Below are 144179 nucleotides of genomic sequence, written 5' to 3'. Positions count from 1 at the left end.
ATACCAGCCTGAAAAACGGTTCATAGGAAATTACTGGATTCAAATTCCAAATTCTGGGTCAGCAAACATGATGCAGGACATCCAGGAAAATTTAACCACTGTAACGAATATTTCGTTTACTTCTTTGGCCCAAGAGCCTAAATTGGTTGAAAAATTCACAATATGTTTTGTCTAACCAAATATTCTGCTCTGCTTTCTTGGCGTTTAGCCTTTTAAGACAACACTCTTACTTTGGTCATAAAATACAAAGGGAGACCCGCTCCTGTATTAACAGGGCAGTCTGGCAGCAATCTTTTAGCATCATAAATTATTTTTTTTATAACCACAATAACACAAAATCTTAATTACCCATTTTTTAAAGGTTATGACATTAAAAAATATGACAATATGACATTCAGCTTTGAATGTAAAAAAATTATATTTGCTACAGCCCTAGAAATTTGCGTATATTTAAATTCAATCTAATTTACAGTCCAGTAACACTAACAGTTACATGGTCTCCATTTTAATCCAATAGCTGTGTTTATTGCACCCCAATGGTTCTTGTTATTGCTCTGGATTTTTATAGGTGATATTGTGCCTCCTGTGTATATATACACTGACAGCTTTTACATGTTTTATAAACCACACTACACGGGATTAAGATGACGTGAAACTAAACGCATGGAACACGGTAACTGCACATATGTCATTTGTCTGAACTCGGTTTACCTGGTATGAGAAAAAAATTCTGCATCTCTCTTCATCATCTTAAATTACGATCTGGTCACGGTGCCAAAGAATGTTCGCTTGTTTACATGAATCCATCATTCCTAAGCGATGAAACGTGTAAACTGAAACATTCTTTGGCAACTTTGTAGGTTGCAGGACTAATATTACGGGAAGAGATATATTCTCTATCAAGAGACGCATCTTCCGTGAGATATAACATAGCACTGCAGAAGTATACAGTGATAACTAAGAATAGACCTACCTTTAAACTCCTGAATACCAGAAACAGCCTGCATGCCACATGCTTTTTAGGTAGCAACTGCCTTTATGATGCCCTGCTTGATGCCCTTTTGGTATGCTTCATGGTTTTAGCCTTTCATTTCCAGTGCTATGTAATTTATATATACAGTGTATATATGCAGAGATAAAGGAACATGATGACATCACTAAAACAAAGTCTGCCTTGGCAAGAAACCATATTAAACAAACAAGCAGTTTAACCAGATTACACGATTACAGATTGCACGAGGAAGTCAGTCTGTAAACTCTGATGGATGTTGACAATGAACAGTTGGGGTAATAATTCCACCCTTGCTTTTTCTTATTACTGGCTATCCTGTTTTGAAACCTGTTTCGACAAGTTGCCAGATTCACATTCTAACCTGACAAAACCCTGGAGGTCCTCCGATGTTATTGCGGTTAGCTAACAAACTAATACCAACTAAAAAGAATTAAGGATTTTTTTTTGTCGGTGAACACCTATACCCATTTCAAGATCTTCTCAAATGATCATCTCACCCAGCTACGTTTTCCTAACCTAAGATGGCTCCCTCCACAAACGCATTACTTGTAGCATGACAGGATGGATTTACATGCTATCTCATAATGTTATTAATCTTGTGTGATATCAAGTGAATCCATCTGCCGTATCCCCCAGAAGGAGAAAACAAGCGTATTTGCTGATATACTGAGTAAGAATACATTGCTTGGATTAGTAACACAACCACCCATCCCATTTATTGAGTGTTACTGTTACTCTACTACTTTCACTGTAGTAGTGTTACTGAGTAATACTACTTCAGGTACAGTGAAACTAACTGGAATTAGCAGAATATGTTTTCTTTGTTTTCTTTATCAGAATGGTGTTAATGGTCTCAGATGTGAAGGACCAAACAATCAAGCATTTAACTACCTATTCATCCATTTAGAAGCTAATCGAAGCAACTGCATAGAACTGTAGTAGAGCGTCAGTAGCAGACTCTTAAACCAGGCCAAGCTGAATGTCAACACAGTTCTTCCTCAGTGCACATTCCAGTTTAAAGGCCGGGCAACGGTCAAAGGAGCCGGGCAATTACATTGAAGCCGCCTGCGTCACTTTTTTGTTTACCTTCTAAATGTTCAGAAAGCCTCTGAGCCGTTTGAAGTAATTTCCTTGTGTTCGGGGGGGGCTTCTCTTCTCTCTACAGTTCTCTCTACAGTTCCAGATGTGGGTCATGTTACCAACTCGGTTCCAACTAACTCACGGTCTAATTTTTGTCACCTTAACAGAAGGATCAAATAATGGTCAAACATCCATCCATCCATCATCTTCCCATTATCCAGGGCCTGGTCGCAGGGGCAGCAAGCTAAGGAGGGTGTTCCAGACGTCCTTCTCCCCAGCAACGCTTTCCAGCTCCTCCTGGGCAACCCTGAGGCGTTCCCAGGCCAGACGAGATATGTAATCTCTCCAGCGTGTTCAGGGTCTACCCCGGGGCCTCTTACCAGTTGGACGTGCCCAGATCACCTCTCAAGGGAGGCGTGCAGGAGGCATCCTGATCAGATGCCTGAACCAACTCAGCTGGCCCCTTTCGATGCGAAGGAGCAGCAGCTCTACTCCGAGCTCCCTCCAGATGTCAGAGCTCCTCACCCTATCTCTAAGGCAACGCCCGCAGCACTGCTGACGCTGCCCCGAACCGCCTGTCCATCTCTGCTCCATTTTACCCTCACTCGTGAACAAGACCCTGAGATACTTGAACTCCCTCGCTGTGGGCAGTGACTCACTCCTAACCCAAAGGGTGCAATCCACCGTTTTCCAGCAGAGAACTATGGCCTCAGAATTGGAGGTACTGACTCTCTTCCCAACCGCTTCACACTCTGTAAACCGGCCTAGTGGGCGCTGAACTACACATTTCGAAGTAGCAAAAAGCAGGGATACAATTCTGAGGTCCCTAAACTGGACACTATTCTCTCCCTGGCTACGCCTTGAAATCCTGTCCATGAAAATCACAAACAGGACCGGTGACAAGCGACATCCCTGGTGGAGGCCAACACGCACTGGAAACGTGTTTGACTTTGTGCGACATCCCTTTTCTAGCCGATTCAACAGGGGGTCAAACATGCTTTTTTTTACATTTTTTTATCAACTTTTACCTCCAAATGAGTAATTTTTTTTAACATTCAGATTGACTTTAAACAGTTTCTAATCTTCTTCAAAAATGTTGTTGCATTTGTTGGTTTCATTATATCCTATCAGTAGTCAATATATCAAATGCTCAGACCAAAAGAAAAGGGAAAATGCAGAAGCTATGGCTGTTACAGGACTTTAATAAGCTCTGAAATGATTGGATGGTTACCTGCCTGAATAACTACTCTAACCCCTGCACGTATTGCGAATCATTGCAGTCTTGCACAAGCTGCTAGCGCTACAGCTGTGAGTATTAACAATAGCCATGTTTGTTATTTATGTTGACGATTCGGGGACTTTCTTGCTAGATTTAGCCACTTGTGGAGCTAGTGCTGCTGTTTTCCAGTTGAATCATTTAGATGTTTAGCTGACTGTTGCTGGTTTCGATAGATTACCAACCCTAGCTTAAATATACTTTCACCCAGATTCCCAACAAATCTAAAAGTAGTTGTGCTCCCTCAAGCGAGAGGTTCACCAAAGTTTACAGAAAATGGGGCAACAGTGCAGTGTTAGCAGACTCAGCAAGGTTACCTTTAGATGTCTCTCTCCCCTTCAACATCTCCCAGGTCATTGTGGCTGATCATGAGGCATTCCTGGGACAAGCAGGGTATATGAATCCTAGAGCATATTTTGGATCTGCGCTGGGCTTCCTCACTTCCAATAGGCTTCCTGATCGGATGCCCTCACCACCTTCACTGGTATCTATCTACACCGAACACCATTCTGATGACTGAGCTCCTCATCTTGTCTCTTCTGAGGATGAACCCATGATCCTACTCTTCCTGTATCTACAAAGAGCTTATCGCCATAAAGGGTTGTAGCTCCCTCGTCAACGCAACTGTCCAGTGCAACGCCTGCATCCTTGCAAAGGTGGGTATCCAGGAGGTATCTAAAACAAATGCCTGTACCACCTCAACTGTTTCATTTTGATGTAAACATCAGACTGTATGTAAAAACTGGACTTAGTCATTGTGACGTCACTCATTGGTTTATGGACTGCCGTTTTAAAGCATCTAGGTTGGTGTTTTTTTCATCGCCATCTTAGATTAGAGCCTTTGCCATGTTGTTTTTTCCGCAATCAATGAACAGAAGTTACCACATATAGAATGCCAGGGGTGATGTAGAGACGGCGTATACGGCTCTAGTTGACACTAAATGGACCATAATTTACTAAATGAACATCATGCTGTATTGAACAAGATTTGGAACTATAGATTGAGACCATAAACTCAAAGAGAATGCAAGTTCAAACACTTCCGCGTTGGCTTCACTAAGCAGAACCGGAGGTTGCCACCTGGTAAACACTTACAATGAAAACTTTTAAACACACAATAATGATGTCACAAAAATTCCTCAATGTTTCCCGCAACTTTCAAGTGGGTCTGTTACTGAAACAGGCAGGCTCTCTGTGGAGAGCTGAGACTGCCTGTGCCTGTGTCATAAGGCTCTGTTGAGTTTGGGGCCTGTTGGAAATCCCCGACCAATTCGAGTGTTTCCAGTGAAACCAGAGAAATGGCAATGCTCACGGGGGCAGGGATAGTGACTCAAAGACACCCGTTCACTAGCCAAACTCTGTTCTCAGGGGTGTAAGCCCTACAAGCAGAACTATACAAGAATCACACACTCTCTGTTGTCACCTAAATGGAGGTATTCATTTATGTTTTTTCATCGATCATTAGAGCATGCTCACTAAATTGTTGACACAATCTCTGACCTTAACTACTTTGAGAGTGTTCAAAAACAATGTTTTCACTAAACAACAACAACTGTATTATCAATCTTTCACCATGCAAATATTCATCACTATGTACTGGGATCATTGAACATCAAAGCTGTAATCCTTTAATCCAGTATTTTCTTGTAAACAAACGCAGTTATGTTTATGCTCAGTGTTTCTCACCAAACAGCTTCCCATGGTGCAGCATGTTTCCCTGAGGCTAAACTAAAGTTTAATTAATTCCATTGCTCATAAAACCTGCATAAAGCTCAGTTTCAGGGATGGCAATGTCGGCCCACGGCTTCTAGACAACTAGTTTTACTGTAAAGCCACCAGCAGGTTTCACTTATTCAGTTAAATGTCTCAACATCTATTGGAATTGGTGTGTATTGGTATCCACCATATTTTGTACAGATATTCGTGGTTCTCAGAAAATGTGTAATTCTCCTGACTGTTTCTCTAAAGCACAACCAGCATGTTACCATTTCTGGTACAGAGTGAAATACCTGGAACTGGGAAACTATTAGATGCATTGCCCAAACATTTGGTGCAGACTTTTACAATCAGTGGACTGTTGGGGAGCAGTTAGCAGGAATGGTCATGCACGTATGTGTATACTTGTGCCAAAAACGGGGATCCGCTCAAAGAAACATTGCTCCGCATCAGTGCTAATGGTACTATAAAGTTCAACAGGGTACTTTAAGATTTCAGTCGTAGCTAAAGCATCGCTAAAGAAAGGAAGACATTCCCCTCCAGGTGAAAGTTTTTTTCAAATGTGGATTACAGTCAATTTTAATCATAAGGATAAAGGGAAAAAACTAGAATATATGTAATTTTACTGCTACAACATAATGTTAGTAGGCACTATAAGAAAATTCAAAAGTAATGCACCCAAACTAACCAGGGGCCTATAAGATTCATAGTGTCACCTTGTTTTAATAGAAAGGACAGTCAACAGTTTTGAACTGAAATTAACATGTTGACCTCTGCATCACGTTCAGTACGTACCTGTGCTTGATATTCACCATATGAGTCCTGTGCTGAAAAGGTGGACTCTGCCAAAAACAGAATGGTAATTACCCAGTTCAAACACTATGTTTAATATAATACAACTCTTAAGGTTTCCAGCTTTAAGGTGTTCTGTAAAACTTGTTGACACCCCTCAAATGTAATACTACAATCCTATTTATTGCCTCTATGCGTCTGGATCACAATTGATGTATCATGTAAAAGCCTTAATCTAACTATTACCATAATCTGGAATTTCACAGTAATCGAGTTCTTTGTGAATGTTCTGTAGAATTGCCTTCAAGTCTTATATGACTCATGTTTGCCTGAAATAACCCCACCGCCCACTGCCCGTCCTCTGCTGCCCTCCCAACACAACATCACACACTAATCAATAGGAACATTAAGACATCATTATCTGTGCGTGTGTGTGTGTGTGTGTGTGTGTGTGTGTGTGTGTGTGTGTGTGTGTGTGTGTGTGTGTGTGTGTGTGTGTGTGTGTGTGTGTGTGTGTGTGTGTGTGTGTGTGTGTATGCACTCATTCTCTCTGTGTGCAGGGAAAAAGGTCCAATGCCCAACTTTCATTCCCTATACAGCACCAGTCAAAAGTTTGGACACATCTACCTTCTCATTCAACTACTTTGAAGAATTTAAAATATAAAACATATTCTGGTTTGTTGAGCATTTGTTTGTTTACCACATAAGTCCATATGTGATCCTTCATAGTTTGGATGTCTTCAATATTAATCTACAATGTAGAAAAGAATAAAAATAAAAATAAAGAAAAACCATTGAATGAGAAGGTGTGTCCAAACTTTTGACTGGTACTGTACTTCACACAATCAGTGTGAGTCATTTAGCACACTTTTAGCACATTAAACAATTAGACTGAAAGGGCCACACCCCCCTTCCGTGTCTACACATGTTCAACATCAGGACTACACATAAGGGAGTGACAATGTGTTTAATATAACCATCCACAAGTGAAAATGAAGAGATGAACTGTATTGCACATGCCAAAAGACACTCATACAGCACACACCTTGTGTTTCAGTGTGCACAGTGGCGTAAGCTTATGATGGGCCCCAGTGCATGCTATTATGACGGGGCTTAGTATACACTAGTTCACACACACACACACACACACACACACACACACACACACACACACACACACACACACACACACACACACACACACACACACACCGTAGAATGGTCTCGTCACATGATCAATTTGACATTGGGAAATATAAACATACATAATACCTGGCAATCATCAATGATTATCTGAATATAACAAAGAAAATCTTCATTTCATTAAAATGTTTTGTATAGTTTGATTATAGTTTTGTATGTTAATGTTGAATAGCCTATCATTTTGTTGTTGCCACTGACTATTTTACCAAAGAAAAAAAGAAAAGAAAACATGACAGAACAGTTTTTTCCTTTTCGAGTGAATCTATAGCGAATGAGGCAGAGCACCGAGGGGTTAAGCAGCAGCTGCCCAGAGAGTGAGGACCGTACGAGAGGAAGGCGTAGAAATAAAGAGTGAGGAGGAATGATGGAGGGAGGGAAACCCAGGCTGGAACAGGAGGTAGGAAGGAGACATGACTTGTCGTCAATCGTGAAAAGTAGATGAGGGAGGAGGTTAATTAGCTTTATGCGTATTTATGTGAAAACAATGCCATTGGGATGACTAAACAAAAACAGATTAGTTTCAACGCAACATATATATATATATATCTATTGTTAAATACCAGGTGGATGTGCCAGTATTGTATTCAGTCTCTGCTAATTTTGACTGAATATGTGAAATCTACACATTATATGACCAAATGACTAATTATTATTCTTCTTTCTGCAGTGCGGATGGCTCCCAGGTCGCCGGTCCCACCAGCTGCCAGGAGTGTCACAGGGTTAGTGGGGCCTTGAGCCACTCAGATAATCAGCTTTATTAGAGCTGCCGCTAAAACCGATTTAAGAGCAGACTAGAGGGATCAGACGGGCCAGCTGTCCACACCAGCGCCTCGGCAGGCACCCCGGCCCCAGCCCACACAAAACACCAAAACAACAACCTGCCAACTGTGTGCGCTGCCAACTCAACTGTGTGAGCAGGCTTATTACCATATCTAAACACACTGGCTCAGAAGATGTAAATAAAAAAAAACGCATTTCCAAAATCTAATTCCATTGATACATTTGAGATGGGTTATTTAAAGATTGTGAACATTTTGAAAGGTTATGTTAATCTAAAACAGGACTTGTTTAACATTTCATAATTACATTTTTTGTGAGCTCCAGGTTGTCAAAACACTGACCCGTGACTTTTTTTTTCCTGCCTTAAGTCCAAATCACACCACTTACAGTTCTCCCCACAAGGCCAGCTAACTCATTAACAAGTCCCTGACCCTGACAGTGACCCACCGCCGTCCTCACGTCCTCCCGGCGCTTCCTCTCCACCTCCAGTCCATCTTCCAACCTGCCTCCTCTGATAAATACAGTGCAGCGAAAAGGAGGCTAACTCCATATTAGCTGACGTGAAACACTCGGCAGCAGGCGAGGCGTCAACCTTACATCACTTTTCTGTCTGGGTTGAGAAGGAGACAGCGGGGATGGACCGGCCAAAGATAATCTGCTGTGGTCACATCCTTTACACAGGGCCAGGTCTCGTCCACTCACACACAGAGGTTTCAGGGCCAGATGAGCCGGGGAAGGGCAAGTGATAAACAGGACACAGGCTCCGATACCGGGGCAGCTGAAATACTGCCCGAATACCTCACAATCACATTACATTACATTACATTACAGTCATTTAGCAGACGCTTTTATCCAAAGCGACTTACATTCAGTAGTATATTACATATCATTCACCCATTCACACACTGATGACAGGCTACCATGCAAGGTGCCACCATCAGACTCTAACTAACATTCATGCAACATCCAGTCCACACCGATGGAAAGCCTTAGGGAGCAACTTGGGGTTAAGTGTCTTGCCCAAGGACACATCGACTGCCGAAGCCGGGTATCGAACCACCGACCCTCTGATTGGAGAGATCACAAAACAATTACTCAGTCTGAATCAGTCTCACATCTAAAACATAATGCAACCCCTCCAGATCAGGGTCAAACTTGTACACATGATGATTGTTTGGTATAAAGGGGTTGACACATGTTAAGCTAACAGGTGGTTGATACGTACATTGTATACATTACACCAGTCGTGGTCAAAAACCTGCCCCTGACAAAAGAGCCCAACACAAAGACTTTTTGCTGTACTATCTACAATACATGTTCATTGTCAACATATTTACCTTAATCCCTCTAACATTCCTTATTCAAGGATAGATGTTTGTGTTATCAGTTAGGAGATGCCAAGTCATTTTCAGTTGCCACGGCACTGAACAATTAACGTGTTTCATGACAGTCCAGCAACCTGCACAGTTCCGTTTATTTCTGATACTATATTTCATGACTGGAGCTGGGTAGCTAGCTAAGTAGATAAATTACATTCTTGATCCTACTAAACTCTGATTGGACAAATATTTCTGTAACCTGTGGGCAGAACAAAACACACTTTTTGGAATGTTTGAGTGAATCTTTGAATTAGCAAATTTCTAAATTCTGTATGCATCATTGAGACTAAATGGTAAAAGTTTTGAGATTATTAGACTCCTCTCAAGTAAATTCACCTGGATTGCATGTGAAGATAGTAGGCCTGTATGAATTCTACTTGTCATTAAAGACTGCTGTTCTTGTTCATTTAGTGTATGACTTAAAGATGCAATTTGTAACGCCAAGCCACTTGCTGCAAAGAAATACGAGGCAGCATTTCAACTCCAATACTGGGTCAATACAAACAAAAAATCGACAAAACTGTTGAGACTTTGAGTCTATGAGGTGGAAACAACACAAAACAAAGCAGCCTTAAATATCGGCTAAAAGCTAAATAAGATAAGATAAGATAATCCTTTATTAGTCCCGCAGCGGGGAAATTTACAAATATGTTCACACCTAATAGATACATGCACGATCCATCAGGGAACCATTAGAATGCAAAACGTTTAGTTACACATGACCGTCCCGACCCGAGCAATGCCTGAGGGGAAAGCAGGGGTGTGGGGCATGAATGATCAATGTTTGTGTGTTGTGTGCACACAAACAGCAGCTTGTATTTCAGACGTCTATGTGTGTGAATATGTATGTACATGCCATGGCTTCATTCATATGTGTGTGCTTGTATGTGTGAACATGCAGTCTTATTCTCTTGTAGCATGTTTGCATGTGTGTGTGTGTGTGTGTGTGTGTGTGTGTGTGTGTGTGTGTGTGTGTGTGTGTGTGTGTGTGTGTGTGTGTGTGTGCATGATCTGAACGGCAGATTCTTCCAAACCAGAAGTGCATATCTTTCTTAATCTGCAGTTAACGGCTGTTTAAACAACCTCCATAAATGTTTAACGCCACTGCCCATGTCCTATTGAATGGGAGGCATTTTTCTTCATGCAAAAACAGGCCGCCAGGGGCCTCGAGGGCCCCCCCTGACTTGCATTTAATGTGCATAAGAAGGGGTCCATTATCAGCCTCACAACGACACAATTCACTCCGGCTGTGTGTCTGCTATCCCATTTGGTTTGTATCAGGGCCCCAGTCATGCTGATGGCTATCTAATTGGAAGAGTTAATCAAGAGCTAATGTCTGAAGAATTGATGCGTTCACGCTCTTCAGTCTAGACTGTATACACAATGTGTTTCCTCTGGTAATGCCTCAAGTGAAGGATTCAATGGAGCAGCGTTAGATGGGTGGGATAATGCACAGACCTTATATTATGTTGCTCTTTATTTGGTCCAAGATGAATTCACAATATTTTACAGGATTTGTGTTTTTTATTTTTTTACTCCATCATAACTCAGAAATTGTGGTTTTGCATTTAAAGGTACTACATTCAAAATTCAAATCTAAGTAAAGATATAGAGGAGCAATGTCTACCTGAGCAGAGAATGGAGTTACTCTCCCTCTGGATGTGTTCTCTTTGCTTTGCTTTGGGGCATAGCCAGGCTGGCCTTTTAGTGCAAGTTAGTGCCTCGGCCTCAGCTTTGCACATCGTTCATACAGCGTTTATAGCTAGTAACGCCAACCGACGGTGTCATAGCGGGAGCATAGCACCCACTCTCTGGTTCCCTCTCAAGGAAACACTGTTGCAGTTGTTTGCACTGTTAGCACCATTAGCATTGTAAGCTGCTTGCTGCTTGCTGCCAGCTCAACTGCTGCCATGTTGAGAGCAATGCGGAGGCAATTCCTTAGTTTGCTCTGAATTATTATTTTTTTGCACCTTTTGCACAACGAAACTGATATATGAAATAACTAAGCAAATATTTTGCAGGATCAAACTGTGACATGAATGTATTTGAGTCCTTCTTTTCCTTCATCAGTAAAAAACAAAAGGCTGCCACGAAAGTTTATCCTTCATTGTCGGTGGTATTTTAAAGGGTAAAAAGAGAAGTATTTAATCGTCAGGCTTGGATAAAATGGAGTAAAACAATTAAATGCCTTTAATTGAAGCGATTCCCCTGAAGCAAGGCACTCACACACGTACGTTAAACTCATATGCACACGTTCATAGTTTGTAACCCCTCATCTTTGGAGACCTTTGAGCATAGGAACAGTGAGAAAACGGGCCTCTGCTCACACACACAGTCAGCGGTGTGTGTGGAATGATGAGCGGTGCGTTGAACGGGGCAGGACTCCCTCCACTCAGCGCTCTGGGGGAGCACAGTGATCCACTGTTCCTTCTATAAACGCGGCTGCGCTGCCTAATGAGCCTCTGACATGCTGCATGTTTTTAGCGTGTTTTCCTTTGGCTCGGCGGCGACGGCTGTCTGATTGCTGCCCCCATTAAGAGGGCAATCACCACTGACACCAGCGTGTGCCTTCAGCCAAACGCACCCAGGCATAACAAGCAATCAACCAAGGCTAGGTATTAAGGGGTGTGCAGCACCTGCTGTGCCAATGCTGGAAAACAACCACATCGTCCCAGAGCCAAATGGATATAAGTGATGAAATAAAAAAAATGCATGAACATCAGCATGAAAAGTCTTTTTTCCCTTTTTCATCTTCTTTCCTACAGTTCAGTGTTTTAATCCATAGCAGCATCACGGTCTGCAGGGATGCACGGATCGGACTTTTTCAGTCCAGTTCCGGTATCAGTATTGGTGCATCTCTAACATTCTGTGTTCCAATCCCATAGGAGGCCAGAAACGTCTCTGTAACCCGTTTATGTCGCCAATGTGATTGTCTGGCCTCTTGTTCCTGTGTGTTCCCTGCAGGCTCGTTGAGCACTTACCAATGATAACACTCTTAAGCCCGGGTATCAAAACACTGACTTCTATTTAATGCCACAGCAAGTAGAAAGAACAAATGAAGTGCAAATCCTCAGTCTGGCAAGTCGTATCAGGTAAGACTATGAGACAATCTGATGGGCTACTTTCGCGTTAACCCGAATGGGTTTCAGATTGGACTAGTTTGTCTACATTAACACTGCTCTGGCTGGACATGAAGCACACTTACCCCAGGTACGAGCTGGAAACACACACGATGCTGCTCCAAAGATTCTCCTAATCCATGGAGGTTGAAAAACACATCCTAAATTATCCTTGTGAAGTGTTCCAGTCATGTATGTGCACACACACAGTCCAAATACCTCACCACACTGCTAGTCTTGAAGTCGATCCAGCCCAAAAGGCAGGTGGCTACTGACTGACAGCTGCCAGCACAACAGCTGACACCCAATATCTGCACGCCACCAGTTGCAGCTGGACCAATGGGATGTGGCAGCAACTGCCGCCGGCATCAGCCCAGGACTTCACTCTGAGAACCACAGATCCCAGTGTGCCCCAGTTTCCTACTCCTGCGTGACCAAATCCCCTCTCTAGGTCTGTCTGGACCTGCCGCGCAGAGCCGCACAGTCACAAGGATGCTGTCCAGACTGCACGCGGTGCTCGCACTCTCGCTCCTCGCAAGGCTGGATTATGCTTTAACCACCTTGACCTCAGGACGAATGCATGATGAGTGACTTTGGAAACAATACACTTCTAATGAAATCAGTTCATGAAGCACATTTCCCCACAATTCCTAATATGCGTGTTGTATACTGTGTATGACATTTGTTCTATGCACATTAGATGTATTACATAACTTTAGATGGAACATTTTAACCAAATATGTCTGGGTGTTTCAATCCAGCACTAAAACACAGTTAAAGCCAATAAAATGCATTGACTCCACAGTGGCATAGCACACATGACAAAAAGGGTCCGGTCAAAATTATACCTGTTTTAATGACATAGTCATAATTTGTGTGTGTTTTTGTGTGCGTGTGTGTGTGTGTGTGTGGCATGAGGAGGAGCTGACTGGAGGTAGAGACCGCTTAACAAGCATTAAGGAACGGACAGTAGAGGGTTCTTTGGCTTAGCCTGCACAGCACATGAGCTAATCCCCCCTTCTGCAGACTGACTGCTGCTTAGACTTATTTGACCTCAGATTTTTGGAGGGAAACGGCAAGTAATCACAGGACGAATTGCGCTGATTAAAAATAAAATTGTGCACATGCTTCCAGAAGATCTCATGATAACGATAACAGACAAGAAGAGGAGCTGGACCATCAGCCACCCTGGAATTTGGCTCTCGTTTTGGCTCTCTATCTTCTAAGGCTAACCCCTCTTGGTCGGTTGATCAATATGCTTTTGTCTGACCAAATTCTCATAGGTCAAACAATCACTGGTGTTACTTTCATTAAAAGAAAGGGCTTCTTAATCCAATTTTTTTCAGGGGTGGGAGTGTTGTGTGTGAGAGAGACATAAAGACAGAGAGTTCATGTCTTATATGAAGGGTTACATGGTTTGTTGCTATTTAACAGTAAAGAGCACAGTTTGGAACAATACTTCTATAAGTTCCTTAAGATAAGACGGTGCCTGGCCAGTTAGAGCTTTGAAGGTAAGTAAAATAATTTTAAATTCTATTCTTGATTTAACAGGGAGCCAGTGCAGAGAAGCTAATACTGGAGTAATATGATCTCTTTTCTTAGTTTTTGTTAGAACACATGCTGCAGCATTCTGGATCAACTGTAAAGATCTAAGAGACCTATTAGAGCAGCCTGATAATAAGGAGTTACAGTAATCTAGTCTAGAGGTAACAAATGCATGAACTAGTTTTTCTGCATCGCTTTGAGACAGGATTTGCCTGATCTTCACAATGTTACGTAAATGAAAAAAGGCTGTCCTTAATCCCAACCTTAATGTGTGTATGGGCCCATGCATACAGTACATGCAGGTGTGTATGGGTGCATACAATAAAGGTGTGTGTGCATGAGTTGTCTGTGTGTGTAAACCTATACCTGCATGTCCTTCGGGGGGTAACACACACCACCATAAGACTTGTCTCTGTGGAGTCGCTGTACATTGAGATCTGAAATATGTGTCGCATCATAACCAAAACACAGAACAATGGCTTTATAACTCACACGTTATTGATACTACAAGGGGACACAAAGGAACAAGGGGGCAAATAATCACATTCTAGGTGATGTAAGATGGGCATTGTTTCACAACAGAGACCTTTATGGCCTCTCACACGATTGGAACAAAGTCACAAGTAATCTTTTGTCATATCTGTTGCCATACATTTAAAATAGAACACAGTTTTTATTGGTAGACAAAAAGCATTGTATCCACACTGGTGTAATAGGGCCCCCACGCTATTTTTCAACCAATCTTCTCAAATGACTCCAGTGAAGAAACAATGTAGCGTTGCCCCAGTATCAGCAGCACACAGCTAATAGATAGCAGGTGAAGGATGAGAAAGAGCAATGTCAACACTGCAATCGGAGCTCCCCTTTGGCAGGCCTCCAGACCTGCTTAGCTCTTAAAATCAAGTGGTGCTTTAGTGCTCTGCAATGCCAACATGTGCATGTGGGGAGGGATGTTCAAGCCCATCATGTCCCTTTCAGTCACCCAACTCATGTGGAACACATTATTATTTTAATGCAGAAAGAACGCAGATATTTGAAGTATAGGTTGGACAAACATTGTGCAGTGACGATAAAGAATTAGAGACTCTAGGATGATGTTTGGGTTCAGGGTGCTTATGGTTATGCTTTAAGGACAACAGCAGCGACAGCTAGTGATTTCAGGTGAGCAGAGCAGCAGCAGGCATGGCAGTTCCAAAGACAGCGCAGAGCATTGACACCGTAACTACAAAATCCTAATGGAAAGAAAGTCATGGACAACCTCTACGTTTTACTCGTAGAGGTTTTATTGCAGAAGTAGGCCTCCTTAGCACACGTGCCAGTGGTAGCTTAACCAATGGCTCGCTAGCAAAAAGTGTGCAAGATGGTTTTCTGGATATCATCTGCACATCAAAAGACCTCTTTCACAGTCATTGGTTGCCTGTTATTTGCAGTAGTTCCATTTTTTTTCACCCAAATTCCGTGAAGACCTGCCATGTGACAGATCAGTTGGAGATTTACATGTTGACCTGGTGTCATAATTAAACTTAATGTTAACCTTGATGTTGACATGACACTTTAATTGAACGGGAAATTTGAAGATGGCATTTAATATCAAATCGGTCACCAACTAAAGCAACAAGGGTAGGAGCTCAACGCAGAGAGTAGAGGAGATACGGCAGTTGGATAATAAATGACACCAAAATGTTTAAAAGTACAGATAAAATAACCAATAACATTGCAGCATATCAATGCTGCTGTCCTTAATAATTTAATACCAGGTGTTGGTATCCATCCTTGACGCCATGGTGGAAACCACCGGTCATTCGTCAAAATATTAGGAATCGTCTCTATGATCCGTCAACACACAAATGTGGCCAGTAGCTGCAGAGATATCGTCCTCTGGACCAGAGTCACAAGACAATCCTCCCACCACCAGCAGTTTCACCCTCATAAACCCTCATAAGCAATTCCCAAAGCACTGGTATGGACTGAATGTTTTACATCGGGTATTTAAACATGCTTCTGAGGACACCGTCAGTGTTCTTGCTCTCCCTGTTTCATTGGCAGAGCTCCGTGCCCTCGATTTAAGGACAACAGCATCATCGCTATCAGTGAAAACACAAAAGGACACGTGGTCTCATATTCTTGTGGACAGTTTTAACTTCAGCTTGGCAGATGAAATCCAGAACAACACTTTCATCTGCCTGTCCTCGGGTTACAATGTGTCCCTGTGCTCTCTGTAATCCACGGGTTTGTCTGGAACATGTCCCGCCTCATGAGGCAGACTACTGAGCATCTACTTTGCTCAGAAACCAGAGGATATACTGATTAACTGATAGGAGATGGAGAGTGAAAGTTGGTAAATGAAGGCAAAGCGTGTGCATACATATATGTATAATGCATCTTAGTGTGACGGATTCTACTCATTTGTCTCTTATGATGTATTTTTAGAAAGACCGCAAATCCTCTGTCCCATGCGGGGCATGCTGGGGTTTGATTTAGGTGGATTATTGGATGGCTATGTATGTGTGTATCTGTGTGTGTGTGTGCGTGTGTGTGTGTGTGTGTGTGTGTGTGTGTGTGTGTGTGTGTGTGTGTGTGTGTGTGTGTGTGTGTGTGTGTGTGTGTGTTTTGGGAGAAATGTAATGGTATGAAATGCACTGATGTCATTTATAGATAGAGAGTTCAGGGCACTGCAGAGATCACGCTGTCTAGACTCTGGTAGTGCTATAATGGGATTCAGCCAGATTACTGCGATTATACTTGTAGTTGTAATACAGGGCAGCTCTCTGGGTAGACAGAGGGCTTCGGTTTCATTCACTGATGTGCCATGTTGAATTCCTCAATGGCTCAGATCCATACTACATGCAGGGAGGATTTTATCTTTTTCTACTCATTAAAAAAAGGATAATTTCATCCCAGTGATGCAGGCATGTGACTGAAGTATCACGAGTTTAAGCTAGTTAAGTTTATTACATTTATTTGTCAGGACCCATACAAAACAACATGAATCTCACATAAGGAGAAGAGTTTCATTGTACCAGATTTAGCTGTGAGCTAATTTCCTCTGCCAAGGAGGTCGTGTTTTTTCTTCGGTTTGTTTGTCAGCAGTATTACGGAAAAAGTAACGACCCAATTATCATGAAACTTGGTGGAAGGGTGAAGCATTGACCGGAGAAAGAACCCAATATATTTTGGTGCGGATCCAAATCACCTGGCGAATGCACAATTCATTTTTTCCTTTCATTAACAGATAGACAGATGTGGGATTAGGGCATGGCCTTGGCAGAGGTCTACACATGTTCCCTCCTAAATTCCATCTGTAGTGCCTGTTGTGCTCTGTGTCAAATTAATCTAGACTGGTTTCTCAAAAAACAAAATTTGACATTAAGGGGAAAAATATGGAAGTCTATATATTGTGCAAAGACAGAGTTTCTTTTAGGGATTCAACAAATCATCAAGTAAGTTTTCTGAAACAGTTTTCCAAAAGACTAGGTGCATTAAGTCATGGTCAAGGTAATTCTAGTTATTTCATCTTTGTTTATGACATTTTGGTGTGGTTGATGGCTCAAAATACTACAATAGTACAACACCCATGAGCCTTGACAGCCTTTCTCATGAAGAAAAAGGAAGTTAGAGATGCAAATCAGAGTGGTAGTAAACTTAAATCTGGGAAGATGAACAAACTTAAATTCTTACCTTATTTCTTATTCTTAATGTGGGATTCCAACTCCTCTGATGCTTCAATATGTCATGCACATGCTCAGGGAGAACTTGTAACTGATATCTTTAAAGCAATTACCATAAGAATCTTTCATGAATTTTGCAAAAGTAACATAACTTTTAAAATGTAACAAGATGAATCAGTGACATGGTTCTGGAGAAACGATGGGCATGCTACTCTGGATGACCCAAAGACTGTCCACAGTTTTCATTGAAACTTGTATCTACCAAGAAGGTAGTCCCTTTGAGAACTGAAAGGAGGGTTTGTGGACCAGACTAACGTTTAGAAATTTGTATTTGAAAAGACATATTGCTGTTGGATTCTTTGAAACAAATAATCTTAATGGCAACGTTGAGCCAAAGTTGGCTTCACGCCACTCACACAGACACACATGATGTTCAGGTGGTCGACTTGAAGTGGATCCTGCCAAGCGAAGGTGTTAAGATTCTTAAAAAAGGACATCCTGCTTTCCATGTGCTCTGCTGCCTGTCTAGGGCCGCAGAGACGAGGTTAACGATGCTTAAGACAGTCGAGACGGTAATTTATGGAATAACATCTAGTCCCAGATCAGTGCCCAAGTCTGGCTGATTCACCTCAGAGATGTCCCACATGCCACGTTGTGCTGCGAGACCTGTTTAAACTCTGTCTCAATAGCTCTGGCTTCATGCATTAAAGGGAACAACATGTCTAGTAAAAGCTTTGGGACAATAAAAGACTGTTTGTCTTTAAAATACCTAGTTACACACAGCACGGTGTATGTGGGCCTATAGGTAATGTGATAGGGGGCTTGTGTTCGCTCTGTGGATGTGTATCAGATACCGGTAGGGGACGGCTGCAGTCACTGCAGGCCGATCCCTTTCAGCTGTCAATCACAGCGGGTCCTCAACATGGTTTTCACACTTACATTCTCCCAATGTAAAAGTTCCAAGACAACACGAGTTGCGTAACGTGTCCACACAGGCACAAAGACTCGATACGAGACACTGAGTGACACAAAGCGTGGTCATCTGGGACTCCGACTTTGGAGGTTTTGAGTAGGCTCTTGAAGCAAATCTCCTTTGTGTCATGCTCAGACACTAAAAGGTGTTTTTACAGTAGGCCTGAGACTGTCGACAACATAATGGCTGTTGTCTGTCATCATCACTTACCTGTATGAGAGAGAACCCCCACCCCCTCCCTCCTCCGCCCCCTTCCCCCTGTCGCTCGCAAGCTCGTCTAATGGTACATCAAAGCACCTTAACTTAATCACCAAAGCTGCAGCCAGAGACCACAACAAAAGAGAGAAACAGTGGGGAAACTCCACAACCTCTGACCTTTTTTTTCCTCACAAGACTTCCCGTGAGGAATCAAAGCGCTCAGATGTGGCGCACATGAACCCCCTTATTCCAGTGCCAAGCCCCCCCCCCCCCCGCCCCATGCAGCTTTGGTCACATTCAGCTGTAGCTGTAGAGCAGCAGAGGAGCCAAGGTGGGGTCAGTTACTGGATCATATCTGAGGGAGAACAAGCGGATCCTCTGGGGACTACAACATGCAGATCTTCAGAGGGAAGTGGGAGGCAGAGAGTCTAAGTCCAGTTTCCGTGTCTGTCTCGACGCCCGAGGTTCCCAGACAGTTTGGTCATACGGGGGGGAAACAGCCGGGTCTTTCAGTTGAGAGAAAGCATCAAGTCGGCCAATCATCTAGGTTACTACGTAATATACCGCAGGCAGACTACCATAAAAACAGAGGGAGGAGGGCATGTCAAAAAAGAATGGCCTTGATCTCATACATCTGCATAGCGTTTAGGTAACACCATTATGACAGGTGTGTGAAAGCTCTCAGATGAAGTTCAGGCGGTAAAGGTGGACACTAACGGCCATGCAGCGCTACAAGAGTCCACAGAAAAAGGGAAGCAGCAAGGTTTTACTGCTGTATGCAAATCGTAGAAATAAAATAAACGTTTCCAAGAGCTGGGAACAGTGGTGGGAGGTGACGGGATACATTTACTAAAGCACAGACACAGAGTGCATTTATGTTTTATGCTACATTTAAATTTCAGGGGTAAATGTGGCTCCTACCATCCACTACATTTATATGACAGCTATGGTTTACAGATTAAGATTTGCAATATCAGACGTATGATCAGTGTATGAAATGTGATATTTATAGTGATATTTTATAGAATATACTACCCAATAGTGTAAGGAGTTACAAGTATTTCCACCTCAACCAGTTACAAATTAAAATGTTTGTGCACTAAAAATGATAATAATAAATAATGTAAAAAATATAAAATACTATAACACTCTGTCAGGGGCCATTTTGCAGTATGAGCACCATTACTTTTCATACTATTTGTAGATTTAGCGTACTGTGGTTTTGTACATTTACTTACATAACATTTTCAATGCTAGATTACGTGTACTTACTTGTAACAAAGTATCTATACATTGTTGTATCAGTACATTTACTGAGTGTCTGCCACTGGCTGAAACAATTATTCCATTAGTAGGTCAACAGAACATTTTGATAAAGGATTCATTGTTTAAAGTGGACATGTTGAACAACTCAATTTGTCAGTGTGCACATACATTTGAGTATCTGGAGTGTCCTCCAACCCACAAACTGTGAAATAAGACAACACAGTCAGGTTTTTGTGGTTACCTCCATCAGGAAACATGTGATTCAACAAGCTGTTCAGATCTGGCTTCCCTTCCTACAGTATGTCACAAGTAAGGTCTTTAGAGTATACCGCCCACAGCCTGACAACAAAGGTACGCCACGTTTTTCTCATGAGCCAATCAGAGCAGACTGGACTTTTTCGAGGTGAATACAGGTATATTAATACAGACATCAGGAGAAAATAAAGTGTTTTTAGAACATTAAACACATCAAGTAACTTTTGTTGAATAGACAGAAAGTAGACACCATCAGGAGACTAGGTCTCCAGTTGGACCCAAACCGGGTACATGGCGACAAGACATGCGTCCTAAACCCGAAGGTCATAAAGACTTCTGAACTTTAACTGTTTTTATACAAATCAAACTATGGATGAATTAATTGAAAACCAATCTATTGTTCAAACCGAAAATAATGATTAGTCTCTGGCCAACAATAAATGTGTTTGGGACGCATAAAGAATGAAGCAGAATGATAGAAGGCTAGGCAGAGGAGTCTAAGGGAAGTGAAAGAGTTACAGAAAAGGTAGACTGAATGCAAGCTACGTGGGAGAGAGATTGAGAGATGAGGGAGAGTTTATTCCTCCCCCCTCATCTGCTGTCCTTTTCTTCTCCTGTATCTAGATCTGGCCTGCATATCTTGGAGCGATCCCTCCCCGGGGTTCCTCAAACTGCCCCTCTGTGTTTGGGCGAGCTTGAAAGAGAGCTGATAGTATTCAAAGCACCATGACAAGAGAGTGACGCACGCGGTCGGTGGGTTTTATCTCGCCATCGGCAGCTGTGAGAGTGGCTCCGACACATGTCCCCCCCGTCTCACGTTTCTGCAGCGGTTGTCCCCGATGCAAGACGGGCCACGAGAGGTGCTTCATAGGTCAATGGCTCGGTGATTTATGAGACAGTGAAGTACCACGCAATGACAATACACTGCGGGGTGCACTCTGGTGTCTCCTGAAGAGATGCATTAAAGGTCCTGAAACTTCATCAGCTCCATCTCTGTTAGACCTCCTGTAAGCCGCGGAGAGATGAGCTACAAATCGCTTACTCTTGCAGAACGCCTCTAGGGGCCAGTCAGCTGAAAACTTAATTATGTCAATGTGCCAAAGCGGTTGGTCTAATGTCAAACAGCTTGTTCTAGGCAGAGAACAACAGGATGTGTGTTGTACTTCAGACCAACCAGGACGCTTTCCTGCATTATTGTCAGGAAAAACTGGCAATCGACACCCACCGCACACTGAGCGGATGTCACTTAAACGACCTTCGGTGAAGACGTGTGTCTAACTCTTCCTCGCTCATATCAGCGCCTCAGATCGCTGGAGATCTGCGAGGTCTTTGACGTACACAGCAGGTCGTTGCTCCACAGCTGCAGTTTTGAAAAGCAATGATTGGGTTTGTTTGATGTAGAACAATTTGTCTCTTTCTAGAAATTGACTGTAACCTTGTAGAGGAAGGTCTACTTGAGATGTTTTCTTATTGCATTTGACCAAAGAGGTGGTTATAAATACAGATGGTTGCTTGGATTTAATCTCACAGTGGATGATTTCACAGAGGCTCTCAAGGACAGTGTGGTTTCGTTTTGGGAGTGTGTTGGTTTGAGGTCTGTGTGCACATGTTGGCTGTGTTTCCACATGAATACAGGTGCATACATGTAGTGTATGTCTGTTTACCTGAGGATGTGATTAACCGGGCTGGTTTACCAACTGGGCAACGTGTCCCAGAGGCCCCAGACTTTCAGGGGCAGATGGTTTTCTGAGAAATTGTTTTATGGTAACTGATTAAATTATTTGTTTTTCAGGAATATGCACCACTAAAGACACCCAAACTCAAAGAGTCTACTTTTAGTTATTTGATGTCCCTTTGTGGTCGTTTTACATCTACTGTCAGTCATTTTGCATCCCTTTGTTGCCCTCTGCATATATTTTTTTTAGTTTCAGATGTGGTCGTTTTGTGTGTCTTTGTAGTCATTTAGGGCCTTCTGTGGTCAATTTGTTGTCATTTTGCATCTCTGTGATTTTTTTGCTTTTAATTCTAGTCGTTTTGCATCTTTTTGTGTTGGCTTTGGATTTCATTCTGCATCTCTTTGTCGTATTTTTGTGTCTCTTTGTGGTCCCTTTTGTGTCACCTATTTTTAGACATTTTTGTGGTTGATTTTTGTTTCTCTGTATTCCTTTTACACGTGATTTTGCATCTCTTTGTAGTCTAGTTGTTTCATCTATTTGTTTAACATTTCTTCTTCTCAGTTTGTAACAGGTGTATGTTTTAAGTTTTTGGTATCTATTTTCAGTAATTTAGCATCTCTTTTTTTGTTGATTTGCATCTGTCTAGTCATTTATTGCCTCTCTGAAGCCATTCTTGGTCCTTTGTAGTCGTTTTGTGTATGTTTGTGGTTATTTAGTGTCTCTTTGTGATAGTTTTATGTTTTTTTTAAGGGACATGTTGTTAAGCAGGATCCCTGACCTCTTGGGGGATCATAGAGAGTGGTGTGATGTGATGATCTCTCAAAGGATCATAAAACAACTTGACATGAAGTAGTATTATTGCCAACATACTGGTTGGTTTCTGGGGGCTGTAGGCAAAACAAAGTGAAGCTGCAATGTGTAGCCCACTGTGTGCACTGTACTTAATGCATACGTAAAGACAACAGGGTACAACTCAATCAGACAAAACTTTTGTCTGATTGACCCTCACCAACCGCCTCCATTAGTGGACCCATTTCTTCAGGGGTGATCTCGTCAAGTGAAGAAAGTCTGATGGAATCGGTCACATATCACATCATGAGTGCTCTCTGAAGAAAGGGTTAATTCCAGTCAGAGAGCAATCCAATGATTGGTTTGATGATTTTCAAATCAAATTCAAAATTCTGTTTATTTTATTATCTCAGATTCACAAGTTTGTATTGATATTTCTGGGATCTCATTAGGAAGGAGTATGTCTAATGCTGCCCTCAGGGCAAAACGTGAATTTGGTCTGTTTATACCTGCTGATTTTTTTATTATTAATATTATATATATATATATATATATATATATATATATATACATATATATATAGGCTGCTAAATTGTCAAAGCAATAAACAGATGAGAATTTCCATTCTTTAAAGTAAAAACAAAGTTGTACTGATACGGGAGAAAAACAAAAAGAGATCACTGGTTCCTCCTAGTGTTCACTAAAGGTAATCCACCTGACACTTAAACACAACTCTGGGTGAGAATCTGAATTTAGCACAAACAGTAAAAGCACATTTATTACTTCTGTAAAAGAAACACTGGCTCCAGCTGTAAACGTCTCTCTAGCATGTGATTGTGTTGCTCCTCTTTTACCCTAACAGCAGATGACTTTTTTACTGGATCATTTGGAGACATCACAGAACTCTCTCACTGATTCCTCCCCTGAGAGAGATCGTTAATGTGTGATTAGTGGTCGGGGTGCGTGTTCATGTCTGCTGCTCTCCCATAGGCCCCAGCGCTGCACGCTACCATGACTTTTAATAAGCCAGACTGCGCCGTGAGTCAGAGTGGACAGGGCATTTGCGGCCTGCTGTCCTGCCATCTGTGACTACTGTGGTGAGGCTTTGGCTGTGGATAGCCTGACGGCTACTGTATCAGCAGCGATCTGGGGTCAGAGTCTGGACCTCAAAGTGACCAGAACAAAGTTCTCGTGGTCCTCGGAAGGGGGATGAAGGAAAGTCCCAGACGGAGTCATATCCGAGAGAAGTAGCCTTGTAATTATTCCTGTGGGCGAAAGTAAAATTAGGCTCAGATGACATCTGAAGTCTTAAAAGTTAGTAATGAGTCGTTCCCACCTACTGGATCCTTAAAACCTAAACCTTAAAAAACTTAAAACAACTTCTTGACCACTTCTTCCAGTTAAGCCAACAAAGTACCTGGACTGGATGTTATAGACCAGATCCTTTGAGGTTGACCATGAGTCACTGAAAGGGGACGACACCCTCCCTCCCTCCCTCCCTCTTTCGGTCCCCTCCCAAAGCTTTGAAGTGGTGGCAGATTGTGCACAAACAACATAAACCTCCCTGCGACAAACACTGTGATTTACCACCCAAGGCAAGGAAATGGCCACTAAGACAGTTCCATTCAGTTTATAGGGCTGTTTTGTAGCCCTCGTACCTCCGGTTGGACGCTCCTTTGTGACGGCCACTTTGAGAATGCTGGAAATGAGGATTCCCAAAGCGGAGCCTGAACAAATGCCTGGACAGGCCTAACGGAGGCTTACAAGCTCGGGACAATGTTGTCCCAACAAAAGTCACACTCTCACTGCCGTGGGGAAGAGGTCCAGAGACCAAAAGACACTTAATTCAGAGGTTAGGAGTCACACTTCACCTGTGATCCAAAAATAAAGTAAAATTCCAAGTAAAATTGGATAACTAGTTGGTTATTGGACATGTTTTTAGCCAAATGAGACTGAAACTGAAATCAGTCCAACTGAAGGATGCAAATATACTAATCTCATGAATAAGAAATCAAAACAGAGAAAATCCAGTTTTGAAGAGTAACTATTAGGTATAATGTTTTGTTCGGAGTATGGTATATTTACAGTTTGCACTATTATGCATTATTGCACTTATCACTAGCTTTTTCAATACAGACTTGTCACATACACGATTATTTTTGGGATATTCATAATACAAGAAAGAGCATTCCCTACTTAAGTACAATTTTGGAGTATGTGTACTTTACATTAGTACTTGTTGTAAATGGTTAGGGTCTTGTATAGTGCTTTTCTAGTCTTCCGACAGCTCAAACTGCTTTTACACTACATGTCAACATTCATCCATTCATACATTGATGGCAGGAGCTACCATGCAAGTTAACACCTTTCCCATCAGGACTAACTAACCATTCACACCCGTTCATACACCGCTGGAACAGCCTACGGGAGCAATTTGGGGTTAACTGTCTTGCCCAAAAAGACATCGACATGGACTAGCAGAGCCGGGAATTGAGGGACGACCCGCTCTACCACTGAGCCACAGTAGCCCCTGTTTTTACTTTACACTTCAGTCTTAAATGTTGTTCTATAGCTTTGCTTGCTCTAAAGTTGCCCACCACATTTACATAAATATATATTACAAATACTTTTCTATATGATGCAGTCTCGTAACCTCAGTAATGAACATATAGTTAAATATTTACCTCCATGACAGTGGTAATGAAAACCAAGCATTGTTATCTTTTTGAAAGTAGAATTCATGGCTGAGCTGTTGTATTGGATTGCATTATATTTTACAGGTGAACCTAATAAAGTGGCAGTAACTTCCAAGTGTGCACGTGGTCTAGCTGGTAATGTTATTATTAGTGGTACATTTCTCTATGAATGGATTTATATGTACAGTACCTGGTTTCTAGAAAGGGTGGAGCTCTGCTGGGACAACGTGAGGTCACCAAACTTCTCCAACCAACAAGAGGGATAGGGTTCAACTTTTCCCACCAGATCAGTACCAAAACTAAAAGTAGACGTAAGAGAGATGTCAATAAACCACAACGGGCTTCTTCTCATTTCTCGTTTTATTAAATGCCTGTTGCCTGGACTCCTCCATCCTCGCGTCACTTCCCTGCATCCTCTCTTGCTTTTCCTGTGGGAGGGGTCTAAAGGCATAATGTTTACTCATTCGTGAGAAGGAGTGTAATTAGGATAAATAAGAGCAAACAGCTGTGCAGGCGGCCATGGGTGTGTTAAGGTCTAACTAATTCATTAAAGAAGCTTGTAAACAGTAGCAAACAGGCAGAAACATACTACTTTTTTCTTTTTAATCATTTGTATTTAGAAGTAAAATCCTTTAAATATTTAAATTGTGTTTAAAGTGTCATTTATATGGTCAACATTTTAATGATTGAGCCTTAAATGACAAATAAGCTGTAATATTCCAAAGTAATCACTAGAGGGCAGCATTTTATTATAAATCCATACCCCTGATTCATCTAAAGACTTGTTCTGTGACACTGGCTGGATGTTTTTCTTTTCTACTGGACAAGTCATTTGTACAAAGTACTTCTTTGAATTTAGCACTGTATAATATTATACTGTGGTTTCTGACCTGGGGGTCAAGAAAAAATTAAGAAACAAATTAATGGATACTTCTCCCTTGTTTTGGTGAAAACTGATTATTCTTACCTCTTTAGGCCTCTAAAAGTCCCTCAATCACACAAATGAAATTATCTGAGATGGCAAAATGACTCTTTGGTTGAACATTAGTATCAGAGATAAGGACTTGGACTGAAGTCACACACTTTAGTCACACATACAGTGTCTTGAGACTTTACTTGGACTTTAAACAATGACTTGTGAGCATCTCTGTGTTTGAGAGCAAGAGTAGTTAGAGACCCAGTGTGATTACACAATATGGTTGTACTCTTACTGTTATTGAAAAACAGGTTATGGTTATTATGGCATGCCTAAAAGTTTTAGAAATATGTTCCTGTTCCTGATAACAATAGTCTATGCCAATATTTAGGGACAAAGTACAGTTATTTACTGTAAAGGAAAGTTCATATTTTTTCATATCAAATTGCAATAGCCTCTTTAAAGTGACCATAAACCAAATATCTAATCAATGATGTTACTTTATTCTTATAGATAAAGGAGTGATGATACAAAACATGATCGAGTTCCTAAGAGAGAGCTATGCAGTAGGCTGTGTGACATGACCTGAGATTACAACTCTAGCTCACAGACCTGAGACTTGACTTGGACTCTAGCTCACAGACTTGAGACTTGACTTGGACTGTAGCTCACAGACTTGAGACTTGACTTGGACTCTAGCTCACAGACCTGAGACTCTAGCTCACAGACCTGACTTGACTGGACTCTAGCTCACAGACCTGAGACTTGACTTGGACTCTAGCTCACAGACCTGAGACTTGACTTGGACTCTAGCTCACAGACCTGAGACTTGACTTGGACTCTAGCTCAAAGACCTGAGACTTGCTCAAAGACCTGAGACTTGACTTGGTCTCTAGCTCAAAGACTTGAGACTTGACTTGGATTCCAGCTCAAAGACTTGGCGTAGATTTACAAAAATAAAGTTTGTATTTACTCTGAGGGGTCACAAGCCCTATGTATAATATCCTACTGACCAAGTAGATTTGAAGAAATGTCCTTGGAGTAAGTCATTAAAAATATATATTCCTAAATACTTTGACTATTTAGCACATGTAAAATGTACTATTTAATATGAGTTAAGCTCCTGTCTGGACACACATGGATGGGTGTCGACCAGTTTGCTGCCCTGCTGAGAAAACAGTGCAGTGCTGTCGAGTCCACAGCGACTCTGGTTGAATGGACTGTCAGTGAGCTCAGTGATGGGGAGATAAGAGGACAAAGTCACTACTGTGCTCCAGCGGAGGGCTGCCTCACTTATCCACTCGACATGGATGTGAGTGAAGTCAACCATATTTATCGAGTCTTTTATGTCGTGCAGATTGTAAAACCCTGAGAGGCAAAGTTGTGATTAGGGTCTTTATGAATAAAACTGATCTGGTTTAGTTTGAGTACTCCATGGAGAACCCTGTCACCACATATCACAGATACTTTGGGGTATGAATTTATATAATTAAATAGATCTGATGGGAGAGTACAAGTTTATTTACCATTTACCTTGTGTGATACAGTACAGGTCACTTTATGGACACTGTGCTTCATTAATAGCGGAGGAGATTTCAGCATATTCGTTTTTTTATTTTTACATTTAACAATAATATAGATTTTTAAGCTTAGGTGCATAATATAAATAACAGTACTTTAACTTGTACTTTTGTGAAATATATTTGTTGACAGCAAAATGCATTAAAACCCATGTTCACATCAAAAACAGTTTTAGAAAAGCAACATTTTGTTCAATAACTTTTATAAGGCATTACACTGTTTTGCATTGAATCCGGAACATTGGCCCTTAAAATGAAAAGACATTCATCCCACAAAAATTAATGAATACCTTAAATCATACTTAACAATACCTTAAATCATACTTAACAACTAAGTGAGCAAAGAGAGTTTTTGTTACAAATGTGCTGATACATTCATCATCAACATGACTCAGCAGTATACTGTAGTATACTGATCTTGACCACAACATCATATTAAAATTTGTTTTAGATTATCCACTAAAACGGGCGATGAGTTCATTCAAACAATATGTGCCCCATAAACATTTGGGTAAATAATGAGTTGCACCATCACAGGCTGCAGATGTTATCACAGAGGAATGCATGAGGTAATGTGATCGAACCATAATCCAATGGCTTCCCTATCAAACTCCTCAACTTTAAACCCTTTTGTCCTCCTCCTCCTCCCTCTGTGGACCTTTTTTTTTTACTGTCAGCGCTTTGCACTCACATTCTTCTATTCCAATCAGAAAAGCTCATTAAAATTCCTGCTTGTGAGAACCGTACGAGCCTGGAGAGAAGGCCCGCGAGCCTGACGCTGGCCCTGGCCCTCTATAGCAGGACGTGTACACGGGGATCCTTCAGAGCGTGGCCACTCACGCATGGTGATGCAAGCACACCGAGGGACAGTAGGTGGCAGCACCCGGAGGCCCAAAACCAACCAGCCTGACTATCAGTCTGTGAGTCACGGCCTCTGTTTCATCCTCTGCTTTTATCCTCTCCATCCATCCACCTGGTTGTGTCTGGGCAACAACATGAGATCTTCAACACAGGGCTGAACAAGTCATGGGGAAGCCTGAGTTAGGAGGCTGTGAGGGGATGCAGCCTTTGAGGATTTGTATTTTATAACTTTGTGTCACAACATAACTAAATAATGTAAGGTATGTTAACTTGGCTCACGGCTCTTCCCTTTCATTTTACGTTAAAGTCCCACTCCTCTAGACTCCATGAGGAAATGTTTTACTCTTTGTTCCACTCCATTCATCCCACAAAATATATAAACAGTTTATCAGATATGATGTATTATTATGAACTGCCCAACAGGGATACACCAATGATATCTGATATCAATAACAATATCAGGCCAGTACTGTCTCAAATAGCTGGGTGGGATATTCTGACACCAGGGCCAATCTATTTAATTCAGTCCGATGTTTATTTACTTGTATAATGGAATTTTAATTCCTGTTTAAGTTTGGTCCAATTCAGAAAATGTATATCTATTCATTTCTTATTTACATTTTGTTTTACAAAGCTATGAAAGCAATGTATGAGTCCAGCCTTATACATAAAAGAATGACCCAGTCCCTTTCCACAGTGAGACATACAGTTCATAAATGAAACAGATCAGCACCTGACCACAAAGTAGTTCTCCACCAGCTACTACATTAACATGTTGTTCACCCCTGACTGCAAAACAATTTATGATAATAATCCAATAATATAAAATATATTACATGATATGTAATAGATGATATGAACTCCTACATTTCTGTAATACTTTGACAGTTATGTGAGTTAAAGTTTTAATTTGTCCTTCATGTGACAACAGAGATGATTCAGTAGACCTCAACAAGATTACTTTTTAAGATCCTGAATATATGAAAACACTTTTGCTTGGTCATCATATCTTGACGATGCATGGTTCATAAGGAAAAGTGTGTTGTCTGCTGCAGCTAGTTTTTATACATTATGTATTCCTGTCTCTGCTTTGCTTTAGGGACATGTGATGTTCAGTGTGTTTTATGCAGCAATCATTCATCTTTCTTCAGAACATATACTGACAGACGTCATGCTGTTATTGTGTCATGTGGGATGGATTAATTAAATAGCACACAGATGTACATAATAATAATAAAATAATAATATGTTGATTCATACGCTTCCTATACTTTCTAGTAAAAGTCAAAGGTAGGACTTTCCCCTGTGATGGTGCATTTTTAGATTATGGTAGTCCGAGGCTTGGCTACCAATTGGGCAAACTGTTGCTGTCCCCGGGCCCTGGAGCTCTAAGGGCCAACTAAAGAAACAACCATCAAGACAAACAACTCATTTCCTCTCAAAACTTGAGAATTAATGTCATTTGAAGAACAAAAATGAAACAGATTATAGTTATTTTAGGAAAGTTACAGTTAATTATCCTTCAGAATGACTGAGGGGCCGGCACTGCCCCGCTGATTGTGTGTGATACTTTAAATTAGGACCAACATCTATTTTATCTATTTATACTGCAGAGGATGCAATGGTGCTTTTGATTGGAGTCCTCCAAGACCCCAAATACATTTGTATTTAAATATTATTTAGAAGACAGACACAGAACACAATGATATGAATTTACTAGAAACAAATTGATTGACAAAGTCATGAGAAATTGGAATGATAGAATAAAGCACCTGTGAGATATGACAGCAGGTTTACCTCTGGGGTCTGCAGGGGCCATTATCTAATCTTGACGGGGCTTCACTGCGTCCAGATCTAGTCCTAAAACATCCAACACCTCACTTGTGCAGTGGTATTGCCTATATGTTGCGTATTCACTAAATCATGTTTTAAATAATAAAACCACACATCTTATCTGTGGCCAAGTCGTTTCCCAGCACAAAATAACTGTACACATTGTTCACACAGAGTGGGAGGAACTGTGAGGCTCTTTTTCTGTCTACTCTTTACTCCTCTTTGCTTTAAAATAACAAATTAATATAAAAAAAACAACAACAACAACAACTGAATGAGCATTTAAATGCACCACCTGGCACGGACAGGGTTACTTCTGATGGAATATACATGAGTGGCATCATGAATGCTGTTTGTCCACACCACATCGCCGAATAAAAGGTTCCAGCCGAGATGAAAAGACACAGAAATAAACAAAGTGTGAATTATGAAGATTGTTTGCTGCCTCCTGTTATTTAAATCATCGGGCTGTAACTATAAGGTCTGGATGTGCTTGTTGGGGAATGTGCCGGGTTGGTTCTGTTGGTGCTGAGAGAGCCTTGATGATCTGTCCACCCACTCACACACACAATCACTAAAGAAAAACAACACAATTAGAGCTCATGAGTTCCTTTTTTTTTTTTTTTTTCCAACCAGGAACTCCATGGAATTCTTTGCATCAACAAAAAGCATTCTGTTCTGGAGCAACTGCAAGGAGTGAAAATGCAAAGTGGAATCATTCCCTGTGAATTGTGTGGATGAGGGAAAAAAAAAAAAAAAAATGGAGAATAAAATGAAACTTTATCTAACTCCCCCCCCCCCCCCCCATCGTCTGCAACTGCTGGATAGAGTTAGCCCGGCCCATCTGGTGCAACAAATGGCCCAACTCACCGGGGAGCAAGGGGAGTGAGAGAGAGAGTGGGGGAGATGGTAAAGAGGGGGAGGAGAGAGAAGGGTGTGTGTGTGTGTGTGTGTGTGTGTGTGTGTGTGTGTGTGTGTGTGTGTGTGTGTGGGGTGGTGGTGGGGGGGGGGGGATTGAAAACAGATCAGCAGCCTGGAGATCTCAACACCACCGCATGTCTCCGCAACAACTGTCGAGTGAAGCCAAACCGCTTTTTACTTCCGAACTTTTCCGCGTACTAGAGAGAGAGAGAGATAGAAACACAACAAACAAACAAACAAAAGAAGCTTGAACGCATCATGGTAGTTTGCTGAGAGAGAGGTCTGCCTCTTGGGAGAAGATGGATTGTAAGCAGAAGTTGTGCTGGACCGGCGGCCCGCTCTGAGGAGGCTCTCCGGACGCACAGAGAGAGGGAGGCGGTGATGCGGTGCGCACACTCCGAGCGGCTCCACCAAAACTTTTCTTCTCTAACTCGGTTCATGGAGTTCCCCGTCAGGTCCGGAGAGGCTCGTCTGCGCGTTGTGGTGCCACCCCGGTCCTAGTTTACGAGAATCAGCAAAGTTGAGAAAAGAAAGAAAGAGAGAGAGAGAGAGAGACCGAAGCTGGAAGAAGAGAGACGGCGGTGACTAAAGGTAAGGCCACTTTGGCGGAGATGCTGACATTGCGCCGTGTTGTTCTCTGCGGGTTCGTCGGGGTTTCTCCATCGGGCTTCCCCTCGTTTTTCCTCTCTCTTCTTTCTGTTCTGTCGCCCTGCGTGTCAGGGGCTTAAAATGTGGCAGCTTCACATCTCATTTGCACTTTGAACTCATCTGACACCAGGAATCCAAGAAATGTTTGGGTCCTGCAACTCGATCCATCCGTGGAGGAGATGTGATGGAGAAGCTCGGCGCCGATCCCTCCTGCATGAAAGCTTTTTTAACAGTTCCAACACTTGACTGCTCTTAATTGTTTTCCACTCAAGTCTCCAAACAGTGACGCTGCTTTTATGGTTCCATCTAAAGATGAAAATCCAAATCTATATAAAAAAAAAAAAAAATGTAAAAAAAAAAAAAAAAACCCATTAGAAGTTCATTTTCCAACATCAAGAAAAAACAAGTTTGTTTTGTTTCCATCATTCTAACTATTAAAACACCCTTCTCTTTATTTTTTTAATCTCTTAATGCTACAAAGCACAGAAACACACAGCAGTGGAGTGTGTGGAATGCAGCAGCAGCATGGGGCCTGGGCCTGTGACAGGCTGTGGGAGATGTGTACTTATTGTTGAAAGATTCAAAGTTGACTGTTTGCTCTGCAGCCTGAGCGGTCAACAAACACTTGACGCCTTTGTGGGGCCCTTAAGCACTGATATTTGCTGTTGGCTTTTCCTCCCATCTAACAGGCGCTGCTAATGATCTCCAAACTCATGTGTGCACTCTTGAGTCCCACTTTTTTTTTTCTGTTAGTTATTTTGGCCTACATTTAAATGAAAAGGAAAGTGTTTTCTTGAAGCTTTCCCCCCAATATTTCAGAGTTTAAAAAAAACAAACTGGCTCCCGACTTGGATGGACTTTTTTTTCTCATATTGATAAGAAACAGATCTTGAAAAGTTGGAACATTATTTGTGTTTTAAAAACTCAGAAGAGCATGCTTTCAAAAAGATGATTTAAGATAGAATTTATCTTCATTTTAAAAAAAAAGCAATGATTTAAAAAAAAAAAGTTTCAAATAACACATGCATTTTAAATCCACCAAGAGTTTGTTCATGTGTGTTTTTTCCGCTCCACATGATGACAACCCCGGTCGGGGCCGAGGTGATTTGCATGAGAAAAAAGTTTTAGTGCATTTGGCCATTGTGAGGAATGAAGAGTTCCAACAGTTAGGGCCGACGGAGAGTGAAAGGGCCGAAGAATGGATGAGCCTATTCAGCTCATTCAGCCTCAGTTCAGGGGGAGACCCATAGTGGCCATGTCACTTTCATCTCCTCAGCCCGGCCCCTGGGTGCTCTGTTGTATGTCCGCTGCTTTGGCCCCCGTTTTTCACACATTGCCTCCGTGCACAGGCCCCACTTTATTGATCTGCCTCCTTTTTTTTGCTTCTTTTCTGGAAGTCTGCAGAAAATTTAATGAACCAAATACTGGAAAAGGAGTGACTGTGTGTGTGTGTGTGTGTGTGTGTGTGTGTGTGTGTGTGTGTGTGTGTGTGTTGGAGGGGTTATAGGCCAAGGAGGAGGAGTTGGGGGGTGTACAGCTCTTTTTTGAAAGCAAATACCGATGAAGTCTAGCGTACAGGCACAGAGAGGAGGGTTGGAGGAGCGGGTGAAGAGGGTGAAGTCTGAGTGACTCTGAGGAGGGGGGAGGAGCACACCCCGCCACCACCACCACCACCCTCCTCCTCCGCCACCACCACAACCACCCACTCCTGCTGAGTAAACCCAGAAAAGTTGGAGAAAAAAAAGTAAAAAGAGAGAATGCCTTCAACCCAGACCGTCCCACTGCTCTCCTCATTTCCATGATCTTACACAGCGTAGACGGGACCGATGGAGCCGTTCGGCAGCTTGTCACCTCACCATGGCAGCAGTATGAAAACACAGCCCGTGTGGGGATGCGGTAGTGGGGGGTTAGCTTATGGGGTTCGGCTGAAAAATGTTCGGTGGCTGTAGGTGAAGAGGAGCTGCGGCCTTTTCCAATAATCCCTGTGTGAACCTGCCGTTAAACATACTGTAGTTAAGAGTCATTATTATCTCAGGATCAAGACTTGTCATCAACGTGTTCTGTAATGTGTTTCTGTGGTTATTTGGTGACGATTGGTTGTTTTGGAGCACCAACCTTCTTCCAATTTGTCTCTTCGTTTTAATTAGTTGATTTCCTATGTCTCCCATAATGAGGTGACTTTATGCAAAGCCAACAGAATGGATGTTTGGATGTCTGCAGGTAGTGGGAAAGTATAGTTACAACAAGTTTTCTTTTATCTGAAATTTTAAAAAAAAAATAGCTACAACACGTCTCGTGGCTGCAGTGCATTCTGGTCTACTGAGCATGTAGAAATAAGTATCTGTGAGTGTGCTATAATGTGACACAACCTGCGTCTGAAACCCACTCAGCCTTTAGCTTCCTGTATGGGACCCAGCGGGCTTTCAGCCAACTCCAATGTAAACCCACCTCCATTATTAGGATGGATGGGTCAAACAAACACAGGACTTTTTACGTAACATGCAGATTTTACTCACGGCAGTTACGTAACAGACTTAGTTATTTTACGTATAAAGCGCACTTATTTTTTAACCCAACCAGGATCTTTTCCTAAACCTAATCACGTATTTATGTTGGGGAAGTGAACCTAACAACTACCTAAGGTCGAAGTTTATTTTGAAATGACACTGTGCAATAACAAGCAGAAAGTTGACACGCCGTTCCTGACCTGTCCAAAACTGACACTGGAGGTGTAAGTGGAAGTTTGATGTATCGGGCACCAAGCGTCCATATTTGATGAATTGGGAGTGAGAATGTTTGCAACGAACACAGGAGGATGGAAAATGGTGAACGTTGCTCTTTGGTTTGGATTTATCAAAGATTGATGAATAAAACTATTGATTTCTGCTTTAGTTCTATCAAGGACATCTTGCAGGAAACAGGAAAGATATTTTCTCCGCAAACATATCAGTATTCACAACCGAGAATCTGTAAGCAGCAAATGTTTGATATTTTTGCTTAATAATTGTGGCTGTCGTGGTGTCTCCTCCACACAGAGGAGGGACGTCCTGTGTATTGAAACTTCCCCATGTGCAGGGATGAATTGATGAGACTTTAATGTTCATTAGGGGGGCTGTAAAAGGCGGCTATGTGTCGGGCGATTCCACAGCCATCTCTCACAGTCAGCCTCCACTTCAGACGGAGGGAGGAGTGGGAGAGCTGGGAGGAGAGAGAGAGAGAGAGAGGGAGATGGCCGCTCGCACTCATCTGTAGAGCCCTTCACTGAATCCCATCTCCTTTGCCTTTGGCACGGGGGACGGCTCCGGACCATCCCTGCTTGTTTTAACGCCTGTTGTTTCACTCCCCTCAAGGCATCCTGTCCATTCTCCCTCAAGTGTTTGGGGTTAAATAGGCTCACATCATATCTGAGTTGGGGTTGCACATTTCCAACCCCCTGCCCCCCCCTCTTTACACTAGAGCAGCCATGAGTGGGCACTCCAAATCCTAGAACAGAAAGTGAGGTCACCCTGGATCCTACCGCCGCCGTCAAAAGAACACGTTCGCTCCGCAAGGCCCCTTAAAAACACACATGACGGGCGCAGAGCCCGATGTGCGTTTAACAAGGCGTTTTAATGGCTGTACGGTAAAATAAGTGACGAGCTCATTACAGGCCGATTGACCTCATCAATCACTGCGGGCGCTCGCCCTCGTCTGGAACAGGAACGCGCGATTGCAGCGGAAACAGGTTGTCTCAGGAAAACTGTTTCCGAGTCGTGCAGCGAGGTCTTAACAACCCTCCTCCTGTGATTCTCAAACTGCAGAAGAAGAGGAAGCGCAAGGACCTCAGCCAGCTCCAATAGCTCCAAAAGGGAGGAGAGCTTAAACAGATTGAGTCTTGTATACAGTGTAGTCCGTGTGATGCATGATGTGTCATCACCAGCACGGCACACAAAGATCTTCCCATCACATCCTGGCCGAACTCTTCACACACTCCTCCGACCCACACAGTGACTCATCGGAAACCCAGTTTCCCAAAAGCATTTCAGCAGGAACCTCATCATTGTCTATCGGCTTACAAAGGGAACAATGGCGGTGGCAGCTCTGGGGTCTTCAGGGGGAACCCTGCCGAGGTCACGGGAGGTCACTTTATTTGTAGGAGGGGGGGATGGTGAAGCTAATTTCATTATCTCAACACAAGATAAACTCCACAGACAATGGAAAGGGACCGGTTGTTTTTTTTATCCTAGCTAGTCTTTTCACACATCACTTCTCACAGTTTTAGAACTTCAATGATTAGTCGATTTAAGTTGGGACTATTTTGATAATCAATTCATTGCTTTGAGTATTTCAGCTCCAGTTCCAGCTTCTCAAATGTGCATGTTTGCTGATTCCCTGTCAACTATGACAGTAAACTGAATATCTTTGGTTTTTGAAAAACCATAATTGGGACTCAATAATGAAGATAGCTGTAAAGTCCAGGCATGGGACGATAGGAGCGTGTCATGTCACGTTTCCTGGACAAAATTATATCATGATGATCATCAAAATATGCTTCACACACTTAATGCTTTTGTCCCTGTTTTTAACTGTTGTCGATGGTCCAGGATCGCCATACGTAGGATCATTATTGGATGGCCTGAACATTTCAGTCTTTCAGATGTACATCAAACCTCGGTTTAGCTCATCTACTAAATTACTATTTAACTAGGTAAAAACTAATTCCAGTCAGATGTGAAGCAAAAACAGATCACAGGGTGCTCCTGTAAAGCCAAAACAAACCATATCAAATCAAGGCTTTGTCGCTCACCTATTGGAGGCTGTAATGCTTTCTATGCTGTCAATGGAAGCCATCTTTGTTTGTATCATGTTTTTTCTTACTTTTTAACCGGCTTACATTATTCTCTCCACCTTTAGAGGTAGCTACGGTTGCCTAGCATCCTGTGAGTTCTGAAATTTCACATTCTTTATCAAAATGAATGACTGAAATTGAAGGCGACTTAAATTAACTGCCTGGCTGGCGGTGGTAAAAAGCTGATCAGCTGTTAGCAGACCTCTCACTGTATCATTAACCCCTCCTCATCAAACATCCCAACAGGCTTTGCTATGCGACTGTGGGCTATGGAGATAGAGTGACACAGGCCCGCAGACAATGGCGCATTGTCTGCGATGTTTGCCGCGGGCCTTAATCTGATGCAGAGGCAGAGATCGGGTCTGTGCAGAGGCCGCTGACAACAACACGCAGCCAGCACACAGAGAAGGAGAGAGAGAGAGAGAGGGGAGGGAGGGAGGGAGGAAGGGAGGGAGGTGGGATCTGTTTGTGCTCCTAACTCTGGGGTTTGTGTTGGGAGAGGTTAGGAGTTATGATTTACGCCAGGCCCTCCCATAGCTACAAAGTCAGCGCAGCCTCAAGGGCAAGGGCGGCTGGGCTCCTTTCTTACGTTTCCACATGATGGGAGATATTAGATTCCAGAATGGTGCTGACTCAGTGCCAGGCCGCAGTCTCCTCTCAGATAGAAGCCGGAGACAAGAGACGGAGTTGAGCTTGGATATAGAGACATGTGGTTGTCTTTAGCAACGAGACCCGCAACCCTCCCCCCCCCTCCTCAAAACACTTCTGTTGCTGCCATCATCATCATCTCCTCGCTCTCTCTTTTTCTCTCCCGGCCTCTTGCTCAGGCTCCGGGCCAAAAGGAGGTTTGCTCATGTTTTGTAATCAGCTCATTAGAGGGAAAGTGGGATTCAAACCGCACTGGTTACGTGTTGGGTCGTCTTTTTGTGCTCGGTCGCTTCACATGCGAGACCCGGTAATGTGAGGCTGCTCTCAGACTGAACTCAGCGGTGTCAACAGGTGGTCATAGCTTAGCAAGGCATTCCGGGGAAAGAAAAGGTGATGAGGACAGCAGAAAACCAACCCGTCATTCTGTTTCTCAGTATACAATACTGTTCAAACAGAACTGAAGATTGAAAGTTGCACGTTTAAGATTCTGTATATGTGGTTGCATGTGGCTCTTGATTGATTTAGTCTGATTTAGACTGACTCACTAAACCAGATCAATTTAGAACATGTTATTAAGGCGGATTTTACCAGCCACCAGTTCTTTAAGTGCCTTAAACTTGCATTCTCTCTCCTCTGATTGTATAGAAGTCTATGAGAAAACTTCTCTCTTGATTTATTTCCTCAGTAAACATGTAAACATGAGTTTATGGTCTCAATCTCTAGTTTCAAGTCTTCTTCAATACAGCATGATGTTCATTTAGTAAATTATGGTCCATTTAGAGTCAAATAGACCATAAAGCAGGCTATGCTTTAGGGCGGGGCTACCTTGTGATTGACAGGATGCTGCCACAGCCGTTGTCTGTGTTATTATCTTAGAATTTTAATCCTTTCTCAGTGTGTTTTCACTTCATGAAAGTAACATTTTGGTCGTATGAAAATGGCTTATTCAGCATTCAGTTGTTCTTAGCTCCAATCTCTCGTGTCACTTCTGGTGTCCCTAAGATGGCGACTACCAAAACACGGAACTCAAAGCTTCAAAACCATAGTCCACAAACCAATGGGAAAACGTACTGTGAGTTGGGTTATGGGAAATATAGGATTCAATGTTTTTTCCCATCCTAAAGACTAGACTTCAGGATGTCTCAGTCTTTGCTTCTTTGATTTTGACCATTCCTTCTCTTTTTAAGCTCTCTCTCTCTCACTTTATGGATGTGCAATAGTAATTAGGGATGTCACAATACCAAAAATGTAGTACTTGGTACCATTACCAGTGAAATTCAATGATTCTAGATACCCAAATTAATTACACTGTAGAAAAATTAACAAAAGAATGAATTCCATGTACTGAAAAATAAACTACTTTGTTACTGTTTGCAAACTGTTTTTTGCAAATTCATTGATGATCTGCCTCAAGTTTATCAACCAAAACTACATTTTACAAGTTTAAATTTCAACTTAGCTTGAACGCATCATAATGTTACTCAATGCAAGCTCAGTTAATGTTAGCTCCGTTATTTAGCCCAGCAGGGGTGTTCTGCCCACCGACTGCTAACAGCTAACATTACCTAGCTCTCCTCCTGCCAATTTTAACATGGATATGTTGTTCACAATGTGGCATTATCATGGAAATGTTAATTATCCCCAGAATAACGTTAGTCTCGATACTGTAGAAAAATGCCACGTGTTCAGAATTTTGCAAGAGCAGTTTTCGTGACATCCATAATCGTAATATTGCAATAGAGTTCCCCTATGATATGTGAATGTGCCCACGTTACTTTAAAAAAAGAACTCCATCCTCACTAACAATGCAAACGTGCTTAGGAGGACAGACACAGCCCGGTTACTCTGTTGAACTTCGGCTAGTTAAAACCTCACTTTTGTCCCCTTTTGCTTTTTCTTGATCCTGATCTAGCCGTAACACAGCCAAACTCTGGATTGAGTTGTTCTCATTTACAACAGAAGTAGCTTGAAATAGTCATTTAATATTACAGCAGGCTTAGTGTGAGCAGGAGGCTGAAACGCTGAGTAGAAGATACGTAATCAGTTACAATTACCACACGATCTCACCTGGTGAACTGCTCTGACAGCTGCTACTGGCAGGTCCTGGTCAAACACACACAGACACGGACATCCCCTAACTTCAAGGGGAGTCCCCCTCCCGTCACCCAAGGCCTGAGATCTGACTCGGACGTGGCGGCAGCTGGCTTGTATGGGCTGAGCATCGCCCACAGACTGTCAACTTTCACAAGCACTTCTACTAGAGCGCTGAATTCACCGCAACAATGTGGAAGTCGCACCGCGGCGAAACCTGAGAGCAGCGAATGCCAACTTTGATTTGGCAAGATCTTTACTCACTGTGCTTGTAGGCATATCCGCTGTGGTTCTGCAGCGGAACACACACACACACACACGCACACAAAGCCAGTTTTGCTTAAGTAGTTGTGATGTTATTGACAGCTGAAGCAGTCAAAGAGTGAGTGCTAACAACACATTTAGGATGAATGGCCCAGTCCAAATGCTTCAGAGAGGAAGCTGGCTCGACTCGGCAGCGTGCAATGTGGCACCAGTGACAGCTGTGACTTTTACACAAACACACACACACCTTCATAACATGTATATGTCAGATTAGTGTTCATTCAGCTGTGACATGTCAGCAATGAAACATCACAGTTTTAAACTTAGATAAAAAGGTTCAGACTTTAAAATGTTTGAAGATATAAAAAAGAATTGCATTTTTTCAGAGCCTGAGCTGACATTTAAAAAAAAAAAAAAATCAGTTTTCAATTTTTTATTCTCTGAAGACATAAAAAAATAAAAATGCATGCATGTGGATCCCTCCCTGCCTGGGACCGTGTGTTGGCCCTGAGCTCCACATCTGTTTTCTGTTGGTTGAGGGAGACGAAGAGATCAACCACAGGATATTGCCTTTACCAGCAGGAAAGGTCAGGTTCAGGGGTGGGGTAAGAACTCATCCACAGGGCTTTTCTCTGCTGTTTTAGATGCCTTTTATATTACATCAGTTGTAAGCTGCTCATTACTCCCTATCTTCGGCAATCCACTGGATGATTGGGCTTTGGTAAGGGATTTGGGTCTGTTGGAAAGGTCCATGTAGAAGATAGTTTTTTTTTTTTAAGTGAAATGCAAAGGAAAGATATTTTTTTAAAAGCCCTAATTTACATGATTTAAAACAGGATTGACATATATGAACAATCTTGCTCTAGGTCAATATGATAAATTAATTTGAATCATGAGAGTTTCATTTTCCCTTCCATTCTAATGTCCTCAGTTACTGAGCCATGTAAAGCACTTTTAACAGCCTGCCTATAGAAAACCTGCACCCTGGTTTGAGAAAGCATATTGTGGCAATACTTTCCTTGCCGCTTGAGTGACCTGAATCTATACGTGTGCGGCAGCCTGTAGTGATGTTGTTTCAACCTCTGAATCAGACTAATGGCTAATGCGCTGCTGTCAGACCTCTCACAATCTGCTTCATGACCTTTGAGACCTGAGTTTCAAATCCTCACGGGAAGACGTTTCTCCAAAGAGTGATTCACTCATGGAGAATGTGCCCTGTCCCAGTCTAAACTTGTCCTCTCCCAGAAGTCTCTGAAACAGGCTGTCCATTGCGGTGTATCATCTGTCAACATAAAGATTCTCAGTCTGATATGAATTGCTTTGTGATGGTGTCATGCAGGTTTTGGTAGATATTTTGATATATTATATAGTTTTGAAAGTACAAAGGTAAAAAATTGTCAATTTGCATTTAAAAAGGACATAAGGTGAAATTGTGTGTTCATGGAAGAGCATAAAATATTGGTATAAATGTTGATGTCTTTAGATATTTTCTCATATATTTAATTAATATTACATTTTTAAACCCGCAATAACTACTTGGCCACTTGGGAGCGGCGGAAACAAGATGCAAATACAATGACTTATTACCACCTTTTTACTTTGAAGCATTCAATTCACCCTTTGCTAAGCCCCGCCCCCTGCTGCTACTTCGTCAAGCTGTCAGTTACCACGGAGACCACACTGTCACTAACTACGCTCCCTGAATAAATGTGTTCTAGTTTTTGGAAAATCAATTCCAGAGAGAAGCAGTCAGAAAAGTCTACAACATGTGTTGAAGGATATTTCAAGGATTTCAAAGTGATTCAGAGTGCTAACGCTAGTAATGAAGTGCTCACATACTCTGTTAATGTTAGCGCCACAGGCTTTTATGTACCAACGTAACATTTTTAAAATATATCTCCTTCCAAACTCTGCAGGTAACGAGTATCTGTCCAGCAAAGGGGTCAATTTGCCTATTGTATACGTGGCATCATTAGCATTGACTTTTAGTTGTGTTTCTTTCCATCTGGAAACTTTAAGAATACTAGCTTCTAAGGAAAATATATTGCTCTGAGCTGTTAAATGCTCCATTGTGTTCACTGGTCATTTGGTGATGGGCAGGTATTGTGTGCTGTAAAACCCCTGGAAAAACTAGCAGAAAGATTCTTACACGCTCCGTAGATGAACTGCACAGTTGGCTGATAAATCTTGTTGAGTTTGTTCCTACAAGTGATGGGTTTCACATTTCATTTGATTTATTTTTTTATTATCAAAAAATATTGATTATATTTAAAGGACTATTACTTCTTATAAGACTGTATTTTTGCAAGAAAATCCAACCAAGCACATTTGGTAAACTTCTGGGATTAAGCCTGATGCATGGTCACTATAACATAAATTATAAAGGGGAATGGAAACGTCAGACCAAATTCATTTTACTCTCTAAACTGTAATCAAGCTGTAATCAAGTACACCTCACCATGACCCAAGGGGTGTGTTAATATTCTTCTTTTTGTACTGGCCAAAAAAAATGCAGAAATCCAACAGTTGAAACGAATCAAGTTGGCAGGAATACAGTTTAAAATGTGGTAAACCAAAAGACAATTTTTTAGAGTGTGGTTCTAGAGTTGCTGGCTGCTGGAAACGCTGGAAGCTGGACTGCATGGCTTCAAGTTTAGCTGGGAGCTAAACAGCATTGTTGGCTTAACGTTATATGAAGGAGCGGCTTAAGGAGTATTGAGTCGCAATAATTGGAAAGATCATTACACAAGGGTATATTGATGATGATGAAACGAGGCACCTCTCAAACTCTGGCTTATTACTCAAAGACTGCTATTTCTATTGTCTAGATTTTTAAATCCATAGAGAGAGGTGACGCTGCTGAACACGTTGCTGTAAAATATGTGTTCATAGTGTGGGAAATAAAGCTAGATAGGAAAGTCCATTTTTTGCTTCCCCCTTGTAAAATTCTGAGACCAGTTCACATTTGGGTCAATGGGGCAGTTGGGAGGCACTCCTCTCACTTTGAGGCACGTGGTGCAAACTGTATTAATGAATTTGCTTAGATGGATTTTATTTTATTCTTTTTCTCTGTTTTCATGAAACCATAATGTCAAGCTTTCTATTTATTTGAGTTGGGGGGGGAAATTTCCTTAAATTGTTAAATATTTTAGAATTTACAAAAAAGAATGTCCTCAATGAGCTGAACGGTCCGAGAGTTTGAATAAAGTTTCAACATTAAAAGGGTGTTGAAGCAGTTAGATGCCATAAAACGAAGTTAATCATAAGAAAGAGAGACAGACAAGAAAACATGGGATCGCTTGCTCCGGTCCACCAATGAGCTCCATTTGACTGTTGGATCTTTAGCCAAGACTAAAAATGAGCAGTGTTGTCTGAGGAAGGAAGTCTTTGGTAAGCTCTCACGGAGAGTTAAATTGAAGGTTTCGCATGAAACTGCCGCAGAGTACGAGCGAGAGTCCAGCCAAGGTGGTTAGGGCCGGCCATTTGAGGGGAAAGACCAGCTGTATTTTTCAAGAATTATGCAAGGAGCTCTCTAGATCCGGATATAGTGAAGGTACAACTGATGCACACTGAAACAAGAAGCCGGTGTGGACTCACCACCACCACCACCTCCCCTCGCTCCTACACCTGTCCACCTGTAAATTAAATCTGACGGTTCCAGCATTCCTCCGGAGCGTATCATCCTGTTTAGCCTTATTCCCCCACTTAGGGTGGAGGAAGGGTTAAGAGTTGCAGCGTTTATTTCTGTGTGTATCACAGTTTAAAGGACAGGTTGTGGACTACCTCAAGTTTGTCTTCAAGAGTTATTAGTCATTTTAATCATTCTGTCCTCCTTTGAGTATTCTGATAGACAATCCCTGCCAAAGCTCACAATACCAAAATTAGCACAATACATTCTCGATCCCTTCTCAAAACTACCCCGTCAACATCGCAAAGTATGTAAAACCAAATCATATTTTGGCCTTTGATGGTTGCTGTGTTACGCTGCTTGAGTTCCTCCATCTGAAACCTTAGTAGAGAGGTCTGCAGGTGGTGTAGAGACAGGAGACCTCACCTATAGTCCCCTATGTGTTCGCCAAGTGAGCAGAGTGTGGGACAGCAGTTGGTGAGCCCGTTATTGTGTATGCGCAAATTCATTGTGTGCACCCAAGTCAATGTGTGTGTGTGTGTGTGTGTGTGTGTGTTGTGTTTGTGCTGCCAGGAAAAGAGAGCCTACCAGCATACGGATCACATTGACTGAAAGATAGGAAGGAAGAAAGTAAGAAGAGCAAAGCCTGGAAATCTTCAAACCAGAGGGCCTCTTTTGATGTGTGTTTGCATTCCTTTCAGTGTTGGTGAAAGGGGAGCTGTTGAACGGTAGTGGAGGAGAGGAACACTTGAAACTGGCCGAGGCGCTAAGAAAAACACACACCAGGGCTCATAACAAAAGTCCTGGTGGAGGGGGGTGAAGGTAAATGAAGAGAGAGAGAGAGAGAGAGAAAGAGAAAGAGTTCAGAGAGAAGACGAGGCACGGATACTGTTGTCTTTAAGGGGAGACACTTTAGGTGAAAAGGGTAAAAAAATGAACTAATAAACAACACCATGAAACTTCCCCAGCTGATTACTTACATTAAGACCATCATTTTCTGTATTACAAGTTTTCTGAAATATTGTTTCATTATACAAATAAGGCATTATCCTATCAAATATGTGAACATTTGCTTCAAACTTCAAAATATAGATAGAAATGAAACTGTAAAGTTTGGTGTATGTACATTTTTTTTTTTGCATTACAAGTTTTCTGAAATGTTATGTTTAAATATGCAAAAGAGACATTATCTAATGTTTACCTTTTGTGAATTAAGGGGAAATCTACAGACGCAAATAGAAAAAGTAGTAAAATAAACACCTATGAATGTATTTTAGATGCGAAATCTCAAAATTGCCCCGTGCGTGAAGAAAATGTTTTCACTTTTACTGTCTTATCCATCAGAGAAAATCTGCAACTGGAGCAAGATCATTACTGACCTGAGCTGTAAATTCGTTATTCAAGCATTTATTCTGACTTTCTTGTTTCAAGTTATCAGCATTCTCTCTGAAAAAGCAGCTACACAAAACGGGTGAAATGAATCTGAACCCCTTTTGATTTTAAGGCTGACCTTGGCAGAAGAAACATAACAGTGACTTTCCCCATTACCTCAGTCTTTTTCCTGTGCCTGGTGTGGTTAAGTGGCATGTCTGGATGGTGCATCAGAGCGAGAGCTGCTGGAAGAAAATCAAGACTTAAAACATCTGCTATAAACTGGACTTTTCTCTGTTTAATATTTGCCATCCTGTGCACTTACCCCGCTCAAAAGAGTTGTGTTTCTGTTACCCATTTAATTTATATTTCATTAAATAGAAGCCGTAACATATTCATAGCCTTCCTGGTGTGGATGGACTTAAAGACTTTGTTGAATTTAATAAATACAAGACATATTTCTTGTCATCTGTGTTAAATTTTCACAGTTAAACCTTGTAAAGAACAAAAATGGACGAATCTTCATCAAACCTCACTTTGAATGTTTGTAGGATAATTCACTAAAGCAAAGACATTTCTCTATGAAAAAAACATCCAGTTTTGTGGCTCTTTGTGGCAGGAAGGAACAAGAACAAAGCAGCCTCACTGTAAAACTGAGGGTTAAGGTTACGGATATGGTTAGTCTAGCCTTAAAAAAAGCAGCTTTCAAATGAACAAAATAAATCACTTAGAGCTGTAATCTGTGAGTTCTTGTTTTGGGATTCGGCTGCTAGACAGACACTGCTAGGGATGTTTTTCTGCATTTCCCAGAAAATCATTTGGTGATTAGACAGTCGATCCTTGAGGCATCTTTTTTACTCAATTTTAAAACTGTTTCCATTCAGCATCACTTTCTATGACAGGTCTTCAAGACACCACATGTAGAAGTTTGCATGATGTTAAGAGGTGAAATGGTTATCACACTTAGCATAAAATGGAAAATGTATTCATTTGAAAGGTGAAGAGGTTTGGTCACTGTGTGTTGTGAGTGCGGGTAATCCTGCCCCGCTATGTGAAGTCCCCGGCCTGTGGTCACATGGCACACCAGGGTGGGGAAAGGAGAAGGTGTGTGGGTGTGGGTGTGGGTGTGGGGGGGTGGGATTGCTTATCCTGTCCGTGCCGCAACCGTCTGCCCAGCCAACCAGAAGATGAGAAAAGAAATGCACCCTTGTTGTTTGTTCGCCTTTGGCCTCTGCCATCTGTCCGCTTGGTTCCTGACACCTGTACCAGCCTGTCAGAGCTGGGCCTCCCTGTCAGCAGGGACATGGCAGGTCTGGCCTGTCGGGAGACACCAGGGTGGGGGGGGGAGGGGGTCAGGGTGAAGTTAGGGCCACTTTTAGAGAAATACCCTCAAATCTATATGAGCTGTTGGCAGCCATGTTTCTGTTCTAAACAAGTACACAACATCCAGTTGGTGACATTTCTAAGTCAGCTCTCTCATTGGCTATTGTGGGTTCATGCTCAATATTCCATCACTGTTCCTTTCAGAAAAGAGGATTTATAAATCGCGGAGATTCTGATCCAGTTGGTTACATAAAAGGAGCCAAATTCAATATTCCCTCAGTGTGTCTTGTTATCAGAGTTTCTGTTTGCTTTGTTGACGTAGCGCTTAATGCCGCTGGCTCAACCATCGTCACGTTGAGAGCCGTTCAGAGGCAATAGAAGTGCTCCCAATCTGGTATTTAACACCTTTAAGATAATATCCGTAAACCCCTCACACTATTAGATAATTTGGGTAGATCATCTGTTCTGAATATCCCTTTGATTTGGAGGAGGGAATGTGACCCAAAATCTGCCCCAGTGTGGAGCCAGCATTAGATAGTTTTTAGATCTAACGTTCCCCTAAAATGTGCCTGCTGATTAAGTTTTTTTTATTTCTAAGTAAATGACCTTTACAGGTGCTTGTACCCCAAACATCTCCTCATCAAAAAATTGGCTTGAGGTTCAAAAGGCAATTGAAAAGCAAATAGTTGGCATGCTGTAAAAGCACGGAAAGGGCTATTAATGCGGTGCCAGATGCTCATCAGACGGAGATGTTAAGGGGAGGATTCTCAGTTATTTTTAAGGGGCAGGCTGCTTGAAAGGCAAACTCTGTTTCTGCGAGCGCTGGTGTGTTCAGGGGCACGTCTTATCTCTGCCAAGAGGGTTCACCACCAAAAGGGAGCCCGTTTTCTGGCCAACTGTGAATACGATAAAAGCCCATGAAAGAGCACATTAAATTCTAGCACAAAGGTGATGTCAGAGTGACGGAGTTCTCCCAAGACAAGACTCGAGGACGTTTTGGCACCAGGAAAAAAAAGAAACAGATGCAGCGTAAACCTGTTAGTCACCCACCTCTAATCGGCTTACACTGGCCCGGTGACAGACGACTGGCACCTCCGAAGGGTCACAGACACGGCTGCTCATACACACACACGTCAAAACCAAGGATGACATGTTGGATAGCCACATGAAACCAAAAACAGCACCGTTCGGCTAGCAGGAACAAGTTCACTGAACAATGACTTTTCTCCTTTAGAAAGACAGCATCACACTTATGTATTTGCATTTTCCATGTTCGCCTACCCACTAGTCTTATAAAGAGTGTGTTTTTAATGTCCTTTGATCCCTCTGAACATTTTTACGATCTTTCTCTCAGCCAAAAATCACATTTGTTTCCCTGACTTGAGTGAAAATTAATTGCTGTTTCAGGGTGTTGTTTGTGTCTTTTGGACACAAGTCAAGTCGTAAACACTTTTGTTTTACAATACTTGAGACTGTGAAATCATTTTGTGTAAAATGTTTTAATCAGCTGGCTTCCCGTAGCTGCCAACAGGTGTGAGGAGCTCAACTAAAAATGTATTGTTTGGATGCCCCAAAGCATTCAGATGCATACTAAAAATGTTTTTCACTTTTCCAAACATAGTAAGAGAAGTCCTTTTCCTCTGCACCTGTGAAACATAAAGTCACCCACGTCGTAATTGTCGTCTCAGCGCTCTGTTGAAGTGCGCTGACATGTTCTCGCCAGCGTCTGAGAGCAGGTGGAAAAAGCAATGACCACAAGCGGGCTGGAGGGTGTGGATGACCTCTCCCTCCCGGCTGGGAAACTGGGTCTTGTTTGTTCTCGGCACAGGATGATCTTGTAGGTCCCAGCAAGTCAAACAAGTGGCGCGTTGCCAAGTCATGGGGCCATTCACACGGACATGAGGAGGTATTGACACAGTGCGAGTGGCTAAAAAACCTCAGCGCTAAAGGGCCACTCACATTTACAATTGGATCTGAACAGGACTGTGGAGTCTTCACATCAAACTGAGAAATCCGTCTGTGTGTTTAGGGCCTGACCTGACATAAGTAACACTGGCAGAATAAATACAAAAATCACAGTGTACACATTGTAATAAGCTTCAGTTTGTGTTACTACATTGGAAGAAAAGTCTTGATTATTTGACAGTCTGGTATTAGAAAAAAAAGTGAAACATTTAAGAATATTTTTTTTACCATATTTAGCTAAAAGAGGCAATAGACAACTTTTCAACAAAGCTCTCTTTCGTTTTCAGGTGTTTTCATGTTGTTTTTGTGATTACTTATGTGAAGCAACAAACTGTAGCACGGTACCAAACACAAATTTCCACCTTTTTGAACAATACAATTAACTCCAGGGAAAACAATAGCGCTATCCTTTTTCGGTTCACTTCCTTTGTGCCGTGAATGCAGCCTTTATTTTCCTGGGAGATCCTACCTGGTGGCAGACAGAGGCTAACAGGGAACCAATTTAAATGCCGATACATTTTATTTCAAATGAATGTGTTTATCTGCAGCGTTCATGACTTCAAAATCATCTATGGTTCTAAGAATGTTTCTTTAGTTATCGAAAATCCTGACATTCTCCTCCTGACTGGCCGTCATTTAACAAGGTTTCGGTCATCGCTCTTTGAGAAAAATGAAACGTGTTTTAGGGGTTCACATGTTCTAGGGTAAATTAGTTTGTTAAACTTAGCTGAAAACTTTTGCAAATATTTTACCTAACACTAGTGCCTCTCTTGCCTCTCCAGGTTGTGACGGAAATCGAAGAGCAGCATGGACACTTCAGCTCCAACAGCCACTGAGAAGAAGGAGTGTAAGGGTTCAGGTCTGGATGGGAGCAGCTTCTCAGAAATCCCAAAGAAGCCCTCGCCCACCACGCTGACCAGAGGTACAGTTTTTCTTCCAATCATTTACCCTCCATACTAGATAATTTGGTAATTATAGCACTTCAGCTTTTATAATATAGCACTCTCGTACCCTTTTGTTTTCTGTGGCATCATGTACTTATACAGTGCATTAAACTGAAACTAGATGGCCAGTCAAATAAGTAGCTGTGTTGCACATGAAAAGAGGAAGACCAAGAGATGGGGGAAGCATCTTTCAGAGATGTCAGAGAATGGGTGATGAAAAAATGTTATAATGAGGTCGAAAGACCTTGTTCTCACCTCCCGAGTGTAAATTTCATGAATTACTAAACGTGGCTGGCATAGCAGTGGACGACATGGTGTACCAGAGTCCTCGGATAAAGGCCGGGCGGAGGGGAGCACCTTTGAAATGCTAAGGAGATATCGTATGACATTGTGGCGGTAGTTCTGCTTAATGATGGGCTTGGTGGCCTGCCACAAGAGGAGCCATTAATTGTTTAGGGATGTGGGGTGAGAAACTAGGACGTTGCAGCGTGCCCTCCCTGGCACCTCCACAAAGAGGACACAAGTTTTTCAAACCAGCAAGGAAGAAAAAAATAGTGTGCTTGCCATGACATGAATTATTTAGTCATTTACACAGTTATGACCATTGTGTATTATGTAGGCTGCTGTTGGTTGAATTTTCATAACCTTGAACCACTGAGAAAAAAAAAGGAATCTGCTGAACCCATCAGGGCTTATTTGTGCTTGTGTGGTACCACAGAGATGCAGGGTGTGCAAGATTCCCACTATAAAGGGGTCATAATTAAAAGATGAGATCTCATGTTTTCATTAGTAGATGTGTGATGAAAACTCCTCCTAACGAGGTCTGAGGGCCTTGTTCTGGCCTCTGAGGTACCAGTGTTATGAATTACTAACGCCTGCTGGTGGAGCCGGCCGTTGGACACTGAAACCCCTCAGGAAGACACACTGGCATCATCTGAGGGGCCACTGCAGGAACATATCATTCAAGTTGTTTTACTGTTTAATGAAGGGCCTGGTGGCCTGCCATCACAAAGCTCACCATGTCACACGGGGAGTGGTAAAAGTAGGACGTTAGTGTGTCATTAGATAGTTTTAATGCTCTGCTTTTGTTTCCAATCTGATTATTCTTTTCTTTTTTCTTTGAATTGGTTCTCAAATTAGCATGCATGTTAATGCTAAAATGTGGGGCAAATGTGAATACATCAAGTAGCTTGGAAACAATCTTTGCAAGATGTCACAAACTGACTTACTTAAAGGTCTTCTTACTTATATTTGAAACGGAATTGCAAAGTACTCCAATCCATGCAGACTACATTATCTTTGTAAGCTTGAAAATTATACCGCACGATACAGTAGTGTAACTAAAGCAGAAACATCCTGAGAACATCGTGTTCACCCTGATCCGCTGTGTCAGCCAGCCACAAATCTCATAACTTGTTTGAAGAGTGCTCCCTGGTTCGTGTTTCATAGAGACATGCCTCGCCCTGTTGGACATGTCTGTGTCTGTGAGTGTGAAGACATAGTGGAAGGGTGTCTGACCACTAATGCAGAGTGCACGTCAGGGTCCAAGGGGAAGCAAAGGAAAGACGATAGAGGCCTTGGATGCTGGCACTAAAGGGCAGGTTGGGTTCGGTCCCTGTGATAGGAGTCAGGCTTCTTTCTCTGGGCCTCGTTTATGCTTTTAAATGGGCACCCACATTTCGTGTGACAGCCTGCATCCGTCTCGCAGCTACAGGGCGTGCTTCCACAGGCAACGGCCCTTGCAACCTGACTCCCAGGCCCCCGGGATTTACGAGTCTGTGTCGGCTTGTGCTTTACCATGTCAGAGTAACATGTGTCCAGATTAGGTACCAGGACTGTAAAACATCTCACGGTTTCAAAGGAATACCTGTGATTGATGCAACCCCCTTCCACCCCCTCCTCCCTTCTTCACACCAAAAGACTGGCATATAGACGCTCGGATGCACTGTGAGCCAAGAAGACCGACTGTTTTCAAACGCAGATCTGCCAACTTGTTTTACGGCCCTTATTATATTCAGAGAAAGTTTGCCGAAGAGATTTTTTCCATCATCCCTCACTTAGGTGTTGACTGTACGAGGCCAGTGGAGCAGACAAGCTCGCTAACACTCTGATTATATCTGCCTAAGCAGTGTGTTGTATTCATCTTTCTTGGAGTTCAGCCGTAGCTTGCGAACTCCCGACAAAGATTGATGTTCTTCAGCATAAGAAATGCATTGTCCACAGACAATTATTCACATCTTTGATGTATCTAAGGAGGATGCCAATGAGAGGCGCCACAAAAAATAGAAATGTCCTCACCTTTGTCAACACTTGCCGTCTCACTTGTTCTCAAACAAGAATACAGCATTAAATCACCCGACCTCTAGTTGTTGGCAATGAAAATGGATCGTACAAGTCTGACTCGGAGTGGTCACTGGAGCAGAGATGGATGCAGAAGAGAAGTCTGGTGTAATTACTCTTTGCGATAACGAGGGGCGGCTGTGGCGTAGTGGAGAGCAAGGTAGTTCTCCAATCAGAGGGTCGGTGGTTCGATACCCGGCTTCGGCAGTCGATGTGTCCTTGGGCAAGACACTTAACCCCAAGTTGCTCCCGAAGGCTTGCCATCGGTGTGGACTGGATGTTGCATGAATGTTAGTTAGAGTCTGATGGTGGCACCTTGCATGGTAGCCTGTCATCAGTGTGTGAATGGGTGAATGATATGTAATATACTACTGACTGTAAGTCGCTTTGGATAAAAGCGTCTGCTAAATGACTGTAATGTAATGTAATGTAATGTAATGTAACGAGCCGTGTGTTAATCATGGCCATCATGGGTGAGCCTTAGAAGGAGCTGGAGTCTGAAGGGTCTCCACTGGGGTCTCAGCACTGGCCGCAAGGGCTTTCTCTGGAGGGTGCTCTGGAACGGGTCACCCTCCCCCACCCAACCCCCGGCAGAAAAAAATGTCCCCTCCTCCCCCAGCTCCCTCCCTCGTCCACAGGCCTTCTCCAAAGGGGCAGCCACTAATCTTCCTGAGAAAGAGATTTCTGCCTTTCTTTCTGTGCTCCTAAATGAGGCTCTTACGCTGCTGTGGTTCCACACACCGGGTGGGAGGTGGAGGCGAGGGGGTGGGCAGGGGATTCAGTGACCAAGGTTATGCAGGGATGACCGCATTCAAGCCAGACCCCTTGCCCCTTTTGGTTTAACTCCTTGGCCCTCCACCTCAGTTGAAAGAATCAGAGAATCCATCTCCTGATGCCTGAAGTATTCTACTTAGCAACAAAGAAAAAGAAAAATGCAGTTGTTCACAATGGCCATGATGCTCTGACATCCGGACCAGTTCATTATTTTTTTTTTGACCAAGGAACAAACCTGTGAGTTAGGTGTTCAGTGCAATGCAACTATATGTTTCTGTGCTGGGGATGTCACAATACCATAGATTTAGAAGTTGGTACCAATACCAGTGAAATTCCACGATACTCAATACTCAATTTGATACCATTATCCATAAAACCGTCATTTAAAAAAAAGGATCAAAACTATAAAACCCCAACATACACTCCTTTATTAATGTTTGCTTACAGTTTTTGCAAATTTGTTATTCATCATTGATGAGCCGCCTGAAGCTGTTAAATTGATTATTTAGCCAAGCAGAACTTTTCTGGCCCGACGGCTGCTAACAGCTAACATTAGCTAGCTCTCCTCCTGTTGAATTTAACACTGATTTGTTGTTCATGAATGTAGCATTATTAGGGAAATGTTCTATCGTGCACAGGTCAATGGATTGCTGCTCAAGCCCTGATCCCTGATACCTGCGGTACTGTAGAATAATAAGTACCATCAACATTTCAGAACTTTGGCATCGACTTGGCATCAAAGTCCCTAATCATTGCTATTTAAGGAAATACTGCAGTTCGAGTTACGAGGCTGTACATACAAGAAACGCCTCCCTTGTCCCAGAAGGCCTCCAAACATGTCATGGATTTCAACAGCCCAAAGTCCATATTTGCATCCTCAGTGTTGAGAAAGAATCTGCTCTATCAGGTGTCATCTACTGTAACATTTTGTAACAACATCAATAATGCCTCTCCTGATACTTGAGATGACCTGCAAGCAACAAGCTTACAGGAAGGCCTATTGACCAAGTCCCAGTGTTGTTTATTTTCCTGTCAGGGTCTATAGCCACACACTATCAGGAAGTCAGCGCCGTCCTCCAAGAATGACTTTAAGAGAGACCGATATTGTTTCTGTCCCGGAACGACTTTCATTTTATGCCCTTCATCATCTGCAGAGTCAGTTTACACTATGTGCCTGATATGTCCAGGATGTGCACTTACTTAGGACTGCACACATCTAATGAAACATCACATCCATTCTTTTTTTATATTCACATACTCCCAACAAGTCTTCATGGGGGGAAAACCCCCTGCTGAAATACTTGAATGGCTGACTGGCAATCTGGGTAACAGGGATCAGTTCTCGCATTACTTCATGTGGCTCTTATGAACGGTCAACTTGGTCTTTTTCCAGGTCACTCCTCAACTCCCTTCCAGGCGCCTATCCTCGCATTTCTGTCTCTTTCTGTCTTATCTTGAGTTTAATTTTGTTTACTGGCTGGTCAAGGCTGGATTAAAGATTAGATATTGTTTATCCTTGCTGATTGCTGTGTGAAAGGCATAGATTGATCAAAGAAGTGGACGTAGTCACCATGACGTCACCCATTGGTTTGTGGGCTACGGGTGGGAATCCATGAGTTCAGCATTTTGGCCATGTTTTTTTTGGAACCAGAAGGTAGAGTTAAGTACAACCGAACACTGAAATAGACATTTCTAGACACCCAAAATGTTATAATTAACTTTCATGAACTGAAAACAAAGTGAAAGCGTTAAAGTTCATAGACAAAAACACGGAAAACTCCCAGACCGGACAACACTGTGGCAGCAACCTGCCAATCACAAGGTAGCCCCGCCCTTAAGCATGCCTTGCTTTATGGTCTATTTGACTCTAAATGGACCATAATTTACGAAATGAACATCATGCTGTATTGAAGAAGACTTGAAACTAGAGATTGAGACCATAAACTTATGTTTACAATGTTTACTGAGGGAATAAATCAAGAGAGAAGTAGAGTCATTTTCTCATAGACTTCTATACAACCAGGCTTCTTCTTGCAACCGGAGGAGGCACATTCCGCATTTGCTTTACTTTACAGAATCGGATGCTGCTGCCTGGTAAAAGACTAAAACAGGGTTTTGAGCCCTTTGACTACTAGCTGTGGCCTTTATCATCACCCATCATCGCATTTCTGGCCTACATGCTAAGAAAAGGGAGCTGCTGTAGGATGGTGAACCCATCCAGGGATTGTAAGCAATTGTTCACAATGGTTTTGAAGCCTTACATACTGTACATACAAGTACTATTATTACTTAATTTTTTACATTTAATATAAAGGTGAATTATACATACGTTTCCTGGATTCTTTTTTATGTTTACTTGAAATAAGAAAGCAAATAAACCAGAAGCTGAATCCAACCATGGGGTTCAGAGGAATTCTTAACAAGTTTTAAGCACTATCGAGGCTCAGTTTCCTAGTTTTGAAAAAGAATATCTCAAGACAAATGTTTATTTTAGTGAATGCTTACAAGACAGTCATAAAGGCAAATATTAAGCCTATTTTCTGAGCCAATGCCTTCAGTATGTTGTCTGAATGGAGCACTGACAGCCTTTGGAAGCTCTCTAATGTGGTTATGAAACATAAATCAGGCACAAATGAGAGGACATTTCTGATATTGGTTGTTTCTTTGGAATGCTCTGCCTACGCTTCAAAGCATCCAGAGTTAAAAAAGCAACGTGGTATGCTTTGAGCAATGTCTGAGAATATAAATCTCTCTGTACCAGAGGCGTCTACACACACACACACACACACACACACACACACACACACACACACACACACACACACACACACACACACACACAGGGCCCAAAGACAACATGTTACATTCCTTGCCGTTTACAAGCAGTGGGAGAGAAGGTGGAGGCAATATATGGATGCTTTAGGGGATTAACCAACCAGCTTTCTCTCCCCATCCCTCGAGTCTCTGCCTTCCTCCCCGCTCGTACTTCCCTTTTTTCTTTTTGTGCTTCATCCTCTCTTCAACAGAAAGCTCTTTCCCAGCATGCAGAGTGTAATCCATGCCCCTGCCTCTAAGACACTTCCTGCCTGTTTTGTTTGTCGGGACTGAAGGGAATCAGCCCAATAAGTTGCCTATAGCTCTCTCCTCTTATCTGAGGTGTCGCCTCAGGCAAACACTTTCTTCTGCCGGGAAGACACGGCATGTTATCAATGAACTTGTTGGTTCAAGGTCCATGCCCACGCATTTCTACGCCATCAACTCCCTGACTGGCTGTGACCCTCTGTGTCCTTCAGACTTGAGCCACCAGCCGGCCAGCCTGGGTTACTTTCATCCACTAATGTAGCCCCAACACTCACAGTTCAAGTGAAGCAAAATAAACGTCCGAGGAGTTTAGACGTGGTAAAACAAAAATGTGTGCTAGCTGTAAACACGGACGGGAGGCTCTTGTGTAAACAGGCCTGGATCCTACGGCTGAGTTGGTCTAGAGGGGGACAGTTTGTGGTCAGGCTCTTCCGGTTCGTACCCCAGCACACACACACACACACACACACACACACCGCCACCACCAGCCCCCCCTCCCCCTCTCCTGCGGACACAGCTGTGGTCCGCCCTCGTTGGAACACTGCTGGAGGAAAAGAATCAATCACAGCGCTGCACGGAGCAAAAAAAAGGCCCACTCACCCATGAAAAGAAGTGCATGTCTGCAGTTGCTGAGGCATCGGCCAAGAATATATAAAACAATAAAAACCTTAAAAGTTTGCATCAACATATGTCTCTCCAGGGAGAATGTCGGTGCGTCTTATAACATTAATGTTCCAGACTTCCAGTGGACAATCGGTGTCTTTTCAATTAAAACCTGGTGTAATTGGACTGTAGCTTCCCAAGAAAACAAGAGGAGGAAATTGATTTTTTCCATCAGTGAAATTCCTCCTGAGGGAAGCGCTGCTTCTTGTAATTACAGATCTAAGGTTTCACTGCTGCTGCTCTCCAGCCTCTGCTAGCATTTAGCAATAAGCCAACTCACTGAGAGCTCTGGTGCACAGTCTCATAGAGCCAGACTTGTTCACACGTTACACATGCCAACCACCGGCTCAACAAGTGAAATTAACTGGGTTCAAGCTTTAGACTAAAATGGTAGCAGTGAGAAACAATAGCAAACCATCCCGCCCAGTCAGCGACTACGTTTGCAGCGGAGGCGGAGGAATTCCATAAACATTTATGGAAAAATAAACTTTCACAATGTATGTTCATGGTCACAGGCCCAGGAGGGTCCAGATGGAGTGTGCGGCCATCACACCGTTCATCCCCAAATGGACTCATTTCGAGGACCGTACACAGACGAGTCACAGTAAACTGTGCAACCAGAAAAATAAGCACATGAGGTTGTCTCAGTAGATACAGTAGACTGCTGTCCCTGCCCCAAGTCCATTGGCATCTCTTGTTACATCTACCTAAAAACAGGATCAGAGGGGGAAAAGCTGAAAGGCTTCTTAAACATGTCACATACCAAATTTGGTGTCATTTTTCTTCCTGCAGTTTGTTATGGATTCCTATTTGATATTCATGCAAAGCTTTTTACTAAATTTTAAGGCCTTTTCTCATTTCAAAGTTCAACACGGAGATTTTAATTCTATCTCACCGTCTTCTTTAAATGGAGCTGGCTCAGGGTTCATCACGTGACCTAAGTTGAATGTTGGTCACATGATAACAAGTGGACACAGAAGTCCATATTTACTGTAACAGATAAAGGGAATAGTTCAATAGGAAATGTGCTTATTTGATATCTGTCTGAATGAGATTAGAAAATCATGTCTGTGAGTTACATATGAAACTAGAGACAGAATGTGATTAGTTTAGCTAAGCATAAGCACTGGATGCAGGGGGAAACAGCTAGCCTAACATTGACCAAAGTTTAAAAAATACACCAGGTGTGAGAACAACCTACATTTACGATAGGACACCTTGTGGAGAAGGTCAAATTTGGTTAAAATCTCCACAAAAGCTTGTCATTTTGTTGAGATTATTTTGTCACACATTATAGAATACAATATTTGGAACAATATGTGTGACAAAATGATACTCAGATATTATGGATATATAGTAGTGTTTTCTATATACGAAATATTATATAAAAAAAATATCAACATATCGCAATATATTAAATGGTTACACCTGTATCATGATATCAATCGTATCGCCTGATTCTTGGTAATACACAGTCCTAACACATTTATGACACCTAATGAAGACTGAGATGTGGTTGCATCTCTGATAAGCTATTAAGTGGACTTATTTTATCAGAATATAAATAGAGAAGGAATTCCAAATGGAGGCTGGTTTTCCTCCACTCTTTCCTCTTGTAACATTTTTTACTGCAGGTGAAAAAAGGACTTCCTGCCAGCCAAAAGCTACAGTGATGTATTCTTTGTGAGAAAGTGATTCTGTTCTGGTTACTATTAGTTACACTGCTCTGTAATCACAGCAAAGCCTGTCATAAGGCCATTGTATGGTTGTCATGGTCCCACAAAAAAAAGAGGCAAACAAAATGCTGCCATATGGAAAACTGATTTGTAATGTCATTTATCATAGAGCTGCAGGAAACAGGAATAAAGACAGTGGTTCTGTAACAGCTGGGTAGCAACGGATGATTGAGTGCTAACACTGGCCAGGGTTGGCAGTGTAGTTTCTATTGGTATGACAGAAGCCGCTACGTCTCCAGAAACAGGATGTCTGAGATTTAAATCTGGAATTCTTACCCAAACATTACATTTGCCCTTTGGATGGTACTTTTAACTAAAGTGCTTCTCAGTGCCTTTTTTGCTGCCATAGAGTACAATTATATGGCAGCAAGTAGATTTAGTTGAATATTGAAAACGAGATGGATGCATTTCACTTTAGAGTATACTACATTTTCTTTGTACCTCAAAATATATGGCAGGGCAAAAAATATCAGTTTTTTCCAATATTGTTTCATTGTGATTTTCTTATTGGTTTTTTGGTGATTACATAACCAGTAAGGATTTAAAGAAATAGAAACTCATGAAATCATAAATGACGCAAAGTGATAAATGTTGCTGTGAGCGATGAAAAGCAGGAAGGAGAAGCCTCTTCACCAGGAAACATGTGATGTTCTGGTCCAGCTAGAGATAATCAAAAAAGTTCCACCATCAAGCCTATGATGTTCAAAGTCATTTATTCATTCATACAATACCAACAATAAAAACACCCTACAACATATATTTCTACCAAATAAACTTCCATAAATGGTAATTAAAAGTTTTGTTCTGTGAAGGTACAATTACACTCCCCGTTTTGTGATTACTGCGACGAGGTTCATCGCTGTGCTTTAACAGCATTACGTCAGCTGAAGGAGACGGCTTTCTAATAAACAGTCTGCCAGTGAAAAGGGTTGGTTGACTGAAAGCCTGTGTGTTAGTATAGCGTGTAAGCCTGTTGTGTTTTGTTTGCCAGGTGATTTCCCCAACGGTGTTAGCTAAGCCTGAGAATTTTTGGCGCTTGCTTCAAAGAGCAGCAGGGTCATCCCCTGGCAGCGGCGAATACAGACATGTTCACGGCAGACATGGAGCTGACGTGCACAGTACTGCAGACAGACTGTTTGTCAGCTTGACCAACATCATCTTACATTTTGACATTTGTCTAAGGATTTGTAGAGCTGGTTTCACAAAGAGACTCATACTTCAGTTGAAATGAAAACCATCCATTATTCCACACTCGCTCTATGTTTTGTGAAACAATTAGTCAAATGACAGAAAAGCTGTTTTTTCATTGTTGTAAATTGAATACTTTTGGGTTTTAGACTCAAAACATAAGAGGCAATATGAGGACACCTTGGCTCTGGGGAATTGTGTTGGTAATTTTCAGATTAGATCTTCAGATGGGCAGTTTTCAGAACAGATCACTTTATAAAGAAAACTATCATTAGTGTCAGCCCTATACTTACATTCACACACATTCACAATGTGCAAGGTTATATCCTCTAAGAGCACATTCACACTAAAGCTGTGTGTTGATTTAACACAAGGGGTTAACTGTGGTGCTGCCTCAGACACCAACTGTGTGGGTGTTGATTTATAATTTGTTGAGTTGATAGCACCGCCGCAGGACTGAATGGATCTAATCCAGCCGTATCTTGCTTTAATTGTTCTCCCCACAGTAACTGGGTTTACATTTTTTCATCACATTCGCCAGGTTTTCAGTTTAGACTGTTTTTTCAGCAAGATTACGGTAAAACTACTGGCTGATTTTTATGAAACTTGATGGAAAGGTGTGGCATACATTTTGGAGAGGATCCGCGTCACTGGGAAGATCCGCACATTGTCTTTCACTTATGGAATCTGCCACGACAGAGGCCTGCGCTCTCTGTGTACCCTTTTAGTTACTTTAGTTTGTAAAGCAATGTCTCTTATTGAACATGAGACTCTTCTTCCATTATAGCCTGTTCTGTAATGTGTAGCGTCACAATGTTAATTGGGTGGAACAATGTTAACCTCAACCTTTTCAACATGTTAACCAGGTGTTATGACGTCAACCGCTACAAGTTTCACAACATTAACCAAGTGTTACATTACATTACAGTCATTTAGCAGACGCTTTTATCCAAAGCGACTTACAATCAGTAGTATATTACATATCATTCACCCATTCACACACTGATGACAGGCTACCATGCAAGGTGCCACCATCAGACTCTAACTAACATTCATGCAACATCCAGTCCACACCGATGGCAAGCCTTCAGGAGCAACTTGGGGTTAAGTGTCTTGCCCAAGGACACATCGACTGCCGAAGCCGGGTATCGAACCACCGACCCTCTGATTGGAGAACTACCTTGCTCTCCTGTTGAAGTTTTCTCACAACTGTTGAAGTTTTTCTCACAAAAACTTCAACAGTTTCACAACTCTTATCACCGTTTCACTCTGTCAATCAGGTGTAACAACGTTAAACCCTACCGATTCACAATGTTAGCCAGCTGTTACGTTAACGGCGGGTCAGCAGTTATGTTAACCAAGACCATTTCGCAACATTAACCAGCTGTTCCATTAACTGTGGACGTCTCTAAATGTTCAAAAGGTGTTACGTTAAGTGTAACCAATTCACAATGTTAACTTGGGGTAACAATGTTTACTGCAACTTTTTCACAACGTTGAGAAGGTGTTAGGTAAACCGCAAACGTTTTTTGTTTGCTGACCGGAGACAGAAGAAGAGACTTAATTGTCATCATATTGTTCAGGCCTTACAGTGTTGTAAGAGAGCTTAATAAAAACAACCTGAAAACCTTAGCGTAGAAGGCATTTTTAAACTTTCAGCCAGCTTAGTGTTTATATTTTGTCTCACAACCACCTCTTGGTCCCGGTGGTTTAAAGCAGCCTGTCTCCAGATTGTAATCTTATCAGAGATTAAAAGGTAAACTGTCATGGTAAGAGATTTAACTGTTATGTTGTGGCAAGGTGCTTCTTCAGCAAGCCCACTAGATGCACAGCATATCATATCACTCAATGCACCTCCTCAGGGTATTTTTTTCTCAAAAGCTTTAGCACATAGTGGACCCATTGATTGGTAATTAGTACATTTTGCAAATCATTTTTGACGCCGTTTTGAATTTATCACAAATGCAGAGTGTAGCATGTGCTCAGCTAAAACTAGTGAAAGACGAATTTGTATAAACATGTGTACGCCGATGTATGTGTGTGTGTGTGTGTGTGTTTCTGGGTATCCTTTATCCATGAGCGCACATTCTCTGAGTGTTAGCTTTGGCGAAACAGGTTTGAGATGCTTAAGCGATAAAGGTACTGTAAATCCTCTTTATTCAGCAGAGTTGTAGTCTTAGGGAGAATCTGGCCCATCTGAAATTCCCACGGAACAAAGAGGGAGGCAGGGGGGTGACGGAGAGGAAGAGAGGGAGAGGGTACTCAGCTGAAGAGGGGGTATTGTTTACATATCAAGATGCTTCCTCTAACTCCTAGGAAAAGCAGTAATTTACCTAGCGAGGTTTTTACAGTTTAATTTCTCCATTGTGTGGGGGGATAACGCCTTAATTATAGAGGAGGAAGTGGCCCTAAGCCCCGGACAGAGGGCGAGAGCTCACAGTGAGCCTCAGTGTGTTTTGGACCCCCACTTCTGCAGCCTCGATCTGGATTTCTCACTCCCTCTTTGCTGTGGCCATTTTGCCTGTTCATTAGCACTTGTGGGGTGTCTGGGCGCTTGCCAATTAGTGCTCCGCTCCAAGTAATATTTCCTTCCGTGAGGCCAGTCCAGCTCTACTGGTGGAGACTTCTAGGCGTCTGGGCCCGAAGGATGAAGGCTGAGGGGAGGGAGTGTTGGCACAAATTGCCAAAACCCTGGGGACCCTTACCCGCTACACACCAGAAATCACTTCACACAATCATCCAAACTTTTGGAACATTTAATGCAAAAGCCATCTAGTAACAACTTTGTTAATATCGCATCCAGACTGGGCCTCTTGCACAGTAAGTCATGATGATAGACGTGAGCAAATATTGACCAAAGCTATAAATGTTCAAGGCATACAGGGTCAAATATATGCATACTTCAAAATGATCCATCAACAAGTTATTAAGTTGTGCATTCAGTTGCCTAAAGTGCCAAAAATTTATTGGAAGTTCGTTTTTCTCAAGACGTTTTCACATGGTTTAGGAAATCTCTGTTTGAGTTGGTTACTTTAATTAAATAACTATTTGCCATATTTTCCCAAACACTCACTATATTTTGAGAGTATTTCATGGCACAGGTAATCTGTGAAAAATGTAGGTTCCTCTGACTCCTCTCAGTGTAGGAATATTTTTTATGAACCAAGAAATGATTCTGCAGACTAATTTATATGAATCGTTATCTACAAATAGGACTATCCCAGGAGACCTGCCAATTTATTGAATCAAGTCATTTAGAACATGAAGCCATCGAGGACAATTTATGTTCTTGTTTGAAAGCCACAAGGTGAGAAGGTTTTTGTAAGTATTATTTAGTATCTAATAAGGTGTCTGATTGCATTTTTGGAATAAACTTACTAAGTTATGCAAAGCAAGCTGCAATATGACTGTTTTTGCAGGTGTACACTAAGTTAAGTCAACACTGGACAGCTTGTGATTGGTGAAATGAGCCTTGTGCATTTATCGTGTATGTGTGTGTGTGTGTGTATGTGTGTAGAGAGGGTTAATGCCCCAGAACATGGCAACAATAATATGAGCTATTCATTTAGTGTGACTCACCTCTCCTCACAACCAAAACAGCTTTCGAATTATTATTATTATTTATGAATATTTATTAATCATTTATTGATATATATTTCTAATGGTAAAGCGTTTGTTAAGGATTATATGTGTTTAAGCTCAACTGTTGTCTCTGTTACACATTTGTTACACACTAGTGAAACTCAATACTTTTTACACACTGGTAGTTTGTGTTGCACTTGCCACGGATGAGAGTCTGGCCCTCGAAAAGAAACAGAGGGGCTCATGTTCAGCAAAGATTGTCTGATGAGTATTTTTCCCTCAACAAATGATTGCAGAATTTACTATTCAGGGCTGCAAGTTGAATTCTGATTTCACTGCCAAAACACTTTCAGGTTTAGAGGCCTGTGTTGTCCAAACTTGATGGTACTTTAAGATATTCTTGAAACCTATTTTATAAAACCTTTACAAAGCATTTAATGCAAATAAATCTTTGTTTCTTTAAAAGCTACTAATGCAACGCTATCTGTCCTCCTTCCATGCTTAATATTGCATTTCTACACCTCTGATCTCTGTGAAAGACAAGCATCTGTATGCTTATTAACCTCTGTCTTTCTCTTCCACTCTCTAACTTTCTCTCTCTCCCTCCTCCTCCCTTCTCGCACTCTGCTGCCACACAGTTACTAGCACCATTAGGCTGTCATAACACGGCACATATAACCTGAGGTGATCCCAGGACTGAGTGAACCGAGCGTCCCCGGGGGCGAGGCGCCGCCGCAGCCAAACAGGATTGCTACCTCATGGTCTGGGGTGATGGGTACCACATGTAAGCAGAGGCAACCACTGGGTCTAATAGGAGCTGACATGTCGCGGTCTGACGGGGAGATCAGATGGCTCGGACTGGCCTATCGCTATAGTAACGGGGCTCTGTGTCTAAAGGCCCTATGTTGGAGTGGTTTGCTTCCAATAGAGTCTTTGTACAGAAGAAACACTCACTCCTGGCCCCCATCCGCCTTGGTCTCGCCATCATTCTAGAGCTATACTGGCTGGTTGGAATTCATTGGTTCCACAGACCAGCCATTTGTTTCACTCTACTCCACTGATCTAGGTGGTAGTAATGCTCCAATATGCAATGCACCTAAAAGACATATAAGAAAAAGACAGAAGTCGTGCACAACAAATACGTTGCAATCACAGACTGTATATAAAGATGGACGACATGACATCTCCCCAAAAGTAAAGCCAAAATATATTGATCGCCCCCTGGTGGCTGGCTGCAGTTTAATGTATGTTAGCTGTATCTATGCTAACATACTGTATCTATGCTAACATACATTCTATGTTAGCATAGAATGTAGCTAACAGATCTTCATATACAGTCCATACAGCCACAGACTGTGTCGCTAGCTAGCTGAGCAACGTTTCCACTGACTTCAATGTTGGACCGTCGTGTGTGATCATATCCACACCGAGAGGATGTTTCTGCAACACATATTCACAAGTCTTTGTTATAAAACATAAATTTGATCAAATATTATGGTTATTTGTTGTGTCAGCTAAGGTGGTGCTGACATAGCAGCTGGGTAGCGCTCACGCTAACAAGCTGTGTGATCGCCTTGCGATTGGCTCGGGTCTCAACATCTTTAATTTCTGGTGGGATTGCATTATTGCGCTAGGTGGGAGATGTAAGTGCATCTCTATTCAGATTATTTCTGTACGATTTAATCCATAGTGTTTCATTATCTCATTCAGCGTCAATATTTCTCATACATCTTTGTTTTCACACCTTTTTTCTCCTCTGCTTAAGAAGCTCTTAAGACTCTTAAAAGTCCTCCCCACTAGTCCTAACAGTTCTTCACCTTTAGGAGCTCTCTTAAATTGCTTTTGGGAATAACTTTTATCCTCATATTGCTGGGACTGTGGCTCGTCTACGTCCGCAGAACTCCAAGAAGATAAATGTTTCTCCTCGCCCACTGTGACACAACACCGCACAAGAAGACATGGTATCACCAGCCCGTGGGGGAATGTGAAAGAATCACAGCTTTTCTGGAGTGTCAACTGGTATTAATGGTAGGAAAGAAGGAAAGTGGCGTTTCCTGACATGCAGTGACTTCACATTGAGAACAGCAGTACGTACTAAGAGTAGGCTATGTTTCTCTTTGAGTCCCACAGACTTTTTGCTACTACAATCTTTGATTGGATGACAGAAAATAACTCATGGGCTATCTTAGACAGGCAGGGTGAACAACAGTGATGAAGTGTGGCTGTAGATAGATGGCTGGAAACCAGTGGGTCCATAGTGGTAGTGCATTCACTCACCAAAATTCACAACTGTTTTTAACCCGATTGTTGGAGCCATGATCCCCCCACCTTGTCCTCCTCTCCTAAACCACAGCATACAGTGTGGCTTCACATGCAGTTTGCTGTAAGTGCTTTATGTGGTTCATTTAAAGTGAAGATTAAGAATAATACAGTGGCAGCATGTGGCACCCTTTCCCCACAGAAAGAACAAGAGTTGGTTGATGAAGGTCACGACTGTGCCACATGTGGATCATTATCAAGAGCCAGGCAGCAACAGTTAAAAACTTCAATGTGCTCTTAGATTGGGGCTTTGAAGCAGCGCAAAGGGAAAAATGCTTTCTAATCAAGGCCTTGAAAAAAACAAAAGCCACAATGCCTAAACTGTAAGATGATCATCTCCAACTTGAGGAGCCAGATGGTTTGTGTTTGTTTGTTTCTATTGAAGGGAAAACCAAACGAAATAGTAAGATAATTATATGATCAGGATATGAATTATATAAGTCAGGCTGTAGTCATTTGTTTGTTAAGTACATAAAGATTGAGCAAAATGTCCCTTTGGGGATTATTTAAAATGCATAAAACAACAACATTTTCTAGGTTTAGTAAGTAGAAATTGCACTGGAAACAGACTGTAAAGAGAATTTAGTTTTTTTTCTTCCTTGAATGGAATCAAGATAAGCGTATACGTCTTTACCCTGGATTTGCTCTGGAGCCTGGAGTTTGGCTAGAGTCCACACTGTAATTGCTTCACCATGTCGCCGCTCAATTGCGCCGTCACTACAACCTTTTTCTTATTTTAGCCCTCCAAAATCTCAAGGTTTGATAAACTCCCACTGTTATCATCGCAGTTGTAGTCCAAAAAAGACATTCTTAACCCACACTCCTCAACTTGTTCCCCAAATGTTTCAGTTTGTATGTTGATAGAAGCTCTCTGGCAGTAAAACAGTCTAGAAATGGGCTCAATGACAGAGTAAGTTGGCCTATAGTCATAATTCTTAAGTATGGATCACCAAACGTGGGTGTGTTATTATAATACAGGACAGATTGTATAATTAGAGTGTGAAATGTTTAGTTTTGATTGTCTATGGTATGACGGCACAGAATCACTTTATTCCTCATCAAATAATGGTCACAACAGGCCTAAAGGCCTCCACCAAGGGTTTGTACTTGATTAAAGTTAGAGTACTCTCAAGAAGAAAATTAAACAAAAAAAAGGGAATGGTCAAAATCAATCCAGCAGAGGCCAAGTTATTCTAACCTTTAATTCCTTACATAGGTTTACGTTTCCCAAAACTCAATGGAATAAAACATTTTTGGTAGATAGAACCTAGCCATGTCTTAGGAACTCAATGCCCCTTAATTTGCAACATAGGCTTTCTGTCAGGGTGAGCCTGATGAAGTCATCATGACATCATCATAGTTTATTTTTCACACTTGTCAAAGCTTCTCCACAGCGACAGAAAACCACTGTTAACAACCGGTGAGTAAGTCTCACCACAACTTGGAAACCAACCCTCATGTTTACGATCGGTGCAGTGCCTTTTTAAGGAAAACACTTGATGCTTGAATAGTTCTAGAATGGCATTTTAACAGTTGTTTTCGCCATGAATGCTCTCATGAACAGTGAAACCAAGCAGATTTGTGTGAGCTTTAGCACCATGAACAAAGACAACAGCCAATCACGGTGTGCGATAAGCTGAGTTGTGCCTATTTAAAAGGATAATATACTAACAACACAGGTGCTCCGTAGTTCTAACCAAGTCTGCACACTTAATCACTTATTCAACCTTGACAAAGGCAGTGTGGACCAGATCCACTCCTTCTGTTCTTACCTTTCACAATAAAAGCCTTACAAATTTAATATTCGCAGGTTATATTTGGCAGGCTGTGTCGTTAAATGGTGACACCCCCCTATTGTATAAATGCCTTTATACTGGCAGTTACACATCCATCACTCACTGACTCTGAGATTGAGTTCAATCTTCCAAGAAGTAGCACAAAATTGTGCTTTCAACTCTTGTACAATGAAGCCCTCGTCTCTGTAATTACAGCTCAGTCGCCTACTGCTCTCTTAGTTTCAGGTTGCATGAGGACCGGGATATAGGGAGTTCAGGCTTTAATCAGAACCTGCATGCTTTAGCTACATTTTCAACTACTTGATTGTATCCATGTCATCACCATTTCCATTCTTTTTTTCGTTTGCTGTAACCACCCGGAGCGGTCTTTAAACTTTTTGATCCTATGTCTCAATGTAGAATTGGATTCTTATATTTTGACATTTTCCTTTTTTGACATGTTTGCTGAAACATTGTGGGGTTATTTCTGAGTAGTTTAGAGCAAATGAACACACAATGCAGTCCAGATGCAGAGAGAAAGTAAACTTTGAGTCAAAGGGAATCCGATGGTTTAATATAAGAGCCAGTCCCTTTTTACTTGTTCCATATGAACACGGGAAGCTTTGAAGATAAACTTAACCCTTACGTTTAAGTCCCCATTGACGTCTTTAGAACACTATGAATAACTACAGCAAACAAAGCTTATTTGGTTCTATTGTGTCACATAAAGCTGTCTTGTAACTAGTAACTAATGTATAGCTATCAAATGAATGGAGTGGAGTGTCAGTTGTAAAGTAGCAGAAAATAGAGTTTGGGTTTTTGGCAGTTCCTGTGGACAAAAGTGGTAGTGTTTCAGAGCACCAAAGTCCTTTTAGAAAACCTCTCATTCTACTGCAGTCAGGGGCTGGAAGGGCTCTGCTCTTGGCCGGAGGAGGGGCCTCTTCAGGTCGAAGGCAGCAGCAAATCCGGATCTGGGTCTGTCCTCTGTGCGGAGGCCCCGGTGGAGTCTGATTTGAAGTAGTTTGTGGTGACCCTCCATGATTTCATCTGATTCGACAAGCATTAAGAATTATTAATGGAAATAGACAATAGTCTCGCTTATGGTCCTGTTTACTTATGTAGGTCATATAAAGGTATCAGGATTACAGTGAGACTGTTTCATAACCAGTTACACGTTCTTTAAAGTAACTTTAAGTAGTACTTAAATCAAAGAATTTTACTTTTAACGTAAAGTCATATAGAAGTTCTGTGTATGTTAAAGACAATCATCAGTATCATATTGGTGTCATGCATGTTTATGTGTCCACAGGGATGCAGAAGTGTTAATGGGAATAAACGTAGATCCCTGTTTGTCCAGACCAGAGAGCCCAGCATTAAACAAATACTACCCCTCGCCACAATGGAGGTGAAGCTTTAGGGAAGACAGACATGGAGATCAGTACTATCTCCCTCCATCAGCTTGACTTTGGATGCCTCTACCTGTTTTAAACATCAGATATACCTGAATGTTTTGTTCTATTTTTCTCACACAGTAATCATTTACATAACAATGGGTAATTTAAGATGAAAGAGTTGCCATGTTTGATACAGATGTTTTTCTAAAGTATTTCAAAGGTTGCTAGTTTAAATCCACAGGCCTTTTTGGAGTCTATATTCTCAGCTACTATTAAAGTTGCAATCTCTAAAGCCCAAATGTTCCAGTGGAGATGACCATTGATCATCAGTAGAGGTCTGTGGTTGAACTGGGTAGATTCCCAGTATGAATGTTTGTGTACATGTCGAACAGAGAACTGAGAGAAGTGTGAAAAACAGTATGTACAATATATCAAAAGTGATATATTTAATAATCTTTCATAGACAGATGTTAAACTGACATGTACAGTGCTAAATTGATAAAGATGCATGAAAAAAAACAAAGAAATAATTAACTCAAACCAATTAGTTTTCTATTTTCTGTTTAATTTCTTCACTTGCTTGTTACATTTTGTCATACATCATTCCTTTATTTCATCATAATGTGATTATAAAACAGGATCATTATTATGCAGCTCGGACCGTACCCTCATGAATAAAAGTTACATTTCAAAACTGCAGAGCAACTTCCTGATGATTGAGAGCCCTTCCCCACCATATCCACCAGAGTGTTTGTCAGATAAAGGAGATTCCCCCACAGGCTTACCCCGAGGTGCCTCAACTTTCTCAGTGTCACACAAGGGAAGCGGCGTGTCGGCTAATTTTATCACACAATGCGTGCTGTTTGTCAGCGCAGCTCCGGTGACGAATGATTCCTTATCTTGAGGGCTGTTGTTTGTTGTTGCTGAGTAATGTCCTGGCCGCTCGCTGCTGTCTCTGGAGCCTCCAGGGGCTTCAGCTGCTCCGCTGTCAACTGCCAGGGGCCACACTCATATTACAGTCATGTGTGCATGTGAACCCACCTGAGCACACATGATCGTAGATGCATAGATTTCAATTTCAGCTCCGCAGAAAAGCAAACTTTCATTGTACACAAACTCTGTTATTTACCGGCGTAGTTCAAACCTTTTCTCACTCCCCACTCGTTAAATACCGACGCTTGGTCAGTGGCCCTTGGCATCTGATAACTGATAGGGCACTGAGGCACCCTTTGAGCGGATTCATGAGACGCATCAGGCTTTCAACTGGCTCCAAGGTAAACCTATCCGTATCAGTATTAGGCAGTCAGAGCAACGACCTAGATTAATTAATGAGTCTCCACATGACGGATGAGAGGGGAGGTTTGATGGGTCTAACAAACATGGACTTTCACCCAGGGGACCGCTGTTTGTGTCTCGTGTGAAACCAAGTCAACGTTGACTCATTTCCCCGTTTTGTTACGTGGCTTTCAGACTCAACTAACACAAGTTACATAACAAACTTAGTTATTTTAACCAAAAGTGAAAACCTGACACGTCCAAACCTGACGCTAGAGGGGAACCTAGAGCGTCATAGTTTGAAGCTTAGGGCAGCTGAGCAAGCTGCTGTCTTTAGCAGGTTATGCAGGCTAACTGTTTTCTGTGTTTTCATTTCCTCTCTGACTTAAGCTTTCCACCACTCAGCCTGATGGCATTTCCATTTGTCCGCATGTAATCTAATGAAGACAGACATGTCAACTAACACGGAACAAGCTCCCTTTTTTCTTTCAATGTCCTGAGTCCCTCTCCTTCATAAACAGTTCAACCCTATTGCCAGCGAGGGACTGATGAAAGCGACATGTGTTACTCATAGGGGCCCCTTGTTTATTTGACTTCCATACTTGCATTAAAGCCTAGTAAACATATCAACTGCCCTCCAGGCTGCAGAGGCTAGCAGCCAGAGAGATGCAAGCGTTCAGATCCCTCTCACAGTGCCAGAGGTAGCTGCAGGGAGGAGACTGACAGCTCACCTGGCAATGGATGAACTGCTGATTAATGCCATTCAGCGCTGAGGGTAAAGCTTGTGTGCAGTTGTATATTCCAGAATAATACGCCTTTAAGTCTGGAAAATAGACACTTTACAAAATATGTCGTAGCAAGAAATCAAGCCTTTAGTAATCCTGTCACCGCACGGCAGGGAAACGTTCAAATCACATGTTTTGTGACCTGGCAGATCCTAAAGGTCGTGGCCCTAATAAGTCATGCCATTGTTCACTCCATGCCCTCTTCCTTTCCACTTTGCTCATCACTGCAACAACTGACTCTTCACTTCTTCTTCCACTCTTGTCTGAAGGAAGGCAGTCTTGTTTGTCTATCTGAATCACCCGAGACAGGTTCGGAAATCTGATGCTGTTTAAATTGACCAATAACCAGTAGCACTGCCCGCACCCTTTTCTACAAGTCACTAAACCCACACAGCTCTGACTCCATGTTACTCAAACACACAAATTGTAGCTTTTCTGTCCCACGTCTCTGCACTTGTTCACACCGCTGGGCTTTCCACGCTGAACCAGGGGACTACTTTCTTTCACTGATTCTGTATAAAACAACCAGGATGCTTTGATGAAGAGCCTCGTGTCAAAGAGCTACAGGGAGAAGGGGGAGCTGAAAGGGAAATGTCTCTCCACAGTTCTTCATCAGAGTGGCCGTGCAGGGTGTTTGAAACCAGCGACGCAAGGCTGTGTTGTTAAAATGCTGTAAGTTGGTTCATAAATCCTTCCTCTGTCCTCACTGTGATAGGTTAAGAGTTGTCCTTTTTCGGGTCGCTCTGGCAACAGAGTCCAACTAGCTGAAACAACAACAGATGGAAAACAAGTCAGCAAGCATGCCATAGTTTACTGTTTAGGACAGCCAGAGGATCGGGTCGGCTAATGCTGCTCTATGCTGTTGTCTGTTTCAACCACCAAGTTAATTTACATTCATGACCAACATTCAGAAAAAGTAGGAGTTTGTATCTATTTCTCTCGATTTGATATGTAGCAATGTTCCAGAATCCTACACAAAAACAAAACAGATACATTTGTAGTGATATAATATAATAAGTGTTATTAAAGTTCAAAGTAGTTCAAAGTGATTTCAAATTATGATTCAGCTCGGATTGCAGATTGATTAATATGATTGTTAGTGACTAATTAAATGACAACGTAAAAATCTGTATTTCCTTAGTTTAGGTACAGAATAAAATTGCTCCAGGAGATGAGTACGCTTACTACCACGCCAAAAATATTAAACATGGCCATCGATAAACTGGGTAACTTGTAAGTCAGTCACCAAGGAGTGATTTTTTTTATAAAATGCTGCAGAAAGAGTAGTATTTACCTCAGTTTTCTGGTCAGTGTCATGTCAATCTCTGCCTGTATGTACGTGTGTTCTTTGCATATCTCGAGAACGATCCATAAATCTATTTCACACTTGGTGGGTGTATTGCTGGGGATCCAAGGATGTGCCGAAGAGTCCCACTTCCTTGGAGTCAATGAACAACTGCAGTTGTGGACAACACTGCAACCAGCATTTCAAGGACCATGCAATCTAGAGGAAACTAATCTATCTACATTACATTTACATTACATTACAGTCATTTAGCAGACGCTTTTATCCAAAGCGACTTAGCATATCATTCACCCATTCACACACTGATGACAGGCTACCATGCAAGGTGCCACCATCAGACTCTAACATTCATACCAGTCCACACCGATGGCAAGCCTTCGGGAGCAACTTGGGGTTAAGTGTCTTGCCCACACATCGACTATATCGAATCTGATTGGAGAACATTGTCCACTACATATCTACATTTGATATTTTCACATTATATGAATGCATGTCCATTAACCTAAACAAATTATGGTATGGAGTTAGGGGTCAGTGTGCTGTAGTGTTAGCTGCTAATGCTAGCTAGCCTTGAACATAACTTATTAGCTGTGGTGCATCATCATCATTTTTACTTAACCTTCTATGTTGGAGAAAATCTGTTCCATAAAGGTTAGGAGAGAGGAGTCCATGCTACAAATGTGTCAACTCAACTGTGAATTTATTGTCCCGTTAGCTACCAAGCTGAGCTGTTGACTTAAAGAGTGTACTAACTGACACTGGCAAGCTCGCTAGCTCAGACAGCTTTGTTTTCCTTCTTTTATAATTTATAAGCAGCAGCAGACTTACATTGGTTTCATGGTTTTTCATGAATTTTGGTCGTACCTGTGGTGTATTGTGGACGTAGTTGTTTTTCTCAGTATTTAAAGGGATTTCTGATAATCAGTACACTTCTTTTGAAACATAATATTATTCTAAGACTGTCTTAACAACTTGGTATCTTTGAAATAAGGGATGAATTATGAAGCCATTCTGAAATCCTTAAAATAAGCGTGGGTTTAGAGCAATAGTTCTTTGTTTAAAGACCGATCAGCCCATAATGTTAAGAAACAGGTCATTGAAGCCACCTTTTGATACAAGATGTTGTGTATCTGTTCAGCAGATAATCAGGGCAACTCACAGAGAGCAGGCCAAAACACTTTGCTTTAGGGATAGAGGCTTTTGGCTGCGGGGAGGTCAATTCTAACTAAAAGGCCTTTTGAGAATATAAAATAATACATATAACAACCACTATCAACTTCATTTTTTCATTGCAAAACATGGAGCCTAAAACGCAGGCCGCTTCACAAAAAGAGAAAGAGCGGGGCAGCATTATCAAACCATGAGGGAGATCACCTGACAGCCAAGCCAGTTGGTCGGAGGCCCTCTGACCTGCTTCACAGCTGTTTCTTGTTAGTGCTTTAAAACAAATTCCCAGAGCGAGATGGTTTCCACGCTCAATCCTGCCCCGAAGAAAGAGGCCAGACAAGAAGGGGGTATATAAGACCCCGCTGCTGTGTGTGTGTGTGTGTGTGTGTGTGTGTGTGTGTGTGTGTGTGTGTGTGTGTGTGTGTGTGTGTGTGTGTGTGTGTGTGTGTATAAACAGCTCGGTTTTAACACTTTATCTTATCGGGATAGATGACCTGAGAGCCCAGGGGTCCTGCACTGAAGATGCTCTGCCCTGTGTTATGAACGCCACCAACAGTCAGCTGAGCTGGTCTCGATCTCCTCAAAATCTATTTCCAGCTTCAAAAGTATCAACCCTTAACTGAGCTTCAGTAACACTCAGAGGATGTTTACAGTTATTTAGCGAGAGTCGACCTTTTAATTCAACTGTTGCCGAATATAAACAAGTGTAAGTAAGCCTTATCTTAGATTGTGTGAATGGATTGTACCGAATGTTTTTGACAATTTATTCTCACCTGTCGCCGTACTTTTAAAATACTTAGAATTGGTCAGCTTTGTAATGCAAACAGACATGAAGAGAAAGTGGAGGGGTGATCGCTGTGTCCTACAGTTAAGTCTGAAATGGGCCACATGTTTTTAGAGCTGTAGTAAACTCTGCTGCTATTAATGTCAGCAAGAATCTAATGGATATCAGTCGTTTATTTAATAAAAACCTCCGTGCTGATGGGTATAAACATTCTTAGGGGCATGAATCATTTTAAACATGAACTATTTTTCCCTCGAGAAGAAGTCACCTCTGGCCTTTTCAAGCCTAAATCCATCTGTGTCTTAAATAACATTCGGTGTCTTCTCTGTTCAAAAGGGGAAATGTTTTGCATCACTCTGTAAGAAAGACCATAGACATAACAGACTCAGCGTGGCAGTTTGATGGAGACCAGGCCAGGTCCATCCAGGATACTCCCCCGGCCTCCTGCTTGGGCCTGGAGAGCAGTCTCCCCGGGGGGGCGCCTCACCTCGCGGTGACCCCCAGCTGAGAAGGCTTTTAGATTGATGTGCACTGCCTCCCTCTCCCCTCACATTGTGTGCTGTTTTGGGTACTTCCTCTGCCTTTCCCCTCAAGAAAAAAAGCCCCGTTTACAAGCGGCAGAGGGGGAATGCTAAGCTAGTGCTGAAGATGCCGTCATAGGGCGCTGAGGACGCTCTTTGTGTGAACTGGCAGCTTCTTCGTCAGCTGTGTCTCGGAGGTCAAAGGGCTCATGGAAGACAGAGGAGGGCTCTGAGTTCCCGCCGTTTGAAGTGACTTGGCGTGATTGGCCTGTTTACAGTTGCCAGAAACTGGCAAGCAAATGCTGTTTCTGAGAGAATGAGGAACAGATTGATGAAGTCACACATAAACTGATTTTGTATGTGTTGTTTTGATGAATGGTAAAAGAATATGATAGTGACAACTCTGTCTTTCAAGTATCACCCCACTCTGTGCAGCATGATAAACACTCTCCAACTGGGACCAAGGTTTTATCTCTGTTTTAACTTGCATCCTCCTGAATTGAAATTACCAGCGTCGCAACAAAACAAATCCTATGCATTAATTACCTGATCAGTCCTACACCTGTGCTCTAAAGGGGCCAGGTGATAAATCAGAAGTCTGCACAGGAAGCTGATTATCCTGACACCTCATCAGTCTGCCACAAGGAGAGGCTTGCTAAGCCCAGGCTACCTGTACGCTAGCATCATGCACTCACACATGAAGGGTACACCCAGCCCGGCTAAATGCCTACCACTCTGGCAGGTTGATGCATGGCCGTTGTAAGGCAATGATCCCCAAGTGCTGCTGCCGGACACACACTGATCCCAGCATTACTTCCAGGATGAAACCCTTGATGAACCCTCTGATTACTGTGTTTTAAGTCGACTAATGGGTCTCAGGGGGATGAGATCATGAAAATTTGGTGAGATTTGGGGGAAAAGACTTACAATTCAGATTTTTTTTAAAGGAAAAAGCAAGAGGTGCAAGCTTCCAACAAGAGCAAGAGTCTCTTTGTGTCATTCTACTTCCCTTGGTAGCTCTTTCACACTGAATGGACTTTAGTACCACCAGCTGATGGGGACCCAGGTGAGATAGTAGCACTCAGTCTTTAGAACAATTAGGAGAGGCGGTGCAACACCTTGTAGCCCAGGTGATGGATCATCCTGGTGGTGGGTTTGTGGGGTTGACGCTGAGACCGGTGATTGGCTGAGGCATGCGTGAGGTTTTGACAGAGACTGATTGCAGAGGAGAGAGGCCAGCTGGGTCTGAGTGGGATCTGTAAACACGCTGGGACGGGAGCGGAGGCAGCCGAGGCCCGGGCAACTACACAACAGCCCCTGTGATGTGAAACAACACATCTGGGGGGAGGGGGGTGTCATGGCAACATGATATAAACACAGGTACAAGGCCATCATATTATCTCACTTGCTCAGATTTTAATCTCACACTTGCTCAGATACGACCAGCTCATCAGAAAACACTCATTCCTAAATGTCAAAATAGTAATGAGTTTCACTACTTTAACACAATGTTAAACCATGACTAGCTCCAAATCCACTAAACCTGAAGAATGAAGAAAATCTTGGGCTATGTATACAATGTCAGTTTTGAATACTTTGTGCTATGGACGCTTTTTGGTCTGTTCTATAAAAGTGTTGAAGTTCAACACCCCAGCCCTAGCCATAACTACTGACTAATGGACACGTGTTATATTTGGAATATAAACATCTGATTTCATGATGTGCTATAAAACAGTTACAAGCTCCAGGCACCATGCTCTCCTCACAGCGCTGACTCAAGACCTCTGGAAAACAACTGCGTTAGTCTTCCCAGGGAGAGTGTTTGAAGTGTACATCATAACATATACAGACTTTGCACGAGTTCACAGGGACTAATGAATTTCCGCTCAAACCTTCTCATGTCATTACGGGGACCACTGGCCTAATCCACTTACCTTCTGCCCAAAATCCCCCTATCAATAAAAAAGGTATCATTTTACCCTCCCTGAGGGCTGTTAAAAGTAAAGAGCCACTCTGTTAAGACTTCCTTTCATAGATGGCAGTGGTTCCGTGCTCTCCTGTAAGCCTCTAATCCCTCTGTCGCCATCACTCGCCCATGCACTGCCCTGGAGGAAGCGACGTCTTGCGAACTAAACCTGCAGGTTTCATGTTGTGTGTGTAGGGCAGGATTCCCGGATTAAGCTAAACATACACTTTTTATTAACCTTGGGCATAACACTTGCTCTAGTGTGTTTTGTGTGTGTATGTGTATGTGTGTTTCAGAAAGGCATGTCTGTTGAAACTCAAAGTAACACATTTTGTGTTTGTCTCCGTCACTCTTGATGGTTGCTTACTGAGAGTGAACTGCAGAACAAATCAGTATCTGTGTGTGTAATTGCGAGTGAGTGTGTGAGTGTGTATGCATGCACATGAGCGTTTGTGTATAGCCGTTGGCACGGCGCTGTGTAGTTAGGATCCAGGCCAACTTTTTCTGCTGGAATTTCCTGTCTGAATTGAGCACCCCCACCTCTTCTACTCCTCTGCTCTTCACTTCTCTCTCTCTCTCTGTCTCTCTCTCTGCGTGTCTCTCTCTCTCTCTCTCTCTCTCTCTCTCTCTCTCTCTCTCTCTCTGCCCCTTTCTCTCAAAGCACGACAAAGGCTTTCTTTTCTCCCAAAATTATTCCTGGCCTGGCCTGGCCTCTCAGGGCATTATTATTATCGTTGAGTACTTCCTCCAAGACATGAGCCCACTCCATTCTCCCCTTCAGCATGGTCCTGATCTGGGGCTTCATTTGGACGTAATGAGAGAGTGCTTTTCCTTCTCCTGTCTCTGAGTCACAAGACCCGACGGGGCCTTTGTTAACATCGAACACCTGGCATTGTCTTTAGTGAGAGATCAAACCGGGGCTTTGAGATCAGAAACTAAAAAAGGAGGAGAAGATGTGACAGGATGTTTGGGTTAGGGGGGGCAAAGACGTGTTCAGTCTTAAAACACGTTGTGAGAAATCAGAGCAGTTATACAGTGGCTGAAAACAACCGCCAGTTAAAGGTTCCTGTGGGCTGGATTGATTTATGATTTAAGATTACATCAACAAAGTGTACACTTAAGGGTTGGTCATTTATTTTAGAAACATTTGTTGTTATATTTGCTGAAATTCTCTTTACATCCTGACAGCAAAACAAAGGTGTTTTTGGTTGGATAATCTTTCAAATCCAGGTTGCTCTTTCTTGTTTCTCAGTTAAGCAGTTTTGAGATTGGAAATAAAACTCCATTCAAAAGGGCTCCATCAGTGAGGGAGTGCAGTTTCAGGTACCGGTGAGACGATGAAATATGTTTCAGGAAGTCCGGTTTGAGCAGTAGATCCATGATTTTATCTGTGAGTATCTGATGCCAAAAAAACTGCACATGGGTTAAGACGGGATTCTACAACTCTGGAAAGCTATCACTGTGACCATTTCGTCCTCCATCTTAAATGTAACATTATGTTGCGTGTTGTGCTAACGTCGGTCTGAACAGTCCTTAGCTCTGTTCGGAAAACAGTTTGAGGCCCAGGGTGGAGTAACCCTGCATGCCAGCACACCCAAAGGGGACGGACGGGCGGTAAATCAAGAAGCTGAGGCGTGTGAACCGTCCTGGCCATGTACCTGTCGGTAGCTGTCCCTGCAGTCCGGGAAACAATGCAGCTGTCTGGGTGATGGAAGGGCCTGTTCAGCCCTTATCGCCCCCACAGTCAGCGGCCCCGAGCTGGGGAGGAGAACATCTCTGGGGCTTCTGCTTGGTTATTTTAGTGTGTTTGTGCCTGCGTTTCACTAATGGACCAAACATTATTTCTCACTGGTAGTTCAAACAAAGTAATTTGTAATCTATGACTATGTAATCATGTTCCATCAGCAGTTTTCATTGAAGTCAGTAAATCTAAGTTCATAAATGCTTTTACTTAGGCTACTCTAAGTATCTGTTGCTAGACAGGTGTTAGGAAAGGCATTAATAAAGCTTCCCAGCTGGAAAAAGGTTCAGAAAGCTGCCTGTGGAAACCAAAACTTTGCAAAAGTGCAATGCAAAGTAATGACTTAAAGAAAAAAAAAAGAATAGGGTCCTGCATTTTGGCAGTTTAATTGATCAGCTTTCCAATACGTCTAAGAGAAGGTACCAGCACAACTGTGCTGTCTTTGCCTTAGCCCCCCCCTCTCAACCAGAGATGTGCCAGGCAGCACAAGCAGGGGGCACCTCTCAGACAAAGCCCCAACTTCTGGCTCCACTTGTGAAACAAAGCTCAAACTCCGTTTCCCAGCTCCCACTCCCTCTCGCTCATTTACCGGGTGCCTCTTTTGGCTTTGTAACGCACAAGTTGACTCTGAATTGGCCGCCCGTCCGGCGCACAAAGGCAAGGGAGGGTCGCTGGCTGAGATCCAGCGGCGTAGATCTTGATAGAAACAGAGAGCCCATGGCCTTCTGAGCTTAAAGCAGAGAGGAGACAAGGAACGCAGGGCACCAGACAGATTTTTACAACTCACTTTGGCTTCACGGGCAATTTTCACACATTCTGTAGGAGGGCAGTGAGGCATTTTCAGTTTGAAACGTATTTTACCCACTGACATCCAGTACTGCTGTGCATATCTGAATGTCTGTCATTTCTGAAGTAGAAATGATCCGACATGTTTCAAAGACATAAGTCCTCTGGCAATACTAATTATATTCTATAAACTGGGCTTGATTTTCCAGACAGTTTTGACTATTTTGGCGCAACTTTCATGTTTTCGCATAAAACAGGGTATTTGCCAGTTGTACAGACATCTTATATTAATCAACTGCATCTTCAGCAAATGTCATAATGGCAGTGTTTTAAAAAAACAATAATCATTGTTGGGTAACGCTTAAATTCCACACTGGTTAAATGGTTCATGGTTCAGGGCTGCCCCCAGGGAAACTCCTCTCCCAGTCGTCTGTAATCCCATCAGAATTAACAAAGAACAAGATGGTACAACATCATGATGACTACCGAGTCACAGTAACAAAAGGCTCAATCAGGGTTTAAGTAGCATTAATGTCTGTCTTTGTAATTGGCATCACCTAAAAACAACATTAAGCGCTCTGCCACAGCCTGGAGGCACAGAGTCCTGTTACACCTTGTCTTCAGTGGCTGGCTGCAGAGCATAGGACCCTTAGGCACAGCTCAAGCAGGGAGGTGTTTGGAACATGCAGACTTTGACAAGAAAATCCACAGGATGTCAGAATCGCTGGACTTGAAAACACTGGGCATTAGATGCAAATTCTATGTGTCCAAAAATGAATTTGAATGCAGTTAAAGATTATTATTTATTTGGAACAAGCTTATATTAGTCTTTGGACCAAATTTCTCCTCTTTTCCATTAATATAAACTTAAATCGTACACTTTATTTAACTGATTTCTTGATAAGGTCTCCTCTCCGGTAGAGATAATGATCTGCTCTCACTGAGCTTTGACCTTTAACCCTGGTGGTCTCTGCCCCAAGATCATCCCAGGTGTTTACAGGACCGTGTAGCACAAGAATCCAAATAGCAACCAGGGATCACCTCAAGGGAGCTGCATTGCACTATGCTCTGTCTCCGTCCTTCCACAGTGGACACACACGCACAAACACATATGAATGTGCTGTACTTTTTTTTTTCCTGCATTGAACATGTGGAACCTGAATATATGTAACTAAAGATAATTAGTAGGCCTTTGTCTATGATTAGAGCTCTGCTCCTCCTTCAATCAAGACAATGTTTCCTACTAAGCCGTTGTAATCACAGTAATTAATGAACATCGGCTGTGTTATCCTAATGAGACTTCCCTCGAGCCATCAGACCATTTATGGCAGGAAATGGTGGATGCGTGCATTCTTTGTCTGACACATAAAAACACATTAATTGATGTGTAAACCCCGCTTTGGTCTCATTGGATATAGAGAGGGCCATTAATGAACACACAGTTCTCGGGGCAAAAGCCACAGACAGTGTAGAAGGTTTCAATTAGTGCTGGATTACAGGAACTAGTAAAATGTTAAAGTTGCATCTCATGCTGCGTTGCAGGCCTTAGTCAGGAGCTGTGTATCAGCCCTAATATTTCTTGTTCCACAATAGTTCAGTACTCTTCTTATTTAAGTAATGTGTCATCATTTGCTGCATTTGTTTCACTGTATTTTGTTGTTTTTTGAGTGTGACCTTTTCTCTCTTCCTATCACTCACAGGTCCCCACCACCTCTTCCCCACGTTTCACACGCCCATTCCAATCGACATGAGACACCACGAAGGGCGATACCATTATGAGCCACACCCACTCCACGCCATGCATGGGTAAGTGTCATTAGATGTCACCAGTCATCGTGAAATTAATAATCATGGTGACAGTGAACCAACAAGTGGGCCGCTTTTTGCACTATTTGTATTCCATTCCAAATGTCAACAGCTGATTAAATGATCGTTATCAGTTGTTATTACTATCATTGTAATTTTCAGATGGGCAAACTACACCTACCAGCACTTAAGCAAATAAGTACGTTTGTAACATTAAGTAGCGTTATGAGATGTTATGTTATGAGATGTTATGTCAAGTTACGTTAGGTTATGTTACCATACATTAGGTTACGTTAGGTTATGTTACCATACATTAGGTTACGTTAGGTTACGTTAGGATATGTTACCTTACGTTAGGTTACGTTAGGTTACGTTAGGTTACGTTAGGATATGTTACCTTACGTTAGGTTACGTTAGGTTACGTTAGGTTACATTAGGATATGTTACCTTACGTTAGGTTACGTTAGGATATGTTACCTTACGTTAGGTTACGTTAGGTTACGTTAGGTTACGTTAGGATATGTTACCTTACGTTAGTTTACGTTAGGTTACGTTAGGATATGTTACCTACGTTAGGATATGTTACCATACGTTAGGTTACGTTAGGATATGTTACCATACGGGTTACGTTAGGATATGTTACCATACATTAGGTTACGTTAGGTTACGTTAGGTTACGTTAGGTTACGTTAGGATATGTTACCATTACATTAGGATATGTTACCATTACGTTAGGTTACGTTAGGATATGTTACCATACAGGTTACGTTAGGTTACCTTACGTTAGGTTACGTTAGGTATGTTAGGTTACATTAGGATATGTTACCTTACGTTAGGTTACGTTAGGATATGTTACCATACGTTAGGTTACATTAGGATATGTTACCATACGTTAGGTTACGTTAGGTTATTAGGATATGTTACCATTACATTAGGTTACGTTAGGTTATGTTACGTTAGGGATATGTTACCATACGTTAGGTTACATTAGGATATGTATACGTTAGGTTACATTAGGATATGTTACCATACGTTAGGTTACGTTAGGATATGTTAGGTTACGTTAGGATATATGTTACCTTATGTTAGGTTACGTTAGGTTACGTTAGGATATGTTACCATACGTTAGGTTACGTTAGGATATGTTACCATACGGTTACGTTAGGTTACGTTAGGATATGTTACCATACGTTAGGTTACGTTAGGATATGTTACCATACGTTAGGTTACGTTAGGTTACGTAAGGTTACTTCAGGTAACTTTAGGTTACGCTAACATACGTTAGTTTACGTCAGGTTACGTTAGTTATCTTTTCTCATTGCCTTCTCTCTCAGATAATTGTGGTACTACTCCTTCCTATTTGTCAACACCCGAGCTGGAACTAAATACTGCCCCTCTTTCTGAGCTTCAATAAGGGAGCCACGTTCAAATACACCAAATCCAGACACGATACACAGAGCATGAGGGAGAATGAGATAAAAGAGACAAGCCACATTAGCACAATACAACAGACTGTTGACATGTCCTCCTCTATCTCCTCTCCTGAAATTAAATTTTGTGGGACTTCTAGCAGTCTTCAGGAAAAAAGATGCGCCGAGATAACGACTAGTGAAAGACAATTTTGGAAGAAGTACATAGATGTTCAAGTTAAAGCTAAACTTGTATCCTAACCTGACCTACAAAGAAACACTAATTTATTTTCTGACTTTATTACCATAAAAGTCTGGCCTTCCTAACATTGCCTGGCCTCCTTTTGCTTATCTAAGATATTCGAATACAGGAAGGGAACCCAGGAGTTAGATCAATAGAGGTTTTGTGAGAACCGTGCTGTTACATTTAAATTCAGCAAGATCAGGTGATACACAGTGTAGGCAGAGCTATTCATCACCTGCAAAGCTAGGGGAAGGGAGGAGGGAACAGTGTGGCTGTGCACCCGGTTTGGTTTTGATTAATGTGATGTGACTCTGACAGAGTGCTCCCACTAATTCATCAAGACCTTGATCTAGCTGTCTTTTCCCCAGTACGCGCCAAACTCACCTAATTACTGTTGTCCCGTCGGAATGGAGCAGGGTGTCGGCGCGGTGCGCTTGGTGTCGGCGCGGTGCGCTTGGTGGCGGCGTAGTGTCGGTGGCTGTTTGCTGTGTGTCAGGGTTGTACTTCCTGTCTAAGGGATCACGCTAACTCCATACGGAGCGCCCTTCATCACTGTTTGCGTGTAACATAATGAGGGCTGCAGGTCACAGTGTCACAGCTGTCATGGTGCACATACTACAGTACTCAACGCTGCGGTACCTGCTTTGCTCCCTGCTTTGCTCCCTGGCTGACAGTGCAAAGGAACAGACTGGGTATTGATGTGACTTGGAAGGCCAATGCTCGTACTCCGTTTTTAAGGCAGCTTTGAGCCCAAGTGCAACACAGCATTTCCTGAATTACTTTTATGTTTCACTTCAAAATATGCTGTGTAATTCATCTAAAATACAAAGGTTTGATTTTTTTGGCATTAGTGGTGTTTAAAGAGAACACCAATGTTGTTGCTAATTGGATTTTTTAAGGCCCTTTCAATCCGCCTCTATTCAAAAAGCTTCAACACACAGGTGGGTAGAAAAATGTATTTGCATTACTGAAGGTTAAATTGTCCGTGTATTATCTTTCTTTCACATTTCTAAGTACTTGATAAAGGATTTAAAAGTAGCCAGCTACGAGCTGCGGCCCCAATGCTTTTCACGAATAGCAGCCATTAGAGAGAAGAAACATGCCATACCCAAACTGTCTCTGGAATACTTTGGGAAGAGCCTACCATGGGATGACCGTAGAACGCAATCTTACAGTAGAAACAGCGCTTGTGTGCTGATTACGTGCATATTTTTGCGCCAGGCATCTTCTGCAGGAAAAACCACAATCCAGGAAAGCCTGGCACCGTGCCAGTACGTTTGGCCGGTTAATTAGCAATCCAAAATTCAGCCCTCCATTCCCGGAACCTCGACGACAACGCAGCGGATGAGAAAAACACAGCCCCCGCTCATTCCACAGCCCGTATTTATGCTTTTTGGGCAGCAGTCGGGGGGCAAATTGCAGCACTGAAAAGTTGAAATATGCCCAAGGTTTTTGTGTGGCAGGGCTGCGGCCTGCACCGCCCCTGTACACAAACAGATCTGGTCCCACTCGCCAGGCAATCATCCTGCCCAAGGCCTACAGCGCAGAATGTGTTGATTAAATACAGATCAGCCTTTCGGGCCAATGTTGTTTTTTCCCTTCTTTGTTTTGGTGTGGTCAACATGGGAAAGGGGGAGGGTGGGGAGATAAGTGGGGGGTCAAGGGAGTGAGACAGATTATTGTTCCTTGGTGTTGGTGGTTGTGACATACGTGTCGTTATGTTATGTGTTGCTTGTTGGCTCCAGCACCGGCTCATCGTCACGGTTAATGTTTGGATTTGGATGCTCCCCTGAGTTACAGCCAGGAATGTGTTGCTGGAAAGACAAGAGAAGCGTCAATCAAAAGGCTGGGAAGTTGCAAATCAATAGCCCGAAATTTCCACGGCTTATCACACAGTCTCAGCATAATTTTCTCGCACTCAAAAAAGACTAAATGGTTTGTGACAGCAACGGAGCCGCATAATGGATAATTACCCCTCTGTATAATCCCGACTCAATTAAGTGTATTGTCCCATCGTCTGACATAGTTCTACTGGGCCTCTCCTTTGTGCACAGAGTTCGCTTCTTAGGGTACAGTATCAAGTTGTGTCCAAATCCTCACCATCCTGATCAGGGCCCCAAAAACAACTAAGGCAGGATCTTAGCGTGTCCCCAGTGGGCCAGCATGGTGATTTATCTTGATCTTCTTGGCTGCCCAGAAGTACAGAAAGGAGTGTGTCACATCATAAGTCATCCCACCCCGAGCCAGTAGGGAAAATGCCAGAGAGGCAAATTCTAACTTGTTGGTCAGCCAAGAGGGCAGAGAGGCAGGCGGACAAACAGAAAGAGAACTTGAAGTTGAAAGTGTGGCTTAACACCTCACCTTAAAAAACGGTTGCATGGGCAGCACCTTGTGGCAGTGAAGATGGAGGATTTTTTCAAATGCATCACTTGCAGAAGGACCCTGTCTCCGAGAGAATGACGTTCGATCAGGCAGCAACATCCGTTTCTGATAAGTAAAGCCGATGCGATTGTATAGAAGTCTTTGAGAAAATGTCTACTCTTGATTTATTCCCTCAGTAAACATTATAAACATGAGTTTATGGTCTCAATCTCTAGTTTCAAGTCTTCTTCAATACAGCATGATGTTCATTTAGTAAATCATGGTCCATTTAGAGTAAAAAAGACCAAATATTGTCACTTCTGTTCATTGGTTGCGAAAAAAACAACACGGTGTCGGCCGTAATTCAAGATGAAACCTGCACTCTTAAGTAAGTTTTAAGGGCAACATATTTTCTTCCAGTCCAAACAGTAGGTTAAAAGGTAAAAATAAAAATTATATTTCAAAATGATTAGGTTTAGCCAACAGACCTACTGGTTGACTTTACCTTTGCAAAAAATATTTTGAGCCTTCCTTCATGAGATAAACCAGTTTTGTTAAGATTCAGTCGGCTCTGTATGAAGGCAAAAGTGTTTCTACCTGTTTCAAAAGGCCACACTCCACTGTATGTTCACTCTGGAATGTACTTACTTTCAGGGTTACTCAGGTGCTCTACAAGCTACACCATGTCCAAATCACTTTTTCTCATAGCATAGTTTTAACAATGGACCAACAGAGAGCGTGTAATGACACAGTACAGAACACAGAGACAAATAGCAATTACCTAGTCGAAAGCATGTCATCTGCTGACTCACATGGTTCCCCTCAAGTATCATCCTTACAAGGACGGATTCCTGCCACTTTTGTTTGGCAGCAATGAAGAATTTAGATTTGAGTGTGTTTCCACCAGGCCAGCCACCCATCATGTTCAGGTATGATGGAAGTTTCTTAAATGGAAGCCACTAATTAAGAGACAGGGCTCTCCCAGGGCTCTGAGGGCCTCAAAGATTTCCTACTCAACCTCTTTGACTGACGCCTCTGGAAAACACACAGACTTCAAGTAACATCTTGTCAGAAAAAGGGTGGATTGACAAGGCTTCAATAATGGTACCTGCCAGTCGGGACTATTATTTGTAGCCTCCTGACAGGCAACAGTAGTAAATTTCCCCTTATTATCAAGGCCTCATACACATACTCTTGGTCGTTTGAGTGATTAACTGCAGCTAGAGTGATGTGTGTGGACACGCTGGTTTTCTATCGGCAACTATTGTTGGCGGATGCAGGGTTGAAGTCAAATGTTGCAGAATGGTTTTGGTAGGTGGAGCTTCGAAAGAGGGCATGTTGATTATAATTGATACGAAATGTACTTATTTTCAAAGCGAGTTCACACTTGCAGTTCTTATTTTTCCTTTAGCAAACCCATGAAACATGCAAAGGATTTTCATATCACAATATAAGGTGGCTCATATCATCATTGTCATTGTGTTATATTTGCTTTTCTGGTTAATGAGACTGTACTGGTTTTGCCTATGTAGCCAAGGCTCAATTCATTGGTGCCACAGAGCTCAATATTGTCTATTATTAGCGTAGGTAACGCCCCCTAAACACTATATAAGGGCAGGTGTTGTGCCCTGTGCGAATACTCCGGCACATGGCCAAGAATTGAAGAGTTGCCACCAAAAAGAGGACGTAAGAAGAAGATCTTAAGCTGCAGTGAAATTAAGGTTCCGTAAAATAAAATTTAAAAAAAATTGAAGTGAATTTACCAAAACATCAGGTAGCAGTATGTAAGCCATTCAGAAGCTGAACACATTCAATATCAAGAGTTTTTATAGTCCTAACTGTTGATCAGTGGACCAATAGTATTTCTTTAACAATCAAATCATTGTAACAACTCTTAAACATATGATAATCTAAGCTTGATTATACCATAACCATTATACCATTATACAATTTAAAACGTATGTTTCTTTGCGTAGGACAAACAATTTGTGGACTGTGAAAACAAGATGTAATTTTTTTCTTACTTTGGTTGGAGTGATCTCAACCACTTATAAAATTTTCTCTAACTTAAGAGAAGAGCAAGAATAAGAAAACCTTGGTATCAATGGGTTCTAATAAAACAAGAACATATCTGGATAGGAAAAATAAGATGAAATTTGTATATGTGTCTGATGTCGCTTCCTGCATGAAGCCCAGTGTTGGTTTGCTTCTGCTGGTGATCGATCAGAGATGAAGGTTATTGATGAAGTGGGTTAAACAGGTTCATGTTTTACATTAGCGAGCCATTTCTGATAATCTGTCCATTCCAGAAACATATTAGACGATATTGCATAATAGCTTTAAGCTTTATCTAAATTTTGGGAATCCCAGTGTGTGATTACTTTGATGACCCTTGAGTCACCTAGTCTGATAAGAACGAGAGGCAGCAACAGTGCCAGCTTACCCAGGTAGTCCTTCAGTGAAGCACCCGGGCACTAATCTGAGGCGGCACTGCCAAGCTCCCTGTATGCTGCATCGAGGCGGACCGAGGGAAGCGTGTTTTTGTGTATGGAGCGTCTGTTTCTTCTCACTTCTCCCCTCCCGCCCAGAACAGAGGGCTCTTTATGGTTGTTTGTAGGGGAAGACCGGGCCTGACGGCAGAAAGTTGGCCCTTGGACAAGGCCAGCAGTCTGCAGGCGCTTACTGGAAACGGAGCGAGGCCGAGGCTCTGGGTTGGTTGGCTCGGCCTGAGTCGAGGCAGGGCTGGGCCCGGTGCAGGCTGGCATCTGCACAGAGACAGTGAATGAGAGACTGAGCAGGGTAACTCTGAAGGGAGGTTGGGGGGGGGGGACTCTGCCAAGCATGCATGCTAGGCATTAGGCCCACCTTTCATAGCAAAAGCCATATAACTGCAACCTGGACCAGTCACACTCATTTCACCAGACTCAAATGATTTCCCAATCCTGACGGATTCTCTTCAGATGTATCACCAAATATTTAAGCTTCTTCTGAATGATGACCAACTTTACCATTTACTGGCCTTAAGGCATCTCAGTCCAAAGAGAGATGCAAAATATAGATGGAACATTTTACCTCAGAAGGCCATGGATTAATCTCCATAATTAATTCAATAGCATTAAGGAAGTGATGAACCAAACTTTTAGATGAACCATTCTTTACACACTTCTCATACACATGCAGTTGTTGCTGCCAAGAATTAAAACCACACATATAAACACTCAACTGTCATATTAAACAGCGTTCGTTCAGAGGCCCTCATAAAGACAACAGGCTATTGTATTGCTTTGATTACTTTGTATTGTTGTATGAAAGTGTCCCAGTGGTCACATTTTCTACAAATGAATCACTCCTGCACAGCTTGTGGCCCTAAGCTTCAGACTGAGACACTCTAGGTTCCCCTCTAGCGTCAGTTTTAGACGTGTCAGGGATGGCATGTCCGTTTCCACTCGAAGCATGCATAGTGTCTTTCAAAATAACCTTCTGTGTTCAAAGGAAACCACCAGACTTTTAAAAAATAAATATTTAAATGTAGGTTTACTTAGTTGACTTATGCCACAAAACGACTTGGTTATACTTATGAAAGATAGTGGTATGGATTAAAATAAGTATGTTTCCGCACATAACTGGATTATAAGTAAACTGTCAATGAATGGTCTATTTTTGATCTTTTTTCATATATAATTTGCGCACCGGACTTAAGGCGCCGATTGACCAGTCAGTCTAAACTTCCTCCACTCCATACCATTGATTCATTAACGTTGAAGATAGCTAAGCTCTATTCTGTTCTTACTGCGTGACTGACAGCCTTGAGTTTGAAGTCCGCGTAATGATCGAGCGTGTCTTTGACAGGAGCCATGTTGGGTCCTTATAACACACACTGTAATATTATGGTGAAGCACATATTATTACTCCGCGAACTACGGTTGGCAATGCTGCTGCGGTGCGGCTTTGTAGTTTACTAAGTCTACTAAAACATTTTGACAGAGCGCCGTGTAAAACAAAAATCACTTCGAGGTCAGTAAACAACCAGAATTAATCCATAATAAGCAATCCAGATTAAAGGCGCACTGTCGTTTTTGAAAAATTAAAGGCTTTTAAGTGCGCCTTATAGTGCGGAAAATACGGTAAGTATGTTTGTTACATAACTGGCTTTAGTAAAGTACAGAAAGTGAAAGTCTGCGTTTGTTTGACCCATCTAACCTTCCTTCCATACCAACCTACTCTTACTCCCCCTCTTCATACTTCTAATGATTACGATTGGTCTACTTGGAGTTAGTTGAAAGCCCCCAGTGTGTCTCATACAGACGCTTAAGGGCGCTCTAGTGTGTCGGTACCAGGCGCCGTGGGCCAGTGACCGAGCACCAGCATTTGACGAGTTGGGAGTGAGAACGGGTTTCCAGGTTATGAGACGGATTGAAGTGATGCAAGAAGGGTGTAATCTTTGTCACATGACCACTCCATTTCTCAATTCAATACGTGAAGTAGGGATATACATGGGAGCAAACATTTTGGATAATAGTTTAAGATAGAGAATTTACCTCTAACCTGAATTCTATTTTGAAAGGAGGCTACAATGCCTAAAATGTTACTCATCTGTTACTCAGGTTTATGTGTGACGCCCTCCTCTAAGCCCATGACAGAATTACAGTGAGTCATGAGTCTGATCATTCCCCTTAAGGTTTCTTACCCTCAGCCCTTTTCTGCTTCCTCCTTTTGGCTTAAAAGAAATTGACTGATGACTTACTGGATGTTATATTACCATTATAAGGATTAAAAATATTTGTTTTATGTAAATGGAATGGTAAATGGACTTGTTCTTGTACTCTGATTGAAGGACGACACGCTCTTCCACTGAGCCACAGTCGCCCTTTGAAGACAATGGCTTATGGGAGGTTTCTCATGTGCTTTTGACATCATGCAAATCCTTCATTCACTCGTTCTTTAGTTTGTTTTACGTACAGTTATTATGATTGTAGTGAGTGAGCTAGTATTCGTCGTATTCTGGGTTTGCTTTCTTTCTCCTGGATGGAGTTAACTTGTAAACTTGGTACAGCACTGTAATCTACCGGTCTGTTCAACTTTAGAGCAGTTTAGACCTTAAAGTTAACTTAAATTTGATCCCTTGCGACAGTGTCCAGTGACAATTTATTAGTTACAGTTAAAACAGCAATGTAACCAGTCATTCGGCCTTTTCGTCTGTTAGTCATCGTTCCCCTGAGCTTAAAAGTAAATCTTGAGGGCTGATTTTCTACCAGGTGTTCTTACCACACACTGGTGGAGTGGCAGGCCTCTTATCAGAGCTGACACACACTAGGTTTGACATAAGTACTAATGCCCCTTCAAAGGGTTGTGCCACTGCCAGTGGCCAGCAGACAATTCTATCTAGTTCGGCCCCTCGGGGCGGTTGAGAACTACAACACCCACTTGTCTGGGTTCCTGCAAGCAGAGCCGCCAATTACCTGTCAAAGATGACATATTTATTGTATAGCCTGATGTGACCGACAGGCTGTCGGACTACTTCTGACTTTTCTTGCCAAAGGCGGCTACTGGCAGCTTCTTAAGGTTTTGAGCTTCCAGTTGCACTCTCTTATCATACACCATGTAATAGCTGATGTGAGAGACCCTGTATTTTCGCCCACCCAAACAGAGAATACACTTCCTGGTAGCCTTGCAGTGGAAAGTCCTTGGTCTCGACTTGTCTATTGCTCCGGGGCTTAATAGGAGAAGGCGAAACAAGAGGGGATTATTATGTATTAGCTGTGAGACCTGGAAGGGGAAAGGGTGTAAGTGGATAGAGACGGCAGACACTTTGGTGGAATAACAGAAGTTAAGGCTTGTCTATGAACATACCAATGAAGATCACTCATGATGATAACGGAGCACAATACAAGCTATCACATTAACACAGGAAGTCTTCCCCCCCCTCCATCTCCCACTATCTGCTTTTTGTCTTGCTATTTATCTATGACCCTCCTCCTCCATCCCTTCCCGCCTCCACACCTTCTTTCTCTGTATCATTTATTTAGATTGGTCTAATTTTGAGTTCCTCTTTGCAGACCTCCAGGACTGACGGGCAGTCCAGTCATCTCAGACATTTCCCTGATCCGTCTATCTCCCCACGCGGTGCCCGGGACGGGTGAGTCGCCGTTCAGCCCTCCTCATCCTTACGTCAGCCCCCACATGGAGCACTACCTACGCTCAGTACACGGCAGCCCCACCCTCTCCATGATCTCTGCAGCTCGAGGACTGAGCCCTGCTGAAGGTAAGATTCATTCCATGTACCGCCAAGATACTGACTATGATATCCATCTGATATCCACAGTTATATTTTGCTAATACCACAGGAAAAAAGATCCATCACAATACTGTTTAACAACCTCAACCACTATAACAAAGAAAACCATCGTTAAAGGTTATTCTGCCATCCTACTGGGCCACGTTGTTTGGTGAAGTGGGAGAATAATTTCCTCTTATGTTAACACCTGTCACACATTTTCTGCTGTTGATTGTACAAACAAAAGTATATACACCAGTTGTGTACTAAGTAAATTTACTGACCAATGGCAAGTGCATGAACAGAGTTTGAGAATGACACAGTAATACTTCTCACACTCCGTCATTCACTTGTGCTCTCATTGATGTCTGATGTGTGAATGACTTGCAATGCCCAGGCACACGTGTTCCATCCATAAACACTCTCATACCTGTTAGGTTGCAATCACCATCATGCATTTGCAAGGGGGAAACACTTAACCTCAGTGTTCTTATAATGTATGCAATGTACACAGTATGAAGAATAAACTGCAATTGATGTGGAAAATCTTTCACATTTGGCAGTTCTGCAGCTGCTTTGACCAGTTAACATTAAGTAGGTGGGATAAGAGTTGAGTGGGTTCAGAATTTATGTATCCTGCTCACCATAAACCAACTGTGTCTGCTTGGCTGCGGCTCGCTGCATGCACGCTTCAGTTTACACAGTTGATTATTTAACCAACAGTGATAATTAGTCTTGCACCTTATACACTCCCCTACATAAGGTACTGAGACACACCTTTCATCAAGCTTGTTATGGTGTGTGCATGCTGGTGATTTGCGGGTGTATCAGGGATATGCTTTGCGGTATGTGCAACTTGCCTGCTTGTTTGTTTGTATGTTTGGGCAGGAGAAACCATGGAAATTAGCATAGAAAAAAAAAACAAGCGTCACTCCCTGAACTATTGAGTTCACACGATGACAGACCCGTCCTCGCTACCCTTGTTCAAACAACAGGTCCGAGAAGTGAGGAGCCACAGGCCCACACCCAGCACCAATAAATCACCAGGCACACACTGCTGGCAAGTTATGCCTCGCCGCTTTTCAAGAGAAGCAATGCGGAAGAGATGCTGTCACTGAGAAAGTGTCAGAACACTCTACAGCTCTGCAGAACCCTAAACAAAGTCTGTGGAACCACGGGCCCAGTAGAGCATGTCTAAACCCTCTGATAGGGATACCTGGGTCCCAGGCATGGGTTGAAGGTTCTTTGTATACTTAAAGGTGAAAAGAGTACGAGAATATTGTACTCAAGAAAAAGTGAAAAAATATGCTTAAGCAAAAATAAAAAGTAGGTCAGTTAAAACAAATAAATAAACAAAAAGAGCTATGGACACCGCGGCAGTTGCAACACGTAAAATCCCACTACAACCAGTCCTCTCAGTCTCTCTGTCCCACTACAACCAGTCCTCTCAGTCTCTCTGTCCCACTACAACCAGTCCTCTCAGTCTCTCTGTCCCACTACAACCAGTCCTCTCAGTCTCTCTGTCCCACTACAACCAGTGATACATTAAGGTACATGCAGCCTTTTTTAACTAATCAGAGTTACAAAAATGATTCTTGATTTGATTCTTTTGTTTTGCTTTTATGTACTGTTCACATTCTGCTAGCCCCGTCCCAGGTGTGGTGACCCCTTAACTTGTCATATTTTCATGTATTTTATTAGATAACATTTTAACATTGGCCAATACTTGTGTTAATTACCAAACACCTGCAAAACTAATGGCATTCCCATCTGTGAAGATGGTAAACATCATACCTGCCAAACACTAGCATGGTAGGATTGTCACTTATGTTAGCATATGGCTCAAAGCATCACTACATTTGATTGCAGCCCCACAGAGCCACTAGCATGGCTGCAGACTCTTCAGCTTTATCCTGACCTTTTTGCTCTATAACAGACATTTACCCTCTGCCATTGTACTAATTGTAGGCCCTATATCATCTAAAATGTAAACTTACTTCTCCTTTAGTGTAACCTGCACAGCGTTTCTTAAATTTAGGTTAGTTGATGAGTGAGCAAGAGAATGAATTCAGCAACAAACTCAGTATTGTTTCACTACAGCTAGGTGTCATGTTTTATTAAGAAAATGAATACACTTTTTACCGGTGTTACTTTTGTCTGATTCAATTTGGACCAGTGGAGGTGGAGCTTCTATCTCTCATCATCTTTGTGAGGTCACTCGTACAGACTTGAAATGCTCCTCTGCGGAGTTGGTAACGTGATCTGGCAGCCATGGACAAGCCAAAGGTATATGCCCTGGTCGCACAGACACGCTGCCTGTGCACTGTTACCACAGCCATGGCCTAATAGGTTGTGATGGATCCAGATTTTTTGGGTTTATATGTGTCAGAGGGTGGGGGAGGCTGTGGTTTTGCTCCCCCAATATCCCACTTGGCCCCCACCCAGTGATCCCAACCCCCACATCCCCCTGTTTCCACCAGCATGCATATTAATCCACCATCGGCCCACACCCCTGTCCCCTCCACACACCACTGGGGGAGGTAGGGGTAGGGGGAAGCAGGAAATGGAGGAAAGGGGGACACAGGCACAGTTAGATGAGGGGAAAAAAGGAAAACCAATCCATCTCTCACTCTTATAGTTCCTGACACTTTTAAATGTGGCTTTACTAGGAGCAGGTGTTAACACATTTTACGTCAATATTACCTTTGCACATGCAGCATTTAAGGCTTCCTCTGCATTATGAGCGTGCGTCTGTGTGCACCTGCACTCTGTGTATGACTTCAGCCTGTCAGACTTAGTGCACACACAACTCCAGAGAAGTGCAGGAATGTGGTATTCCTTCCCTCCGTAGCCCCCCTCTCTGCCCTGCTCCATCTCCCGCTCTGCTTCCTTTACTCCCTAGAGATATTTTCCCTGAACCCAGCGAGCCTCAAAGACATCAGACATCTTTTATCAAAAGACTCATGCCCCGCGGCATGCACGCAAGCACGAACCCTTAAATCTGTAAAGCAGATCACTCGTCTTCTCTGTTGAGTTCTTCTCGCAGCCTTTTTCTGTTGTTGTCTCTGTTTTGTCATAATGTCAAGGGGATGGTCAAATGACAAAATCTAAATGTTTTTTGCTCAGCCCCCTTTGAGTTGTCAAAATGTGTGAAGGGTCACTTCGTGGCTTATAACAAAATAATAAAAAATAATAACATTCATTTCTAAAGCGCTTTTCACATACAGGGGTCACAAAGTGCTTAACAGCAGCGGAAATTACAGTCAGCAGGAAAACAAAAACAAATCAATAAAAACAAGACATAAAACATTAAAACGTGTTAAAAAGGTACAGAACACAATCAATAAATAATAAAAAAACATAAGTTTAAAAGCAGACCTGGAGCATGAGTATTATACAAAGGCCTTTCTAAAAAGGTACGTCTTAATCTGGCCTTTGAATGAAGTCACAGATTCAGATAACCGTAGGTGTGCAGGCAGTGCGTTCCATAATTTTGGCGCTACTGCCTCAAAGGCTCGGTCACCACGGGTTCTAAGGCGAGTGCGTGGTGACCACTGTACTGGGCCACCAGCCGTAAATGCTTGACAGACCTTTCCTCTTGATGAGTTGATTCTGCAGTATTGTATCTTATACAATCCCATTCTCTGTGTTGTTTATTTTTCTTGAAATGGTCAAACTTTTTTTCACGAGATGATGAATGTTTAAAAATGATAACACATGCCAAAATTACAAGTCGGCATAAACAGAGGGATTGGAAATTGACCATTTATCCATGAAGAACAGTAGGTTTTTTTTTCATTTCAAAAAGAAGAAGAAGAAAAAAAAACTGTTCTTCTACATCTTCTATTTTTTTCCTCCCATTTCTGCTGCAGTGACCCATGAACACCTCAAGGAACGCGCCCTTTTCAGTCTCCCTCCTCCACCTCCAGGCGCCAACCCCACAGAGTACTACCACCTGATGGCCAGTGCTAGCCAGCGAAGCCCCTACGGAGACCTGCTGATGCAGAGCAGTGCAGCGGCGGCGGCGGCGGCGGCTGCAGCGGCGGCAGCTCATCTCCCAGAATACATCAGTCCTGTGGATGGTGAGAATAAACTGACAGCTTGTGATATGTTGCCTTTTGACAGAAATACAACTTCAGGTGTTTTACTGCACCTAATTTATGAATGTAGAGTCGAGTGAAACAGCACATCTACAGTTACAATTTGCTATTCATAAATGAGAATTGCACTGTATACAACAATAGCATATGAAGCAGAGGGTTTACACATGGTTAACATCGTGAAAGGTCACGTTAAAGTTTTGAGAAACGTCACGGTTAACGTTTTGAAACGTCACAGTTACCGTTGTAACACATGGTTGATGTTGTGAAACGGTTCAAGTTAACGTTGTTACACGTTGTAACATTATTCTACTTCAGTTGCTCTGATATTTACTATATCAACATTAAATTGCTACCGCTGATATGATCTGCCCCTACTGGTGTCATTTTAAAGGGCAAAGGTGACAATCATGAACTGAATGATTTGCACATTATATTATAAGATTTAAAAGATCTGCTAGTCTGAATCACCTAATCATGTTATGTCAGTTTGATATTTCCATGTCAAAAAGTGATTAATTATCTCTAATAACTGTCATCCCAGTAATACTAAAGCACAGGCCTTTCATCCCTGGTATAAGAGTAACAGCCAGACTTAACAGCCATCTTGCCCTTTGTTCTCAGCACCAGGCATGTTGATACCATCCTCTTATTCTTCCTCTTGAGGCTTTCTCATGGAAGAGTTCACCACATCAAAGCTAGTGGAGCTCTTTAGACTTACATGTAGCATGGGGGCCGCGTCTAGTTGAGGGTTGAGGGTGTATAAACACTAAAAGCCCACAGGCCAGGAGCTCGTAAAAACATGTGTTCACTAAGAGTCTCTCATTGGGAGGGTGTTTCAGGTGTGCTTCTACTGTTACTATGAGTAACATCCTACAAAATAAATCCAGGATAACTGTTAAAAAAAAAAAGAGAGGCAGGAGAAGAATTTGGCCGCGTGAGGCGGAGGAGACCTTTGCGTCTGCTCTCTCTTTGTCAGGCAGTTAAGGCAGAGATTAACCTCGTGGGCAGCACGGCTGTACACTGAACGGCGGGAAATAAGGCGGCTTAGCCCTGATACACAACAGTGGCCTACAGGAAATTTAACAGCCGGGCAAATAGGCGGACAAGCTCACAGAGGTCAGCCTGTTCGCCAGTTAGAACCCGGGCCCTCTATCAAGAGGACAGTCCAGCACCAGAACAGGCGTTTGATCTCAGCAGCGAAACGCATCCAAGAAACCTTCAGCCCTTATGAATGGGGAGCAGAAAAGCACACAGAGTGGAAATCTGTCCGTGAAAGTCAGCCTTTTCGATGCCTGATAATCAAATACTCCACTTGGCATCGACACTCGCCCGGCTCCAGGAGACCCTCGCGCTTTCTTTCATCCCGTCCAGCCACCCACCCAGAGAAAAAAAAACTAAAACTGCACCACCGCTTTCACCGCCACAGTGTCACACGGTCAGTGCATGACAGTTACTAATCTTTAAAATGACCTCAATCACTTAGTTAAACTCAGAATTATTTTTACAATCAAAACTTAAAATGACGAAGGCACTTGCAAATGACAAGGTAGTACAAAATGTAAACCACACTTTGGTGTTTCACCTTCACCTTTACCTCTTTACTTTACTTTTTTTTTTTTTTTTTTTTTTACAAAATGTGCTGAAATGGAAGGGCTAGGGGCCTTTGCAGAAACTGAAGACCACCTCTTCTTCCTCCTCCTCCACCTTTTTCTTCTCTACCTCCAACCACCTCAGTGACCGCCGCTGTGCTGCCTCACCCGCACTTGTTTGGCGAGGCTGTTTGTTCAAATGGCCGCATCCCCCTCCTTGCTCCCCTCTACGCAGCGTCCACACTCGCTGCCACCGTCCTGGCAGCTTTTATTCAGTGTTGGACCGTGCTAGGAGTGATGTGGTCAGGTTTAGGCCATTCAGCCAGCCTGGAGGCTCTTCCATTGCGGCCTCGAGACACAAGGCCCATATTGACCAAGACGGCCAGCTAATGGCCATCGCGGGCAGCCTCGACCTGAATCAAAGGCCTCATTTACTGCCAGAGCGTGGGAGGAGGAGTAGTGGCAGAGGTGGCAAATATGTGCCTCATCCCTCAGCGTTAGTTTTGGAAGGCAGTGCAGATAAAACCCATATTAAAAATCAGTTTATGCACTAATATTCAGCAGACCCACCGCAAAAACTGGAAGCCCTCAGTGAACCCATAGTATGGCTCCTCGACCGCCTTCCCCTCCAACCCCTGTTTATCGTCTGGATAAGTGAATCGCAAGGCTCACGGTTGAGCCATGAAACACTGAGTGCTGCTGTGCTGAAGGGTGCTGCTGGAAAAGTTGTGGACACATGTGTCGGGGGGGGGGGTTCTACAGTTCCCACTTATGAATTTGTAGGATTTACTATTGGGTTTGCCTTAAGTCAGACACTTAAACACAGGACTTTTCTACCTCTTGGTTATATGAGGAAGATGTTGTTTGAAGTGCCACAACTACTGTACAGACCGCCACAGACTTTGGGGGAATTGTTTTCATGTTCCCAGTTAAAACAAAAAACCTATGCAGCAGAATGGTTGCTTGATTGCTGTTGTCTTAGTGTTTTAAGATCCATACGCGACTTGCTTGGTTTTCCTGCCACAGAATTGCTACATGACAGCATGATAGACAGGACTGCTAGATAAACATGGCTCGCTGAAAAGCTTAGCTGCCTCTGTAAGCCGGTGTTCAAGTCTGCAGGGATTTTTTTTTTACACCTTAATCATCTCCTGTGCTTATCTGATGACAGTGACATGGGGACTGAGATGAGCAAACTGGACTTAAACAACGAAAATACATTTTGTTCCTATGATAGCAACGTGTCATTAAATCTGTGTCATTAGTACTGACTTCTTGTCTTGTAAGTGGAACTGGCCAGTAGTTTAGGGTCCATTAAATTATTTCCAAAAGAAAAGGTTGGTTCAAATCTTCCTGATCCCAACAAGCTGGATATCCTAAATGTTTAGTAGTGGTAAATCTTCTCTTTATACAGTATGTTACAATTGGACGATTAATGACAGGATCACTCATGGAATTCCTGCAATGACTTGGCTAAGAGACGTTGCAGACATGTTGGACCCTGAACAATAATACTTTGTATTGTCTTTCGCTTCACCATGTCAGCAATGGAACATATTTAGAGGAGGACTGTTAGTCAGAAGAATACATTATTTGCTCACATCCTGTCAGATGACCTCTTATTCAGACATTAGCCTCTCGATGCCATTTGGGGCCAAAAAGTAGCATTATAAAGGGGGACACCTCCTTAATTAAGATTTCCTTTATGTTATTTCCATGGCATTGGAAAGTCCAACCAATATCTGTAAACAACAGCTGCTCTCACTCAAAAAAGGAAGTCTCAAACTTGTGATGTCATGAAGTATAAAGTGTGGAGCTGCTCCATAGACAATGAATAGGTTGTCTTTCTCTACCCAAAATGGATTTATTCTAATGTAGTGTTATCAGTTGTGAAACAGAAAATGCTCTCATGACGTCTTTAACTATTCACTGTTTATGTGCTAGTTCCACAATCTATACTGATAGTATTGAGTTTAATACCACTGTTATCAGAACGTGGAAAAAATTGATCATTCAAGTTGGAATTCCAAGATGGAAACTTAGGCAAGAACCATCCAGTCCGAGTTCATCAACATTAACACACCTGACGTCACAGCAGCACACAGTACACTGTTAGCAGAATTACCTTATGGGTTTGGATTTCCATTCAGTTCATTTGTGGTTGTCTTTAGGTGATGCCTAGTTGCATGTGAAATATCTCACCACAGGATACACTAGTCATTTATTTACAGATAGTTTGGTCTCCTTTCACAAGAGGCTTGTCATGCCTACATTAGTAAGATGCATGTTTTCCCAATTAAATCCACTGGGACGCATTTAGATTGGAAGTTAGAAATACAGACTCGAAGATATCAAATTCAGACTCGCAATGGATGGCAGGATTAGCACACAGGTTTTGGAGAGAGTTGTTCATGTTTTCTAATATTACTTAGACCATAGGTATAGCTTCCAAAATGAATAAAAATACATTTAAGCATGGTTGGCATTAGCATTGGTACACAACCACTACTGTAAGTATAAATAAAGTCCCATTATGTTACTTCACATTGGGAGGCATTCAGAGGACTGTTTGTATATGAGCGAGCGGGTATGGAAGGGGTGGGTGGGCAGAGAAATATCAGAACGTCTTGCGGGAAAACGCTGAAGCTCCCACGACAAAAGCAGCGGCCAAAGTAAATGTGTGCCATCCCGAGGAAAAAGACTTTAGTGTTGATGCAGCGGAGGGAGTGAGGGAGATAGATTTGTGTACTGATGTGGTGGTGAGGAGTGAGGGGGTCTGAGGGGGGGCAGTCCCCTCAGACTGCATACACAAGCACTTAACTATATGTTGGTTCATGAGCACATGGCTGGAAGTGTGTGCTTAAACACACTGGCAAACACAACGCCGGCTTTGGGCTGGACACTGGGGGCTCATAGAGGATTCAGCGTGAGCCCCCTCGCTAATAAAATTCACAGTGTTAGTATTAGTGAGATTTAGCAGGGAAAATAAACATTTTCCACACTCCGACCGGCCCGTGGGGTGGCTAGGCTGGCTGGAGATGTGGAGGCCTGGGGCCCTGCTGGCACGGACTCAAGCTGCAGTGAGGTGGTGGGGGTAGGGGGTTCTCCCTTCATCATAGAAGGGGACTTGGCTGAGGCCTGCTTTACCTGCAAACATGGTCGAGGCAAGCTTTTTGCCCACATAATGATTTTATATATCTTGGAATCCATTTTTTGGAAGAAATTTTAGAACATAAAATGCATGAATTGTCATTTTGAAGATTATTTTACCAAGTCGCTGGTGTACTATTTATTATTTTAATGATAAATAATAATACAGTCAATTTATATATGTTTATTTATTTGTTACTTTTTGTTTTGCAAAGTTAGTAAAGCTGTGTTTAAGTCAATCCGGATGAGGCTTCACACACAAAAGAATGATCCGAGTCACTTCCACGCAGTGAGGCATACTGATACTGATGGTACTGGGTATCAGCCAGTACACAAAGACAACTGACCTGCTGCTTGTCATGAGCTTGAAACCGTGGTAACACCAGCTAACATTGCGTCCGTCTCATCATCTCCCTCTGGAAACGCTCTAGTTGTTTTCAGCATCTGCGCTCTCCGGCAATTTTGTCTTTTTGACAAAGTTATGTTTTCTTCAGAAATAGCAGGAACAATTTTTTTACTTTTTGCATCCTATTTGATACCCCTCCACTAAGCGTATTAGGGGAGTGGTTACATTGCCTGCAAGGAGGTGCTCCGTGTGCCAGGGCCGGGATGACACCGAGAGAGCAAACCCTCCAATTAACGGGTTTTCATTTTCCTTAAAAGCCATTTCAGTTGAAACAGCACAGGCAAATGCTTAAAATAATCACACACACATGCACTCTCTTCACTCCCATCCATTTTGATATTTATATATTTTTTTACTTTACTGTATCGATGTGCACTGGAGCGCCTGTAATTATGACCCTCTATATAAATCCAGATCCCACAATTACAACCAGCCCAGGATGCAGTCCCACACATAGAAACACACTCACATATTACACGTACACACACACACACACACACACACACACACACACACATACACGCAATGTTACCACATACTGCCGTGCCGCCACGGCCTGTGCAACATCTGTTTTCTCACTCCCTGCCGGAACCTGCGCACCCTTTCAATTATAACCGGCACCTATAAAACACTCCGTTACCTAGTGGTGAGAGTTGAGTACGCACATTTGTGTCAAAATTTGCTCCAGGTAAAAGTAGGTCAGACCAGTAACAACGACGCTGAGCAAAAACAAAACTAGCTTGTTCGCACCTGAGGTTTAGAGGAACGGACATTATAGGCATATAGGCGTTGAGAACTCCTCCGAGCTGAAGTGGATTTATAGATTGAGGGGGTTGGTTGTGATGACGGAGGTGGAGGGCGGTGTTTTGGGCATGGTGCCCAGAAGCATGAGGCAGGCGCCAGGCTACCAGGCTACCAGGCCACCAGACGGTGAGGCCTGTTTCCTGCTTTATAAAGGGGGAATATTAATACACGCATCTCCCATTAAATCTGTTGGCAAGACAGCAAGCACACCTCACTGCAAAAACAGCAAATCCTTTCAGCTGCAATGCATAGCTTATCAGAATGAACTCCTCATTCATCATATGTGAGTGGAGGCCCCTCTGTTCCTTCCCCTCCCATCTCCCTCCTGTACTTCATCCATACTCCTCTATGTAGCTAACCAAAGATGACACATTTATTTATTAGCCCTAAAGAGGCACATTCCTGAGGAGCGTTTGTTGTTTGTGCCAACTCTTTCATACACGTCTATATCATCTCCACCCCACTTTTATTTATTTTTTTCCAGGCCCCAAACTACTGTCGTTCGCCGTCTGTCGTCCCGGGGGCCTTTTTAACTAAGTGCATATGCCTCTGCTTTACGACTCGCCACCTCCAAACATAATAGTTTGGAAGTAAGATCCTAGTTTATGGCTGTGGGTCTGGCGCGGTGATTATGGCGGTGCCTGGACTCATTTTGCTCGAGGGTTTGTGATTTCCACCGGCTAAGAGACGGGGTGTGGGCTACACATTGACGGCGAAGCTGACGTGCAGCAAATGTGTGGGTAGGTGAGTCGTGATGGGCCTATTATGAGTTTCCTGCCTCTCGCACCTCCGATGATGTCTGCTGTAAGATCTAATTACACGTGCGCACAAAGACCAGTCCTGCTCTCTGTCCCCTCACCCTGCAAAGCAGCACCTGTTGGTCCCAAGCAAGTGATGTGTCTCCGTGTTCGTGGGAGTGGGAGAGAACTATTCCCCAGAAATGTAAAATAAATAAATACACAGGAATGATGGACTATCAGTATGAATGGAAAAACAAATAGCCTTCTCTTCAAGTTCATGGGAAAGTGGTCTCCCCCGTCATTTTCTGGTGCTCTTATTCTATGAGAATAAGAAAATAGTGCCCCAGCCAGGTCTAGCGGAAGGCCGTGAACGCTACCTTTGTGAGTCAGCCTTGTTCTTTTATTTTTAATGGTATTCCGAGATCAATTTGTTTAAATTGCCTCCATTTAACTTGCCCAAGTACAGCGGTTTGAAAGAGATTGCTATCGCGGCAATTACTGAGAATGATTGGGGGGGCGATTCATTATGCATAAGAGGATGCGAATGTTAAATAGCTGAGCTGTGAGTGTGAGTGTGAGCGTGAGTGTGTGTGTGTGTGTGTGTGTGTGTGTGAGAGAGATGCAGGAGATAGAGTGTGGCTTAGCATTGGCTGTGACCTCTACTAGAATGCTCGAGGCTGAATGTTTCTTCTAACGTGGTCCAGGGTAACTGCCGGTCTCTTTTGAGGCCAGGCAGTGGTTTAGTGGAAGTACGAGGAATTTACACATTGGTTCTCTATTGTGGTGAATGTTAGACATTAGTCGTCCATCGAGGTAGCACGGCAGGATGGCTGACATTGTCTCTGTTGTGTCTCCCTGTGTCTGTGTCCAGTTTCACGTTTCTCCAGCCCCCGGCTGACGCCCCGACTGAGCAGGAAGAGGGCGCTGTCCATCTCCCCGCTGTCCGATGCCAGCATTGACCTGCAGACAATGATCCGCACCTCACCCAACTCCCTGGTGGCCTACATCAACAACTCCCGCTCCAGCTCGGCCGCCAGCAGCTCCTACGGGCACCTTTCAGTCGGAGGGATCAGGTAGTTAGACAGCATGCATATACGCAAACTTACAGGCAAATACACTTTTCATCATACATACCGGTAAAAACTTAAATACTTGTATTTTACTGGAGTCCAATGATGCAGATTTCCCACTGACAATAACTAGTAGTACTTTAACAAGTTATACCTTTTGAAACACTGCCCTTATTGTATCATACTGTATTCAGTAAAACCAAAACCCATTAGGGGACAGTCACATTCGCACCAGCGTGAGTTTTTTTTTTTTAACAATAGTTGAATAAAATACTTACTCACTGTGAGTGGTACTTGAGAAAGTAAGCATTAACCCTTGCACACTGATTTGATGGCCAGACATTGGCCAGTAAGGTTTAATAAAAACTACAGTGCCCAGATGTTTGGGGAAATTTCTCAGATTTTCCTGTTCAGTAAAAAGTGGATTTGGGCCACAGAAAAGTTAGGAGAGTCAGAAAGTACTAAGAAGACAGACTAACACTTATAGTTTTTGTCTTTTAGTGGGATTTGTTGACAATAAGTGAACTATTTAATAAGGCCAGAAGTATATTTATTCATGTTTACCATGGGATAACTTCTCTTCCCTTTCCACTTGCTCAGTCCCTCGTTCAGCTTCCCTCATCCCATCAACCCTATGGCGTACCAGCAGCTGTTGTCCCATCAGAGGAGTCTCAACGCTTTCGGCCACACACCACCTCTCATTCAACCATCGCCGTCCTCTTACTCTGCTCGCCAACACCCCCTCACTGCTTCACCTATGACCACCTCTCACAACAGCTCCAACTCTGAAGCAAAGCAGGTAGGAATGGGAGCATGTGTACCTTTGAATGTGACACTTGTATACAATAGTGCACTGACTGAAGGGCATATATATACTTTCTCTCTCAAATTCTCTTACCTTAGATCCCATTTATATAGATAAGTGTTGTTGATGTTAGATTGATGCTTTAAGGTAACAGATCTAATTTCTGATCAGCGTTTCATCAGCTATAAGGGGCCGACTGGCTCTAGCGATGTCCCAATGCCATTTTTCCTTCCTGACACCGATACCGATTTGCGTATCGGCCGATACCGAGTACCGCATGTGCAACCCTCAACAGATATGCGGAAGAAGCGACATGGCTCAATTAGCTCCGGAAAAAAACCGATTGCTTTGTGCGATCATGGAAGTACCTAAGGAGGAGCCATCTTGCGTCTTTCTTGTCTTTGTTGAGTTGACTAGATTGGGAAACTGAGTGAAACGTGTTTTTGTTTTTCCTGTGTAGCATAAATGAGCTGATAAATGATGTGGTAGCGTGCACAGACTCAAGACCCTTTCCGATCTCCTACACCGACACACTCCCACCCGCCAACCTCCTCACCCCCCGTACTCGGTCCAAGCACCGAAACTGGGAGGGACAGGGCCTTCTCCACTGCCCCCATTACATTACATTACATTACAGTCATTTAGCAGACGCTTTTATCCAAAGCGACTTACAGTCAGTAGTATATTACATATCATTCACCCATTCACACACTGATGACATGGCTACCATGCAAGGTGCCACCATCAGACTCTAACTAACATTCATCATCCAGTCCACACCGATGGCAAGCCTTCAGGAGCAACTTGGGGTTAAGTGTCTTGCCCAAGGACACATCGACTGCCGAAGCCGGGTATTGAACCACCGACCCTCTGATTGGAGAACTACCTTGCTCTCCACTACGCCACAGCCCCCCCCAGAACCCTCTCCCCCAGCACCTCAGACATTCCCCATCACTCGCCACTTTCACAGGTTGAATCAGATTTAAATAGATGAGTTTTAAGTTATGTATGTCTTTTTTGTTGTTTTTTGTTGAAATTTTTTATTATTATTATTAAGTACTGTTTTTTGATGACCAGATCCAGCATTCTTATTATTTCCGATGGTATTGTAACTGTAAAACTGTAAAAATCCAGCTGGCTGGGTTGTTTTTAGATTAACTTGGCAAACCTATTTAAAGAGATGTGGACAGTGATTCAGTAGTTTAAACATTCAGTAGCTCAGTAGTCTGAGCTAGGTTTGGCATGGAAATCAAAGACAAAACTGAAAAAATTACTGATTGTTAAAACTGCAAGGACAAAAAAAAAATATTTTCTTCATTTACAAATGCCCATGACAGGCTCACACCTTTGAATATATATACTTTTCTCCAACAAAGAGGCCTGAAAACAACACATTGAACTGACTTATACTGGAATCAGGCATGTTTTGCTTTATACATGACTTAATAATAATAATAATAATCAATCCTTTATTAGTCCCACAATGGGGAAATTATTTCTCTGCATTTAACCCATCCCGGAGGAGCAGTGGGCTGCAATGAAGCGCCCGGGGAGCAACTTGGGGTTAGGTGTCTTGCTCAAGGACACCTCGATTGGAGAATGTTGCCGGTATTGAACCACCAACCTTGTGGTTACGGGACAAGCGCTCTACCTCATGTGCCACAGCCGGTCAAAATGTCAAAATGTTTGCACTTGCTTGAACTGTATTTTATGCAGCCTAAATTTGCAAGTAGTCATGAATGAAGTATTTTCTGTAAATTGTCTCAAGTCAGAAATATGCAAAAGGCTCCCTCCCAGTGCCATCTGTCTTCCTTCCTACTGTCTCCCGGTCTCTTTATCAGCCCTCTGTAAACACCAGCGTAACGTAATGTAAACTTCCCTCTCAGTGAATCTCTCCGCCTCGCGCTGCTATCAGCGGCCTCCAGCTCTGTGTCAGCACGGTGTCTACTGAGTGTCCGAGAGTGTATGTTTGCACCTTGTTGGGTACTCTTACACACACACACACACACACACACACACACACACACACACACACACACACACACACACACACACACACACACACAGACAAACAGTTACCCCCCATTCACACACATTCAAAACACACATTTGGCTCTGTTTCAGCAGTGATCAGAACCATATTTCCCTCTTGGTTTTCAGCCAACGGAATGAATCATGGTGGCCCCCGAAATGCCGAACTGCACTGTGGCGTCTGGGTGGGATTAGTAGACCCCCCTCTTTATATTGGACCCCCTCCAATGAACCTTAATATACACACACACGCACGGTCATTCATCAGATGCCTTTACGTTTGATATCTTTCCTTTCTTTTCCTCTCCATTAGAGCTTTAACAGGCCTTGTGTTTTGTCGTCTTAGAATCCGTTGGCAGATCAAAGCCCCCCCCCCCCCCCCCCATCTCCCCTACAATCCCAGACCCTGCCGCCTTCCCCCTCTCTACTGAGGGCAATAACTCCTCTTTTTTCATATTTCCTTGTGGCTTTGGCGATCATAAAGCAGTCTAAACTGTTTAGTCTCGGCGGCGGGTCCCAGTCTGACTTATGGGCCACTGTGACTGGCGCAACAAGGACTCCACACATCTCTTTGCAGCGGACTAGCGAGCCCCAAAATTTATTTGCGTGGTATCTCCTATATTGTGTTATCTGATTCCCATCTGCCCCTGGTGACTGTATGGAGTCTGTAGATTTAATGAAGTGAATGGATGGTCAAATGAATAGGAGAATCAGCAGCAGGGCTAATGGATGCATTGAAAAGAAGTTGCAAAGTGTCAGAATTAATCAAATGATTCACTGATAGATTATGAATGAGTGAGTTGCTGCGTCAGTGATTGGTTGTTTTTTTGGTTTCCTTCAATTTAAATGCATGAATTACAAAAGGAACATGGTTAAAAACTGCTTCAAATGACAGTAAAAAAAACAATCTTGTTCCTCTTCCCCTCCCTCAATGTGTCCTTCAGAATGCCAGTGGAGACCCAGCAGTGAGTAGCACAGTCAACCCATTGACCACCAAGAGGTCAAAGGTTAAGACGGAGTCGGAGGGTCCGCTGCCCATCTCACCATCCTCTCAGGTAGGAGAATCAAACAATAGTGGTAAAGAATGTTCAAATCCAAAAGCAAATGCATCTTAAGTATATATTTTTCTGATTGCACATTCCATTGGAGAATTTACTTCATGACCTTGATATGCATAGATTTTTTTGGGCACCTTAGCTATCTCTATCACAGCTTCAGCCACTTACAGTGGAAAATGAGTTGCCACTTTAACTGCAGTTGCAAATTTATCTCTTATTGATTATAAGCAGTGAATAAGAATGCAGCTTTAATCAATGACAAAAGGTGTTGTCACACATTGAGAACAGGCAACAACTCATTAGGATTAAGTGCAGATAAGATAAGAGAAATGCAAAACAGTTGACTACAGATTTATTTAAAAGCTGTACTCTGTGTATTCATCTTTTTATTTTAGTCATTTATACATGTTACTGGATGCACACATCTTAGCTGTTTGTTCTGACAAAGTGCTGTCCGCTTTCTCCAGGACCACTGTGGGGGGATCTTGGACCTAAGTGAGGATCTGGATAAAGACGAGTGCAAACAGGAGCCTGAGGCCATATACGAGACCAACTGCCACTGGGAGGGCTGTACCAAGGAGTATGACACCCAGGACCAACTTGTTCATGTGAGTGGTTTGAATGGCAGATTCACTTGCCATGTTTTATCACGGCCCATACAGCGTACAGCCTTGGACTCAACACAGGAAATTCCACTGTGAAAACACGAACCGTCCAATGCCAAGTCTTTCATCTTGCCACTCTGGGTGTTGTCATCTGCAATATTAGTTTCCATAGTGAAAGTGAACCAAACTGTGCCATCAGAAACAACTCTTTTTCTTTGTGTAAAAAGTGAAAAGTTCAGACAACTCTCCTGCTCCTAATTAAGTCCATGCTGCTGGAGCCCGGTCAGAAAGCTGTTCAGTAACCGATCTCTTCCTGTTGGGTTGACACGCGCACCGTTAATGAGCCTGCCCAGCTCTCGCCACATTCAAGCCCAAGCCGTGCAGCTGTGCCCCCACGTCCAACCCGCAACCCCTCAGCCCCACGACCCCTAACCCCTAACCTCTAACTCCCAGCAACACCCCATCCCTCCGGACCCTACCCCTGAAGCCCAGAGGGCCAGCCATAAATCCATCGTCATGCCAGAAGCTCTGGAGTTAAGGAACCTCTTTTTCCAGTCCCGTAAGAGTGGTGGCCATGTGTCAGGTTCACAGACACGCAGACGGATGGGAAGTTTGTGAGGGACGTGTTGCCATGGGCAGCTGCATGTCAGGACCAGAGTTACCTTTAAGAACTTTTGCCCCAACTCCAGATCCCAAGCCACATACTCTGTGAGAGCTGGCCAGGATTAGTGAGTAGGCTAGCAGAGGATCGCTGGTTTGATCTTGGACAATGTGAGGCCAACACATTTTTAAATCCTCACAGGACCATGTTTTTTTTTAAGGTCTCTGCTGTCTATCAACTTTAAAATAAAAAAAGTCCAGGTTTGGAATAGCCATTTTTTCAGCAAAAACTCCTTACAGCATCTCCCTAAGCACAACCAGGGTTACACACAAGGTTAATATCAGCAACAACAAAAAAACACAGACACACCTGCGGGTTTTTTCTGGCTTCTGCTTAACCAAAGTAATCCTGTATCAAGAGCCCCTAAATGGTGGATTCACAGCAGTGTGTAACCTGAAAATAGACACCTCGGCTCGTTTCCATTTCTCCTCCTTCACCCAAAATAGATCTCAGCAGAATCGACAACCGCTGAGCTTCTGCGCTGGTGGAGAAGTGGCCACATAAGTGGAGCGTTGTGGGCCTGGATGTCCTCAGGAAATGAAGTGGTTCTTCTGGGTGTGTGGATATTTGCGTGTGGTGCATTGGATGAGGTTTTTTTAAGTGTGTCTGTTCAGAACCGTGTGTGTATGTGTGTAACAGGGGTTTGTCTGCAAACTAAGTCTTTTGAGTTTGATAAAAAATAAAATTGTCGTGTCTGAGGGCATAATTAAGATAACTGTGAAGGTAAGCTGGTTCTTTAGCATGTCGACACATTGTAGGAGGAGTAACTGACTGCCTCATTTTCCAGCAGTGCAAATTATTCATTTTAAAAGGACAAAAAAAAAGTTGTGTAATGTTGCAGTGTAAAAAAAGAGAATTCCCTGAGATTTATAATAAGGTTTGCAATGTAATTTGTCTGGGACGACTTCACTAGCTCATACAAAAATTTTAAGTTTAAGCAATGCACAGGAAACTTTGTATGTTCCTCACTGACTTCCTGATCCATTAAAAGAAAGGAGAATGGAAGATAAACAAGTCGCTTACCCTCTTCCTGATCACTGTTACTGGGGTCTGAGGAAGATCCTCACACACACACACACACACACACACACACACACACACACACACACACACACACATCCACACACACACACAAACAAAGCCTGAAAAAACAAAACAAGCTTTTATAGTTTTTGTTTCCTGTTGACAGATGCATAATAACTGTCAGCCATAATGGATGGCATCGTAACCCACAATGTGTGTGTGTGTGTGTGTGTGTGTGTTGTGTGTGTGAGAGAGAGAGAGAGAGCGAGAGAGAGAGGATGCACAAACGCATAGACACGTGAAAGAGCGAGACTCTACTGGTGGGAAAAAGACATGAATTTGCTGACTCGTTTTAATTAATACACACTTACACACACTTGGGGTCCTGTCACCATTTTGACTACTTATCTCACCGTCTGTATCACAGGCGTTTGTGATGATTTACTTGAATTCAAATTGTCTCCTCAGCACATCAACAACGACCACATCCACGGCGAGAAGAAGGAGTTTGTGTGCCGCTGGGAGGAGTGTTCACGGGAGCAGAAGCCCTTCAAGGCTCAGTATATGCTGGTGGTCCACATGAGGCGTCACACGGGGGAGAAGCCGCATAAGTGCACAGTAAGAGCTCGTTTCCCTGCAAAACGCCGTGGTGATATGTTATAAACTAGCTGGTTAACTTACTGATCATCTGACTCACATACTGACTGACTCACTGACCGGCTGCTGCATTTAAAGAATTGCTTTTACTTTGAAATTGGGGTACATAAAAAAAGAACTGTGAATCTCAAAGCAGAAGAGGCCACGATATCCTGACTTTCAGTCAAAAGCACTGGATTCTACATTTCCCATAATGCAACCTACGCATCTTTTGTTAGAACCTCACCACATATATTTCCATGTCTTTAAAATCCCACACCCCCAATTTATAATGCAGGCTTTTTTTCTCTGAGCCCAAGCTGACATACCTTGATGACATCACAATGACATCATCAGGGATATTTTGTTAGACTTGACAAAACTCTTTCAATAGACATTATACAACTGTACAACTGTTATTGACCAAGTCTGCAAGACCCTCCTGACAAGTTGTGTGTGGTTGTTATGTTAATATGATTTTTTTTTTTTTAATTATGTTCCAGCAATATGATTTTGATATATGGCTTTTTGTGACTGTTTTAATAAATGCTGGGTCATTAAAGACCTGAGGTATGCAGGATGGTTTGGAAAAACACCCATGAATTTAAGGGTTAACAGTCGATTAAACCGGTTGACCAACCACTGGAACAAGAACTTGTATTTTACTAACTCACTAGCAGCTCTACAGTCTCCATACTTCAACCCTTCACTTTGCCCAAGAACATGTTCATGTGATTTTCTTTGTGCTTAGAATCAGTGATATTTTCCAAATCATGAGGGTTTTATTGAAGCCTTCATTTGCTGTGTGAAGATCAAATCGAGGGCATGTTTGCTCGGCTTCAAAGCTTGCTCTTGTGAATGCATTAAAACAGATGACTTGTGAAGGAGAGAGTGAAGAAAGCTGATTGACAGCGTGGGCGTGTAATTAAAATCTGAAGACAAGCAGGGGGCCGCGGGTTCTTATTAAGACCAGGCCGTGTATTCTCTGCACAAATCCCACGTGCATCTTCTCCCAACACTCTAACTCCCCTTTAGTCCTGTGTTTTAACGGAGAAACTTCAGACTTTTATATCCAGTTTTTGAGCTAGTCTAGTTTGATTCTCTTTTAATTTCAGAGCCAATTACGTTCACAATGACTGCTCAGAAGGAATACCAAATTATAGCTTGTACAGCACAAGTGAACACAAAGGCTAAACACAGACTCCTCTTTGTCTCAACAAAGCACACCAGACAAAGAGCTCTACCGCACCTCACACTCAGTTTAGATATTTCGCATAATAGCCCTTTTTACCAAACTGCAGCACTGCTTTGCTTTTGTGTGGCATGTCCAAGTAGACGGGCACGAGTCCAAGAGTAGATTACATTTGAAAACTGAAAAACACAGGTTTTATTTTTTTTATCCAGTCAGCTGCAGACAATACAGCAGAGCACTCAGGCATTCCGTCTCACTGTCTGTCTGTCTATATTAATCTCTCTGCAGTTTGAGGGCTGTGCGAAGGCTTACTCTCGCCTGGAGAACCTCAAGACCCACCTCAGGTCTCACACCGGGGAGAAGCCGTATGTGTGTGAACATGAGGGCTGCAACAAGGCCTTCTCCAACGCCTCAGACCGGGCCAAGCACCAGAACCGCACACACTCCAATGAGGTATGTTCACGCTCGCTCATCTATCAGCTGACTTACTCAGCAGGATTTAATGCATTTGACCCACAGTCTGCTTAGTGTTTAGTGCAGTGCCAATAATGCAAAACTAGGGATTGCCATCAGGAAACCCCAAAAATATAAAATATTGATTCTGCATTCTTGTTTTGTTTTTTTATTTCTCAAAGGAGAACACAGATATGTATGTTGTAAGAGACCAAATGGAAATTGAATTTAATTTCAGTTGGACTTTTAATCCCCTTTGGCAGAAACCATATGTGTGTAAGATTGCGGGCTGTACCAAGCGCTACACGGACCCCAGCTCTCTCAGGAAGCATGTTAAGACAGTACACGGACCCGACGCACACGTTACCAAGAAACAACGAAGCGACGCACCTCCGAGACCGCAGCCACCAAAAGGCAACGGGGAGAACGAGGCCAATTCCAAGATCGGTGTGAGAGGCGCGGATGGCAAGACTGAGGCCAACAGCACGTCTAGAGGAGTGGAAGACTGCTTACAAGTCAAATCTATCAAGACCGAGAACTCTATGGTGGGTCCCAAAAAAAAAATCATCACACACAAATCTCTTTTTGAGTTCGTTAAATATTGGTGTGCAGGAAATTTATTTGATTGACTGCATTGTGACCACTTTGTGCACACCAATTGATCAGTGTCACCAGTTTATATAACAGGACCATATAATTGCTTGCATTTGTATGTTTAGGACAGAATTATTTTCCTGTTTTCCACTTCCACCTACTGACATTGCTCTGAGGTTAAATGGTTACTGCTGGTACTTGCCTGCATCCTTCCTAACTCACCTCTGGTTGTTGCTTGAACTTGCCTCTCTCAAGTTAACCTTTCTAATGGACAGACTTCACTGAGGTGAGCACTCAAACTGTCTCTCTTTCTGATCGCAACTCAGCATGGGAAGATGTGTTAATGTTTTGTGCTACATCGATGCATCCTTACATGATGTAAAATGTTGTTTTTGCATGATTATCCATTTTCACAAATATTAAACATGCTCCTATGTATATGCGATGCCCATATATGCATGTATGGAGACACACACATTGCCATAAAACTTTATTTTTGTCCACAAGAATACTGGCCGTAGCCTCTGTGGTCGACCAATGATGAAAGTCCTTGTCGCATTAATATGCAGAGGCTGGGACTGTTTTAGCTTGTGTGTTGAACAAATAGTGCCAGCATCAAGCTGTGATCAAGACTTGAGTTCATTTTCGACCAGTTTGAATTACTGTCACTGCTGGATTCTTGCTCACAGAACTCATCTATTATCCACTTGTTTTTCTTGTTGTAAATAAATCAAATTCATCTATGATTAATGAGATTATGGAACTATAGACCTACATTAGTTATTAAGACACCATTACAATCAGAATTTCTTAAATGTGGTAATTATTTAATATTGAAGAATACATAATGGAGTTCTCGGGACTTGGCATGTCACAATAGCTTTTATTGTTTCACTTTCTTTTTTTCAATTTCCCTTTGTTTCACCATTTTTTTGTAAATAGAAAATCTTTATCAGTGTTAAGTTTGGCAAATTATTACTTATTAACTAGTTGAAAATTGAACAATGTAGCTCTGTCATTTAAAATAAAGCTCCAATTGTTTGATTTGTCCCACTTACATCAAATTCCTCCGTACCGTCCTCCACCAGATGTATCAGTCCAGTCCTGGTGGCCACTCGTCATGTAGCAGTGAGCCGTCGCCTCTCAGCAGTGCCAACAACAACGACAGTGGAGTAGAGATGGCCTTGCACAGCGGGGGCAGCTTCGGGGACCTCAGCACACAGGACGATTGCCCCATGGTTGACTCCACTGTTACCGCTGGGGGACAGCAGGCTGGGATGGGGCTTCAGTTCAGGAAAGCTGTGGGTCATGTTGGCGCGGTCACTATCAAGCTGGAGAACATCAAGAAGGAAAGGCTGAAGACAGTGAGGGACTCCTGCCCCTGGGTCAACTCTGCGCCACAGCCACCGCCGTGCCAACGCAACAGCATGAAGCTGCCTCCCATACCTGCAGTCGGTAAGTGTGGGTTGAGGAAATCTGTTTGCTGTATTATTTTAAGTCGTCACAGTCATGATGAGGATCCAAGAAGGCTGAATTGCATTATGTCTACATGGATAGTGAGTCCAATAGCGATTGTAAATAATTATAAATATAAACAATTTGCTTTGTATCTGCCAGGTTCCCTGCTGGAGAGCTCCAACATTATCAGTAACTTAAGCGGTCCGTACCATGGCCAACGCATGGGTGACCTGTCTTCATGCGAAATAACACTGCTGAACCAGCTGAATGAACGCCGTGACAGCACCACCAGCACCATCAGCTCAGCTTACACCATGAGTCGGCGCTCCTCCGGTATTTCACCCTGCTACTCCAGCCGCCGCTCCAGTGAGGCGTCCCAGTTTGGTACTAACCGCCACAACAATATCAGTTCGGCTGACTCCTATGACCCGATCTCCACTGATCTGTCTCGCCGCTCCAGCGAGGCTAGCCAGTGTGGAGGTGGGGGTGTCAGTGGAGGAGGTGGAGGAGGTCTCCCCAGCGTCCTCAGTCTGACACCAGCGCAACATTATAGACTAAAGGCAAAATATGCTGCTGCCATTGGTGGAGCTCCACCTACTCCTCTCCCCAATTTGGATCGAATGAGCCTGAGGACCCGAATGGCACTCTACAGTGACTCCCAGGAAGGCATGTCGCACCCATTTCATCAGCCAACCTCTGGAACTTTGCCTCGGCGGTGCAGTGATTTAGGATATGGCACACGGAGCATGATGCCCCATGAGGTACCCACCAACCTTCCACGTCGTGCCAGTGATCCAGTGCGTCGTCCCACACTGGACCCTCTGTCCTTTCCAAGGGTTCAGCGCTATAACAGCATGAACAGCATGAACCCCATGAATGGTCCTTCAGCTGAACGCCACCAGGCACTGGCTATGCAGGGCTATACTCGCTCTGATGGCAGCCTGCAACGCTACCCGTTTGCCCCCAGACCACCCAGCATTTCTGAGAATGTAGCCATGGAAAACATGGCAGTGGATGGTATGATGATTGGGGGGGAGCAGAGTGGAGAGGATGACATGGTGCTTCCAGATGATGTGGTGCATTACCTTAGGTCCCAGAATTCTGGCCCTTTAAGTCACAACTTGGGGCAAGTGGACTACCATTCCAACAATCAGACTAAGAGCTATCAGGCAGTCATGGCCCCACCAGCATCATTTCATGCTCAGAGAAGGATGGCCATGACGGATGCCACTATGACTCAGTCTGGTCAGGACATGCAATCCTGCTTGATGGGTCCCGGTGTCTCCCATCAGCCCTTCTCAGAACCATCGGGCAATATGAACAAGAATAACATGCCGGTGCAATGGAACGAGGTGAGCTCAGGCACTGTGGACACTACAAACAAGCTCTCCAAACAACAACAGAATCCTCTGAGAGGGAACCTAGCTGTTGCTCAGCAGAGGAACAATTTTGGTTCCTTCCAGGGTCAAGGTCAGGGCCTGGGCAGCAATCAGCAGGTAGTGCCTATGAGTCAAAATATGTCTATGCAGGGGTATGCGAACCACAACAGCCAGAGGCTGATAATCTCCCACCAGCAGCATCAGCAACAGAGGCAATGCAACAGTGCAAACTTAACTGAGCAAATGAGTCCTCAGCAAGGGTTTGGTCAAGAGGCAATCCCAAATTCTATATCTGGGAGCATTAGCTTGAGACCTAGCCGGAACAATATGGCAGTTCCAGAACTGCAAAGTTGCAGAGCAAGGACACAGGCTGATGGGTATTCTCATGTGAACCAAGTGGATCAGCAGCACAATAACAGTGTTGTCTCTCAGCAGCACAATATCCATAATGGAGGCAGAGGAATGTTGCAACCCAGGCCTCCCATAGAGCCCAAGTCTATTGCCAGACAACAGACTGGGTCTAGCATGATGCCACCAAGCCGAATACCCAAATCATCTGATTTGAACCCCAGTTATGGTACTGACACATCAGAGGCGAGCCCAAAGAGGCCCAGTGGCTCAGCAGCCCACAACAGCAACTCTGCTGTGCTCTACTCGGGTCAGATTCATATGTTTGAGCCATCTTCAGTCAGCTTTGACGCCCCCATGTCCCCCAGTGCTAGTCAGGCTCCGGCCAGCAACACTATTGCTGCAGCAAACATGGCCTCACCAGGTGTCAACCACGTCTCCAGCAGTACTGTGGATTCTTCCACTAGCGGATCCGGGGCCACGGACCATGCCCAGATTGACTTTGACACCATGCTAGATGATGGGGACCACTCCAGCCTTATGTCTGGCACCCTGAGTCCTGGCCTCCTGCAGAGCCTCTCCCAGAGTTCCTCACGTCTCACCACCCCACGCAACTCTGTCACCCTTGCGTCTGTACCGGCAGGGATTGGCAACATGGCCATCGGTGACATGAACTCTATGCTCACAGCCTTGGCTGAAGAAAGCAAGTTCCTCAACATGATAAGCTGAGAGCAATCAACCTCATCAACCATCCAGTCTTAACTCTTTCTACATCAGGAATATATGGACTACACAAAGCACTGATTGAATAATGCAATACTGGCTATTACATACAATTCTTTTTTCTTCATTGTCCATAATAATATGTTGATCTTGTAATATTTGCTTCAGATTATAATATGTTACTTAGAAAAATAATAGTAAGTATAGCTAGGCATTAGAACAATTTCTATCATTATAAGCCATACATTTTACCTACAAATATATGGGTATATATAGATGCATCTACAAACAATTGCCATTCAGTATTTGCTGGTGTAATAGCCCTTTACAAAGTGGTGCACTTAAAGCAGTTCACATCAACATCTGAGTATGACATGAAAACAGAGTTACCAGGAAATGGACATGTAAATAACAGATGATATTTTCTCATGAAGACTTTAATGTGTATAGATTATACTGTATGGTACTTGCTTTAAGGTATGCTATAGACTTGTGATGTTTAAACTAGGGCTGTCAAAGGTAAAGTATCATATGGACTCTTACTATATATTCATAAAAGATAACGAATCATTTTTAACTAGATTTTTTTAATTACATCAGTTACATTGTCTTTTTTTTGCTTTGTGCTAAACAAGTGGATTGCAAAAGAATATTCTCACAATACTGATTAATAGTTTGTTACAATATGTGAGATAAGTGAAGACATTGCAGTGGTAACGTGACATAGTGTAAAATATTTTTTATGCAGGTTAATTATCACAGACCTACAGTTAATAAAGCTTTTCACTTCACCACCATACATGCAGGTACTTAAAACTCGTAGGTAAATGAACAGTCAGCCCCCATACAGAAAATATGCATGTAGAAATTGATCCATAAATACATGTATTTATGCACTTAATTCAATCTTGCAGCACAACAAATAAGCAGAGAAGTGCCATTTCAGTGACCTGTCTTGTGCAAAACCTGCCTTTGTTTTGCTGAGTGTCAATTACACATACATTTTGGAATAAAGGTTGTGTGCATTTCTGAGCAAATTTTGCTTTCATTAAACATTTTAAATGACATTTTATGAAAATCAATAAGCAAGTTATACCCTTCAACCAGGAAGTTAGGACTATTTGTGATTCACAAAAATAAGCATTTGACAGCCCTAGTTTGAACACTTGGTTGTACAACGTTATGATCCACAGATATTAAGTGTTTTTTGATCATGGTCTGAGCTCTTGGGGATAGCACTGTAAAATCAGATTTCCTTCTTTGCCCTCTGGATCAGAGCCATTAACTCTCCGTGGTCCCATCTCACAAGGGTAAGTGATTGAACAGGACAAGGATATGCCTCTGTGTTAGTCTATCAGGGCATATGAACCCCTGTGTCTGAGGAGTATTCTCTAAAAGAATATACAAGTACCTCTGTGTGTACTCAGTAGTGATCCGATCCTAATTAACACATTCATAGCACCCCCCTTCGCTGCACCACATAGTTCCCCTGGGCTCTGGATGAACTGCAGAGAGTCCAGGAAGGGACACAGACTTTGATATGAAATCCTGTTTCGGACAGGATTGGCCAACTCGCCCTGCAAATTCCTCAGTTTTATTATGTTTGCTGAATTTCTAAGTAGCCTTTGAAATGTTTGTGTGTCTGCTACCATTCACTATGCTCTGTGTGTGTGGGTTTGTGTGAGTGCGTGTGTGTATATAGCTTTTGTACATTTCAAATAAACTATCTCCTTTTTTCTGTTTAAATCCGTGTTGTGTCTTCTTTCATATAGCACAGTCTGTGGTCCCTGGAGGCCTCATAGAAGTAGGGCCGGTGTGAAATCACAGGTGGCATGTTCTCAGAGCACTGTTGAGTACAGCTGTAAGGGCAAACACCAGTATGCTCACTGTAGCCATATGTATGAAGGGTGCACACATAAAGAGGAGTCTCAGCTCCAGATTTCAATAAAATCAATCACCAGATATTAATGAAACAGCCTTGATTTGAATATAGGCAAATCTAACGTAATTTTTTTTTTTTGTTGCACAAACCATGTATGTAATAATAAAAAATATTATTTGTCATACTCTAGCACTTTCAACAGGTGACTAGTAATTGTGGCTTATGTGTGATCAATAAGTTAATTGTTGGTTTGGCATGGTCACTAAACATCTTTAAATCTGCAGTAACTGGCCTCTTGGGGGCGTGGCAACAAGCTGCTCATATAACATTGACATATAACCTTTTACATTTAAATGGCAAACTTGTTATTATTAACATGTCCAGCATAATGTAATTCCAATATTCTCTCTCTTTTAGCTCGTTTTTTAGTTTTCAACCAACTCCTGAGGGAAATGTGACAGGGAAATCTGTCTGTTATCTGCTTAATGTTCCACTTTGTTCACCAGCGAGGCTCTCACTGTGTCTGTCTGCTGTTTGCTGCTGAGCAGGTAGCTCTGTGGAGGAGCTTAAATTCAGGTAATTATTTATTTCATCAATAGGAGTGACCCCTTTAACATTGTTGAATTTTTGTAAGTTAAAAGCATCACTTAATGTAATGTAATAAATTGTTATTATTATTTTTATTAAAATAATCATAGTGGCCTTTAAGGAAATGTTTGGCAGACACTCAAAGCAAAGCAATGTTCTGCTGCTGACGGAGGCAGACACCTCAAGAAAGGGCAAACTAAAAAAATCAATGGCTTTCTCAGCCAGGCTCATGCAGTCACATTGTGGAGTCCAGCACAAAACCAGTAACATCACAGCTTGTCATTTTTACACTTCTGTCCTAGCTTCACATTTAACGGACAGGTCTGAGAGTGGTATTGATCTTGTCCTCTAATGGTCTCTAATGTCTTTAGACTATTCCTTTAAGATGTATGATGACTGTAACAAGTCATCAAACAGACCATGTAGATTTGGGGGGAATGGTAATGACGCCTTACAATTTATATTGGTTTATAACTTTATTATTTACATTATTATGACAAGGGTCTTGGAGCCATAATTTGGGGGGATCTGTAAGTAACTGATTTTCAGTGCTTTCTTTTATAGAAGTTTTATTTTAATCTAACTTTGCTTCATATAAAGTGCTGTGTTCAGAAATGTAATGATTTGCATAATTAATGATGCTGTGTCGTTCATCCTTTTCCTTTTTGTTAAAATGCATTTAAACCATAAATGTTCCACTGACACTGAAATAAAGCATCTTATTTTCGTATTCATACTCTTGCTCAATTCAGGTTTTGTTGGCAGGTCCTCAGAAATGGGACTGCACAGTTCTGAGGATATGACTTGAGTCGAGCAGGGCAGCATCCTGAGAGCTGACAGCGTTCAGACAGAATGTAAACAAATCCTCCTTTTAACCTGATTTACAAACAGCTTTATTGAAGGATAAATGAAAGAAAGATTTGAAAATAATTCCTCAAACTGTCTGTTTGCAGAGGTGTATTTTACTGTTGGTGAAAGTTACAAGTCGAAAGAAAACCACCTTTAACTAAGGTTGCTTTAACATACACAGTTTATAACACATTAATTGACAGGGTGTAAATTAAACCAATTTATTTTCACACACATTTCTCTTGTCTCAGTGTCAGGTCTCTTTATATTGCTCTTTGATAACCGCTGTGCATATGTAATATATCTATTCAATAATAGAGGAGCAACATTTGTTATGCTTTGAAGCCCTGTCTTGATCTGCATACATCTGTATGGTTCTGTATCTTTCTTAATATTCCGCTATTGAAAAGATAATGTACTACTTGTAATAGTTGTGCATTTTATTCTTGATTCTTCAGTCTGAATACTAGAGCAAAAGAAACAAAAGACTCCAGTTTGAAAACCCAGGTGAAAAAGGACACTCCTTAGGCATAAAATGCATACAGGGCAGTTTCTAAAGTTAGATGGCATGTTGTCCAAAATGAACAGTGGCAGGCCAGCACTGAAGAAATGGGTCCTGAAGCAACATAAAACAGTAAAGAAGAGAGAGGAGAAGAGGATGGGGAAAGGAGAGGGAAAATGAGCAGAGAAAGAGAGGGCTGCTGTCAAGTTAAACAGAGCAAAGCTAGTAGCAGGAAGGAGACTAGAGATAAGGGAAGTGGATGTGCGTATAAGAAAAGATGCAGAGTTCTAAAAGACAGAGAACGAATCACTTTTAATTTGACAGCAAATGCAGCATGGGACTGGTTTGAAGTGGAGCCCACTGATTGCTTTTGCCACAGAAATTCCTTATTCTCTTAGAGAGAGGATGGGAGAAAAATAGCCCCAGGATAAGGAGTCTCACCAGAGAGGAGAACCAGAGGTTAGTGAGGCACAAATGGATGATTAGACAAAGCACACAGATGAGGAGAGATGGTATGCTCTGAGAAACACAGCTTCATACTGTAAACAGGGCACAAACACACAGTACATACAGTGGATATAAAAAGTCTACACACCCCTGTTAAAATGCCAGGTTTTTTGTGATGTAAAAAAACGAGACAAAGATAAATCATGTCCGAACTTTTTCCACCTTTAATGTGACCTATAACGTGAACAGTTCAATTGAAAAACAAACTGAAATCTTTTAGGGGGAAAAATAAAAAATAAAAAACTTACAATAACCTGGTTGCATAAATATGAACACCCTTCAACTAATACTTTGTTGAAGCACCTTTTGATTTCATTACAGAACTCAGTCTTTTTTGGGTAGGAGTCTATTAGCATGGCACATCTTGACTTGGCAATATTTGCCCACTCTTCTTTGCAAAAGAGCTCCAAATCTGTCAGATTGCGAGGGCATCTCCTGTTCACAGCCCTCTTCAGTTCACCCCACAGATGTTCAGTTGGATTCAGGTCTGGGCTCTGGCTGGGCCATTCCAAAACTTTAATCTTCTTCTGGTGAAGCCATGCTTTTGTTGATTTGGATGTATGCTTTGGGTCGTTGTCGTGCTGAAAGGTGAAATTCCTCTTCATCTTCAGCTTTCTAACGGAAGCCTGAAGGTTTTGTGCCAATATTGACTGGTATTTGGAACTGTTCATAATTCCCTCCACCCTGACTAAGGCCCCGGTTCCAGCTGAAGAAAAGCAGCCCCGAAGCATGATGCTGCCCCACCATGCTTCACTGTGGGTATGGTGTTCTTTGGGTGATGTGCAGTGTTGTTTTTGCGCCAAACATACCTTTTGGAATTATGGCCAAAAAGTTCAACCTTGGTTTCATCAGACCATAGCACATTTTCCCACATGCTTTTGGGAGACTTCATGTAAGTTTTGGCAAAATTTAGCCGGGCTTGGATGTTTTTCTTCGTAAGAAAAGGCTTCCGTCTTGCCACCCTACCCCATAGCCCAAACATATGAAGAATACGGGAGATTGTTGTCACATGTAGTACACAGCCAGTACTTGCCAGAAATTCCTGCAGCTCCTTTAATGTTGCTGTAGGCCTCTTGGAAGCCTCCCTGACCAGTTTTCTTCTCGTCTTTTCATCAATTTTGGAGGGACGTCCAGTTCTTGGTAATGTCACTGTTGTGCCATATTTTCTCCACTTGATGATGACTGTCTTCACTGTGTTCCATGGTATATCTAATGCCTTGGAAATTATTTTGTACCCTTCTCCTGACTGATACCTTTCAACAATGAGGTACCTCTGATGCTTTGGAAGCTCTCTGCGGACCATGGCTTTTGCTGTAAGATGCAACTAAGAAAATGTCAGGAAAATCCTACTAGAACAGCTGAACTTTATTTGGGATTAATCAGAGTCACTTTAAATGATGGCAGGTGTGTACTGACTACTATTTAACATGAGTTTGAATGTGATTGGTTAATTCTGAACACATCCACATCCCCAGTTATAAGAGGGTGTGCACACTTATGCAACCACATTATTTTACTTTTTTATTTTTTATTTTTTCCCCTAAAAGATTTCAGTTTGTTTTTCAATTGAATTGTTCACGTTATAGGTCACATTAAAGGTGGAAAAAGTTCCGATATGATTTAACTTGGTCTCATTTATTTACATCACAAAAACATGGCATTTTAACAGGGGTGTGAAGACTTTTTATATCCACTGTATGTATGCCTGTTTCCTTGACAATGGTTAACACATTATGTAGACTTTAAAGGTTATATACAAGGGAAATTAGCATTATTATGGCAGCAAACAAGTATTTGCTAGGTGAAGATATAGTGGAGTAATATCTACCAGAGCAGAGAATCAGGTGGCTCCCTCTCTGTGTTTTGTAATCCAAGCTTCACTGTGTGCCGTAATGTTTTGCCGGAGAATCTACAAGCAACATGTCAACATGTCAACAGTCATTTGTTGTTGTGTGTCCGGCAACTTGATGAATAGAAGTCCAATATTTACTTTTAGCTCTGTTTTGGTTCTCCACCAACTCCTAAGAAAAATATCTGTCCCTTCAGCTGCTAAATGCTCAACCCAGTTAACCAAAAATATGTTGGAATGGTATGTTTCTGAAACCACGGGGTGCATTGAAAGAGTAATGTCAACGTTTTTGGTTTTACACGGGACAAGAACAGCGGTCTTTATTCAAAGAATTTTACACCAAATCATTATATGATCAAAAAAATTCAGTAGTAAAATCCTTAAATTACCCAGTCTGATCTTGAATTATTTGTGATCATATTCTGACTTAGTCAACACAACCTTAAGATGAGAATGAATATGCAATATTATAGTTCCTTTGAATGCACTTCCCATTTAAAGCTGCACAATCATGCAATACTTATTATTAACCAAGATCTCAGATATGTGGAGAGAGGGTTGAAGGGAAGCATCCAATCTTTATCTGAGGAATCCCCATTCTACCGGCTCAGCTGTTGGCAGACATCTCACTTCAGGGCTGCTGCCTGTTAAGTAGAAGGCACTCTGTCGAGTCAGCTGTTGTTGGTGACATTTGCACCCTGCACCTTGGTATACCAGACAAAACAACATGCATCAGAGGGGCAGGGGGTGGAGTGGACGAAAGACTGCTATCCTCAGCTGACCCACAATGGAACAAATGCAAGCAGCAAAGCTTTAAAATAGATTCTCATATATAGTAATGCGCTCATAGCTTTAGAGTGCAAGTAGTGGATATTCATGGGCCCAGAGCACCAGACAATCTGCATTGTTCTAAAAAGGTTATTGATGAGTAACAATGACTCAGCAATTACTTTTCTGGAAAAAGAAAACCTTTAAAAATGACAATCCTGCAAGAGAGTATTGTTCTACAAAATACCTTTGTATTACAGTATTATTAAAAAGTGCTTCCTTACTTCTGTTGTATGTGATGATCTCTGCTTTGATCATCTATCTTATTTGTCTCTCTTAAGCTACACTAGCTGCATGGCTCTAGGAGGGCAAAGTTGGTTGGATCCATTGACTGTATAAAATATGGTGACTTCACCCCTAGGTTTCTAAAGAGCCAAAGTGAAGCTCAGAGGCGCAGGCTCTAGCAGTCACCACTTTGTTTTCTGGTAACCAGAAGTGACCATATGTAGACAAGAGGGTGGAGCTGGAAATCTGGTAAGAGCGAGGCTCATTGGGGGAAGGTCCCATAAGCATACCGAACGCTAATGTTAACAGCTAACACTAGTGCTAGCTTGGTTAGCGTTAGGTGCATTTGTAATTCATGTTAACATATTAATTAGGTTACCTATTTTGGGTATGGAAAAAGAGGCTTGTTTGTAATGGACCTTCCGGAAAAATATTAACAGCCGACTCCTAAGTCTTTTAAAGATAAGCTACCAAGCCAGGTATGGTGAGCACCGACACAATAACTGCTATTTAGTGCGATAACGTTACTTAAACAATATAATACTTATTAATCAATCATTTATTTGTCATAAGAAATTGTACAAGGGAAAACACTATTGAAATTAAGTCTAATCTTCCATCAGATCGGTATGTAATAAGTTAGAAGAGTCGAATGGCACTGTACAATTAAGTTATTCAAGGATTTTTAGTTTCAGTGAAACAAGGATTTTACAGTTCATGATAAACTGTTGGAAACTGATGTGTACACGGAGATCATCCAGACCATCATCCAAAGCCTGCACATTGGCAGCAAATTGCCCAGCGTACAAATAATCGCACAGCAAGCCACATTATGATATTGCATGGAAAATCACATGTTGAGAGGTCAAGTTCAATGACTCGAATAACTGAGGTGACCCTAGCTAACAGCTAGAGGCTGTGACGGCACCAAAGTGGCCATGCCCTTTATTAAGCATAACTTTAAGTCTTGAAATAATTATTTAAAAATAGAAACCCTGTTCAGCCGTCATTAATAGGGATATTAACCACAGAGACCAAAAAAGTTTTTCATACCAGGCTGTTAACTCATGTTTCTGCTGTAAAGTTGGGCATTTCAACATAGGGGTCTACGGGGATTGACTCCCCTTTTGATCCAGCCTCAAGTGGCCATTAGATGACACGCAGTTTTTAGCACTTCCGCATTCTTCATATTTTAACTCTAGGTTGCCGTTGGAGGTTGGATGACTCTGACCTTTGTTTATTCCCATATTGGATGGATTGCCATGAAATTTGGTATGGATTTTTAAGGTCCCTCAAGAGAATGAATCCCAATTACATTGGCAATGACCTGACTTTTTAAGTAGCTCAATCATCATGTGTACTTTTTCCTGATCCTGTGAAATATCTTGACATCTTCAAGATGGATTTGGCACATAATCCTTAACAGACATGCATGGTTACCAGATGATAAATCCTAACAGCTTTGATGAGGCCCTGTCTTTTCAAATAGCCCCACCAGCAGAGTGACAGACATTCATGTTTGCGAAAGGATGAATTGTAATAGCTCTGGTGATCCCCTGACTTTTCATCTCTTGCCATCATCAGGTCTAACGTTTAACTAGCCCAATACTTTGGTGTGTGACTAAATCTACTAGGGGAAAAAAATTGACAAAACTGACAAATAACATCCCGATCAGCCTTAGTGATCCTGTGTTAAGGGCTAATTAGTACTTAACCTTTTTAGTACTTAACTTAATTTTTTTTCCTTCTCGTTTTTATGTACCTTCATTTGTTCATCTATTTATTTAATCACCCAGATCCATTAGGTCCCCTAAGTATTCTTTACCACTTAAGTGAGAATTTAGTTTCTTAGCAGTCCAACAGTTCCCAGTGGTGTGTGAACAGTAGTTCTTTGTTTGGTTCGACCAGCTGCTATTGGCACTTCTCAAATCCTTTCCCTTGTGGAAATGAACCATACCTTTTTTTAAACTGTATTGAAATGGGCCAAAATTCAATTTGAAATGTATCCCCAATGTATCTGAGGGTATTTGAAGAAGTATCGGAGTGTGTCCCATTTTGCTCTTTGACCCTTGAGGTCAGGTCATCATAATAAAGCGATTCACTGGCTTGGGCTGTTGTGCCTTTCTCCCCAGGCTTGGCTCAGTTTCTCATCAAAGGCTTCCTGCGTCGAGCTCTGTGCCTACTGAGATCAGAGGGACGTGACCCGTGTCAGAGTCAGGGTTACCTACTGCTCCAATAGATCCTTTTGCCCATCCTGCTGCTGCTGGCCCGAGGGCAGAGTGTGCCCCGCTAAACTCTGGAAGTGCAAGAATTATGATCATCCCGCACATGTTTGGATGTTTGTAATGAAGGCCAGCATTGTGGCCTTCCTCGGGGGAGTGAGAGTCCAGGGTCAGTCCCTAACCCGGATGATGACCTCTCTTAGGTTATCCTCCGGGCCAGCCAGACTGGAGGTCAGATGCTCTGAGAGCTTTGTCATGAGTAGGCAGTTGAGGAATGCTATCGTTTGATTGAAGTCAGGGGATCTTCTGATTAAAGGCTTATATGAGTGAGAGTGAGCGTTGTTAAGGCATGACCTCTTCTTAGCTCTCGGTCAGAAACGTTTTGAGCTTCTATTTAATGCTTTTTCGTCTTTTCCTTTTACTGTTGTAACTGGCACAAAGAATGTACACCCACTCATCTCCCTCAACCGCTGCACTTTCCTTTGACAAGAATGGTGTAACAGTGGTCATAAAGTCATTCTGATTGTTGACACATAATTTACTTTTTGTGTGCTGACCACAATACTGTTGGCATATGACATGAAAAAAATCTTTGATATTTCTAGATGCATTAAAATATTAAAGATAGAACTGTTATATTGGCAAAGAAAAATGTACTGGGTTAAGACCACAGGGAGAATGGGCAGTTCTGTTTTTGCTAATGTTCCTTTGGTTTGGCTCACTCACATATTTCTCAGAGCCACATTGACCCAAGCACCTCCCCAACACTGTGAAAGCACTCTCATCACAGCGATTTTTTTGCTTCTTTTGGAGCACACACACTAATAGGCCAAAGGAGGTTTCCCTCCCTAAACCTGAACCCTTGACCTTGTTCAGGGGTTGGGAGACCTAAGCTGAAGCTCATGTTGCTACATAAAAGCTGTTTTTCACATCCACAACACTGTAATTATGTTGTAGAAATGCCAACTGGAGCTGAGTACAGCTGAGAGACGGTGGAATGACCAGACTTAAAAAAAAAAGACCTTGCAAACAGATATTTTAGCGTGTTTGTTTTCCTTAATCATAAGGCCTGGAATCCCTTAAAGGAGTTCAGCACTGAGATAATCTTCATGCCACCCTCAATCAATATAACAAGGAGGATGTTGGTGCCATAAGGCATTTTTAAAGAAACCAAGCACAGCACTTTGGGCTCTGGGGTCAGTTATCTTTAACTGGTGCAAGAGTCCCAGCTGGTGACTTGAGTTAAACGTGAGGCCTTACCATCTCACAAGTATCATATATTCACCCTTCTTTCCCCCAGGGCTGTAGTCGGGAAAGGGGGTCTGATGCACCAAAAAGCGTCAGCCCCGACAAAACACAGATTGTTTCCTTCCACACAATGCACAATGGTCCTCTTGCCAAACAAAGTAGCTCTTTTTAGCGCACACAGCAGGTCTATGTAGAACGGTAAACCGCTGTGGTGCTGTTAGAAGGAAGGAACAAGTGTTTCATATATTCTGGACATAATACCGCACTTGGGATGATTGCTATTTTGAGGACCCCCCTTTGCTCTTTCATTCTTTGTCATCTCCTTGTATCAGTTTAAACCACTGGAATTTGTTCAAACTACATTTGAAAATGCATAGAAAATTGCATATTACTGTGTACTCAACAATCTTTAACTATTGCCTGATAGCTAAGTCAGTTAGCACAGTCAAAGCCTCTCACACACTAATGCTGCTTGAACTTCGTATTTAATGTCAGTAGATTTCCAAGGTGATGTTCACACCTTAAATATCCTATGAGGACACTAAGTCCTTCATCTAGTCAATGAATACTGTTGTTGTGTTTGCAGATAAAGCTGGCAATATTCTATATGTTTCTTATTGTAAATAAATGGAAAGACCAAAACCAACAATGAACTGACCCTACTAATGATTATGTGTGAATCTAAAGTGACAGAGGGGGCGGAACAGTTATGCTGTTTATTTGTATTTTGTTGTTTTGTTGACATAATAACATCAATACAGTTTTTGGTCTCAGACTGACAGCTCATTCCATTTGCCTCCTGTTGCAGGGCAGCACACACACATTGGAAAGGCTTCTCTTTCTGTTATGGTCCATACTGCAAATTAAAATAGTCCTATTGATGAATTTTTTGACAGCATTTTAAATGTCAATGGTTTCATGCGCCTTGATGATGACTCAGTAAATTATGGTGATGTAAACAAGACTACATACAGTGTTCTTAGCTAAGTGGTCTTGTGAATTGTGAATTCCACAAAGATTATGGAAAGTGAACTGTAAATCTCATGTGTGCTTATTGTGACACAAAGAATATATGTCTTTGGCATCATGGTCCCGATGGATACAGCGAAGCTTTACCAAGAATGCACAAAGAACTATTGACTGCAGCTGTAGCTGATGCTCTCTGGCACTGTTGACATGACTCTCTCCTCAAAGGGACCAATGGAAGAAATGAAGTACTGGAAGAAAATATTTATTATGTGGAGATGCTTCACCACAAAATAATTTTACACAAGCCCACAAAATACAATTGACTAAACAGTAATGGGTGCGATAAGACTTTGAGTTAGGTAAGTTCAAACGTTCAAACAGATTTACACATAAGGCAAACAATTCTGTATCACTGACAAGTATGAACGTGTACATGATGCTCATTATGATGGCTGGACAAGTCAAGAGTTTCAAAAATGTGATAATTGATTTTCACAGAAATAAATGAAAATAATTCATGCTGGACAAATGATTATTATAATAATAATTATAAGTATAATAATAATAATAATAATAATAATAATAATAATAGTATCATTGTTGTTATTGTTATTATTAATTATTATTAGTTGTAGTAGTAGTATTAGTATTAGTAGTAATAAAAACAATAATCTAAAATTGCTTATTGTGACTTGTTTATGTGAGCAGTATATGTAGAGCAACAATTTATTCAATATACTATTAGATGACAATTAATTTGAGGATTGATTTATGGTCAACTCACAATAAAACATGAAACCTCAATATTCTGGTGCTGTTATTGGGTTGAAAATGTGAAAGTATAGTAATTAGACACCTTTCTATTGCTTGTTTTTGTATTCATGTGTATACAGTTAGACATCATTGTAGCAAAACAGCTTTTTGTCATCTTTACGCCATAAAATATACTCATGAGAAAACCCTAATGTTGGGTCTAACCCTCCATGACTGAGTAGCGTACATGTATTTTGTTTTTAGTTGCATCCTTACCAAATGACTGAAGGAAAACCACTCACTACTTGGCTTTTAGTGTAACTCAGGTACAGTGCTAAAGTCCACACTGATATTTCTGCTTTTAGCACCCCAGAGTGTCAAAACGTCCCATTTTAGGTGACAATGCATTATCACACATCTAATCTGCGGCTGCATGGGTGGGGGTGACTAAGAGCATCATTTTGACTGACAGCAGGACACTCCTGCCAAATGCTCATACATAGCCTAGCTATGTAGCTGGATAGCTATTCATCACCAACAGATGTACAGCAGAGAACAGAGATTTAAGTATAAAACGCTAATGCAAACGCATTTAGCTGTCTACTTATGGTAAAGCAATCCTGATCATTCTGTACTCATGTTTAATCATTAGGTATCCAGGAAATCAGCAGTGTTGGTAGGGTGAGGCCTAATTTATAAATGTATTCAGATACAATCACTAATAAGCCCAACGTTTTGAAAAAATGTAGTCAATTCACTAACTTTAGAGGCCATTGTGTTAGACACGCGTGTGCATGTGCATGGTAGTATCATGGGCGGATTATGAGACGGTGGGCCCCTGGGCACAGATATGCAATAAGCCCCACCGCCACATTGACCCCTGACGTACAGAATATATAGTTGTTTAAACTGTTTTTTGTAGCTTTTCGTTCATTTTGTGTATCTGTGTAGTAGATTTGTGTCTCTTTGCAGTTGTTTTGCCCCTTGTTATAGTTGTTATGAGTCTCTTTGCGGTCTCTGCAGCTATTTTTTATCTCTTTGTCGTCCTTTTGTGTATCTTTGTTTTCGTTATATGTCACTTTGTGGTCATTTTAATTCTCTTCCTGGTTGGGAGATGGTACGTGTCTCTTTGAGTAACATTTTATAGCTAGATAAATTCCAAGTCAGTAATACGTCCATGGGAAGTATATTGCTCTTTATTTAAAAACTCTCAGAGGACAGAAGGCCTTTTGGTCCTAAACCAGTAATCCAGGGGGGGAAATGGATAGGGGGGTTAATAAGGATGATAGTCCTTTAAATGCATTAGAATGCAATGCATGTTATTCACACACAAACACAGTCTCTTTGAAAGGATTTCCTAGAAGATCTTATGTAATTTCAGGAGCAATTCAAATTGTTATGTACGGTGCATTATATTTCTTTTTTGTCTTATCCTTTGCCAAAAAGTAAATTCTGCCACCAGGGTATGAAAGACTGACTGACGGTGATGATGGAGACATCATGTGAGCTGGCAGCAGCACAGGGCCTCTGAGTGTTAAAGCTGTTCCCTGTGTTCAGAGTGAAAACCCTGCTTTGTGCTGAATCAAAAAGCCCTCCCCTGGTTTTCCTATTCTCCTCCTGGCTGTGCATCTCTGCGACAGCACTTCCAGGAGCCAGACCCTCACCACCACCACACTTCCCAAATACAAAACCCCTCTCACCCTCTCATTTCTGTCCATTAGCAATCCAGAGGGGGAGGCTTTGCTGAAAAAAAACAAACAACTACAAACAAAAGAACAAAGTGGGGGCTAGGGGAGCGGAAGGGGTGCACAGGAGGAACTTCTGTGTGAAATAATTGCGAGGAACAATTTCAAACAGATGTCTGTTTGGACTTGGCCCTGGGCTCGTGTCCCCGTTAAATATAGTGATTTGATTGGAAAACAAGCAGCGTGAGGTGGGCTGGCGGCCAGCCGGACCATTCGGGGGCTCTCTAATGACCCCCGAGGGTCGAGGGGTCGTCGGAGTAAAAGCAGATCAGAGAGGATGTGGGGCCGGCGGCCAGGACAGGGCCCATAAATCTAGCCCATTCTCAGAGGAAGCTATCTTTTTTCACTCCGCCATCAGAATTAAAATACAATCACAATCGTCACATTGTGCTCCCGCCAGCGTGCAGAGGTTATAATTCAAACTAGCAGACAGAGTTGGGAGGTTGGGTCGGGTGGTAGTCGACATTTGGGAGGAAGGTCAACAGGGTCGTGTATTTTAGTCTCTATGAGAACCACTGCTCAGGGGATTGTGGGAAACTACCCGACAGATCCATTTATTAAGCTCTTTGATTACTTAGACCTAGCTGAAAAAGCATGGTATCCATGAAAGCAAGAGTAATATTGAAATGATTTCATACCAACAAGTGACGGAGTCCAGCCCATGACCCCAGCAATAATGTACCATGAATGGGAGGCAATATCGCAGTGAGAACAATGTTTGTGAAGGCAAAACCTCTGATGTCGTAGCTGACTGTGAGTTTTTCTTCCAATTTTCAGCTGGCTCAGCTTTTCACAGATGTGTTAATGTAGGGTGGACAGCTGCACTTTATGGCAGAATGGCGCAAGATGATCAGGATCATTTTCATTCCCACTGACCATTGAAGAAACACACATGCTTTTTCAGTTTGACGAAAATTTTAAAAAAATACATGGTCGGGCTGCCAAAGATAGAGAGAGAGAGTGAAAATAATTTTTATTTCCTTTCCGAAACGAAGGGCTTGGTCAGACCTGACTGTGAGCTGAGATCAGTGTTACACAGCTCTGATGCGCTCTCTACAGGGGAGGAGGTAGTGTGTCAAAATCTCTCCAACCCCACAGGCCACATTTTATAACCCAACTGATGAAAATATATTTTACTGAACTTTCTCCCGTCACGTTTGGTTGGTTGATTCTTCGTGAGATGCCAAAACTTGCCATGAACAGATTATAACATATCTAAATATTAACATCAATACTAATGGGAGCAGTGCTGTTTTATGATTAATACCTTAAGATGGCAATCAGCCACAGTAAAAAAACATTTTCTGGAAGGAAAGAATGACTTGTTACTCTTTTTTTCAAGTAAATGAGATGAGATAACCAAAAGCAACAATGTATTTGTGTGTCTCAGAATACTTTCAAACTTACCAACCCTCTACGTAGCTCTTAGCTCCGTTTTTTCCTTAAGTTGCCGAACTGCAGTTTTTAGCAAACGCTACAAAAACTTGCATTTTGTTTGGGACTATTTTCAGTGGTGGATTAATACAGACTTAGTGTTCTATTGAGTGTTTATGGAATCAGGACTGTGAATGTGGGGTTGAGCTAATAAACTGCAGTGTGTGTTTGTGTGTGTGTGTGTGTGTGTGTGTGTGTGTGTGTGTGTGTGTGTGTGTGTGTGTGTGTGTGTGTGTGTGTGTGTGTGTGTGTGTGTGTGTGTGTGTTAATGTTAATGGTAATGAAATAAAATGTAATTCAGATCAAGTGTGTTTTTACTGGCTCTATTAGATACACAAACTGACACAATACTGGTGTTAGTAGGATCAATTATATGTTGGTTTTGGTCTTTTAGTGGCACTTAGAAATAATTAAAACTCCACCAGCCTTAGTGTCTCTTGGTGTCTTAGTTATTGTTTGTGAATTTGAGAAAGTGAATCAAATTGCATTTTGGGTAATGCAGGCACCATGTGTTTTACAAGTGATAAGTGGACGTACAGACAACATTGCTGGTTCTGCAGCATTGATTTTTATGGTTTTTTTCTGAAGTGCCCATCATTATCATATATTTTGCAAAGTGATTGTATTTTATATTCCTAAAAGTTTCTCTTATTTGCAACTTTCACTTGCTTCTCTAACACGTTGTCCAATGAGTATGTAGCCTCTACAGACACAGCAGGATGACACAGTAACATGCTTGCTTCACTTTACCAATCCATACATAATGAAGATGTAGTAATAATCCAAACTCTGACAGGGATAAGCAGGCACATCATGTTTCACTCAGAAACGTTGACCTTGGTGACCCTCTACGCCTACAGTGCAGGCTACAGGTTGTGTAAGTAGCAGTGACACACCAATCACAGGATGGTGACAGAATGCAGCGATTCAGTACACTCATAAGCATCTCAGGTGGTCATCCTTCATCCTTCTTTGTGCACTGAAACGACATCCCTGTCTTCTCCTGAATCTACACCTGTTTGGTATCCACAGCTCCCTTGCACTACAATATGCTAAAGGAAGGACACACTTATTACTGTAATGACCTTTGACCCCCAAATGATGACCCTCAGAAGATTGCTTTCAGCCGTGCGTTGCAGTGCCACATATAGTAAGGGCTAACGTCTGACTCCATTCACCTTGACTGACACAGCAGAGAGACACAAACACTGCATGCTTATCACCAAATTAGATGTTATTGCCATTTTGTAAACCTGTCAAACTAGGGCATACTAACGAAATGAATGATGAAACCGCATGGAGATACTTAGGTAATAATACTGCTTGCATATGCAAACTAATCTCCATTATCCTAACATGGTGTACATCATGGAATTCGATGTGACAAGATATTAAAACTAAACAGATGCTTATGATATGTTGTTGTCTATATGCTTTATCGCCTCGAATGTAGACATACGATCTCGTACAGATGTTTGTCACTTGTTGAGCCATCTGCTGCTCTGACATTATTGTGACACGGGCTACGCCTGTCTCCTGAGGACGGAGAACCTTCGCTCACAAAGGCCAGAAAGCACCATACATATTCAGTAACAGGCTTCACACCTCCCTGATCATTGCGACCCACATGGCAACACGGCATCTGCACCAACCCTTCAAGAGCTGGTGCAGGCTAGCCTCTGTCCATAGAAACGGCTGAGTGGGAAACAGGAACTGCCCCGTTATAACCATTCAACCCTCAGATGACACAGCAAGTCAAACTGTCCATCATCCAGGGAGCTGGGAGATCTTCTGTTTGGTGACCCTGCGACTTCATCGCCTACCACAGGGACACACCATCCTCCTCCTTCACCCCCGAGTTCACTTATAACCATCTGTCTATTGTTGCTATGCAGCCTAGATGATGGGATTCTAAAATGCATTGGCATCCTGTAAACTGCTTTTTGCATGTCAGCCCTTGGTCTGAACATACATTTTGGTTTTCAGGACATTAAAATATAACACGCATACAAGGTCCATATACCATATATGTAAATAAGTTGCATAAAAATGCTGTTTTCCTATTTTGTTCCCTTTTATTGCAGAGATTAATTTCATGCGATAGTGGAACAAAATACAAAGTGAATTTAGGTTAGCTTTAACATCTCCTCATCTTGTTTATTGCTCTTAGGTAACTATTTTTTTGCTTAAGTTGTATAATGGGCATTTACTTTCTGTAAAACGCATAACACATGGGTTTTATCATCTCTGAGGCTGTGGCGCCCTCTTGTGTGTGATACAGGTAAGAACCTCCTTAACTGGACAATATAATGAAGTACTGTACTATAAATATTAAATGTGTGTATCTGTGTTCTGTTTGTATAAGTAAGTAAGGTATGTAAACAAAATGAAATAACTTTCCAAAAACAATGCACTAGGATGTGGCAGGTTTACTGAGTTGTAGGGTGGTGATGTGCTTCTCAAGTGTTTGACTGGATAGCAACAGCTTGAGCACATGGTGCAGTGCAATTTAAATAACTTCTTACATTGTCATGTTAAAGTTAATCTTTATTAAAAGGGTAATGCAAAAATCAATGTCCATCATTGTTTTTAATGGTATGCAAAAGAAAGCTGTTTGAACAACACGTGATCATCACATAATAACACATAATGACAAAAAGTAAAAAAAGATTGTATATCAAACTTAATTTCATGAAAAAACAAACAAAATAAACATTTCAATATTCAATATAAATTTAAAAAAAAATGACTTTAATACAAGAGAGGCATTTTTGTGTAAGTAAAACAATGTCCAAAAGGTTATTTAAAGTAAATTAGTTTTTTTATCAAGAATCAAATATCAAGAATCAAATATACTACATGTAAAACATTACCAATTCTTACATAGTTGTTAAAGCACACCACTTGGATTCAAAAGTAAATGTAATGATAGATTATGTTATTTCATAGAACAATATGATTAAGTTTCTATACAACACATGTATTCAGTATATGGAGAACAAGACAAAAGGTAATAGTAGTTAATATAATTTCATTAAAATAATAAAAAAGAAAGTAATTTGGTGCTATATAAGAGATATATTATTTCTGTTGCCTCCTAACCGCTCTGAGCATGGTGAAGGCTGAGACAGTATATCCTGCCATAGATAACAGTTTTTTACATATATATCATATCATTGCTCTGAATCCTATATAATGCACATTTATAAAATGACTCATATTTACAATGACTCTCAATATACAGGAAAGTACTACAGTACAAAAAGTAAATTTTTAAGAGGTTTGCTTTTAAGTACTTGACAAAGCTTTTCCCTTACAAAACAAAGGGTATCAATAATGTGCTGTGCAGAGCTGGGGATGCACACAAAACATCGGGTTACATTCATCAATTACCCAACTTCATCACTTTTCAAAGTACACAAGGGTGTATCACACGGATGGATCACCATGAATAGCTGAAAGCTACATTATGTTGGAACAGGCTGCTTTCAAAGTTCACTTAATGTCGAGAGCAACAGGGCCTTTGATGGAGAAACCGATAAAGAATGACACTTCTGACTCCTGGACATGCCCACTAAGCTGACTTCGAAACATTGGGGTGATTTCCAACTTCAGACCTGGGATACAAGTATCTGCCAGGATCAACCTATTCTTCACCTTGCCAGTGACCCTGCAAAGGCACTCCTCCACCTTCTTCTCTTTCCATATTTTTCCATTTTCCCACATTAAGGTGAACTCCTCCTGCCGAGCCATGATGAACCTTTTGATTTCCCCTAAGTGTACCAGTCGTTCATAGCCCTGCTTCTTCCCCAGGAGGAAATGAACAATGGGTCTTCTTTCATTGTACACTTCCTTCATCTCATTGTGATAAGAGTTCCTGATCTGTGAGATGTGCATCCCCAGACTTCTTGGTGGAACCCCCTCCAGATAGTGCTGTTGTGGCCACAACAGCAAAACTGCAATGAAGTGCAGGGGTAGGTTCTCACTTAACGGGATTTGCTCATGCTGAACTTGGCAAAGGAGATCAATTAGTTCCTGGTAGGGAATGTGTGTTGATGCCAGTTTACAACTCAACACAACATTGACATAGATGAAGTTGATTCTCTCCTTCACAGTCGGCCTATGTGCACAAACAAAAGCAGACAGTTTGGCGATCTTCTTCATTATGTCAGGTGAGATGTTATCTGAGAGACAATTCAGAATCCCAGAGTAGGTATCAGCTTTTCTCATCTCCAGGTATTGTCTTGCCTCGTGTAGTTGCAGCATGTTGTACATGGTCTTGTTCCTAATGAGAGCTGCAGAATCAGTCTTGCAGAAAAGCTTTGCATACTCTGTGAAACATCTGAAAAGCTCATTTAGGAATCTTTGCTCACGACAGTCTTTCATTCCAGATCTGGAGCCCAAGTTCACATAAAAATTGTCAAGGAAGTCAAAGTTCATCTTCATCCTATATCTGAGGTTGCAGAGTACATCCTCAAACTGTTTGAGGATTTTGTAGTATTGTGCATGTTTGTTGTGTCGTTGATCATTTTTCTCTACAGCCTGAAGTTTCACATCTCCAGAGAGAACCTCACTCATTATGTCATGGCGGACATTGTCAGAAGAAAACACTGGGGTCTTTGCCAGCACTTTAATGACAAGAACTCCGACCTGAATTTCTCCCAGGCACCCTGCTGAATTAAAAGGGCATTTTCGTTGAAGTGACTCCTTCTTTGCAAGGCTTTGTGTTTCCTTGAATGCCTCTATTGCTGACTGAGCCATTTTGAGAAACATGTCCAATTTTTCAGGACTTACAGGTTCTTCCTTGTAGTTTTCAATGGCATTCTTCAGCTCATGCTTGACAACTTGTGCTGAGGTGTCGGCGAAATATGAGCTGTCTTTGGAAATATCTCTTGCTTTTGATGCCCAAACTTCTGCCGCTGAGAAATCCTTCTTTCTTAGGTAAAAGTACCTGGCTAGTAACTGAGAGACAACTGCATCTTTCTCAAATCTTTTTGATGCATTTTGTAACACCATCTCTTCCTGTCCTGGTGTTTCACGTAAAATGTGTTGAATTAGCGGAGAAAACTGAGATTCATCCGCTGAATGATGTCTCTTCACCAAAATGTGGCGAACGTCTTGCAGGAGTTTGTCTTTGCCTTGTGTGCTCTCATAAAGCTTGTCTGAGCGTAGCAGAAGGTCAGTTATCTCAGCTTTGTTCACATTGTGAGTTGTTGTAAGTTCCTCCAAACAGTGACTTGCAATACTTGAATGGATCATTTTCACAGCTTTGAAAACTACCTTACCCTCAACTAAGCAAGTGGCAATTAAAGTGGAAAATTTCCCAAATCCTTCTTCAACTTTGATGGTTCCACACACTGGTTTTGGTTGAAGACCAAGAAATTCCTCACACAGAGAGACGGAGAGAGAGGCACCCTTGCAATATACATTCAACAGAACTAAAACAGCCAAGAGTTGTGCATGTTTCTGATTTATGTTGAAGCTCTTCAGGGTTTTGCAGGCCACACTCTGAACATACTCTGGCTTAAAGTTCTTCTTCATGATCATGAATCCATAGAACGTGTCTGCATTCTTGTATATTTTCTCTATTTCTACAAGTTTTTCCTCGAACTGTCTCTGCTCCGTCTCAGAGAGCTTGTTTCCAATGAATACTGTCTCCTCAGTTTGTTCAGGTTGTTCAGAGGACTCCGACATCATACAGTTCAGGAGAATTACCTGTGCAGACTTAGACTGAATGTTTTTCTTAGTACATTCTTCATCAATGGCCCGTTGCAAGTCAAATACTTTTTCCTTATCATCAAAGTCATCTATCATCAGCAGAACAGGGACCCTTGGTAATTGCTCCCCATGGTCATACATTAAAAGTTTGACGACTTGACCAGCGACTTCAGCAAGATCGGCGTTGCTGTCTCTGAGGACAGCACAACGGAATCTGTCCCTGTGAGCCCATAAAGTATGCATGGCTAAAGTTGTCCCACCACACCCGGGTAAATGCATAAGGTTGAACAACACGCAGGCTTTTCCCAGGGAGCACAAATCTGGTATGACTGTGTTCACGATGAAGTCAAACGTGTCTCGTTTGATAAATGGTGTAGATCCAGGCTGCTCTGAAAAGTAGAAGTTCCACCATGAAACTTGTCCTCCTTTGTAGAAGTTCTCCTCCATGACAATTTTGTCCTCATTTCCTCCTTCACATTGGTTCACACATAATACCTCCAAGGCATGCAGGTCACGCTCCACTTTCTTCTCAAGAAGCACATTACTTCCCCCGCCACATGGTAGAAAACGTCTGGATCTGCGGTTTTTTGACAAAAGACTAAGGACAGTGCCATTGACTTCAGTAAAACTGAGCTCAGAAATGCATCTACGATCAATAGAGATTCCGCACCGAGCATCAACTAGGTTCTTCCAGGAGGTAAATGCTTTTTCATTGTCGCATATACAAAGTATCTGCTCTGTGCCTCTGAGCTCCTGCCAGAAAGTACTGAAAGTCTCAACAAGAGGGTCCATCTTCTCACTCACTGTTGACCAAAGTAAGAAAATTACGAGGAATCTCTTGTTTGGAAGCACATCTTTCCGACACAAGAAAGAAATCACATCTCGAACGGAGGCCCCCTTGTCCATCAACCACTCGTCTATGTCTGAGGGTGCCTCATCCTCAATCCCTCCATTGCAGAATATCCAGCTAGTGGTTCTAGTTAATTTCAACTTATTTGCAATGTCCTCAACTCCTTCTGTGATTTTATACTGTGCTGGCAAATGGACATTTACTGTGCTCTGTTGTTTAAAGTGAAATTGTAACCCATTCTCAGCTGATTCTGGATCAAAGTCCAAAACAGCTATTGGGTTGAGCTCTACAAGAAATCCTAGTGATTCAAAGTGGATTGGATGTGATTTGTTAGTTACTATCACATACCGCTCAAAGTGTGACTTATCCAAAGAGAGGGATCCACCAGTTATCATCTGACTCAATCTGGAGCCCTGAGTACTGCTTTTGATCACACCGAGGTGCTTCTCTTCAGCTTGTTTTCGGAGTTGTGCTTGCTGTGCCTTACTGGCAACAAACTGGTTGTACTTTTCCATTGATTTGGCAGATGTCGTGGCTGCGAGGAGATCCCTGCTGCTAGCCCCATCTCGGACAAAGAATTGCTTCGATGGTTGTGTTTCTTCACCTTTTGCTTTCTTCCTGCCTTTTTTTGTGTCCATGTTGATAGTGTGGTAGATGTTTTCCTCACACATCGTAGAGTCAGGGACTATGTCCACTTCTATCACACATTTGTCAGATGATGTCTCATTCCTGTTGAGGACCCCAACAAATCTAGGAGGTTTGATGCAACTATGAGCAGTCTGTTTGTGTTTATGCTCAAAATAATCAATGGCAGAGTTTATTTTCTTTGCATAAGCCTCTCTGTCCTTAACAACCACTCCCAACACTTGACCGTGTCTGAAGTTTGGCTCGTCTCCTATTCCAAAATGAATGGTGCCATTGGTGCGGCTGTTCATGCAGGCAGCTGCAAAGCGGATAACCTCTTCAGTTAACCTGGTCATTGTAGATTCATCTGTTGTATAGTTAAAAGCTTTATACTCGTGGCAGGGTTCAATTAAGTCTGAGGCACCTGATTCTGTAATATCAAGAATGTCGCTCTCCATGTATCTATATGTATCATCATACCTACAGAATGGATAGGGCTTGCATGGTCTTCTAGGCAGATTTGTTGAGCTTGTTGACTCCTTTTTCTTTAATTTCACTGCCTCATCTCTGGCATGAATGATAAGTTTTGCTGGTCCAAAAGTCACACCGATATTTTTTAAGTCTTCTGCATTTAAAAGCAAAAGACTAGGCCCATTAATGTCCTCCTGTAACAGTATCTCTGCCACTCTGTCCTCTACATCATCCAACTTGAGAGCCCATTCTCTCACTTGATGTTTACTCCAATCCTTGATGTCAGGTGGCAGATCCTCATCTTGACTCTAAAATGCAAAGTGCTGTTATTTTTCCTCATTTTCAACTCAATATACTGCACACTTATTAGTTGATCATCATTTAGTGTTTGTTTCAACTGTTAAATACCTTCATTTTTCCTTGATCTGCCATGACAGCGTTGGTTCCTCCCTCTCAAACGTAGATCCCTAATGCTACGAAAATAATTTAAAAGAGCAATTCACAATGGAGTAATAGACAATGTACTGGTAGCACATAAAACACAAAATGTCATAGATTTTTGCTTTACCTTTATTTCTCCCGATCCTCCATGATAGCTTGCTCACTTTTCACAAATCGTTACCACTAATGCTGCAAAATAAAGTATAAATATGAATATATTGATTTAAAAACAAATGTCTAAGCATATTTGGACACAGTCAGAAATGTTACCAACATTAGTAATGAAATTATTTGGTAATACTCATATTAACATGCATTTCTAACACTATAATTGAAAATTGGGCACACACTTTTTAACCTTTTTCTGCCTATAAATACAAATAAGTGGCCTATAAATTTCATTCATAACAAAACGGAACTTTGTTTTACTTATGAGCATTATCAAAGGCAAACTCAATGTTGAAAGATAAGGCTGGCCATGATTCCAGTCCTTGGTTGATGACGGTATTTTCACAGCATGAAGACATAACTTGCACTGTGATGTTGATCCCCTATTCTGCTTTACGTACTAAATAATGGTGAAATGTCTTCATGTTTCTTTTCTCTTGTCGTTATGTGCATAGTTGGTATTGAGGTACTCCAAAAGTAGCGGAAAGTGATGAGCAGATCATTAGAAGGTTTTCCCTCTCAACAGATCTGAAATCCTCATCATCGGCCCCAAATCACTAAACCAATCCCACCACAGCTTCTCCCTATTCATTGATGTTCCTCAAGCAATAGAGCAGTAGGAACAAAAACAGGAACGAGATGACACACTCGAAACAATCACATCTGATAAATACACCACAGAGGCTTGTATACAGATGTCCAAACACCTCTTGTTGCAGGGCAACACATCACATTTTGGTAGACTCAGGTGCAACCATGCAGTGATTCAACAATCAGTTTCAAACACCTCCAAAAATGACACGTAAGCTTAATAGGCGCTTCAGTAAATTCCATAATTAAACAGTTCACCACCCTGCTAAGATGTGAAGATGATGAAATTGGTCCATTCAAACACTAATATTGTCCAATAAGTTTGATTAGAAGAGATACAATGTGCAGATTGGGCATCATTCTGGTCCATACCAGACGGCATAACTGTTACGAGAGTATGGAAAACAACATGGTTTATTCCTGACTCACACTTTTGTGTAATACAGCCCTGAAGAGCTGTGTAATGCATATTAATGGTATGAACCGTAGCTTCCATTAACACTGCCCTCATTAAGGATGCAAAACTCGCCACTCTCAACTCAAACAATAAATCTATAAATGTTATCAATGGTTTACATTGATAACATGATGACTCTAATGATGACCCACTCAGTGAGTCATTCTTAAATAATACCTGCATACTGCCAATAGGTCTGGAGTGTATTAAAAAAAGAAGAATGGGAGTGAAGGTGTCAATAACTAAATAAAAAACAATATGTAAGGTCTAACTAATCCTTATTACAAAAGTTCTGATCATTTGGGAATATATGTGGTTTTAAATATTACAGGCTGACTGGGCTAACAACAAGCCTAATTCTCCTTTACAATAATGACTACATGTTTAAATTTGAGTAGGCAAACTGATTACAATATAAAAGGATTAAGATCAGTGTATATGATGGAATAGCGGCATAAGAATGTGCCAGTGGAACCAAATTTTGGCTTTTACTGCCAAAATAATTCTGTTTTTTGATTCAATTTTTAACTAGAGCACAGCGTAAAAATACTACATGTTTGAAGTCCTTCATTCAAAATGCTACTTATGTAAAAGTACAAAAGTATTAATATCAAAATATACTTTAAGTACAAAAAGTAAAAGTATACTCATTATACAGAATGGTTCATTTCAAATAATATATTTATATATATTTATATCGTTGGGTTATAACTATTGATGCATTAATGTTGCAGCTGGTAGGTGGAGCTAATTTAAAATACTTTGAAAACTTAATAATTAGACTTCATACTACTTAATAATATATCATAGTTAGTTTATTGTAAATTTCCCCGCTGCGGGACTAATAAAGCATTATCTTATCTTATTAGTTAGTTTATATTTTGTATTAAGAATCTGAATCTGCAAATGTAGCCTAACTAGTAACTAATATTGTCAACTGAACATAATAAAGTTAAAGGTAGAATTTTTCCTTGTGAGATGCTGTGGACTAGAAGTATAAAGTTTCATAAAATGGAAATACTCAAGTACAGTGCAAGTACCTCAAAATCCAGCTTCTTAATTTTGCTCTCAAAGTGCACAAAATTGATACATTTAACTTTACAAACTTCCCCCGCCTATAGTCTCACAAAAGCCTGTGTGCAACACTGGTAGCTGCTTCCTTGTTCCCTCAGGCTGGCTACTTCCATATCATGAGGCCCTCTTCCTGAACCTGTGCATGCTGAATTTGTGCGAATTCAAATGACGTAGCGATTTGGGTAAAGCTATCATCAGAGACTCTTTGTTACCATGAGCTCCATTTGAAGTCCTTCAGTTACAACATTTGGAAGTCTCATTTGGCCCTTTAGTTCTGTGGCAATTCAAAATGAAAAGGGCCATCTCAAATAGTTCAAGTTCACTAGCTATGAGCTTTCAGCAAAATTAAGGCATTGGTCTTGGCCTGGTCCTCATCAAATCTGTAAACAAAACAAAACCTGCTCCTCAGAATAACAACATCCTGATTTCATGGTTTCAAAATTGTGGTTTCATGATGATCTTTTGATTTGATTTTATCATTGTGCTCTCTGGTGCCAAATATGGTTCAAACATAAAACCAGGAAGTTCCTGTAACTTTCAAACTGTCAAGACCAATGCACTTTAAACAAAAATCAGAATATGATTTCATAATAGATTGTATATGACAATGATATTATTGGGTTTGATAGGATGTCATAGTGGAAAACAAAAATATATATTCTCAAAAGATTTAATATCACACAAACCTAACATCTGCAAGACAAATTCAGTAACTGCGGAAATATTACATTACATTACATTACAGTCATTTAGCAGACGCTTTTATCCAAAGCGACTTACAGGAAGTAAGTAGACGCTTCCCACATTCAAAAACATAATGAACACTCACCATCCCGGACACATTCAAAGTAGACTGCTGTTCTGTCCTCGCAATGAAATGATGAGGTCTTCAGACTTTTCGAAGTAGTCTCAGGTAGAACACAGCTTTCCGTGCTGGTGTTGCAGAGAGGAATCCGCGATAAGTGCTGCCTGAGGCGAAACACATTCATCTTAATGTGGGCTTGCAGTTCTGATGAAACGAAACTAGAAAGAAACTCGAGGTCACATGACTTACGGATGAGTTAGAGCAGGGGTCTCAAACTCGCGGCCCGCGGGCCAATTGCGGCCCGCTAGACGATATTTTGTGGCCCCCACCTTAATATGAAAGTTTAATGTTAGTGAGTTTTATATGAATGGCACTTTACAGTGTTGTGTGCGGAGCTGAACGAACCTACCAATCACGGTGGGGTATATGGCTCTCGGGGGCGGGACATCGACCGGGCTGGATGCAAGCAGAGAAACATTCTCAATGAGTGACAGTTACAGCAGCGTTGCCATGGAGCGTTACAGTGACAGCAGCGTTGCCATGGAGAGTTCTCTCCGTGCCTGGCTGGCTGACATTCGTCCCAGCGCTGCGTTCACAACACCTCCAAAAAAAAAGTTTTTTAAGTTGCTGCCCAGCGGGACATTATACGTATATATGTCTCTCTCTGACAAAATAAATCAAAGTGATGCGTACGCGGCGAGATAAAAGAAAAGTAAGAAAATAATGTAGCCTAATGTGGTCTGCAGTCACATACCGACACCTGTCCGTCGGCAATAACAGTCTTAAAGCACCGAAGGTTCTGTGCTTTTTTATCTTTAACTTATATTTTAAGTAACTGAGTGTTTTACAAGTAATTCATGTTTATACAGTTGTTGAAATCAGAGCATCTTTACTGTATATGTATTGAGATCATTCAATGTGACACACTGCCTCAGACACTTCAACAGAATGCATCTTCATGGGGTCTACATTTGAAGGTATGCATCACTGCATGATGTCTCACTTAATAAAACCTCTCTTTTTACTGCAACAGGGTCTAACAGTTTGCTCCCCACAATCCTGGTTCTGGTTCTCCAGTGCGTCCCTTCTCTCCAGCGAGCCCAGCAATACGGCCTGGGCCTCGAGCAGCTTGGTTTCTGTGTTCATACCAAATCGGACCAGTTGGCACCGATGACAAGCATTAAGAATAACTACATAGAAATAGCTACTCCTCTTGCTGATGGTCGTGTTTACTCATGTCATGTCATGTATGTTGTCAGAGTTGTCCAGTTTAAACTTCAATTGAGGTTTCATAACCAGTTTAAACTTCCTCACAGTAGTCAAGTAGTCTCAGGTAGAACACAGCTTTCCGTGCTGGTGTTGCAGAGAGGAATCCGCGATAAGTGCTGCCTGAGGCGAAACACATTCATCTTAATGTGGGCTTGCAGTTCTGATGAAACGAAACTAGAAACACGAAACTCGAGGTCACATGACTTACGGATGAGTTAGAGAATGAAGAAATGATCTCTTTTGCAATTATCCTTATGACTTTGCAATAGTTTACCTGCTGTGTCCTCGTTCCCATCTAAGTTCTTCTTGGCAGTTAGAGCATCTTCCCAGCTGATAAAAGCAGCACAAGCAGCAGAATAAACATGCTTGGAGATGCAGAGAGCTGGGGATGGGGCTTATTATCTTCTACTACAATACATGTGTAAAGGGCCCTAGATATTATCACAGGCCTCTGTGAATCATCTGTGTACTATATATCATGTCAATATTACTGTCACTGACAGACCTGTGCGAAGCATCATATCTACTCTTATGATCACAAATTGGGTAAACAGATAAAAGTAAAGTTTGACCTAAACTGCAAAGAGACAAGTAACTGTTGGCACAATAATCTTAGTGAAATCCTGAGATGTGGAGTTTGGAAGTGCAAAGAAAGGATTATACAATTTAGAAAGGTTTAACTATATTTGATCGACCTTAAGAACTCATAAATAAAGTCATAGTATAGTATGTCGAAATAAGTCTTAAAAATTCATAGTATA

General features: G+C 42.1%; 2 protein-coding genes across 2 annotated transcripts; one reads left to right on the top strand and one right to left on the bottom strand.

The window, feature by feature from the left end:
* Positions 1-32110: 32110 nt before the first annotated feature.
* gli2a (GLI family zinc finger 2a) lies at positions 32111-117067 on the top strand. The gene is made up of 14 exons (XM_054614946.1): positions 32111-32125; positions 49083-49222; positions 80128-80233; positions 90304-90509; positions 94394-94603; positions 102185-102386; positions 102984-103182; positions 106164-106274; positions 106745-106885; positions 109035-109184; positions 110683-110847; positions 111111-111392; positions 112530-112896; positions 113059-117067. The coding sequence occupies exons 2-14, from the start codon at positions 49108-49110 to the stop codon at positions 115353-115355; spliced, it is 4551 nt and encodes a 1516-aa protein (XP_054470921.1). The 5' UTR covers positions 32111-32125; positions 49083-49107; the 3' UTR covers positions 115356-117067.
* A 16418-nt stretch (positions 117068-133485) lies between these two features.
* On the bottom strand, positions 133486-142215 carry LOC129105068 (sterile alpha motif domain-containing protein 9-like). Its single transcript, XM_054615946.1, has 4 exons — positions 142174-142215; positions 139182-139243; positions 139022-139086; positions 133486-138921 (listed from the first exon to the last, which is right to left on the bottom strand). The coding sequence occupies exons 3-4, from the start codon at positions 139043-139045 to the stop codon at positions 134446-134448; spliced, it is 4500 nt and encodes a 1499-aa protein (XP_054471921.1). The 5' UTR covers positions 139046-139086; positions 139182-139243; positions 142174-142215; the 3' UTR covers positions 133486-134445.
* Between the last annotated feature and the right edge of the window lie 1964 nt (positions 142216-144179).

This window comes from Anoplopoma fimbria, chromosome 16, assembly GCF_027596085.1.
Source record: "Anoplopoma fimbria isolate UVic2021 breed Golden Eagle Sablefish chromosome 16, Afim_UVic_2022, whole genome shotgun sequence".
In the NCBI taxonomy this organism is placed as follows: domain Eukaryota; kingdom Metazoa; phylum Chordata; class Actinopteri; order Perciformes; family Anoplopomatidae; genus Anoplopoma; species Anoplopoma fimbria.
This window is presented reverse-complemented; position numbering and strand designations above follow the sequence as displayed.

Coding starts and splice junctions, on each gene's coding strand:
- gli2a (XM_054614946.1), top strand. CDS start 49,108: ATGGACACTTCAGCTCCAACAGCCACTGAGAAGAAGGAGTGTAAGGGT. Junction 90,510..94,393: donor AGGACTGAGCCCTGCTGAAG/GTAAGATTCATT, acceptor TTTCTGCTGCAG/TGACCCATGAACACCTCAAG. Junction 103,183..106,163: donor CCAACTCTGAAGCAAAGCAG/GTAGGAATGGGA, acceptor TGTGTCCTTCAG/AATGCCAGTGGAGACCCAGC.
- LOC129105068 (XM_054615946.1), bottom strand. CDS start 139,045: ATGGCAGATCAAGGAAAAATGAAG. Junction 138,922..139,021: donor CAGATCAAGGAAAAATGAAG/GTATTTAACAGT, acceptor TTTGCATTTTAG/AGTCAAGATGAGGATCTGCC.